This window comes from Muscardinus avellanarius, assembly GCF_963383645.1.
Source record: "Muscardinus avellanarius genome assembly, chromosome: 16".
Taxonomy (NCBI): domain Eukaryota; kingdom Metazoa; phylum Chordata; class Mammalia; order Rodentia; family Gliridae; genus Muscardinus; species Muscardinus avellanarius.
The window spans coordinates 21,564,439-21,706,332 of NC_137802.1; the positions used below are offsets into that span (position 1 = coordinate 21,564,439).

Here is a 141,894-nt window from a genome sequence, read left to right on the forward strand (position 1 = left end):
GAATGGCCATTGCTCTCTGTTGTCCTCAGGCTTCTGTGTCCTCTGATCCTCTCCAAGGCCCGGCTTTATGGCATTTTCAGGCCTTTCCACAGAGTACTGGATTATGGGCCTTTTGAGTAGAAGCCGGGGCCAACTGGCTGCTTCTCTGAGTCCTAGGAGCCCTTCTGTCTCCTCACAATTGGACAGGTGGGATGGAGGGTTACCGGGCTTGGGGATTAATAATAAGCATAGATGTGCCCTTCAGGGGGTGCATGCGGCTCCTCCGCACGGGGGCTAATGCCTCCCATTGCTGGTTTTATGTAGAGAATATGTTGGGGACAAAAAGCTTGTGGCATTTGGGGGATGACGGTGGGGAGTCAGCAAGGCAACCTTATCGGGCCCTCCTCCCTGAGCCTCCTCTCCTGTCTGTCTGGGTTTCAGGATCGGAACCAGAGAAGTCCACAACAAATTGGAGAAAAACAGGTGTGTGTGTGCACGTGTGGTGCTGGGCCTGCCCCGCCCACTCCTGGGGACTCACCCACCTTTAGGTCCCCAAAGTCCCCTTGGTCTTTCCCTCTCGGCCTCCCAGCCCCTGCTCCCTGCCCTCAACGTGGCTGACCAGCGCATGCTCCCTGTCCCCAGGAGGGCCCATCTGAAGGAATGCTTTGAGACCCTGAAACGAAACATCCCCAACGTGGACGACAAGAAGACTTCGAATCTGAGTGTGCTGCGGACAGCACTGCGGTATATCCAGGTACAGGGGAGGGAGATGGGCTGGGCGGTGCCCGCACTGCTTCCCGCGCCCCGCCCGCCCGCCCCCGCCGCCTCCACGCGGCGCAGAGCACATGGCTGCTGACGTCAGCGGGGCTCCCGGCGGGCGGCGCATGCGCAGAGCCCTTGCCTGCCTGCCCCGCGTGCGCGTGCGCGTGCCGAGCCCCGTCCTGCCTCCCCCGCGTGCGCGTGCGCGTACCGAGCCCGGTCTTGTCTGCCCCGCGGGCGCGAGCCACCTCCGGGGAGGCGCTGCCGAGGTCGCCTGGTGGAAACCCAGGCTTTCCCTTGCAGTGCCCGGGCGGGAACCTGGATTCAGGCCAAGTGGCTGACCTAGTGGGAGAAAACGGGACAGGAAGGGAGACTTCTGGGCGTGGTCTTGGTCTTCCTTCACCCCATATTATTAAGACCCTTGTGGTGCGCACATTTAAGTGAGTTCCAATGTGCGGAGATCTGGGTGACAAACAGGCCCGGGATCATTGACCCTTAAAAAAATATGCTTTCCTTCTGTCTGCGTGGGAAAGGGGCTCCTGTCTAGCGGGCTCTCCTCCGTGTGTCCCTTCCTTCGGGCCTGGCTCCTCTCTGCAGCCGTGGGGGTGCTGCCCAGATAAGACAGTTGCCATGACGGCCTGGAGTTTCAGTTTCCCTGGAAACCTGGAGGGATCCTCGCGCCGGGCGGGAGGCGGTGGGGGATGGGATGGGGCGGGCCCGGGGAGCCGATGGAGTGGGAGGGACGCAGGGCTCGGAGCGCTGGGGGCGGGGAGGAGCGTGGGGTCTCCGGTCAGCCCACTTTAATTTTGCAGGGCTGGGCAGCGGCACAGTTCCCGCAAAAGGGATGACAAAAGAGGGGCTGGCGGGGCGCCCACCACCTCCCCGGCTTCAACAGCGGGGTCACAGCCCTGAAGTAGCCCGAGCCTGATTTGTCACGCGGGGAGTGGAGGCTGCCTCCCGCAAGCGCGCGCCGAGGCAGCGAGGGGTTAAGGCTTGGCGCGCCTCCAGGCCCCTTCCCGGCAGCCGGGAGGGCGGGGCCCGGCCCTTGGATTGGCTGGGCCGGGCTCGGGGCGGGCTTCGGGGAGGGCTCTGCAGACCTGAGGTGGGCTCACGTGCCGGGGGGCGGGGCATCGATTGTGGCCTGAGAGGGGGCGGGGCGGGCAGAGGTGGTGAAAGGCAGGCTAGTTTTGAGAATTTTTGCTTAGCTGTCATTTATTTATCCTTAGCTATGTGGGTCTCTTAGCAAATCCCGGTTGTCATGCTATGACATTTCCTATGATTATTAATTACTGAGCCAAGCATGTGGTACATGCTTGTAATCCCAGTATTTGGGAGGATCACAGGTTCGAGGACAGTTTCAGCAAGTAGTGATACTCTCATCAACCAAACAAGACCCTTTTAAAAAATAAATTAAAAAAAAATGCCGGGCGTGGTGGCGCACGCTTGTAATCCCCACGCTTGGGAGGCTGAGACAGGAGGATCGCACAGGTTCGAAGCCAGCCTCAGCTACTTAGTGAGGCTCTCAGCAACTTAGTGAGACTCTGTTTCCAAATAAAATATTAAAAAGGTCTGGGAGTATAGCCCGGAGGTAGAAAGCCTCTGGGTTCCACCCCCAGTACCACCCCCCCCCAAAAAAAAAAAAAAGAGCCAGGCGTTATCTATCCCCAGTACCACACACACAAAAATTTTTTTTTAAATTGGGCTGGGAGCCAGGTGTGGTGGCGCACCCCGCTTGTAATCTGAGCATTTGGGAGGTTGAGACGGGAAGATAGCGGTTTGCGACCAGTCTCAGTTACTTAGGCTCTTTGCAACTCAAGTGAGACCTGTTTCATTTATTTATTTTTTTGGTGGAACTGGGGTTCCTGGAAGCTCTTCTACCTCCAGGCTACACTCCCAGACCTATTTTATATTTTTGAAACAGGGTCTCTTAAGCCAGAGCCGCTGGCTTCGAACCTGCGTGATCCTCCTGTCTCCACCTCCCAAGGGCAGGGATTACAAGCGTGCGCCACCACGCCTGGCTTGGAGACCCAGTTTCAAAATAAAGAATAAAAAAAAATAGCCAGGCTGGTGGCACACGCTTGTAATCCCAGCATTCATGAGGTGGAGACTGGAGGATCGAGGTTCATGGACAGCCACAGCTACTTAGTGAGGCCCTCTGCAACTTAGTGAGACCCTGTTTCAAAATAAAGAATAAAGCCGGGCGTGCTCTTGTAATCCCAGCATTTGGGAGGCTGAGACTGGAGGATCACAGTTCGTGGACAGCCTCGACTACTTAGTGAGGCCCTCTGCAACCCTGTTTCAAAATAAAAAATAGGGCAGGAGGTGTAGCTCAGAGGTCAAATGCCCCTGGGTTCCATCCTCAGACTCGCAAAAAAAAAAAAAAAAAAAAAAAAAAGAATTAAAAAAAAATAGGGCTAGGGGTGTAGTTTGGAGGTAGAATGCCCCTGGATTCCATCCTTGGTACTGCAAGAAAAAAAATTAAATAAAAAATAAAATAAAAATTGGTCTCGGGGTATAGCTCAGAGGTAGGATACTGTGGGTTCAGTCAATCACCAGTACCACTCCCCCCCCATACACAGATTCTTCTCTGTGGTCATGCTAAATAGGAAAATGTAGAAAGTGCCATGGAGATGTTAGGATTGAGATTGTCCAGGCAAATAATTTGGGACATGCCAAATAATGTATTGAGTAAGTAGCAAGGATAGAATGGCAGGTTCCTCTTTATAGGTGCAAAGATAGAGAAGGCAGCCTTGCATTATGTGATTTGAAAATAATTAAAAAATAAGAGTCTCTTAGCTGGGCATGGTGGCACATAGTTGTAATCCCAGCATTCGGGAGGCTGAGACAGGAGGATTGCAGTTTGTGGACAGCCTCAGCTACTTAGGCCCTTTGCAACTCAGTGAGACCCTGTTTCAAAATAAAGAGTAAAAAATAGGGCAGGGGTGTCACTCAGGTAGAATGCCCTGGGCTCCATCCCCAGACCCACAGAAAAAAAGAAAGAAAGAAGAGAGGGGGGGAGTTGGATGTGCAGCTCAGAGGTAGAGTACTTCTGGGTTCCACCCCCAGTACTGCCAAAAGAAAGAAAAAAATAGGGCTATGAGTGTAGCTCGGAGGTAGAATGCCCCTGGGTTTCACCCCCAGTACCACACAACAAACAAACAAACAAACAAAAAAATAAGAGTCTCCGTGGAAGTAGCAGGATAGAGCTCTGTAGACCAGACCTCCTGTGAATAGGAGTTGGGAGGAACCTTTGGTGTGGATGAGGAATTCTTGTCCAGTATTGTAGCAAATTCTTAAAAGTCTCCGAAACCCCGAGGCCTCTCATTCATTTATTCCTTCAAGTACTTTTAGCCAGGCCTTGGGTCTTTCTCTGAGGCTATAGTGGAAAGCAAAGAAGTGCAGTCTCTGATCTCAAAGGTAGCAGATTCTTGAGGGTACAGTCGGGAGAGGGGTGAGGAGATTTGTTCTGGGGAGCTAGGGCAGTTGTTGCTGAAGAAAGCATATATATATATTTTGGTGGTACTGGGGTTCCTGGAAACTCTTCTACCTCCGGGCTACACTCCCAGACCTATTTTATATTTTTTTTATTTGGAAACAGGGTCTCTTAAGCCAGCAAGGCTGGCTTCTAACCAGCGTGATCCTCCTGTCTCCGCCTCCCAAGTGTGGGGATTACAAGCGTGCGCCGCCACATCTGGCGTAGAAAGCATATTTGAATTGAGACTTGCAGGATAAGGTGGGGCAAAGTGGAGGTTAGAGATCTCTGTACAGACCAGATTTCCTCAGCAGGAGAGGGGAGGATACATTTTTGGAATTTACAGATGATCAGGAGGATTGCCCTGCAGAGAGACAGCAGGAAACAGGTAAGAATCTGAAGCCGGTCCTGGAGAGAGCTGTGAAGCCACATAGAATGAGAACAAGTGGGTGGAGAACAAAAAGCTGTGGAAAGGCAGTTTGGAGGTGGTAAAAGAATTGAAGAAGCCGGGCGTGGTGGCACGCGTGGTGGCACACGCTTGTAATCCCAGCATTTAGGAGGTAGAGACAGGAGGATCGCGGTTCGTGGACAGTCTCAGCTACTACTTAGTAGGGTCCTTTGCAACTCGGTGAAACCATTTCAAAATAAATAATGAAAAATAGGGCTGGGGATGTAGCTCAGAGGTAGAATTCCCCTGGATTCCATCCCCAGTAACACACACACACACACACACACACACACACACACACGTATTAAAAAATAGGGCTAGGGTATAGCTCGGAGGTAGAATGTCCTTGATGTCCTTGGGTTCCATTCCCAGTACAGGAAAAAAAAAAAAAAAAAAAAGGAATAGTAGGCATACACATTCAAATAATTCCAGAAAGGAACAGGGCATAAAGTAGCCATATGGGCTCGATGTGGTGGTACCTGCCTGTAATCCCAGGTACTTAGCAAGGTTTTATTGCAACTCGCTGTTTCCAAATAAGAAATAAAATTGGAAGCCGGGAGTAGTGGCACATGCTTGTAATCTCAGCATTCAGGAGGCTGAGCCAGGAGGATCACTGTTCACAGACAGTCTCAGCTACTTAGTGAGGCCCTTTGCAACTCCATGACACCCTGTTTCAAAATAAAGAATAAGAGTTGGGTGTGGCGGCACATGGCATGCTTGTAATCACAGCGTTTGGGAGGCTGAGACAGGAGGATCACATAGGTTCGAAGCCATCCTCAGCTACTTAGTGAAGCTTTTAGCAACTTAGTGAGACCCTGTTTCCAAATAAAATATAAAATAGGTCTGGGAGTGTAGCCTGGAAGTAGAAAGCCCCTGGGTTCCATCCCCAGTACCGCCAAAAAAAAAAAAAAGAAAGAAAGAAAGAAAGAAAGAAAGAAATTGGGCTGGAGGTGTAGCTTGGAGGTAGAATGCCTCTGGGTTCAATCCCCATACCACAAAAACAACAAAAAAGGCCAGGTGTGGTGGCACATATTTGTAATCCTAGTACTTGGGAGGCTGAGACAGGAGGATTGCAGGTTGGTGGCCAGCTCCACCTACATAGTGAGGTTCTCCACAATTTAGACCTTGTTCCAAATAAAGAATAAAAAAAAATAGAGCTGGGCGTGGTGGCGCAGGCTTGTAATCCCAGCATTCGGGAGGCTGAGACCTAGAGGATTGCGGTTCGCAGACAGCCTCAGCTACTTAGTGAGGCCTTCTGCAACTCAGTAAGACCCGGTTTCAAAATAAAGAATAAAAAATAGGGCAGGGGGTGTAGCTCGGAGGTCAAATGCCCCTGGGTTCCATCCCCAGACACGGAAAAAAAAAAAAAGAATTAAAAAAATAGAAGCAGCTGGGCGTGGTGGCACAGGCTTGTAATCCCCGCGCTTGGGAGGCTGAGACAGGAGGATCGTACAGGTTCGAAGCCAGCCTCAGCTACTTAGTCTCTAAGCAACTTAGACCCTGTTTCCAAATAAAGTATAAAATAGGTCTGGGAGTATAGCTCAGAGGTAGAAAAGCCCCTGGGTTCCACCCCCAGTACCACAACACACACACGCACACGCACACGCACACGCACACACAACAAGAAATGAAACCCAGCAATGTGGTGGACTGAGGTTGTTGCTCTGAGTAAAGCTCTTGCCTAGTGTATGTGAGGCCATGGCTTCTATCCCCAGTCCACAGAGAAGCAATGTAAACTGAAGTAGTTAGGCCCTGGGGAAGCTTTTACGGGGTATCTAGGCTTGTGAGGAACTGGACTGGATGAGAAGAGGAGGTTTTGGCCCCTGACACACACTCTTCCTGACCCAGAAAGCTAGCCTCCCCAAAGTGGGTAGAGTTCAGAATGGCACTGCCAGTCCTAGCCACCAGGTTCAAGGGAGGGCTGAGTCACCAAGGGCTTGTCAAGTTTGCTTCACCTGATGTCGTGCCCAGCCCTCAGGGACAGCCAGGTGAGAAGCCATACACAGGTATGTGTATATGTAGGGGGAGGGAAGGTCTTTCCTAGTCTATTTCTAGCAGAAATATGGAGAGAAGCAGGTTAAACTCAGTATCAGTATGATAGATGGGGGCCGTGTGGTCTGGGACCTGGCATGTCTAGGCCAGTGCATGGCTTTGTCTGGGCGGATATTGTAGGCAGTAATGGCAGAGGCATCTATCACCGGTGAGGTCAGAAATGAGAGGACTTTGGGGCTTCGGGAGGAGTGAGGAAGTTGGGCCTCGCAGGTGTGTGGGTTGAAGACTAAAGGTCTTGCCCATGCCTAGCCAGTTAGAAAAGGCTTCTACAGAACTGCAGAACTTCTCTAGGGAGTCGACGCAGGGGAGACTGCTGGGCTCCTTCCAGTGCGGGGGGAGAGGGCAGAGTGGGAACTGATGTGCTCCCTGGGAAGGTGGGAAGCAGGCGTACAGATCCCTCCCGGAGGCTGAGGACGCACTCCGCGAAACTTCCTGCCCGCTGGTAGAGTGGGGCTTTAAGTTGACAGTAGGACAGCTCTTCTCTTTACTTGCAGGTTGGACAGGGACAGTGTGAGTTGAGATGAAATCAAAACACGTGCACGTGAAATACATGGTGCTCTTCCGAGCCAGTACTGCTCAGATCCTTTTTGACAGTCCTGTTGAAGCTCAGATGTATGCTTTAAGTTCTGGGGGGCTCGGGAGGAGGATGTTCTGGTGAGGCCCTGGCTGGGAGGGACAGTGGAGGGGTGAGCATGCAGTTGTGGTCTTGAGGCAAGAGCCAGGCGTGGTAGTGCACGCTTGTAATCCCAGCATTTGGGAGGCTGAGACAGGAAGATCTGGGTTCAAGAACAACCTCAGCTACTTAGTGAGGCCCTTTGCAGCTCAGTGAGACCCAGTTTCAAAAATAAAAACAAGCCAGGCATGGTGGCGCATGCTTGTAATTCCAGCATTTGGGAGGCTGAGACAGATCTGGGTTCAAGAACAACCTCAGCTATTTAGTGAGGCCCTTTGCAGCTCAGTGAGACCCAGTTTCAAAAATAAAAACAAGCCAGGTGTGTGGTGATGCACACTTGTAATTCCAGCATTTGGGAGGCTGAGGCGAGAGGATTGTGGTTTGTGGACAGCTTCAACAACTACTTAGGTCCTTTGCAACTCAGTGAGACCCCATTTCAAAGTAAAGGATAAAAAATAGGGCTGGGGGGTGTAGCTCAGAGGTAGAATGCCCCTGGGTTCCATCCCTAGTACTGCAAAAATAAAAAAAAAATTTAAATAAAAAATGAAAAAATAGGACTGGGGTTGTAGCTCAGAGGTAAAGTGCCTCTGGGTTCATTCCCAGCACCACAAAAAGTAAAAATAAAAAGGGGCTCAGAAGGCTGCAAGGACAGAAACATCTGCCCCATCCGGTGGACACAGGTCACGTTGTGCCCATTTGAGAAGTTGCCATGGGATGTAGAGAATTGGGTTAATATGTCAAATTAAGAGTCACGGAAACACAGGAAAGACCTGTAAAAGGGAGCTAAGAAATGGGATGTGAGCTTCTCTTTTTCAGGGGCTAATAAGCACCCACCTGAGGGCTCAGCACTTGAGAGGTGGCAGGTTGATGGGGCATGGAGGGAGAGGGAGATGTCACCTGGATGAGGGAGTCTCCCCTGTGTTCTGAGGAAAGTAGATGGATGGAATCTGTGTTGAAGGGCAGGAGCCTCTAGGGTTGCTCAGTGGAGATGACAGTGCCTTTAAGCCCCCCAGGAACATTTATTGGCCAGCGGGACACATGGGAGTTTGGCAGCCTGGGGTGTCTGGAGAGGTGTTGGCAGGGTATTGGGTAGGGCAGTATGTGAACAACCGAAGACACACAGGAGGCGCCATGGGAGCAGCGAGGAGGTCAGCAGGGCAGCGCTGAGCCAGTGACTGCCAGGGAGGTGGAGGCAGGTCACAGAAAGGAGAGGAGATGCCATGACAGAGCCCCACGGGTCATTCTCCAAGGACATCAAATTAACTGGGGACAAGGTTGAGGAGGTGGAGAGACATGTCTGGAGCTTTTGGGGGAATGGGCTCCAAGGAGGGTAGCTGGTGGCAGAATAAGCAGGAAGGGGAGAGTGGTGGTGGTGTTGGTGGAGGTGGCAAGGCTGCAGTGGGGAAATGGGTGAGAGGCAGTGAGGCCCTCTAGAGTCCCATGCTGGCGTGGGAGGCCCGTGCTCAGGTCTGGCTGGCACGGGTGTGTGCTTGCTTTCAGTAGTGCCTGTCCAAGAGTGCTCTGTGCCCAGGATGCTGGGCCTTGTGGATGGAGCCTGGGGAGGAGTCGGGAGTGGCTTCCACAGCCTTGGTGGGCTCTGGTCCTTGAGTCACGCATTCCATGGGCCCACTGGGTGGAGAGGTTTTTTTTTGGTAGGTTTGGGGATGGAACCCAGGGGCATTTGACCTCCGAGTTACACCCCCTCCCCTATTTATTTACTTATTTTTTGGTGGTACTGGGGTTCCTGGAAAACCTTCTACCTCCAGGCTACACTCCCAGACTTACTATTATTTTTTTGATGGTACTAGGGGTGGAACCCAGCGGCTTCTACCTCCGGGCTACACTCCCAGACCTATTTTATACTTTCTTCTTTGGAAACAGGGTCTAAGTTGCTGAGAGCCTAAGTAGCTGAGGCTGGCTTCGAATCTGTGCGATCCTCCTGTCTCAGCCTCCCAAGCACGGGGATTACAAGTGTGCGCCACCACGCCCAGCTTTCCCAGACTTATTTTATATATATTTTTTTAAATTTGGAAACAGGGTCTCTTAAGCCAGCAAGGCTGTCTTCCCAGCGTGATCCTCCCTGTCTCTACCTCCCAAGCGCAGGGATTACAAGTGTGTGCCACCACGCCCAGCCCCTCCCCTATTTTTGATTCATTATTATTATTATTATTATTATTATTATTATTATTAATTTTTTATTTCTTTGGTAGTACTGGGGATGGAACCCAGGGGCCTTCTACCCCCGGACTACACTCCCAGACCTATTTTTTTTTTTTTTTTTTTTTTTTTTTTTTTTTTTTGCGGGTCTGGGGATGGAACCCAGAGGCATTCAACCTCTGAGCTACACCCCCTACCTTATTTTTTATTCTTTATTTTGAAACTGGGTCTCCCTGAGTTGCAGAAGGCCTAAGTAGCTGAGGCTGTCTGCGAACCATAATCCTCCAGTCTCAGCCTCCCAAATGCTGGGATTACAAACATGCGCCGCCAAGCCCAGCTCCTATTTTATATTTTATTTGGAAGCAGGGTCTCTTAAGCCAGCTGAGGCTGGCTTCGAACCTGCACACTCCTCCTGTCTCAGCCTCCTGAGTGCGCCACCACGCCTGGCTTGGTGGAAAGGTTTTGAGTTATGCATTGCTGCTGCTCAGAACACCTTGCTGTCCTTTGCCTGTCCCTAGTCCCTGAAGAGGAAGGAGAAGGAGTATGAGCATGAGATGGAGCGGCTGGCCCGGGAGAAGATTGCCACGCAGCAGCGGCTGGCGGAGCTCAAGCATGAGCTGAGCCAGTGGATGGACGTGTTGGAGATCGACCGTGTGCTCCGGCAGACGGGCCAGCCTGAGGACGACCAGGCTTCCACCTCCACAGCTTCTGGTGAGCCCCTGCTGCCCCGAGTGCCCCAGTTCCCCGAGCCAGATTTGTGCCTGTTTGAAAAGGAACCCTTTGCTGGCCCTGTCATACCCCTGATGCCCACAGGCATCTGTGCCCCACCATTCTCACCTCCTCTTCCCTGCCCTGTGTTCCCCACAGAGGGTGAGGACAACATAGACCAGGACATGGAGGAGGACCGGGCGGGCCTGGGACCCAAGCTGAGCCATCGTCCCCAGCCGGAGCTGCTGAAGTCCACCCTGCCGCCCCCTAGCACCGCGCCTACGCCTCTGCCTCCCCACCCGCACCCACACCCTGTGGCCCTGTCCCCTGCCCACCTCCCTGTGCAGCAGCAGCCGCCACAGCAGAAGACCACTCTGCCAGCCCCTCCTCCTCCACCAGCCACTCCTGCCCAGACACTGGTTCCAGCTCCAGCCCACCTGGTGGCCACGGCCGGAGGCAGCTCCACAGTCATCGCCCACACGGCCACCACCCATGCCTCAGTCATCCAGACTGTGAACCACGTTCTGCAGGGGCCGGGCGGCAAGCACATCGCCCACATTGCCCCCTCGGCCCCCAGTCCTGCTGTGCAGCTGGCACCTGCCACGCCCCCCATCGGCCACATCACAGTGCACCCTGCCACCCTCAACCACGTGGCCCACCTTGGCTCCCAGCTGCCTTTGTACCCGCAGCCTGTGGCTGTGAGCCATATTGCCCACACCCTCCCGCACCAGCAAGTGAATGGTGCAGCTGGGCTGGGGCCCCCAGCCACCGTCATGGCGAAGCCAGCGGTGGGGGCCCAGGTGGTGCACCACCCCCAGCTGGTGGGCCAGACAGTGCTCAACCCTGTGACTATGGTCACCATGCCCTCCTTCCCAGTCAGCACACTCAAGTTGGCTTGAGGATGAGGCCACTTGAGGCCCCCTGTGGGGGCAGGGAGGGGACACATCCCCTGCACTCCCACCCACCAGCTCCACACATTCCAGCTAGGCCCAGGCCCGCCCCACCCACACCACCCCCAGGCCTCCTAGGGGAAGGGGGTGCAGAGACTGAGCCAGGGAGGCAGGGTCCCAGGGAGCTCCCTGCTGCACTAGGACTTGATGCCAGATGAGGACACTCATGGACATGCTGCCTGTCCGGCCTGGTGCCAGCTCATGCTGCTCCTGCCTCCCCACCCTGTCCCCTGAGATCAGTGCGCTGTGGCATTGTGTTCTCTGGCTTCTCCCCACCCTGCCCGCCTTCCTGTGCTGCTGCTGCTGCTGCTCTGTCTGTGGGACGCCGAGCACCCAGGCCTCCTCCCTGGCCTCATTCTCCTCCCAGTTCTTTGGATGGGAAACAAGGAAGTAGGACTGAAGCCACTCGGTCCAGAAAGCCAGGGCCAAGGCTGGTGAGGGGCTCGCGTGAGTATAGGTGCCAGGCCCTCGGACGTGACTGGTGTGGAGTTGTGCCCAGACAGGTGGGCGCCTGGGCCTGGGGCTCTAACCCACTTGCAGTCACTGTGACTCATTACAGTAAAAAGTATTTAAAACAGTTCTCTAACAACAAACCCCCAGCCGTTGCTAAGCTCACCAACCCCTGGCCATGGCTCTTGGCCTCTGAAGGGCAGGCTGAGGTTGGGACTGGGGAGGTGGGGTGTGGCTGTCAGGCCTTCTTGCCTGGCCTGGGAAGAGAGCTCCTCTGGACCTCTGTCCTCATCCTTGGGCTTGGCATTTGATTTTGAGAACAAGAAGTCAGTGTCTGACATTCACTCCCGGGTTCCCAGATCTCTGCTCAGTACTGAGCACTCCCTGGCAGATGGGGCTCTGGGCATCCAAGGGTGGTAGACATGGACCAGTAGCTGGTCTTGGTTCCAGGGGCTTAGAAACCACATTGTTTAGGCATCAGGAAGCTCAAATCCAGGGGCTTGGTCAGAGCCCTGAACCAACCCTTCCCCTTCCCCTTCCCCAGATGCCTTGGGGACCTGTGGAGAAAGCAAGGCCAGAGCTGGGGTTTAGTGACTGGAGGGGCTGTGGCTTCTCCCACCTTTTTTTTTTTGGTAGCGTCTTTCCCCAGCTGCCTCCTTTCTCCAGTGGGTAGTTTTGAGGGCCCCCATCCTTGGGTGCTGTGGCACACTGCCATCTTGCTTGAGGGAGGGGCACTGGCTGGATGAGAGACAGGGCCAGGCCTGGGTAGGAAGTAGGGCCCTTTGCTGGGGATGCTGTACTCCCTGTCTCCACGTTGGCCAGCTGCTTTGGCTTTTCTCTTTATGTGGATATTTATTACAAGTGGCCTTGTGTCAGACACACTCAGTTATACGCATGTGTGCTCATTCAGCTCCCCACTGGACACGTTCACCAATGGCCTTTTGGTGGGGGCAGGGCAGATAAGGGACCAGGAAGGGAGGTCTCAAAATCTGGAGGAATTGCCCTAACCATGGGCTAGAGCAAAGGTCTCGAACAGATTCTCCCTTAAAATAAATTGACTTAGATGCCTAAGAATTCCCAGTTCCTTCCTGGTCCTGGCAACCTCCCAGGGGATGTTTCCTTATTCTCATTTGTCTCCTGGGGTGGGGAAAGGGTGGCCTAGGACCAGATTTCTGCACAGGCCTGCAGGAGGGCCGACCACCCTCCCTAGCAATCCTTCCCTGCAGCTGGCTGCCACCTCCCTGCAGCTGTAGCCACCTCCACTGATACCATGAGTGGGGGCTTTGCTGGTGACAGTGGAAAGAGCAGGCACAGTCAGAGCACTTTGGTGACCTCCCCCACCTCTCCTTGTGTCCTGAGGCCAGTTCCAGAATTCACACTTGTGTTGGCCAGTTGCCCTTGGGCCCACACAGATACCTCATCATCCATCTGCCCTTCCCCAGCCCCCACTTACTGGGGCCCTCCAAATCTAGTGCCGAATGACTATGTCCAGATTGGTGACGATGGGTGTTGTTGCTATTGTCTTTGTTGTTGTTTGTGAACGCTGTGATGCCATGTGCCCAAGTGGACAGCCACCTCCCAGCCCTCCCTTGGGCATCTCCGCTCTGAGCTGTTGGGACCACCTGGCCCTTCCCTCCCTAGCCCTTCCAGCCTGGGACACACGTGGACACACACATCTTACCTCTCATGCGTGTTTGACCTTTTGATGCTGTTTGGAGTGGCTCACTGGCTGGGAGTCTTTACCTCGGGGAGAGGGAAAGGGTGGTTCCTTGGGGGGCCAAAGAAGAGCAGGGAATGCCTGGAGGGCGGCTGGGTCACCATAACCCCTGCTCTCTGGGAACAGCTGCTTCTCCCCCCATCCCAGGGTCCCATCCCCAAACCCCAAAGAGGTGGCCCTTGTTTACAGTGAGGACTTGGTCACTGTGTCTCCGTTTCCTGAAATATAAACTGTAGCGACCCCAGACTGTAGAGATTTTTATGTGTTTGGATACATCTGCTGTGTGGCAAAAACAAACTACAGAAACCCTAATTTTGTACATAATGTATTTTTACTATTGAACTGTATTCTAGTGGCTGTTCATGCTCCAAGACTTTAGGTATTGAGACATGAATATTACCCATGTAATAAGCACTTGCCTGGAATAAAACAAAATTGAAATAAACCTGCACTGAAACCTGAAATGGAGCTGCCAACCTGCAGCATTTGGGTTTATTTATTTATTTATTTTGCAAAAGGAGGTAGAAGCCTGCAGGGAAAGATACCTAGAAAAAAGTGGCTGGAGAGGGCCTGTTCCAGCCCTGAAGTGTTTGGAGTAGCACAACCTGATAATTTTCTTAAAAAAGACTTGGAGCTGGGCATGGTGGCACATCCTATAATCCCAGCATTTAGAAAAAAAGGAAAAGTTTTTTTTTTTTTTTGGTACTGTGGATGAAACCCAGAGGCATTCTACCTCCAAGAGACCCCCAGCCCTATTTATTCTTTATTTCAAAACAGAATCTGACTGAGTTGCAAAGGGCCTCACTAACTAGGGCTGTTCGGGAACCACAATCCTTCTGTCTCAGTCTCCCAGATGCTGGGATTACAAGTATGCGCCACTACTCCCGGCTTAACTACTTTTAATTTTTTTAAAAATTTTTTGCAGTACTGGGGATGGAACCCAGGGGCATTCTACCTCCAAGTGACACTCCCAGCCCTATTTTTTATTTTGTTTTTTTGCGGGTCTGGGGATGGAACCCAGGGGCATTCGACCTCCAAGCTATACCCCCTGCCATATTTTTAAATTCTTTTTATTTTGAAACCGGGTCTCACTGAGTTGCAGAGGGCCTCACTAACTAGCTGAGGCTGTCCATGAACCGCGATCCTCAGGTCTCATACTTCCGAATGCTGGGATTACAAGTGTGCGCCACCACGCCCGTCTTTTATTCTTTATTTTGAAACAGGGTCTCACTGAGTTGCAAGGGCCTCACTAAGTAGCTGAGGCTGGCCGCAAACCGTGATCTTCCTGTCTCAGCCTCCCAAATGTTGGAATTACAAGTGCAAGTGTGCACCACCACACCTGGCTTAGGGTTTTTTTTTTTTTTTTTTTTTTTTTGTGTGTGTGGTACTGGAAGTGGGACCTAGGGGCTTTTCTACCTCTGGGCTATACCCCAGACCTATTTTATACTTGATTTTAAAACAGTCTCAGTAGCTGAGGCCGGCTTTGAACCTGCGCAATCCTCCTGTCTCAGCCTCCCAAACATGAGGATTACAAGTGTGGCCACCACGCCTGGCTTTGAGATCCTCTTGAGGACTGGTGGTATCACCATGTCTGGGTAGCTCCTCTCTTTTGTGTGTTACTGGGGGTTGAACTGAGAAGCGTTCTACCTCTGTACTACACTCCCAATCTCCCTTGTTTTTGTAGTACTGGGGATGGAACCCAGGAAGCATTCTCCCTCTGAGCTACAACCTCAACCCTATATTTTTAATTAATTGTTTTCTTTTTTCTTCTCTATTTATTTTTATTTATTTATTTATTTTGGTGGTACTGGGGTTCCGGGAAACCCTTTTACCTCCAGGCTACACTCCCACACCTATTTTTATATTTTTATTTGGAAACAGTCTCAAACCAGCGAGGCTGGCTTCAAACCTGTGCGATCCTCCTGTCTCCACCTCCTAAGCGCGGGGATTACAAGTGTGCGCCACCACACTGGGCCTCTATTTATTTTTGCTGTACTGGGGATGGAACCCAGGGGCATTCTACCTCCAAGCTACACCCCCAGCCCTATTTTTTATTCTTTATTTTGAAACAAGGTCTCACTGAGTTGCAGAGGACCTAAGTAACTGAAACTGGCCACGAATTGCAATCCTCCTGTTTCAGCCTCCCAAATGCTGGATTACAAGCATGCTCCACCATGCCCGATGTGTGTGTGTGTGTGTGTGTGTGTGTGTGTTTTGGTCTGAAGATAGAACTCAGGGGCATTTGACCTCTGAGCTACACCCCCTGCCCTATTTTTAATTCTTTATTTTGAAACAGGGTCTCACTAAGTTGAGGAGGCCCTAAGTAGCTGAGGCTGTCCGCCAACCAGGATCCTCCAGTCTCAGCCTCCCAAATGCTGGGATTACAAGCATGCGCCAACATGCCTGGCCCAGCTAGTGTTTATTTTGAAACAAGGCCTGAGTTGCAAAGGGCTTCATTAAGTAGCTGAGGCTGTCTGCAAACTGCAATCCTCTTGTCTCAGCCTCCCTAATGCTGGGTGTACAAGCGTGAGCCACCATGCCTGGCTCTCAGCCCATTTTTTATTCTTATTTTAAAACAGGGTCTCGGCAAGTTTCAGAGGACCTCAATAAATTGCTGAGACTGACTGTGAACCTGTGATCCTCCTCTCTCAGCCGCCAAAGTACTGAGATTACAAATGTGTGCCACCACACCTCGTTGGCCTCTCAGTTTTTTTTGTTTTGTGGGTCTGGGAATGGAACCCAGGGTCATTCTACCTCCGAGCTATACCCCCAGCCCTATTTTGTATTCTTTACTTTGAAACAGGGTCTCAGTAAGTTGCAAAGGGCCTAAGTAGCTGAGGCTGTCCTCGAACCATGATCCTCCGGTTTCAGCCTCCCGAATGCTGGGATTACAAAAGTGCACCACCACGCCAGGCGGCCTCTCAATTTTGACCTGTGTGGCTCAAACTCCAAGGCTGCAGTTCTGGGCTTCCTTATACATTTGCAACCCTTTATACTTCCTCAAACCAATTTTTACAAACTATCTTGTATCATCTTTTTAACAGCCCAGTGGAGTAAATAAACCAAGAACTAGCCCATTTGGGCAGGTAAGAAAACAGGTTTAAGGTCCCTGAATGAAGTTATGGTCACAGTTGCCTGGGACCTTGTGGGAGGTACAGTCATCTCTGGAGAAATCTCTCATCTCTGTAGAACTCTCCCTTAGCATTTGCACCTGTTAGGGCCTGGCCAAGACCTGGTGGGAAGGCAGAGGGACCGCCCTAGGACCTCGGCACACAGAGAAGCTTCATAAGGAGCCACTTTTGGGGATTGTAGTGGAAAGTCATCTGGAGAGTCTAAACCTGTCCTTTGAGGGAAGGGAACAGGAAGAAAAAGAAGTTGGAGGTTAGGGCCAAGAGGCCCTGTTCCTAGCTGGGCTGGGGAAACCACTGGCCCCATAGCTGTATCTTTTTTCTCTCCTATTTGGAAGGCTATCTGGGAGCAAGTGGCAAGAAGACAGGGTTAGGGAAAGTTAGCTGGACCTAGGTGTGCACCAGGCTAGCTTCTCTCCCTGACTGCACCTGACACAGACCCGGAGGGGAAGGGGGTTTGAGTTCCCTTAACTCTCTGGGATGGGCATGGTAGGGGTCAGGAGGCTACTCTTGTGGTGCCCACAAAATGTCTTGGGAGGAGTCCTGTTCTCTGAAGGCCAAGGGCCTACGTCAAGAAAGGTTCTTCCCTTCCTCTGTTCCAATCTTGCCAGCCCCTTTCACTTGGAAGTTGTGGGCTCCCTCTGCTGGCAGCTCTAAGGAGAGCTGGTCATGTCCACTGGCACTGAAGTGCCACTTTGGGGAAGGACTAGGGCAGAGGTTAACACTCCCTTAGTGCCCATTCAGTCTTGGCACTGTGGCCAGCACTGGAGATAGAGATGAGGACTGGCAGCAATAACCTGGTGCTACCTGAGGGCTGCGGCTACATCTTCAGGGCAGGCAGAACTCTCTCCCTGTACTGAAGACAGTACCCATGGTGAAACTGGAGCCTGAAGGAGAGGCCCTGTGCCCAGGGTAATGGAAATCCCAGGTATGCTGGGTGTGGTGGCGCACGTTTGTAGTCCCAGCATTTGGGAGGCTGAGACAGGAGGATTGCAGGTCTAAGGACAGACTCAGCTACTTAGTGAGACCTTCTGCAATCTAGTGAGACCATTTCAAATAAATAAAAAATAGGGCTGGCGCAGGGTGTGGTGGCGCACGCTTGTAATCCTTTGGGAGACTGAGACAGGAGGATCACGATTCATGAGGGCCTCAGCTACTTAGACCCTTTGCAACTCAGTGAGACCCTGTTTCAAAATAAAGAAAAAATAGGGCTGGGGGGGTGTCGCTTGGAGGTAGAAATGCCCCTGGGTTCTATCCCCAGTTCTGCTAAAAAAAAAAAAAAAAAAGAGGCTGGGGAATACAGTTCAGAGGCAGAATGTCCCTGGGTTCCATCCCCAGTACCACAAAAAACAAACAAACAAACAAAAATAAAACCCAGGTACGAATCCAGTTGCTTCTAGTCACCAGCTGTGCTCTATACAAGAGGATTCACTTTCTGGGGCGTGCTTCCTTGATGTGGTGTTTCTAGAGTCCACTGTGCTTCCTGGGTCCACTTGTTATATACCAGAAGACTGCCCCTGCCCTCAGTTGACTTCTTCTTTTCCTTCTCCTCCTCCCCCTCCCCCCTCCTCCTCCTCCTTCCTTTTTTGTAGTACTGGGGACTGAACCCAGAGGCATTCTACCTCTGAGCGACATGCCTAGCCCTTTTTAAATTTTTTTATTTGGAAACAGGTTCTTACTAACTTGCAGAAACAGGGCCTCCTCACTAAGTTGCTGAGGCTAGTCTTGAACCTGTGATTCTCCTGTGATCAGCTTCCCAAGTTTGGGATTTCAGGCGAGTGCCACCATGTCTGGATGACCCCTCATTTTTACTATGGGATTTCCTGGGTACCAGAAGCCAGCAGTCTGGGTAGAATGGAAGGGATGATAGAGCCAGGCTGCTGCCCAGCTAGTTTACCCAGGCCCTTGGTAAATTTTTTGCAGGTGGTCACAGAAGAAGGAATCCTTATTCCTCCAGGCCACAGAACCAGCTAGGGGGTGAGAACTGTTCCCTTGAAATGCATATCAAGTCCCCTGGCCCCAGAACTCTGCCAACTGTCTTTTATTTTTCCTCTTTCTTCCTTCCTTTCTTCTTTTCTCTCTCTCTCTCTCTCTCTCTCTCTCTCTCTCTCTCTCTCTCTCTTTCTATTTCTTTCTTCCTTCTTTCCCTTCCTTCCTTTTCTTTGTATGTGTGATACTGGGCATTCTACCTCTTAGATACACTCCCGACCCCTATTTTTTTTTTTTTGTGTGTGTGTGTGTGTGGGGGGTACTGGGGGGTGAATCCCAGGGGATTTTCTACCACTGGGCTATACTTCCAGACCTATTCTATATTTTATTTGGAAACAGGGTCTCACTGAGTCGCTGAGAGCCTCACTAAGCCGAGGCTGGGTTCGAATCTGTGCGATCCTCCTGTCTCAGCCTCCCAAGCGCGGGGATTACAAGCGCACGCCACCACACCTGGCTTGGCCATCACTCTTGAATCCCTGCTGGCTCTGCAGTCCAGCCTGGAGTCCCTCCTTGAAACTCTGGATCTCTTTCTGCCATCCTTGCCCTTTGGGTCTGATCCTCTTTACTGGTCAATTATGGAGTTACAGAATACCCCAAGGTCCAGTGTTATCCTACAAGCAGCCCCCAGAGCCTCAAGTGTTACCAAATGCTGTGTTTATTGGTCTGTTACACTGAATATAGTTTCTGAGCCAAAAACATAACACACTCTGCTCCTCACAAACCACTGAGTCACTAAGGCAGGCACACAATGGCCACCCGTGCTTGGTGGAGGCCAAGAACTCAAGGATGACAGGGGTAGGCAATGGGGTGGGCTGGCCACACATAGGCCATGCAGTGCCAAGGGGCAGGGCTGGTCTGGAAAGGCTGTGGTGGATGCAAAAAGGCTGCAGGGCCCTTTCTCAGGTTTCCCAAGTGCGCACCTTGAAGACTGTTAGGCAGGCCCCAAGCACAGGCCTAGTATGTCCTGGGTGGGGAGGTATGTATGGGTGTCAGAGCAAGCTGCATGCTAGGCCTCTGGTTAGGAGCTGTACCCTTCTTGGTACCCCAGCAAGTACATCTCCTCTACGGGGCTTCTGGGTCCCTAGGCCTCTCAGCATCCTGAGAAGCATGGGGAAGGCAAAATTGGCTTTGCTTCTCACCAGGAACAAATTGGGGAGATCCAAGCACCCCTACCTCCCTCAGCCCCAGGGATTCAGCAGATGCCTGGGACAAGGCTGCCTCCCTACAGTCACCTGGGGTGGCTCTGGAGCCAGTGACCCCACCCCATTCCAGATCATCCAATTGGCAGAGCATGGCTTATGCATAAACAAGGAGAGGGTGGTGAAAATGACACTGCACACTCGGGTGACCTGTACAACATGGGGAGCACGTGGGATCACCTCAGGTGGCCAGAGGCAATGGCAGTGCTGCTGAGGTGGGCTGCTCCACCCAGGGGCCCACATCTGACTGCCCCAGAACCTCAGGGGAGGGCCTGGAAGGCGGCCCAGTTTCTGGCCTCCAGGACATCTGCCTAAATGGGCAGTTATTGTAGCTGCCCCAATTGGGAATGCAAAGGGATGATCAGGACAGCCCCTGGCCCCACACAACTGTTGTGAGGTGGGGCCCAGGCCACTGTGGTCCCCAGTACCCTTATGGGGCCCTAGGTTGACTCAAGAGAGGCATCAGGAAACAGTCCAGGCTGAGGCTGCAGGTGGCAGTAGCACTATTCTGTTGTGTTATAGGGAACAGAGTAGGTATCTCCCAAGGGAGCTGCTCCCTGAGGCCAACCCCTCAACCCAGCCCTGATCTGAGGGCATACTGACCTGCCTTGCCCTGCAGGGCCAGCACTTCCTGGAGTCCCAGGCTCATAATCACTGTTAGAGCCACAGCTGGGCAGGCAGGGGCAGGGGCAGGGGCAGTGTGGGTGGTCATGCCTTCGGCCTCTCGCTGTTGGAGTGCAGGGTTGGAGCCAGGTCTCCATGCTGCTGCCTGGTCACAGCCCTCACTTGTTCTCTATGAGCATCTGCACCTTGTGGACCAGGTCCCGGGCGAGCTGCAAGATTTCTTGGGCATCATGATGCTCAGCCCGCTCTGGGGAAACATGGATAATTACAGAGAGTCTCAGAAAGAGGGCAGTAGGCTGGGAGACGCCCATCGCTTACTACACTGCTCACTTTCCACCCACTGGGCCTTGACGTCTTGCCTACAAGTAAGTGGCCCTGATGGCCTCATGCCCCTGAGGGGGCAGCCACATCAGCTGGGCCAGCTCATACCATTGAAGAACTTGATGATGTCAGTGAAGTCCATATTGTTGTCGCGGATGATCTCTCGGTAAGCCTCCACCAGGGCCAAGGCGATGAACAGGACAAAGTGCTCCGATGAGATGTGCCTGGCTGCCCAGATCACCTCCCACACGGCAAACACATCCTCGTATAGCAGCTCTGCAGATAGTAACAGGCTGGCACTTACCAGTTCTGAGCACAGAGCTGGAGCTAAGGCTGAGCCCAGCTGCCCTGGATGTCCACGGGCCCCAGGGTAGAGCTAGGCAGGATGCAGAGCTGCAGCTGCCAAAGTCCTGGGACTCTTCCCAATATGCACAGTACAGTTGGAGAATGAGGGTTATGAATCCCAAACCAAGGCCCTGTCCTTTTCTTTGGTCATTTCTGCAGACTGTGTCCTTGTATACTCCATAGCAGCACTTCATTTCCCCAGGGTGATTCTACTTTTGGTGCTCAGGGACAATGTGGTTTTGAAAATATTCTGAAAACCACTGCTTATTAGGGTGGTAACTGTAAACCCTGGTTGTACTGTGGAATCACTTTTTGTAGTGCACTTTTTGTGTATATATGGTAATGGGGATTGAACCCAGAAGCATTCTACCTTTGAGCTACACCCCCAGCCCAACTTTATTTCATATTTTGAAACAGGGTCTTGCTGGGGTGATGAGAGTCTAATTACTCAAGCTGTCCTTGATCCTGAAATCCTCCTGTCTCGGCCTGCCAAGTACTGGGATTAGAGGTGTGTGCCACCATGCCCGCTCACTCCATGTAATTTTTTTTTCTTTTGGTACTAGGGACTGAACCTAGAAGCATTCTACCTCCAAATTATATATTATTTCTTCTTTCTTTCTTTCTTTTCTTTTTTGCGGTACAGGGGATGAAGTTCAGGGGCATTCTGAGTTACACCTTTTTTTTTTGGTAGGACTGGCGGTGGAACCCAGAGGCTTTCTACCTCTGGCCTATACTCCCAGACCTTTTTTATATTTTATTTGAAAAAAGGGTCTAAGTTGCTGGAAGCCTTACTGAATAGCTGAGGCTGGCTTCGAACCTGTGTGATCCTCCTGTCTCAGCCTCCCAAGCGTGGGGATTACAAGCGTGCGCCACCACGCCCGGCTCCCAGCCCTTTTTTTATCCTTTATTTTGAAACAGGGTCTCACTAAGTTGCAGAAAGCCTCACTAAGTAGCTGAGGCTGTCTGCAAACCTGGATCCTCCTGTCTCAGCCTCCCAAGTACTGGGATTACAAGCGTGTACCACCGTGCCTGCCTCTGATTTCATTTCTTATTTGGAAATAGGGTCTCACTAACTTGCAGAGGGCCTTGCTAAATTGTTGAGGATGGCTTTGAACCTGTAATCCTCCCAACTCAGTCTCCTAAGTACTGAGATTACAAGTGTGTGCCACCACACCTGGCTTTGTACTTTTAAAAACATGTATGCTGGAGTGGGAGTATAGCTCAGTGGTAGAGTGTGTGCTTGGCATGCACAAAACCCTGGGTTTGACTGCCCAGTACCTGAAAACAAAAACAAAACCGAACATACCCAGGCAGCTCCAGTGGGAGAAGGGCACTGGAAGTTTTTCAAAGCTCCCCACATGATGCCAAGGTGAAATTAGAGGGCCATGGACTCTGAGAGAGCCCATTGTCCTTTACTCCAACCCCACTGATCCAACCCACTTATTACCTCTTTTAAAATCCAGCAGAAACCAGCGGTAACAGAAGTAGAAGTGGGTATAATCTCCATTCTGATGCATCAGCTCAAATAGCTCTGAGTCCAGGATCTCAAAGGGGAAGAGAAAGAGACTGACATGACTCTCTTCCATCCACTCCCGTCATGTTCAGGGAGACCAGGATTGCCAGGCCCAGCCTCTGGCCTTTCTGGTGCACTGCTCCTGCCCACCTGGCAGCTGCATCCTCTCCCATTCATGGTTCTCTAGATGAGGGTTGTGCTGCCTCACAGCCTCTCTAGACTCTGTTCCTTTTTTTTTTTTTTTTTTTTGTGGTACTGGGGATGAAACCCAGGGGCATTCTACCTCCAAGTTACACCTCCAGTCCTATTTTTGTTGTTCTTGTACTGGGACTTGAACCCAGAGAAATTCTACCTCATAGCTACATCTTCAGACCGATTTTATTTCTTATTTGGAAACAGGGTTTCAAACTGGGCGTGGTGGTGCATGCTTGTAATCCCAGCGCTTGGGTGGCTGAGACAGGAGGATCACACAGGTTCGAAGCCAGCCTCAGCTACTGAGTGAGGCTCTCAGCAACTTAGTGAGACCCTGTTTCCAAATAAAGTATAAAAAATATAGGTCTGGGAGTATAGTCCAGAGGTAGAAAAGCCCCTGGGTTCCACCCCCAGTACCAAAACAAAACAAAAAGAAAGAGAGAAAGAAAGGAAGAAAGGAAGAAAGAAAGAAAGGAGGAAAAGCCAGGCGTGGTGGCGCACGCTTGTAATCCCCACGCTTGGGAGGCTGAGACAGGAGGATCGCACGGGTTCGAAGCCAGCCTCAGCTACTTAGTGAGGCTCTCAGCAACCTAGTGAGACCCTGTTTCCAAATAAAATATAAAATGGGTCTGGGAGTATAGCCCAGAGGTAGAAAGCCTCTGGGTTCCATCCCCAGTACCACCAAAAAAAAAAAAAAAAAAGAAAAGATAAAAAAAAAACAGGGTCTCACTAAATTGTTGAGGTTGTCCTTGAACTCCAGTCTCAAGTGTGCACCACCACATTGGGCTCTCTGGCCTTTTTTTTTTTATTACTTATTTTGAAAAAGGGTTTCACTAAGTTGCAGAGGGACTCACTAAGTAGCTGAGGCTGTCTGTGAACCTGTGATCCTCCCGTCTCTGCCTCCCATATACTGGAATTAAAGCATGCCTCACCATGACCAGCACCTGTATTCCTTTCTTTGTTGTTTTTTTTTTTTTTTTGTTTGTTTGTTTGTTTTGTATGTGTGATATTTGGGATTGAAGTCAGGAGAATTCTACCTCTGAGCTACACCTCAAGCCCTATTTTATTTTTTATTTTGAAACAGGGTCTCCCTAAGTTATTAAGGACCACACTGCGTTGCTGAGGCTTGGCTAGGAACCTGTGATCCTCTGGTCTCAGCCTCCCAAGTACTGCAATTACAGATGTAGGCCACCATGTCAGGCTTGCATGGCTTTTTTTTTTTTTTGGTGGTACTGGGGGTGGAACCCAGGGGCTTTTCTACCTCCGGGCTATACTCCCAGACCTATTTTATACTTTATTTGTATAAAGTATATTTTATTTTATTTTTTAAATTTATTTTATATTTTTATTTATTTTATTTTATTTGTATAAAGTATAATTTATTTTATTCTCACTAAGTTGCTGAGAGCCTCACTAAGTTTAGCTGAGGCTGGATCTGTCCGATCTTTTTGACTCAGCCCCCCAAACGCTGGGATTACAAGCGTGCACTACTACACCTGGTTATTCTTTTTTTTTCTTTTTTTTTGGTGGTATTGGGCATGGAACCCGGGGGCATTCTACCTCTGAGCTATACCCTCAAGCCTTATTTTTTATTCTTCTTTTTTTTTTTTGGTGGTACTGGGGTTCCTGGAAACCTTTCTACCTCCGAGCTACACTCCCAGACACACACACACACACACACACACACATTTTATTTGGAAACAGGGTCTCTTAAGCCAGCGAGGCTGGCTTCGAACCTGCGTGATTCTCCTGTTTCTACCTCCCAAGCACAGGGATTACAAGCGTGCGCTACCACGCCCGGCTATTTTTTATTCATTTAATTTTTTTGTGTGTGGTACTGGTTATGGAACCCAGGGGCTTTCTACCTCCAAGCTACATTCCCAGCCCAACTTTTTATTTTATTTGCAGTACTGAGGGTGGACCCAGGGGCATTCTACCTCCAAGCTATACTCTCAGCCCTATTTTTTTTTTTATTCCTTATTTTGAAATAGGGTCTCATTGAGTTGCAAAGGGCCTCACTAAGTAGCTGAGGCTGTCCATGAACCACGATCCTCCTGTCTCAGCCTCCCAAATGCTGGGATTATAAGCGGGCGCCATCACGCTCAGCTTTATATTTTATTTAGAAAGAGAGTCTAGGACTTCCGGGAAGATGGCGACCGAGAAAAGCGGGGCTTAAGAGCCTAGCTAACAACCAATCTCCATTACCACAAAATCAGCGCCTTTCATAGCCAGAAAACACCATCACCAGAGAAACAAAAAAATCACCAGGCTCCACAGAGAAAGCGGTCTGAGAACAGAGCTCAGAGCCACAGAGGAGATACACTGGACTCACGCCCGAGGACGCGGCAGCAGTGCCATACTGCTGGCGGCAGCGGCGAATTCACCGAACGGCTACAGCAAGCCGAGGTGAGCCGCTGCAGAACAGCCAGGCGGGATTTTTCAGCGCAGGGAACATCTAAAGCTCCCAGTGGCTGAGCTCAGCACACGCTGCAAGAACTCAGAGTGGAATTCAAAACCAAGAAGAAATAAGCCAGCCTCACGGCCAAGGGCGTAGCAGTGGCGCCATATTGCCACCGGCGGCAGCAGCAGCGAATTCACCGAGTCCAGTACAGCTACATCTGCGAACTCAAGAACAGTGAGTCAAACTGCGGGCCACAGAGGAGAAATCCCAGTACTGTACTTCCTGGGACTTGACCCAGTGGGGGAGTGGCGGTGGCAGAGATATCACACCATATGAGAACGTGCAACCTGGCACCCCCTATAGTTTAAAGCAGCCTCTATCGATTCCCTGGGTCGGAGACTCTGTGATACAACCCAGTAAAGGAGTAGTGGGGTCTGAGATACTACAGACTCGAGATCCAGAGCACCTTAAGTGAAGTCATAGTGACCCAAGGGAAGAACCCAGAGAAGGCACAAACTTCCGAAATCATGGGAAAGAGGAATAACACTGGAGCAATGAATGCCCACAACCCCACAACATCAGAACCCGATAAAACAGAAAATCAGAGATTTCTAGAAGATCAAATCAGGAAAATAACTGTAGAAATAATAGAGGTGCTTCGAAAAGAACTCAGAGCCAAAAAGAGATAAAGGATGCAATTAATGAAGTAAAGGCCTCAATTCAAAGCACAAACAACCGATTAGACCACATGGAGAACAGAATCTCGCTCTTAGAAGATGATCATTCCAAAAATGAACGCATAGTTTCTAATCTAGAAAAAAATATCCAACAGCAGGAATCTGACATTGAAGAAATATGGGCCCATTTTAAGAGAGCTAACCTAAGAATAATTGGAATAGAGGAGGGAAAAGAAAGTGAAACCAAAGGGATCAACAATCTCTTCAAGGAAGTAATAGCAGAAAATTTTCCAAACACGGAGCAAGAGGTTGATACACAGATCCAGGATACTTATAGAACTCCCTTTAGACAGGATCGGAGAAGAGGATCCCCACGCCACATAATTGTCAAAATGACCACTGTGGAAGCCAAGCAGAAAATCTTAAAGGCAACAAAAACAAAGGGCCAAGTGACATTCAGAGGCAAACCCATTAGAATCACTCCAGACTTCCCAAACCAAGTCATGAGAGCCAGAAGGGCTTGGAGTAACATATTCCAAACTCTGAAAGAAAATAACTTCCAGCCCAAAATTTTCTACCCAGCAAAACTTTCTATCAAATTAGATGGAAAAATAAGAAGCTTCCATGACAAACAGAAACTGAAGGAATTTATGTCTTCAAAACCAGTGCTAGAGAAAATACTCAAAGACATTAACTACAAAGAAGAAATAGGTAACACACACCAGAACCAGAGAAACAAGATTTTCCATCCAACAGACAACTAAGATTGGTTATCTGTGGAGATTCATTATTTATGTTAGTCTTTTACCTATCTCTAAATTGTATTGTTTGCCTTTATTGTTGTTAATTTTTAGGATTTCTAGTTGGAATATTAATATACCTTCAGATACAGCAATTGGAAATATTTTATCCAATTCTATTAGTAACTTTTAACTCTGTTTACATTGTCTTTGGATATACAATATTTTTTTATTTTTTAGGGAGTTTGTATACTCTTTTGTTGCCTGTGCCATTGAAATCATATCCAAGAAATCACTGCCAATTTCAATGTTGTGAGGCTTTATGACCCAGATTTTCTTCTAAAAGTTTATAGTCTTAAGACTTATATTTAGGTCTTTTATCTATTTTGAGTTAATACTTGTATATGGGATTAGGTAAGGGTCCAATTTTATTATTTTCCATATAATTATTATTTTTCAACAATATTTAGTTAAAAGATTATTATTTCTACCACCAAATGTTCGTGGAAGCCTTGTCAAAAATAACTTGATAATATAGGGAAGAATTTAGCTCTAGGCTTGTATTTAACTCCAATGGTTTATATATCTGCCTTTAGAACAGTACCACACTGTTTCAATTATTGTAGCTTTATACGGTTTGATATCAGAAAATATATATCTTCTAGCTTTGTTCTTTTTCAAGATCATTTTGGGTATCTAGAATCCATATTCCATATTAGGATAGATTTTTTTCTGAAAAATAAATATATAAATATATGATAGTTTCACCTAAAAAAATAGAAAAAAATATTCTCTGGTAAGAAAGAAAGCAAAAAGAAATATTGAAATGTTATCTTTAAGTCATCAAAAGCTTGGTATCAGACAAATGAAACTGTTATGTGAGATTATCATTTTTAATTTTGGATAATTTGCTATAATACTAGATGTCAACCACTAAGCCAAGCATGGGAAGGAGGGGTGGGGAGGGAATGGGGTGGGGATAGGGTGGGGGCTGACTGGGCGATGTGTGCATGTATGTCTACAAAAGTTTGTATCCCACTATGCTGTATGAATACAGTGCACCAATAAAATAAATTAAAAAAAAAAGTCTAAGTTTCTGAGAGCCTCACTAAGTAGCTGAGGCTAGCTTTGAACCTGCACAATATTCCAGTTTCAGCCTCCAAAGTACTGAAATTACAAATGTGCACCACCATGCCTGGCTTTTATTCTTTCTTTCTTTCTTTCTTTCTTCCTTTCTTCCTTCCTTTCTTTCCTTCCTTCCTCCCTCTCTCTCTCTCTCTCTCTCTCTCTCTCTCTCTCTCTCTCTCTCTCTTTTGGTGGTACTGGGGGTGGAACCCAGAGGCTTTCTTCCTCCGGGCTATACTCCCAGACCTATTTTATATTTTATTTGGAAACAGGGTCTCACTAAATTCCCGAGAGCCTAAGTAGCTGAGGCTTGTTTCAAACATGTGAGATCCTCCTGTCTTAGTCTCCAAAGTACTGGGATTACAAGCCTGCACCACCACACTTAGCTTATTCTTTCTTTGTTTCTTTCTTTTTGCAATACTGGGTTTAAAACCCAGAGGCAGCCAGGAGTGGTGGCGCATGCTTGTAATCCCAGCATTTGGGAGGCTGAGACAGAGGATTGGGGTTCGCGGACAGCCTCAGCCACTAAGTGAGGCACTCCGCAAGTGAGACCCTGTTTCAAAATAAAGAATAAGACGGGCGAGGTGGCACACACTTGTAATCCCCACAGTTGGGAGGCGGAGATAGGAGAATCGCGCAGGTTCAAAGTCAGCCTCGCTGGCTTAAGAGACCGTTTCCAAATAAAAAATATATAAAATAGGTCTGAGAGTGTAGCCCAGAAGTAGAAGGGTTTCCAGGAACCCCAGTACCACAAAACAAAAAACAAAACAAAACAAAAGAATAAAAAAAGTAGGGCAGGGGATGTAGCTTGGAGGTCGAATGCCTCTGGGTTCTATCCCCAGACATGCAAAAACAAACAACAAAAACAAAACAACCCAGAGGCATTCTACCTCTGAATTACACCCCCAGTCCTATTTTTTATTCTTTATTGTTTTAATTTTTATTTTTCTTTGTGGTACTGGGGATGGAACCCAGGGGCTTTCCACCTCCAGGATATACCCCCAACCTATTTTATATTTTATTTGGAAACAGGGTCTCACTAAATTCCTGAGAGCCTCACTAAGTAGCTGAGGCTGGCTTCGAATCTGTGTGATCCTCCTGTTTCAGCCTCCAAAGTACTGGGATTACAAGCATGCACCACCATACTCAGCTTTTATTCTTTATTTTATTAATCAATCAAATTAAGTAATTTATTTATTTGAAGTACTTGGGATGGAACCCAGGGGCATTCTACCTCTGAGCTACACCCCAGCCTTATTTTTTTATTATTTTGAAACAGGATCTCACTAAGTAGCTGTGACTGTCCTTGAACTCTGATCCTCCTGTCTCAGCCTCCTGAATGCTGGGATTACAAGCATGCGCCACCATGCCCAGCTCATTCTTCCTTCCTTCCTTCCTTCCTTCCTTCCTTCCTTCCTTCCTTCCTTCCTTTCTTTTTCTTTCATTTTTGCAGTACTAGGGAATGAAACCTAGGGACATTTTACCTCTGAGCTAAATACCCAGCCCTATTTTTTATTCTTTTATTTTGAAATACAGTCTCACTGAGTTGTAGAGGGCCTCACTAAGTAGCTGAGGCTATCCTTGAACCCAGATCCTCCTGTCTCAGCCTCCCAGGTAGTGGGATTACAAGTTTGTGCTACCATGCCCAGCTCTTGCAATGACTTTTTTCCCTTTTTTTTTTTTCAGTACTGGTGATGGAACCTAGGGGCATTCTACCTGAGCTGCACCCCCAGCCCTATTTTTTATTCTTTATTTTGAAACAGGGTCTCCCTAAGTTGCAGAGGACCTCACTAAGTAGCTAAGGCTGTCCATGAACCGTGATCCTTCTGTCTCAGCCGCCCAAGTACTGGGATTACAAGTGTGCGCCACCATGCTTGGCTCTGCAAATTTTTTTTTTTTTTTTCAGTATTGGCAATGGAACCCGGGGGCATTCCACCTCTCAGCTACACTCCCAGCCCTATTTTTTATTCTCTGTTTTTGAAACAGGGTTTCACTAACTTGCAAAGGGGCTAAGTAGCTGAGGCTGTCCATGAACTGCAATCCTCCTGTCTCAGCCTCCTAAAATGCTGAAATTACAAGCGTGTGCCACAATGCCTGGCTTCCACCCCTACTTTTTATTTTATTTTGAAACAGGGTCTCACTAAGTTACAAAGTACCTCACGAAGTAGCTGAGGCTATCTGTGAACTGGGATCCTCCTGTCTCAGCCTCCCAAATGCTGGGATTACAAGTGTGTGCCACCATGCCTGTTTTGCAATAGCTTTTTAACATGGAATAAATTAAGCTTCTATGTAAAGGGCATTTCTAGAACGCTCCCTGACCACCCTGTGACTGATGCATAAGCTCAGCATTGCCTAGACAGGATGGCTTCAGACTGGTCCTCACCTGGATGAGGGAGCGCATGTTTGCAAAGTGGGTGTCCATGGCGCCCCCGTTGGGGAAGTTCTGGCTCATCCTTTTCATGAGGTGGCTGAAACAGCTGTAGGCAAGCTGATCTGAGGGGAAAAGAAGTCAGGCTGCTGGGTCACATGCTCAAGAGGGCCTGCTACTTACATTCCTGCCCCAACTATCCCTTTCCTTCCTTCTCCAATCTGATAGCCCAAACCCAACTCCATTTGGGGGGCCCCCACACTCCATCCCTCACCATTATCAAGGATGACCAGGAGAGGTGCCAGCAGATCACACATGCCCTGCACGTAGCCCACGTCCAGATGCTCCCACACGTAGCTGAAATGACAGGGGCAGTCACCAGGCTATGCCTGGTCTTGTCTCTCCTTGGGAATCCCTTGGGAATTGGCCCCTAGAGCAGCCTGCTATCCACAAGTCAGCCTTTCCATGACCCTGGAGCACTTATTGTGTGCCTCACACTGGGAGACAGTGGGGAACTGCTCACAGCCCTTGTCCCTGAGCCACCCAGTAAAAGAGGCAAGAAGCTATCACAGCACTGTTTATGGAACAGGTGAGCAACAAATAGGTAAGGCTTTCTGAAGGGCGGCCAGACTGGGCATGATGGCGCATGCTTTAATCCCAGTACTTGGGAGGCTGAGACAGGAGAATCAGAGGTTTGCAGCCAGCCTCAGCTACTTAGTGAGGCCCTCCCCAACTTAGTGAGACCCAGTTTCAAATAAAGAATAAAAAATAGGGCTGAGAGCCAGGCATGGTGGCACACGCTTCTAATTCCAGATTCTGGGAGGCTAAGACAGGAGGAATGTGGTTCACAGACAGCCTCAGCTACTTAGTGAGGCCCTTTGCAACTCAGCTGAGTCCCTGTTTCAAAATAAAAACATAGCTGTCATGGTGGCAAATGCTTGTAACCCCAGCATTTGGGAGGCTGAGATAGAAGGATCACAGTTTGTGGACAGCCTCAGCTACTTAGTTAGGCCGTTTGCAATTCAGTGAGACCCTGTTTCAAAATAAAAAATGGAGCTGGGGGTGCAGCTCAGAGGAAGAATGCCCCTGGGTTCCATCCCCAATACTGAGAAAGAAAGAAAGAAAGAAAGAAAGAAAGAAAGAAAGAAAGAAAGAAAGAAAAGAGGGAGGGAGAGAGGGAGGGAGGGAAAAGAGATAGACAAAGAGTGGGGATTCTGAGATCCTGAGGACCTCAGGGAATACAGAGGGGTGAGGTAAGGGACACTCAGAGAAAATATTCTGGGATTGACGATATTGGGTGTGTTTTAGTGCGGCATGGGAGAAGAGCAGGATATAGGCTGTATCTAGCCTTTCACAGAGCAGCTGGGGATCCCTGCCTCCCACTCCGAGCCCGGCCCTATAATGGCACCTGCACATGATGTCTCTGAGCTTCTCAAGGTTGGGCGGCGTGAAATACCAGTAGTTGCGGTCACATCTCTGCACATCCTTGTCTATGCGGTGCAGATTTAAGGCCACAGTGTCCAGTAATTCTATCTGGAAGAGTGGATGGCTCTCAGGGCTGAGAATAGCCAGCTTCTCCCAGGTTGGGGACAGGAGATGGTGGCCAAAGAAATGTAGCCAAACAGGGAACCCGGGGAACTCTGATGGGCACAGTTGGAGCACCCTGCCCTCCACCCTGCAGCCTGTCCCCAAGTACTGGGATGCTGGGAGGGCTTGGGGCCAGCTCAGCACAGTGCCTGGGGAATGTCCACGTACAGTGTAAGCCGCAGCACACACAGCTGCAAGTTCCCCCCCTGCCTCCAGCTCAATGGCCCGCGAAGCGTTTTCCTGGTTAGGATCCTGGGGCTCGGAGAAAGTGTGGGCTGCAGGGGCCAGCCCATCGGAGACTTCCTCTTCTCTCCCGTCCTCTTCGAAACCCATGCTCTGGCCCTCATCTAGGCTGGACTGGATGCCTGATGCCACAGAGTAATTGCGGGAGGATGGTAGCCCTGAGTCCGGAGAGTCAAACTCCACTGACTGCTGCTGTTCCACCACAGCAGTTCCTGAAGTCCTGGCTCCTGGCTCCTGCTCGGGCTTTGGTCTGGAATCTTCGGGGCCCTGAGGCCCTGGGGGCTCCAGATCATCCACGGAAATGAATACCTGGCAAAAGTGAAGATGGTGGCTTCTACCTGTGCTCCAGGTGCCTGTTGCTAACCTTGACTTCTCTCTACAAGGAGGGAGGACTTCATTGAATCCCAACAAACCCATCTTTCCCTGCTAGTTTGCTGAAACTGAACACAAAGCACTATCATTTTTTATTTATTTTTATTTTTTTTGTGGGTCTGGGGATGGAACCCAGGGGCATTCGAGCTCCAAGATATTCCCCAGCCTGCCTTCCTTTCCCTCCCTCCCTCCTTCCTTCCTTCCTTTCTTCCTCCCTCCTCCTCCTTCTTTTTCTCTCACTCTGTGATACTGGGGATGGAACCCAGGGGCATTCTACCTCTGAGCTACACCCCCCACCCTATATTTTTTATTCTTTATTTTGAAACAGGGTCTCACTAAGTTGCGGAGGGCCTCACTAAGTAGCTGAGGCTTGTCCGCGAACCATGATCCTCCTGTTTCAGCAACCCGAATGCTGGGATTACAAGCGTGCACCACCATGCCTGGCTACAAAGCACCATCTTGTTTTATCCCTCTGACACCTGGAGAAGTTGGTAGCAGAGAGAGAGTTATCCATTTTTCAGTTGAAGAAAATGAGATACAGACATGTCAAGCCTTCCCCCCAGGGCTCTGCTGCCAGTATGTCAAAGGCTGTGCTGTGCTGAGACACCCGGGTATAGAGCTGGTGGGCCCGCCCAAGCCCCGGCCCTATGGGCTCTCTGGCTCACGTCACTGCTGAGGGTGGAGTCCCGGCGGACAAGGCGCTGCACATGGCTGTCAATGCTGCTGCCTGAGGAGAACTTGGTGCGCACGGCTGGGTGAGCCTCCTGCTCCCGCTGCCTCACCACCACCTCGCAGGCCTTCCACTCTGCCAACACCTGCTGGTACCTCGCTGCCACCACGGTGTCCACCTGTACTCGGGGCATACCACAACCATGGGGGAGGGCGCACCAGGGCTGCTGCCTCAGGGGCTGGAGACTAGAGCAGGGCCTCAGGTGAGTATCATGGGGCTGCCTGGCTACTGCCCTCTATCATATTTCTTTCTAGCTGGGTAGGGGCTGAGGTTTCCAAGGCCCAGCTCCCCACCTCCCTATCCCTGTGGGAACAAGTTCCCCTTACTTGCTCCATCTCCTTCTTGCTCATGCCAAACTTATAGTGGCCAAGAAGGAAGGGCCAGACGTCCTTACGGATCTCGTGCTCCACACCTCCGTAGTAAACCTGCCGCATCAGCTCCAGCTCCTTGTAGTTCTGAGGGGCCCAAGGAGTAAAGATTTGTAGTCCCATACAGTCACTTTGCTCCAGCCACTGTGCCCCATCCATGAAGAGCTGGGGCCAGGGTGGGGCTGCTGTGGCTTTACTGAAGCCAAGGCAAACTCTGCTTCAGAGTAGCAATATCCTTCTGTGCCTTAGACTATCCTGGATGAGACTGAAACCTGTCCTTCCTTACGGGGCAGAAAATGGAACTCAGAGAGGGCAAAAAATCTGCCTGAGACCACCCAGTAATGTGGAAGCAGAAAGGATTTCCAGCCCAGTCCTTTCCCAGCTTCGTGAGATTCTACCATGACACAGGCCACTCCACAACCACTGTTCCCAGCCTCTCAATCCCCTACTATGTTTTCTCCTGAATGCCCATTCTGTCTGCAAAAGCTGTTCCCAGAGCAGGCAGTTCTACATAACCGTTGCTCACTCCAGCCTGACCCTGGAATCTCGGATTTTGTACCTTTTTGTCCTTCTGGTACTTGCTCCACACGTCCTTGGTGAGGCCTCCCGAGGCCCCTGGGGGCCGGCTGGGTGGGATGATATTGTGATGCACCAGCGCTGACAGGTGGGTCCGCACGGTAGACAGGTGGCGGCAGTAGGCCAGCCCTGTTGTGGGCAGCCAGGAGGCTGGGACAAGATGCCTTCCCACCCCCACCCCTGCAGCCCACTTCCCACATACTCACAGCCATAGAAGGCCCGGGACACGATCTGTCTCTTCATGCCCTCACATAGCAGCCTGAGGGGCAACCTGTTGAAACAACCTCACTCAGAGGGTGGGGTCAGGACCCTGTGCTGAGAAGAGGATAAGGAAAGATGTTCTGGCCTAGGGGAAAGGAGGGCACTTGGGATGGTGTGAGGAACAGAATCTATAGCTTGGAAGCATGTCAGAGAGCCCATCCCTGGCCCTGGTCTCTGCCAGCCAACCTCAAGATTGCTTCTGGGGGTGTCACCTGGCCCCTACCAACCCAGTTACCTTGGGCAACTAATTTTGCCTTAATGAATCTTGGTTTTCATTTTTTTTTTTTTTAACTTTTTTGGTAATGGGTTTCCTCATGTGAAAATGAAGAGAATCACCACAGGGTCACCAGGAATAGTAGGTTAAAAATGAAGAAACAAGCCGGGCGTGGTGGCGCACACTTGTAATCCCAGCATTCGGGAGGCTGAGACTGGAGGATCGCGGTTCGCAGACAGCCTCAGCTATTTAGTGAGGCCCTTTGCAACTTAGTGAGACCCTGTTTCAAAATAGGGCAGGGGGTGTAGCTCGGAGGTTGAATGCCCCTGGGTTCCATTCCCAGACCCGCAAAAAAAAAAAAAAAAAAGAAGAAGAAGAAGAAGAAACAACAAGTGTAGAAGAGCACCCAGCCAGTGGCCTATGTAGAGGTCTCCAATGTTGCTCTCATGCATGGCAGGTGTCCAGAGACATGGGTGTGCAGCCCATGTATACCTGGGAAAGGATGCTCATAAATACTGAGTTCCCATGTTGTGCAGGAATGAGCCTGGTATTCATTTAGTCCTCACAAGTACCTTGAGAAGCAGGTAGTGTTATCTCCACTGACAAGTAAGGAAACAGGTTCAGAAATGTAGAGGCTCAGTAACTTGCCAATGTCACATGGGTAGCATAAGTGAATTATTATTATTGTTGGGTTTTTTTTTTGTAATACTGGGAATGGAACCCAGGGGCATTCTACCTCTGAGCTATACTTTCAGCCCTATTTTTTATTTTTATTTTATTTTTTTGCGGTACTGGATTTGGAACCCAGGCATTGTACTTCAGAGCTTTACCCCAAGCCCTATTTTTGAAAACGAGTCTCACTGAGTTGCAAAGGGCCTTGCTAAGTAGCAGAGGCTGTCCGTGAACTGTGATCCTCCAGTCTCAGCCTCCCGAATGCTGGGATTAGAAGCGTGTGCCACCATACTTGGCCTATTTTTTTATTCTTTATTTTGAAACAGGAATCTTCCTATCTCAGCCTCCCAAATGCTGGAATTACAAGCATTTGCCACCATACCCAGCTGTGAATTATTATATATATTTTGGTACTGGGGATTGAACGCAGGGGCATTCTACCTCTGAGCTACAGCTACACCCTATTTTTTTTTTTTTTCTTTTGTGGTACTGGGGCTGGAACCTGCAAGCTATGTCCCCAGCCCAATTTTTATTCTTTATTTTGAAACAGAATCTCACTAAGTTGCAGAGGCCTCACTAAGTAGCTGAGACTGGCCATGAACCTGTGATCCTCTTGTCTCAGCCTCCTAAGTACTGGAATTACAAGTGTGCGCCACCATGCTCAGCTCCCAGTCCTATTTTTTATTCTTTATTTTGAAACAGGTCTCACTAAGTTGCAAAGGGTCTCACTAAGTAGCTGAGGCTGGTTGTGACCCTGTGTTCCTCCTGTCTCAGCCTCCCACATACTGGGATTACAAGTGTGCGCCACCATGCCTGGCTACCCCAACCCTATTTTATTCTTTTTTTTTTGAAGTAGGTTTTCACTAAGTTGCAGAGGGCCCCACTAAGTTGCTGAGGCTGGCCACGAACCTGTGCTCTTCCTGTCTCAGCCTCTCAAGTATGAGATTACAAGTGTGTACCACCATGCCTGGCTCATAAGTGAAATAAGAACCCAGGTCTGTCCAACTTGAAGCCACACTGTCATGCAAGTGCCACAGTCTCTAAGGATAGAGGGATACACACTTGAACAGACACACTGATGGGAAGCTGGTCTGGGTCCTGCCCACTCACCGGTCGGGGATGCAGCTGCAGTGGCTGGGGGTTGCATACGGGGAGCTGCTGGAGGAACAGGAGAGGCAACAGGAACCCTGGCTGCACAGGGGCTCCAGGTGCCAGGCTGCCAGGCTGGGCCCAAAACCCTGCATCTCTATCATGTCGCCAGCATCTGCAGACAGGAGGGGCCATGGTCAGCACCTGGCAGGCCTCTCCCCTAAGTGCCTTGGTATGCCACCTCTGTGCCCAGAGCTACAGCATAAAGTCACACACTGGTGGACAAGGGTCTTGCCTGCCTGGTCCAGATATTGGAGAAGAAAATTGTGGGAGAGGGTGCCTGACACCTCCCAGTTTCCACCAAGCCTAGAGTGGGCTGTATTTCTGGATTGGGGTGATTGCCTACCTACCATCATCTCACTATCAGAAAATACTTTTTCTAGAGGGGAGGGAAGAAAGAGAAGGCGCAGCAGAAGCCTGAGCTCCTTGAAACGCTGCCAGTTAGCTTGGACTGTAAAGACTCAGCTTGGTTCTCTTAGGCAAATACTCAGATGTGCGAAACGGTGCTTGGAAATCCTCAACCTGTGACCCCCTTCCTCCCAGGGGAGTCTATAAATTAAAGCCTTTGAGGGATTGTGGAGACACCTGTCCCACTGGCTTCACTCTTTTGAGGGATTCTTGATCTGGTAATCGGTGGCTGAGTGACTAGACCCTGTCGTCTAGTCTGAGGCATTTAGCATGAAGGCTCCTCAGAGGTGACCTGGAAGGGAGGGCAAAACCCCCAAGGCTGTCAGGGACTGTGGCATCCAACACAGCAGTCACAGAGCAATATGCCCAGGTGTAGGCTCAAAAGATGGCTCCTTGGACACATCTACACTATGGCAGATGGAGCCTTCTCAGACAGCCCCTCTGATTTGAATAAGAACTCAAGACCCTAGAGTTTCCAGGGACCAAGTAGGGCAAGGCACTGCTCACAGTGGACACTGGCATGTCCAGAGAGCTGCGGCGATGAAGCACAGTGAGAGCGAAAGTGAAAGGAGTAGGTGACACTGCCAGGGAGGAGAAAACAGGGAGGAGAGAGCAGAGAGGGGTGAAGAAGAAAAAGGAGAGGGTGGTGTGTGCTGTGGACACTGCTCCCTGCAGTGGTGGGGTTTTTTGGTGAATCTAGTGTGCCCCTGGCTCAGCCTGGGCCCTGGCCCTCCAGGTCCAGAGCAGGCCCAGGTCTGGTTTTTCTGGAAGTTAGATTCTAGTTTTGGGTGGGTGTGCCTTGGTGGGGAGGGCTGAGTTAAGTTCCCTCCAGGCCCTGCCCTGCCTTACCCCTCACCCCCACAGATAAAATTTATATCCATATCTGGCCCTTCAGCTCCAACAGGAGGCAAATTAAGGGAATATACTTTGTGAGGGGGATGGACTGCGGCTCTGGGAGTTAAGACTTTAAGCCATGCTTCAAACTCTGGAAGAAGAGAGGGAGGGGACAAGTGCAGATGGGGAAGGGCCCAGGTCATGCGCCTGCAGCAGGCAGGAGAGAGGCCAGTCTTGGGAGGAGCTAGGTGGAGGCTGACCCAGCCAGACAGGCAGCAGGCAGCAGGCGGGCAGGCAGGGAGGGTGACAGGTGCAGAGGGTGGAGGGTGGGCATAAGGTGAACAAACTCATGTCCAGAAAGCAGGGCCCATTCATGGCAGGTCTCCTGGGTCAATGCTCTTCACCTTAATTCTCCAGGGAGGAGCTGAACCAGCCAGCATTGAATACTGTCTCTGAATTAACCCAGTGCAGATAGCTGGAGCTCTGGAGTAACTAAGCAAGGGGCAGCAGGCTGGACAGGGGGTCTCCTGGGTCAGCTTTGACTCTGACTCTCTCCTCTGAGCATGAGGAAAGTGTAAAACAAATGATCAGGGTGGGTGAACCCCACAGCCCCAAGCCTCCGAGTGAAAGGTCCCTGGCCTGGAGCAGAATTAGAGTGAACAGCATTTCTGCTCTGTTGGGAGGCAGCGGAAAAGGAGGAGAAAAGGGAAGAGGAGATCTGGACACCCCGCCACTCATGTCACATGCGCAAGTCAAGCATGTCGCAGGTCTGAAAAGCAACGGCTGGCAGAACAGACTCCAGTGTTGTCATCATGGACTGGGGAGGAAGTGGGCCTCCCCACCCTTCCCCACCCACCATCCGATTCTGCTCTGCATCTCCTCTTTCCCAAGGACTGGGGGCCAGGAGCTGCACACTGGGTTGGTCTAGCCCGTGAGTTCTGTGAGAGAATGCTCAGACAAATCCTAAGTTCTGTGGGCCTGCAATACTGATCCTAAAGGACTCAGCTCTAAGACGAGTCAGGATGGGCTTTCTATGACCAAGTGTGCCTAGACAAGGGCTCTGCAGGGACCCTCCAGCTTCCAGCCTGACTGCCAGTCTGCAAGAAGAAGGGAAGTGCCTTGGTCTCCTTCAAAGCTCAACTTTCTCATACTACTCAAAGTCAGTTAATGTGTAAATAAGCATCAGCCCCAGGCCCAAGTTTGTAAGGAACCAGATGGCAGGTGTGTGTGGAGGCAATCACGTAGGATGTTCCCATCTGGCCCTGGCCTACAGACTTGTGCTGGAAGGGCTGGGAGGAAAGGCAGGGCCCAGGGCAGGCATGTGGCAGGTGGCAGGGTTGATGGGGAGGGGTTTGGGTATGTTCTAAACCACAGGCCTGTGAAGGAACAGGAGGATTATTATTACTGGCTTAGTAGCTGGGCTAAGGAACTGTTTTCCTTGGCGGAAATTTAAGGAAGCATAAAGGAAGTGTTACACAGTCTTAGACTCCCTGTTTAGGATCAAGGAAAGGGGAGAAACAATTTATTCTGTGGCATGGAAATGGGCGGGGATAGAGAAGGTCCCTAATCTCTAAGAGGGTTGGCTTGGCTCCTTCCTAACCAACTTTTCCTTTAATACCAATGCCTAGCCTTCATAGGGTCCCAGGCTGATAGCTCTCCTCAAAGAGTGGGGTTACCTCTCTACCAATGCAGTTTTGTGCTAAGAAAGATGGTAGTGGGAGAGGAATATTGTTGGCACTGGGCTATGTTGCTTCTAATGGAGGGAGACCTCTACAATGGTAGACTTTTTTTTTGGTGGTACTGGGGATGGAACCCAGAGGCTATCTACCTCTGGGCTATACTCCCAGAGGAGAGTATAAATTTTATATTTAAAATATAAAAATATTTAAAAATATATTTTTTAAAATATTTTATTTGGAAACAGGGTCTCACTAAGTTGCTGAGAGCCTAAGTACCTGAGGCTGGCTTCGAACTTGTGTGATCCTCCTGTCTCAAACTCCCAAGCACGGGGATTACAAGCGTGCTCTACTATGCCTGACTTACAACTGTAGACTCTTGAGGCTTACTAAGGCGCACACACACAAAAAAGCCCTTGTCTGACATCCCTGCTATAGTACCTGGCAGGGATGGTGAAAATGAGCTTTGGGATGGTGAGATACTTGCTGAAAACTACAGAGTAAACTAGGGGCATATCTGGTCCACTGAAACCAATTACAAATTCAGGTTACAATGCCCTGAGCCTATGTCCCTTTCTGGACATCCTGCTGCAGATGTTTCTAGATTTCATGCTAAAGTACTAGGCCATACCTGCTAGAGCACTCAGGCCTGCTTGAAAAATTAAGCCTTGGGGATTTTTCTCAAGGTGGTCCAGACCTGTCACCTCACTTGTCTAACCTCTACCTCTACCCCAAGAAAGAGCTGGTACCCCTCCCTTCCTACCTACCTTCCTTCCTTCCATTTAAAACAAATTTTTATGGCAGTACTGGGGATTGAACCCAGGGGCATTCTACCTCTGAGCTACACCCCCAGCCCTATTTTTTTTTTTTTTTTTTGGTGGTACTGGGGTGGAACCCAAGGGCTTTTCTACATCTGGGCTATCTATACTCCCAGACCTCTTTTTTTAAAAATATATTTTATTTGGAGACAGGGTCTCACTAAGTTTCTGAGAGCCTCACTAAGCAGCAGAGGCTGGCTTCGAACCTGTGTGATCATCTTGTCTCAGCCTCCCAAGAACTGGGATTACGAGCGTGAGTCACCACACCCAGCCAGCTCTATTTTTTTTTTCTTCTTTATTTTGAAAAAGAGTCTCTGCACGCTTGTAATCTCAGCATTTAGGAGGTTGAAACCTGAGGACTGTTTGTTCGCAGCCAGCCGCAGCTTAGTGAGGCCCTCCGCAACTCAGTGAGACCCTATTTCAAAATAAAGAACAAAAAATAGGGCTGGGGTGTAGCTTGGAGGTCAAATGCCCCTGGGTTCTATCCCCAGACCCACAAAAAAAAAGAGGAAAAGAAAAAGAAAAAGAAACAGGATCTCAATAAGTTGTAGAGAACCTCACTAAGTGGCTGAGGCTGGCTGCGAACTACCATGCTTCTGTCCTATTTCTGATAAGAGTCAGAAGCACAGCACTGAGGCTGGCAGGAGAGAATGAAAGAGCAGGCTGGTATTTGCCAGTTGGGCTGCCAGTAGTAAGGAGGGGCTCCGAGAACCATGAGGCCCAAGTGGTGATTGGACACTCAGCCCTTCTCAGCTCTTCTTTCTCTCAGCATGAAGTCCCCTTTAGTCCACAGCCATTTGCTCTATACTGTCCCCTCTACTTGCAAGCACCTGTCTGGCCTCCTTGGGCCTTCCCTGATCTGCCTCCTAATGAAAGAGAACCACTCTGGATATGAGTCCCTTAATGGCAACACTGCCGTTTGAACCCCTGCCGTGGGTGGCAGGTGGGCCCAGAGGTGGGGTGAAGGATGAGGTGGGTCAGGGAGGGGGAGGGATAAAAACCTTTCATCGGATTGGGAGCTGTGAGGTTCCGCGAGCAGATCATTGAGAGCATCGCGTGTAGTTTATCCTCCTCTTCCTCATCATCGTCCACCGAGGCCGCTCGGCTGGCCGCTAGGTGGTGGTAGTTAATAGTGACTGCTCAAAGAGAATAGCGAGAGAGGCAGAGGCATGAGGACCCTAGTCCCTGGGCAGGAGGGACCAATTCCCTCCTTGAGGTGAATGGCACGGAGGCTGGGATCACTTTGAATCTGCAGAGCACAGAAGAGGGGAAGGGGATCTGAGAGCCCTTCTGCTGATTACCTGGGAGAGAAGAGGGAAGGAGTGGGAGGCAGCTACAGAGCTCTACTCTTTGGAGGGGTCCTCTCTAGGAGGAAGAGGAGAGAGAGAACTGGGGTGCATGTGAGTGTGTGAAAGACAGGGATTATATGGAACAGGCTGGCAGCTGGAGAGCTCACCAGCCCTGACCAAGGTGGGGCCTGACCGGTGGTAGAATCCTTATCACTCTTCAGCTCCCATCATGGTCAGGCTGGACCGAGTCTGAAGATTACCCTACCACCAAATCCCTCTTTTCAGACTTGAAATTAAACCTTCTCCTCCAAGGATTTTCCCAGAGCTGCCCTCAAGAGCCTGAGTCATTCAGTTGAATTTCAGCTCCTGGTGCCCTGGCTTACTCTCTCGGAAAGTGAAATTACCAGAATTGAGAAATGCCACTGACTCAAGAGAATGAAGAATCTGAACTGAGCAACAACCTGAGGTTAAACGCTGGGCTTGCAAACCCATTGTGGCTGAAGATGTCTGGGAGGGCAGGGTGACCCCTCACATCTTGTGCCCTCAAGCCTTTTGGGACCAAATGTATGCAGTCTGAGTCATCTGTCTATTAATACAGAGACAACCTATTTGCACTAATTAGGAAATTTAGGGTGCAGGTGGTTTGGTTGGCAGTTAAGTACTCTGGGCTGGCAAATTCCATTACCTTATCCACATGAACTGTGAGACTGGACCAGAGAAACCTATGGGTAGTAGCAGCACTCTGACCAGAAAGGGAACACTGATGTTGGGAGATACTTATACACAGAGCCCTCTGGCTTAGAAGGGTGTGTCCAGGGTGGGGGCCTAGGAAGGGCCAATCACCTTCCAGATCCCAGATCTCTACATCTAAGCTCCAAGTCTTGCTCTCTTCAGATGCAACCTCTACTTCACCCAAACCTCCTCTCACGAGGAGATGGCTTGGGAGGGCTCTGGCTCTGAGCGAGTCAGTGAATAATTTGCACCATCCAAAAAGAAACACAAACTAGTCTATGCCCAGGCTGCCTTGTGCAGGTTGGGCATCAGGCAGAAGAGAGATGGAGAGTTCTCTACCTTCTATTTCTAGTCCCTCCACACTGCCCCCCTGCCCAAGGGCAGAGCATGAAAGGATGACTAAGAGAATCTTGTACAGTGATGCCAGGATCTGCTGAGCCAAGAGTCTTGGGGGAAAATGTTAGAAAGACTGCTAAGTAGAAGAGAGGCAATCTTTCAAGGGAATGATCTGTGGGTAAAGGGTCCAGCAGAAAGACTAAGCAACAAACCTCTTAACCTGGTCTGGTTGGGGACCCAGCCTGGTGCCCTCCTGGGTGACACAGTGCTTCCCTCCTTCCCTAAGCACCTTTCTCTCTTCCACCAGGAGGTCAGGAATACTCACTGTGCTCATGCCTGTGCCCAGGGTAGATGATCCGGAACACATAGTCTGCAGCCTGCCCCATGTCCAACTCCTCTGTGTCCACAGACCGCATGATGCTGCGCTTCCGAAGCTTGGGGAATACCTTGCCCTGCAGAGGGAGGGGGTGGTCAGCCTGTCCAGAGAAGAGTTCTATCCAGTGCCCCACCCAAGGCTGCTCGTAAGAATTCTGTATGGGGAAAGGAAGGGGTGTGGCTGGAGAACCACCCACACAACCATGCACCCAGAGCCTCCCATTCCTTGAGGTACCTTCCCCTGCTGGGTCCACAGCGGGGGCTCAAGCTGTCCTCGAGGCAGCAGGCCATTTTCCAGACAGGACAGAAAAGACAGCAGGTGTCCTCCCTGTGGGAAGTGCAGTGGAGGCCTCTGGATGCCATCCTGGCTCACCAGCACAAGCGTGCCACCACTCTCTGGGGGATGAATGCAGCAAAGTGAGGCTGGGTCCCTCCTTGAGACTTCCCCGCCCATCACCACAGCCCGATGGCCAGGCTCCCAGGCGGGGCACAAAGAAGACAATCAGGCTTGAGTGTGGCATAGGATCCTAATTAACAGGGATAGGTGCTGGGCATGGTGGTGCATGCTTGCATTCCCTGTACTTGGGAAGCTGAGATAGCAGGATCGCAGTTTGCAGACAGCCTCAGCTACTTAGTGAGACCTTGTTTAAAAAAAAAAAAATAAAAAATAGGGCTGGGGGAGTAGCTTGAAAGTAGAATGCCTCTGGGTTCCATCCCTAGTACTAAAAAAAAAAAAAAAAAGGGGGACAGTGAAGGCCAGGGTATAGTTCAGTGGTAGAGTGCACACAGTATGCACAAAGCTCTCAGCATTGAAAAACAAAAAAGGTAAAAAATAGGGGTAGGTAGCCGGGCGTGCTGGCCCACGCTTGTAATCCCAGCATTTGGGAGACTGACACAGGAGGATCGCGGTTCAAAGATTGCCTCAGCTACTACTTAGTGGGGCCTTTTGCAATTCAATGAGACCCTGTTTAAAAATAAAGAATAAAAAACAGGGCTGGGTGTATAGCTCGGAGGTAGAATGCTCCTGGGTTCCATCCCCAGTACCACACAAAAAGGGGGGGGGGTAGGTAATGAGCCGAGTGTGGCGGCATACCCTTGTAATTCCAGTATTTGGGAGGCTGAGACAGGAGGACTGTAATTCGCAGACAGCCTCAGCTACTTAGTGAGGCCCTTTGCAATTCAGTGAGACCCTGTTTCAAAATAAATAATAATCCAGGCATTGGTAGCACACACTTGTAATCCCAGCACTTGAGAGGCTGAGACAGGAGGATTGTACAGGTTTGAAGCCAGCCTCAGCTACTTAGTGAGGCTCTTAGCAACTTAGACCCTGTTTCCAAATAAAATATAAAAAATAGGTCTGGGAGTATAGCTCGGAGGTAGAAAGCCTCTGGGTTCCACCCCCAGTAACTAACACACACACACACACACACACACACACACACACACACACACACACACAAAAGAAAAAATAGGGCTGGGGGGTGTAGCTCAGACGTAGAATGCCCCTGGGTTCAATCCCCAATACTGAAAAAAAAAAAAAAAATAGGGCTAATGAGAAGAAACAAGGGCCCCTTGCACAGTGTACAACTGTGAGGTTTCTCTCGCCTCCCATCCCTGAGCCTGGATAAGACGACTTACTTTGCTGATGGCAGTGGATGCAGACGATCTGACTGAAGGGCACCACCAAGGCATAATCCCAGTAAACACTGGAAAGGAACCAGATTGGTGTCACAAGACCTGTCATCCTGCCTTACTCATCACCTGGCCCTACTACCTTTTGAAACCACCCTGGAGCCCAAAGTCAAGCAGTAACCTCAGCCAGCCATGTCCCTCTGAGCCTGAGGCTGTCCTCATGGCATAGAGCCCATCAGTCTTGGCTGCCTGGAGATTGGCTCAGTCAAGACTCTCCACAGCCAGGCGTGTAGTCTTCAAGAGCTTGGGAATCACTCCAGGCAGCCTCTCCTGCCATTCTTGGCATTGGGATAAGGGGAAAGGCCTGACTCCTGGAGCAGGCTGAGTCTTTCCATCCCCTGCCTATTATCAAGCCCCCACTCCCTTCCCTGGCTCCCAGGAATGAGTGCCAAAACCCTACCTCTTTTCCAGTTCAGAGTCCCCCAGAGTCCCATTCATGAGCTGGTTGGGGGTCCACTTCAGAGTTAGGCTCTCTGCAGACTGGTGTAGGGAGAGGTAGCCAGGGACAGCCTCCATGTCCTCCTTCTATAAGGAGGAGACACACACACAGTGAGGGGCTAGGAGCTCCCTAGGATGGCTCCAGGTGGGAGCAGGCAGGCCAGGCTGGGCCAGCCATTAAGTCCTAGACTGGAAACTGGGCAGAAGCCATGTGGCTGACATGGGCATCTCCTCTTCCTGTTTGGCCTGGTACTATTGGCTCTGTCCTGTCATCTTCTTGGATGCCAGGTATGTACTGGGCCAGCCACACCCAAGCTGGGAATTCACCCTGTCCCCTTGGCTGCCATTTCTACCCACGAATGGCTTGGTTCTCAGTCAGCCAGGGCAGATGTTGTCTCTGGCTTCTGCCAATTCCAGGCTGGGTATGAGTCCTATGAAACAGTGAGATTGAGGTAGAGTTTTTTTCCCCTTTCTCACTAGTCAAACTCCTTAGGAAACAAACAACCAGCCAGCCAGGGTGGTGCACGCTTGTAATTCCAGCATTTGGGAGGCTGAGACAGGAGGACTGCGAAGCTTTCATTTCTGGAAACTATAGAAGAAGGAGACAGAAAAGAGTAGTAGTGGCATTGGGCTTTCTTACCGGCTGCACGAGCACGTTGTTCTTGCCATAGAGCAGCCGTGTTCTTGAGTTCTGGTGCAAGGATTCAACATATTCCCGGGCGCAGGCAGCTAGCCTATCCTCTGATGTACTACCACTAGAGTGCCGCTTCCGGATCTGCCAGGAAAGCCATGGCTCAGCCCCTACTTTGGGAAATCAGCCCCAAGACTTGATAGCCCTCAGGCTTCCATGCTGATCACATCTTTAGCTGATCCAAGGCCACCTCCTGCTATGGCCACTCTCTGCTTTCAAGCCACAGACTGACATAGACTCAGCATGTATGCAGGTTCTAGTGTGGGAAGAAGGATCTCCTGGGGTGGCCACAACCTTGGGGGCCAATATTCCCTCCATTAAGGCCCACAGGCATAGCCTTCATGAGCCCAAGATATGGGGAGAGGGGCACCCACCCCCAGGGCTGGGCGTTTTGCAGGAGAATCCTGGCGACTGGCGGGACCCCGGATACGGTGCCTCTGGACCAGCTCATCGGCAGAAGGATCAGTCCAGTAGTGATCAGCTGTCTTGAGCTTTGTGTACTCTAAGGCACAAGGTCCGACTGTGAAGACAGGGATGATTAGTTTAGATAGGGCTCCCTTACTACCTGTCCCTCACTCCCACACAGGCCTCTAAGTTCTCGGGCTCACCAAGAAGAGAGGCCAGGATAGGGCCAAACACAGGGTCTGCCAGCAGTGCTTCCTTCTCGTAGTACTTGCTATCAGGAGGAGAGACAGAAAAAGTGACTGCCAGGGCTCCTGAACTCAGTCCAGGGTGGTTAAGCTCACTATGGAGGGATGTTCCCCACAAAGACCAGTTTCATGTCAGTCATCAAGAAGAAATAAAAGCCGGGCGTGGTGGTGCATTTGGGAGGCTGAGACAGGAGGCTTGCACAGGTTCAAAGCCAGCCTCAGCTACTTAGTGAGGCCCTTTGCAACTCAATGAGTAAAAAATAGGGCTGGGGGTATAGCTTGGAAGTAGAATGTGCTTGGGTTCCATCCCAGTACCGGAAAAAAAAAAAAAAAAAAAAAAAGAAAGAAAGAAAGAAAGAAAGAAAGAAAGAAAGAAATTAAAATAAAACCACAGAATAGATTCTCCCCCCTTTGGCTGTATGGGGGATGGAACCCAGGGCATTCTACCTCTGAGCTACCCCCCCAGCCTTATTTTATATATTTTTTTAAACAGGGTCTAAGTTGTGGAGGGCCTCACTAAGTTGCTGAGGCTGGCTACAAGCCTGTGATCCTCCTGTCTCAGCCTCCCCAGTATTGGGATTACAAGCATGCACCACCACACCTGGCTGGATGAATCTTTGTGGGGTGTCTGTTATGGTTTGTGCTTTTGAAATGCTAAAAGGGAGCTAGAGACATGACTGTACACATTCAGTCAAGCACGGAGAGGCAGGGGGCTGAGGACCTATGCAGGATGTGGGCTTGGGAAGGGACCAACTGGGGGAAGGGCAATCACCTGCAGTTTTCCGCCAGGTACTGCACAACCCTGTCCAGAACTTTTTCAATGAGTGCTGTGCGTACCCATATGTGCTTCACAGCCTGTGGGCTAAGGGCTGGGGCCTTCCCACTGGCTGAGCCCTGTTTCCGCAGGGCCTCCTGACTGCCTCCTGAGGGTTTCCTGCAAAGAGAGGGAAAGCTTCAGGATTGCAAAGGTCCAGGGGTAAACCCCAAGTAAGTAGCACTAGAAGTGGGGCCTGGTGCCACAGGATGTGAGACCAGAGAGCCCCTGGGCTAGGGAAGGTAGCTGGAGGAGGGAGAAGGGCTTTGATCCTATACCACTGTTAGCTGGGCCCTCACCAAGGGAGGGCCAGAAGGGGCTGGCCAGGGCTCACCTGCTCTCTACTTGTTGCTGCAGCTCCTGCACCTTGTGGCAAATCTCCCCCGCCACAGGACACGTTTTCCCCACCTTGGTGAACAGGGCTGCCATCTTGTCACTGCGCAGGAAGCCAGCAGCACGGCGTCTTAGCTGATGCAAAAGGCATGCCTCCACTGCACCTAGGCCACAAAGAAAAACAGCACATGAACCCAGGTAGGAAGGGGTGCAATCCTGTTTCCCAAGTCTATGGAGAGGAGCGACAAGGGTAAGCTGGAACTAGGAGCAGGCAAATGAGCTATACATTTACTTCTTCTAAACCTCCTCTCCCTATCCCTATGTACCATCTAGGGCAGACCTGCAAAAGCTGTGACATGCCAAGCTGCCCCTTCCCTCACTTGGTATATACATGACTCCTGTATGTACAATCTTCCCTGGCAGGATGAGTACCAAGAGCCCACTGGCTTGGCATGAATGGCCCCATCTGATCATGAGGACAAGAAGGAACAGGACCTACAGGACAGGAACCCAGAGAACATGTGGTCCAACAGCCCTCCTGGAAAGCATGATGATGTGGTTGCTAAGGAACAGGGTTCTGGAGAAGCTGAAATATTGATGAAGCCACTGCAGAGATCAGACCTGACAGAGGCTTCTGGATTATTGATGAGCACAGCAACTGAAAGTGAGATTTCTTCTTTCTACACTGGGAGGGCCTTCCTTCCTATATTTAGGGACTAAATCTCTCTGTTTGGATTCTACTTACTACAGGAAACCCTGTAGGAAGGGAAGGGTGTGGTGGAGAACAGCAGAGAGTTGCTCAGGCATATACAGACTCTAAAAATGTTAGTGTGAATGTGGGTGGAGAGAAGACCTGGCCATAACTGAGGCCAGGCTGAGTGAGCTGTGCTGGAGACGGGAAGCCAGATAGATCAAGGGATGAACCTGGTGTGGCCACTTGCTGCTTGTGGGAAACCTTGGCAAGTGACTTATTACCCTGAGTCTCAATTTTATCATCTGGGAAATGGAGAAGACTTCTCAGGATTGGTATGAGACATTACATGAAAGACTGTGTGAAACCCCTTGCATGGGATCTGGCTCTTGGAAAGTATTAGATCCAGGCCATTTCCTAATTCTTCATGTTCTCTGTTCAGACTCTTCTCCAGCCAACTTGTCAGGGCCAGTGGGGCATGTCCTGGAGGCATCAGAGAAAGGTTAACCAGCTGCTCCAGAGGCAGGTAGGGGTGCTACTTTTTTTAGAAATGTGGGGACTAGCCAGGCATGTGGCTTGTAATCCCAGTATTTGGGAAGCTAAGACAGGAGGATCATGGTTTGTGGACAGCCTCAGCTACTTAGTGAGGCCATATGTAATTCAGTGAAACCCTGTTTCAAAATAAAGAATATAGCCGGGCATGTTGGCGCACGCTTGTAATCCCAGCATTCAGGAGGCTGAGACAGGAGGATACTACAGCCTCAACTACTTAGTGAGAACCTCAACTACTTAGTGAGACCCTGATTTAAAATAAAGAATAAAAACTAGGGGAGGGGGTATAGTTCAGAGGTAGAGTGTCCCTGGGTTCCACCCCCAGCACCAAAAAATGTGGGGACTGAAGCCTTGTCAACTTTATCTTGACTAGCACTTTTAGGATATGAAACCTGGACTTAGGGAACATCTACTGAAAATAGACTTTCTCACCTGTTTTTCTGCCTTTTGGGAACAGTCATTGCTGTCTTATAAAAGTTTTGTTTGGCTGTCTCTCTTTTTATTTTTTGTCTCCATCCATCCATCCATCCATCCATCCATCCATCCATCCATCCATCCATCCATCCACTTAAAACAGGGTCTTGCTAAGTTGCTGAGGTTGGTCTTGAACTTGTGATCCTACTGTCTCAGCCTCCTAAATACTGAGATTACATGGGTGCACCCCCATGCCTGGCTTTTTTGGCCCTTTCTTGGACTGAAGTCAAGAATGGAGAATCCCTGGGGCCATCTGAAGGATAACCAACTCAGTGAGAACAACCCTGGGGAGGGGAAACGGGAAGCTCCCTTCTCCCCCAGAGAGTTCCCTGCTGGAATTCATCCCTACTCAGCCTTATAGGACTGTCTTTTACAAGGAACAGTCTTACCTTTACAGTGTAGTGACACATCTATGCACATATGTGTGCAGACAGAGACATATATACATATTTGTGTGTATAAATAGATCTTTGGCTTAAGATCTATCCACAAGCTCCTCCTCATGATCAGTCCCCATAGTCCCTAGAGGTTTTATATGTGTCTGGGGAGTACAAGCAAGTGATTCTCATGCCCCAGACTCTTCATCCTAGGACTATGCAGCTATAGGAAGATGATGACCACTTCCTGGGGTTGTGTTCCTCATCTAGGTAGGAAGAGAAGTCACTGAACAGAACCACAGTGACAGCAGGAGGCACTAGTCCTGCAGGGAACCATGTGCCTTGGTGATGTGTCTAATTGCAGGGATAATGAGTCATTAGCCTTCCCACCTTCCCCAGGTGACTGCAAATGCAGACAGGCTAGAAGCTGGGGTGGGGAGTGGCTACCCTGCTGGGCCTCACCTGCCCTCCCAGTCAGTCTGCCCGCACAGGCATTGGTTCTATAGGGTGCAGAGGCATTCCTCAGTGATTCCTGCAAGGAGAGAATACTGAAAGGAAACACAAGCATCATGCCCAATCCTTCTGCTCATCAGGTAGTTCCTTCCATGAAACCCAGGCAAGGAGCCAGGCCATGTCTGGGGAAGGAGAAATCCTCCTTGTCCTCAACTTTCCAAGTAAAATGTTCTTGGTCTAATTCCATGTTTCTGTGTGTAGTGGCACATACTTATAAATCCCAGTACTTGGGAGGCTGAAACAGGAAGATTACAAGTTCTTGACCAGTCTCAGCAATTTAGCAAGGCTCTCAGCAACCTAGTGAGACCCTTTTCCCAAATAAGAAATAAAACTGGCCTGGGGTATAGCTCAGAGGTAGAATGCCTCTGAGTTCAATCCCCAGCACCAAAAACAAACAAACAAATAAAAAGCAAGCAAGCAAGTTGTTTTTCCTCATCTCACAGTGGTGCCCCCACAAGAATCAGATAAAAGATGTGTGCTGTGAGCCGGGCGTGGTGGTGCACGCTTGTAATCCCCGCACTTGGGAGGCAGAGACAGGAGTATCGCGCAGGTTCGAAGTCAGTTGCGCTGGTTTAAGAGACCCTGTTTCCAAATCAAAATATAAAAATGGGTCTGGGAGTATAGCCCGGAGGTAGAAGGGTTTCCAGGAACCCCAGTACACACACACACACACACACACACACACACACACACACACACTCAAAGATGTGTGCTGTGTAGGCAAAATAATAAAAACAGGCAAGGCATGGTGGCTCATGCTTGTAATCCCAGTACTTAGGAAGCTGAGACAGAAAGATCGGAGGTTCTCAGCCAGCCCCAGCTACTTAGTGAGGCCCTCTGCAACTTAGTGAGACCTTGTTTCAAATAAAGAATTAAAAAAAAATAGGGCTGGGTGTGAATCTTGGGAGTAGAATGCCCCTGGGTTCCATTCCCAGTACTGCAAATAACAAAAAATAAAAAAATAAAAAAAAATAACAACAACAGTAACAATTACTATCCTAAAGGCTTCTAGGACTCCAAAGACACCTTGAATGAGTTGCATGCAAAAACTGTTGGTGCACTCTAGAATGTTAGGGTTTTTTTTTCCCCAAAATAGGGGATTGATAGCTATCAGCCTCTAAAAGACAGTACCTAACCCCAGAAAGATTAATAACCCCTGCTCTAAGACTTTTTTTTTTTTTAATTTGTGGGTCTGGGAATGGAACTCAGGGGCATTCAATCTGTGAGCTATACCCCCAGCCCTATTTTTTATTCTTTATTTTGAAACAGGGTCTCACTAAGTTGCAGAGGGTCTCACTAAGTAGCTGAGGCTATGCGTAAACCGCGATTCTCTGGTCGCAGCCTCCTGAATGCTGGATTACAAGCGTGCACCACCACGCCCAGCAAGACTTTTGAATTGAACAGAAATCCAAGCATTCAACTGACTTATAATTAGAAATGCAAAACCAGGCATGGTGGCGCATGTTGGTAATTCCAGCATTTGGAAGGCTGAGGCAGGAGAATCTGGGTTCGTGGCCAACCTCAGCTACTTGGTGAGGCCCTCTACAACTGAGACCCTGTTTCAAAATAAAGAATAAAAAGGCGGGCATGGTGGTGCACGCTTGTAATCCCAGTACTTGGGAGGCTGAGACAAGAGGATTGCGCAGGTTCAAAGCCAGCTTCAGCTACTTAGTGAGGCCTCTCAGCAATTTAGTGAGACCCTGTTTCCAAATAAAATATAAAAATAGGTCTGGGAAGCCGGGCGTGGTGGCACACGCTTGTAATCCCAGCATTTGGGAGACTGAGACAGGAGGATCATGGTTCACAGATAGCCTCAGACACTTAGTGAGGTCCTTTGCAACTCAGTGAGACCCTGTTTCAAAATAAAGAATAAAAAATAGGTCTGAGAGTATACCACAGAGGTAGAAAGCCCCTGGGTTTCATCCCCAGTGCCACACACACATACACAAAAAGATTAAAAATAGGGCTGGGTGTGTAGCTTGGAGGTAGAATGCCCCAGGTTTCTATCCCCAGTACTGAAGAAAAAAAAAATTAGAGATGCAATCTCTCTCTCATTAAGTGAGTATTATATTTGGAACTGCCCAGGGCCATTGGAAACCATATCTAATGCTGTTCTGAACTCATTCCCCAGAGAAGGCCTTTCACAGACAAAGCAAGGGAGTATCAAGCAGCCTTCCACAGGGAGAAGTCCAGGTAAAGACCTGTGTTTTTCTCCTCTCCTGACAGAATGCCCAGGGCACCAAGCAGAATTCTTTTTTTTTTTTTTTTTGGTACTGGAGATGGAACTCAGGTGCTTTCTACCTCCGGGTTACACTCCCAGACACACACACACACACACACACACACACTTTTTTTTTTTTTTTTTTGGTGGTACTGGGAGTGGAACCCAGGGGTTTTCTACCTCCGGGCTATCCTCCCAGACTTATTTTATATTTTATTTGAAAACAAGGTCTCCCTAAGTTGCTGAGAGCCTCACTACGTAGCTAAGGCTGGCTTCGATCCTGCACAATCCTCCTGTCTCAGCCTCCCAAGTACTGGGATTTCAAGTATGGCCAACACGCACACCTCACCAAGCAGGAGAATTGTAGGGCCTTCTCCTGTATGCCCCAGATCTGTCACCATAACCATCCACTCTCCGGGTCAGGCCATGCAGAAGTCCATAGAGTTAAAACATCAAGTTGGCCGAGCCCATCCTGCTGCTAATTGAGCTGTCTGGGCTTTCAGCCTCTGCCAGGAAGGCTTCAGATCCCTGTCCCAGTGGGTCCTGGTTTCATCTACAGCTGCTCTGGATACATTACAAGGTGTCAGTCCTTACATTATTTGTCCCATTTCATATGAGAAAAATGTGTACTTGTTCTTGAAAACAACACTGGTTGGGGTAGAAAGGTTTGAGCAAATGAATCAAAACATTGAGAGAGAACTTAACAAGCAGGAGCTATACCCCCAGTCCTTTTTTTTTGGGGGGGGTTTACTGGGGATGGAACGCAGGGGCATTCTACCTCTGAGCTACACCCCAGCCCCATTTTTTTTGTGTGTGTGTATGTGACACTGGGGATGGAAACAAGGGGCCCTCTACCTCTGGGATACACTCCCAGACCCATTTTATATTTTATTTGGAAACAGGGTTTCACTAAGTAGCTGAGGCTGGTTTCGAACCTGTGCGATCCTTCTGTTTCAGCCTCCCAAGTACCTGGGATTACAAATGTGCACCGCATTTGGCTTCAGCCCCATTTTTAATTCTTTATTTTGAAACAGAGTCTCACTGAGTTGCAAAGGACCTCACTAAATAGCTGAGGCTGTCCACAAACTGTGATCCTCCTGTCTCAGCCTCCCCAACGCTGGAATTACAAGTGTGTGCCACCATGCCCACTTAGGATACTTTTTTCACTGTCATTCATCCATTCCACTGACAAGAAGGCTCAGAGAAATAACTGCAGCTCTGGGTGGGCAAAAGCAGAACTAAAGTTAACTTTAGGCACCTTGCTGATGAATATCCCCCTCCACTACTGAAAGGGCTGATGCCATCTTCCCAAGGAAAGGCTGGAATGACAGCCCAGACTAGCCCCAGAACCCATCAGCCTGTGATGTAATCCTCAAGCCCATTAAGTTATGAGATTTAACAAAATCTATTTGGGAAGCTGGGCATGGTGGCACACTCTTATAATCCCAGTACTTGGGAGGTTGAGACAGGAGGATCCAGGTTCACGGCCAGTCTCATCAACTTAGTGAGGCCCTCTGCAACTTAGTGAGATGGTTCAAAATAAAGAATAAAAAACTGGTCTGGGGGTGTAGCTCGAAGGTAGAATGCCCCTGAGTTCAATCCCCAGCACCACACACACACACATACACACACACAAATCTACGTGGGGCTAGAGACCACAGTGCTAATGGCATCTAATAGGGCTCTGCACCCAACCCCTTACATGCTGATTTAACCATCAGAGTAGAGACTGGGGAGGCAAAGATGGAGAGAAGCAGGAAGTTGCTGAATCTGTTCATACGTTGCTGGTGGATGGCTTGATTCCTACAGAGGCGATTTGGCATTATCTATCATGTGCAGATAATCTCTGACTTGGAGAGGATGTGGTAGCACATGCCTACAATTCCAGTATTTGGGAAGCTGAGACTGGAGGATAGCAAGCAGGTTTGAGGATAATCTCAGCAATTTAATGAGGCTCTCATCAACTTAAGCAAGACTTATTTTTCAAATAAAAAATAAAACAGGACTGGGGGTATAGCCCAGAGGTAGAATGCTCTTGAGTATCACCAAAACAAACCAACCAACCAACCAAAAAAAAAAAAAGACAAATCAAAACCCTCGAACTTTCTACTTTTTTTTTTTTAACCTAGAGGCATTCTACCTCTGAGGTACACTCCCCCCCACATTTATTTTTTGGTGGTACTGGGGTTCCTGGAAACTCTTCTACCTCCGGACTACACTCCCAGACCTATTTTATATATTTTTATTTGTAAACAGGGCTTTGAACCTGCGCGATCCTCTTGTCTCCACCTCCCAAGCACGGGGATTACAAGCATGCACCATCACGCCTGGCCCCCTCACCCTTTTGTGTATGTAGTACTGGAGAGTTTACACTCCTAGCCCTTTTTACTTTTTTTGTGTGTAGTTTTTTTTTTTTGGTGGTACTGGGGTGGAAGCCAGGGGGAATTTTCTACCTCCTGGCTATACCCCAGACCTATTTTTTATACTTTTTGTAAACAGGGTTTTCTTGTGGTATTTATTTATTTATTTATTTATTTATTTATTTATTTATTTTGTGTGGTACTGGGAGTAGAACCCAGGTGCTTTCTACTTTTGGGCTATACTCTCAGACCTATTTTGTGTTTTATTTGGAAACAGGGTCTCACTAAGTTGTTGAGAGCCTCACTAGCTGAGGCTGGCTTCGAACCTCTGTGATCCTCCTGTCTCAGTCTCCCAAGTATTGGGATTTACGAGTGTGTGCCACCACGCCTGGCTATCCCTTTTTACTTTTATTTACTTATTTTTTCGTGGCACTAGGGATGAAACCCAGGGGCCTTCTACTTCAGGATTATGCCTTGAACCCTATTTTATTTATTTATTTTTGAAATGATCTCACCAAGTTACTGAGAACCTTACTAAGTTGCTGAGGCTGGTCTGGAATGTGTGAATCTTCCTGTCTCAGCCTCCCAAATATTGGGATTATAGGCAGCACCACCATTCTCGGTTAAACTGCAGGGTTTTTTTTTTTTTGGTATGGAGAATTGAACCTATGTCTTGTGCATACTAGTCAAGCGCTCAACCACTGAGCTACACACCAGAACCCAGGGGCATTCTACCTCTGAGCTATACCCCAGCTCTCCTTTTTATTCTTTATTTTGAAACAGGGTCTCATGAATTGCAAAAGGCCTCACTAAGTAACAGCTGAGACTGTCCTCAAACTGTGATCCTCCTGTCCCAGCCTTCCAAATGCTGGGATTACAAGAATGCACCACCACACCTGGTCACCGCCCTTTATTTATTTATTTTTGCAATACTGGGAATTGAACCCAGGTGTGTGTGTGTGTGTGTGTGTGTGTGTGTGTGTGTGTGTGTGTGTGTGTTACTGGAGATGGAACCCAGGGGCATTCTACCTCCAGGCTATACCCCCAGCCCTATTTTTTACTCTTTTATTTTGAAACAGGGTCTCAATGAGTTTCAAAGGGCCTCATTAAGTAGTATCTGAGGATGTCCATGAACCTCGATATTCCTGTCTCAACCTCCCAAATGCTGTGATTACAAGCGTGTACCACCATGCCTGGCTCATTCTACCTTTGAGCTATACCCTCAGCCCTATTTTTTTTTTTTATTCCTTTTTTTTTAGAACAGTGAGGGTCAAGCCAAGCATGGTGGTACATGCTTGTAATCCCAGAGCTTGGGATGTTGAGACAGAAGGATTGATTGCACAGGTTTGAAGACAGCCTCAGCTACTTACTGAGGCTCTTAGCAACTTAGTGAGACCCTGTTTGCAAATAAAGTATAAAATAGAAAAGCCCCTAGGTTCCACCCTCAGTACCACACACACACACACACACACACACAAAAAAAAAAAAAAAAAAAAAAAAAAAGGGAGGGTCTCACTAAGTGGCAAAGGGCTTCATTAAGTAGCTGAGGCTGACCACACAAACCTGGGAGCCTTCTGTCTTAGCCTCCTAAGTACTAGAATTACAAGCATGTGCCACCATGCCTGGCTATTTTTTATTTTTGAAACAGTATTATGCTAAGTTGCTAAGGCCCTTGCTAAATTGCCTAGGCTAGCCTTGAACCTGCAATCTTCCTATCTCAGCCTAAATACCTCCCAAGCACTAGGTTACAGGTCTGGATCACCACACCGGCCCCAACCTCGTTTTAAAAATGTTAAGCTGGAAGCTGGATGTGGTGTTACATGCTTGTAATCCCAGAATTTGGGAGGCTGAGATAGGAGGATCATTGTTCACGGACAGCCTCAGCTACTTAGTGAGGCCCTCTGCAAGTCAGTGAAACCCTGTTCCAAAATAAAGGATAAAAAATAGGGCTGGGAGTGTAACTCAAAGATACAATGCCCCTGGGTTCCATCCCCAGTACCAAGGGGGGTGGGAATTAAGCCCAGCATAGTAGTGCAGGCTTGTAAACCCAGTCTTTGGGAGGATGAGATAGGAGGATCACAGTTCAAGCTACTTAGGTTCTTTGCAACTGAGACTGTTTCAAAGTAAAAAAGAAAAAACAGGGCTGGAGTGTAGCTCAGAGTTAGAATGCCCCTGGGTTCTATCCCCAGTAACATGCACACACACACACACACACACACACACACACACACACACACACACACACCAGGCATGGTGGCACACGCTTGTAATCCTAGCATTCTGGAGACTGAGACAGGAAGATCGTGGTTTGGGGCCAGCCTCAGCTACTACCTAGTGAGGCCCTTTGCAACTCATTGAGACCCTGTTTCAAAATAAAGAATAAAAAATAGAGCCGGGTGTGGTGGTGCACACTTGTAATCCCCGTGCTTGGGAGGCAGAGACAGGAGAATCGCGCAGGTTCGAAGCCAGGCTTGCTAAATTAAGAGACCCTATTTTCAAATAAAAATATAAGATAGGTCTGGGAGTGTAGCCCGGAGGTAGAAGGATTCCATCCCCAGTACCACCGGGGGAAAAAAAAAAGAGCTGGGGCTGTAGCTCAAAGGTAGAATGCCCCCCTATGTTCCACCCCCAGTACCACAAAGAAAAAATAAAGAATAAAAAATAGGGCTGGGGGTGTAGCTCGGAGGTAGAATGTCCCTGGGTTCCATCCCTAGTACCGCAAAAAAGAAAAAAGAACAAAATATATAATTACTGAGCACCTACTGCATATATAGCTTCATGCTATGTGCTTTAGCTGCATGGCTCCTCTTTTTCTTTCTTTCTGGTGGTGGGAATTAAACCCAGGGCCTCATCCATGCTAGGCAAGTACTCTACTACTGAGCCATATCATATCCCTGCTTTTCTTTTTTTTTTTTTTGCGGTAGTGGAAATTGAACCCAGGGGCATTCTACCATAGAGCTACACCCCTAGCCTTAATTTTTCTTTATTTTAAAACAGGGCCTCACTAGGTAGCTGAGGCTGGCTGCAAACCTGTGATCCTCCTATCTCAGCCTCCCAAGTACTGGGATTACAAGCATGTGCCACCATGCCTGGTTTGCATGGCTTTTCTAATCCTCCTATCTACTTTCTGGGGGTAGCCTCAGAGATAAGTAACTGACTATGGCCACACAGTGAAATGACCAGAATGTGAACTCAAGTCTATTTGACTCCAAAGAACCAGTTTACAGACCATTACCATAAACCCTCAGCCATGCCCCAGCACACGATGAGAGGAAACAGTCCCTCTCAAGGCCTTCTTTCCTACTTGGTATTTTCTGGATGGAAGGCAAAATTCAGGTAGTCTGGCAAGCTGGGCGTGGTGGAGCATGCTTGTAATCCCAGCATTTGGGAAGCTGAGACAGGAGGATCGCGGTTTGTGGACAGCCTCAGCGACTACTTAGTAAGTCCCTTTGCAACTCAGTGAGACCCTGTTTCAAAATAAAGAATAAAAAATAAGGCTGGGTATGTAGCTCGAAGGTAGAATACCCCTGGGTTCCATCCTCAGTAACACACACACACGCGTGCGTGCGTGTGCACACATACAAAGTCAAGTAGCCTGAAAATGAGCTGTTCATTCTGTGCATGTGGGAAGAAGGAATCCCTTTTACTAAAAAGGCTGGAGTTTTAATCTCAGAATGTGCTGAACTGTCTGACTGCAATATCCCAGGTGGGATGCTAGTTTCCTGTAGCACCTGCTTCTCTTCCAGCTCATTAGCATCCCCCTGCTATTCCCAGAAGCAGCTCACTGCAGGGCAGACCTTCTTGGCTAATGAAAGCTGCTTAGCAACAGGGAGTTGGTTAATAAAACCCAATGTTATTCCCAGCTCCACAGACTCCACCCCCATCTCCTATTACAGCCCATCAGGCCAACCCATCAGCACACAAGAGGCTAGGGAAGCTGGTGACTGAAGAGCTGGCCTGAGCTACACCTCCAATCCCTGGCAACTGGTGGTGGGAGAACCTGCTCAGCCAAGTCTATCCATCAAAGGTTAAGATTCAACTTCAGGGCCAGTCAGAAGAGAGTAACTGGAAATGCTATGGAGGCAGACACTCCCAGATTGGGGGTTAGTACCTAACTTGAATTGTTTCAGATCCTTTGATGGCAAGGGAATAACTGTGCTTTAAGCACATGCGTAACTACTTTACATATGCAGGGTTCAAAGGCAAAACTTGGGTCAGTTGTGGTGGCAGATGCTTGTAATCTCAGTACTTGGAGATTGAGACAGGAGGACTGCAGGTTCAAGGCCAGCCTTGGCAATGTAGTGAGGCTCTCAGCAACCCAGGAGACCCTGTTTCCAAATAAGAAATGAAATTGGGCTGGGGGTGTAGCTTGGAGATAAAATGTCTCTGGGTTCAAGTCCCAGTACTAGGGGGAAAAAAAGGGCAAAACTTAGGATGATTTACTGTTTGGCTTTCCCTTCAGTGCTCTGCCCCAAGTATGCATTCAAAGCACCTTCTCCTCCAAAGGAGAAGATGATACCATCCGAGCTGGTAGAAATGGGATTTGTGAAGCCACGGGGAAAACACAAAGCATTATTAATTTTTTCTTTTTTGTGGTACTGGGGGAGGAAACCAGGGGCATTCTACCTCCGAGCTACACCCCAAGCCCTATTTTTTTATTGTTTATTTTGAAACAGAGTCTCATTGAGTTACAAAGGGCCTCACTAAGTAGATGAGTTTGGCCTCGAACCTGTGATTTTCCTATCTCAGCCTCTCAAGTACTGGGATTACAAGCATGCCCATGCCCGTAATAAAATAGCTTATTAAAAAATAAGCTATTTTTTGTTTTGAAACAGTGTCTCACTAAGTTGTGGACCACCTTGCTAAGGCTGAGGCTGGCCACGAACCTGCGAAACCTCCTGTCTCAAGTACTGGGATTATAGGTATGTGTCATTATACGTGGCATGAGTCTATTCATTAAGCCCCAACCTCGGCCAGCTCAGTGGGGAGTCACACAGGTCCTGATCCTCTGGCCTGAGGCTTTGGATGTTGCTATAGCGGAAAAGCACTATAGCTCAAGAGGTACAATCCACAAAGAAGCCTCCTCCCTGGCAGCTGGGTTTGCCAGCAAAGCTTCTACACGAGGAAAGTTTTTCCTTGCAGGGCCTGACTGGCTTCAGGACAGACCGGTATAAGAGCAACCACATAAAACACTCAACAAATGCATCTTTCTTGTCAGTCTTGGGAGTCTTGCTCCTCTTCCTGGGTAACAGAAACTGGAGTCTGACCACAACTTTCCTGGGTTTTCCCTGTGGACAGGTTTCAACCCCAACTCTTCAGTTCCATTTCTAGAACTCTCCAAGAAGGGTCTGTTTATTGTGCAAATGTTTGTATTCTAAGGAAGCTCAGGGAAATTAATCACGTCTAGGCCTGGCCTTACTCGGTCACTCACCAGCTCTTCTCTGCCAAGAACAGAGGATCAGTGTGGAGCTAAAAGGCTCAGCACACTAGAGCCCTTCTCTAGGGAATGTGGTCATTCCACTGTCAGCCCAGTCTTTGAGGCATTCATTCTGCCCCTGATCTTTCAACATGTCCTCTGAAATCTCATTCCTCCCGGAATTAAGCTGAATTCTGCATGTGATTAGGGCAACAGCAAGATACAAGTATAAGTCGGGTGTACCTAAAACTAAAAATTCATTTCTGATCATTTTTCCAGGAGATGAAAAACAAATGGTATATTACACTCTCCAAAGGGCCAGAGGGGTAGCTTTTTTTTTTTTTTGGTATGGGAGATTGAACCCAGGAGCATTCTACCTTTGAGCTACATCCCCAGACCTATTTTATATTTTATTTTAAAAAGATAAAAGCATTATTACAAGCGTGAACCACTATGCCTGGCAAAGGGATGCTTTTGTGTACACACACACACACACACACACATTTTATTGATATATTATGGCTCCTTCCCATTTCACCCCAACCTATCTTCCCTTCAGGGTGCTGCAATTGACACATTGGACTTATTTTTTTTTTTTTTTTTTGCGGGTCTGGGGATGGAACCCAGGGGCATTCTACCTCGGAGCTACAGCCCCTGCCCTATTTTTTATTCTTTACTTTGAAACCGGGTCTCATTGAGTTGCAGAGGGCCTCACTAAGTACCTGAGGCTGTCCGCGAACTGCGATCCTCTGGTCTCAGACTCCTGAATGCTGGGATTACATGCCCGGCTTGATTGTTGTTTTTTTTTTTTTGATAACTGGGAATTAAACCCAGGGGCATTCTACCTCTGAGCTTCACCCCCCAACCCCTGCTCTATTTTTTTTTTTTTTTTGCGGGTCTGGGGATGGAACCCATGGGCATTCAACCTCCAAGCTATACCCTTGCCCTATTTTAATTCTTTATTTTGAAACAGGATCTCACTAAGTTGTGGAGGGCCTCAGCTACTTAGCTGAATCTGTCCGCAAAGCGCAATCCTCCAGTCTCAGCCTCCCAAATGCTGGGATTACAAGTGTGTGCCACCATGCCTATTTTTTTTTATTCTTTAATATTAAACAGGTTCTCACAAAGTTGAGGAGGGCCTTACTAAGTTGATGAGGCTGGTGGCGAACAGAGATCCTCCTGTCTCAGCCTCCCAAGTACCATGACCACAGGAATGCACCACCAGACCCAGCTAAATTTCTTATCTTCTGTCACCCTCAATTTGCTTCTTTAAAATCAGGGTGGAGCTGGGCGTGGTGACGCATGCTTGTAATCCCCGGCGCTTGGGAGGCTGAGACAGGAGGATCACACAGGCTCGAAGCCAGCCTCAGCTACTTAGTGAGGCTTTTAGCAACTTAGTGAGACCCTGTTTCCAAATAAAATATAAAAAAGGTCTGGGAGTATAGCCCGGAGGTAGAAAGCCTCTGGGTTCCACCCCAGTACCACCAAAAAAAAAAAAAAAAAAAAAAAAAAAAAAAAAATCAGGGTGGAACGCTGGGCATGGTGGCGCATGCTTGTAATCCCAGTACTTGGGATGCTGAGACAGGAGGATAGCAGGTTCAAAGCCAGCCTTGACAACCCAGCATGCCCTCTGCAATTTAGTGAGACCCTGTTTCCAAATAAAATCTGGCTGGGGGCCGGGTGTGGTGGCACACGCTTGTAATCCCCGAGCTTGGGAGGTGGAGACAGGAGGATCCCGCTGAGCCTTGCTGGTTTAAGAGACCCTGTTTCCACATAAAAAGTAAAAAAAAAAGAAAAAAAAAAAGGTCTGGGAGTGTGGCCCGTGGGAATGTATCCCGGAGGCAAAAGGGCTTCCAGGAACCCCAGAACCACAAAAAAAAAAAAAAAAAAAAAAAAAAAAAAAAATCTGGCTGGGGGTTTAGCTTAAAGGTAAAATGCCTCTGGGTTCAATCACGTGACACACACACACACACACACACACACACACACACACACACACACATTAGGGTGAAGCTGAGAGTGGTGACCCACACTTATAACCCCAGTACTTGGGAGGCTGAGACAGGAGGATCTGGGTTTGGGTTCACGGCCAGCCTCAGCTTAGAATTCCCAGCACCACAAAAATGAATAAATAAATAAATAAAATTTAAATAAAAAAATAAAATCAAGGTGATCCAAGCAGGGAGTGGTGGCACAGGCTTGTAATCCCAGTACTTGGGGGGGCTGAGACAGGAGGATTGCAGGTTCAAGGCCAGCCTCAGATACTTATTGAGGACTTCAGCAACTCAGTGACACTCTATTTCCCAAAACAGGGCTAGTGGTGTAGTTTGGAGGTAGAATGCCCCTGGGTTCCATCCCTAGTACTGAAAAGTAAGTAAAATGAAATAAAATCAGGGTGATGGCTGGGCATGGCGGTGTATGCCTATAATCTCAGTACTATGGGAGGCTGAGACAGGAGTGTAAAGTGAAGTGTGAGTCCAGTGCAGTGTAAAGCACAAGAGAAATCCAGCTGGTGTCAGCTTTAATAGTACGGTTCTCCTGGGGATGGAGCTGGGCAGTTCCGGGGACCGGTATGCCCTCCAAGGCTGGAAGGGGAGGGCCCTTCTTTTAAGGTATGCATCTTGGGGGTTGGGGTTTACTCGTGGGAATGCTTGGGAGCTATTATTGCTAGGCAGACCCAGACTCTGTCTCTGGGGTTCTGCCCCTCCCCCACAGTGCGCAGGACCTTGACTTATCAAGGAGGATTGTAGGTTCATGGCCAACCTCAGCAACTTAGTGAAACTCTTTCAAAATTAAAAAATAGGGCTGGTGATTTAGCTCACAGATAGAGTGTCCCTGGGTTCAATCCCCAGTATCAACAAAAGATAAAGAAAGAAAAAAGAAAAGGAAGAAAGGAAAAAGAAAGCCAGCCAGCCAGCCAGCCAGGTGTGGTGGCACAGGCCTGTCTGTAATCCCAGTACTCAGGAGGCTTAGACAAGAGAGTACCAGGTTCAAGGATAGCCTCAGCAGTGAAATGAGACTCTCATCAATGCAGCAAAACCCTGTTTCAAAACAAAAAATAAAATAGGGGGACTGAGGGTGTAACTAGAAGGTATAGAGTCCCTGGGTTCAATCCCTAGTAACATACACACATACATACACAGACACACAAACACACCATAATTTTTATTTTATGTATTTATTTTTTTATTTTGCGGGTCTGGGGCACTTGAACTCCGGGCTACACTTCCTGCCCTATTCATTCATTCATTCTTTCTTTCTTTCTTTCTTTCTTTCTTTCTTTCTTTCCTTCCTTCCTTCCTTCCTTCCTTCCTTCCTTCCTTCCTTCTTTCTTTTTCTTGGTACTGGGGATAGAACCCTTCTACCTCCAGGCTATACTCCCAAACCTATTTTATATTTTAGAAACAGGGTCTCTGGTGGCGCACGCTTGTAATCCCCGCGCTTGGGAGGCAGAGACAGGAGGATCGCGCAGGTTCGAAGCCAGCTGCGCGCGCTGGCTTAGGAGACCCTGTTTCCAAACAAAAATGTAAAAGTAGGTCTGGGAGTGTAGCCCGGAGGTAGAAGGGCTTCCAGGAACCCCAGGACCACCAAAAAAAAAAAAAAAAAAAAAGAAAGAAACAGGGTCTCTTAAGCCAGCAAGTCTGCTTCCAACCTGCGTGATCCTCTATCTCCACCTTTCAAGTGCGGGGATTATAAGTGTGCACAACCATGCTCGGCTTATTCTTTATTTTGAAACAGGGTCTCACTGAGCTTTGGAGGCCTCACTAATAACTGAGGCTGTCCATGAACCGCAATCCTCTTTGACTCCGCCTCCAGAATGCTGGGATTACAAGTGTGCACCACCACTCCAGGCCTTAAGAAACTTTTCTGGGTGTTGATTCCTGTGAATGTTCCTCGCATCGTAAGAGCTCAGAAAGTGTCCTTCCTTCCTTCTCTTTTGGATATGGAGGCTGAAGCTAAGTTTGAAGAATTTAGGTTCCCACTATCTTCTTTTGCATAAGTTTCCCCAGTTCTTTAAAATGATTTATTGATCCCCAAGCTAACAAGGAGTAACTTGATTTCCCATTTTGTCAGCAGAACCTATCTTTTTGTGTCTGTGTGTGTGGTTTTGGGGTGAAACCCAGGGGCTTTTCTACCTCCGGGCTATACATCTAGGAAAAAAAGCTTGTCAGTCTTTTGATAAGTAGCTTTGAAGAGTATTAGAATCCTACTCCTTTCTGCCCATACTGTGTTCCCTTGATGCCTGTCATCACCCGAAGGGCTCTACAGTTGGCCCAGTTACTCACGGCATGGTGGTAGCTTTGTCAAAGCACACACACTAGAGAAATCAACCAAATAGTACAAACAGATTGTGCATGGGTGCTGTGTATGAGTAGATGTAAGAGGATGAGGGAAAAGGGGCTGGAGGAAGATAAGCAGGAGAAAAGCTGTGGGTGTTCCATGTTTAGGCTATTCCAGTGTGACTGTCAGCTCTCTTTCGTTTGGTCTAGAAGCCCCTTGGGAAGAAAGCAGTAGGGCTTTCACTTTTGCCTACTGCCTGGAACTCAGGGATCTTTCCAGAAATCTGGGATATCATACTCAAATGAATATTTTTTTTTTACTATATATATACATAAATATATTTGTGGCACTAGGAATTGAACCCAGGGACATATTACCTCCAAGCTACATCCTCATGCCTATTTTATTTTTATTTTGAAACAGGATCTCACTCGGTTGATGAAAGTCTCACTCTTGCTGAGGCTGTCCTCAGATCTGTGATACTATCTTAGCCTCCTAAGTATTGAGACTACAAGTATGCACCACTACACCTGGCTGATTTCTTTCTGATTTTAGTCAGCTTTAGTTTCTGCCATAGAACAAGGTATCCAAATCTGTAATTTATAAACGCAGCTCCAGAGTAAGACAAGCCCTATTGTGGTCCTCAAGATGCCTAAGGGCCATAAGTACAAAGTTAAATACTCATAGGGTCAGAAAAAAAAATTCTCCCAATAGGGTGGTGCATGTCTGTAATCCTAGATACTTAGGGGGCCCGAAGTGAGAGGATTTCAAGTTCAAGGCCAGCCTCAGCAATTTGGCCTTGTCTTAAATTAAAAAGTTCTGGGGCAGGGTGGTGGTACATGCTTGTAATCCCCGTGCTTGGGAGGCAGAGACAGGAGGATAACGCAGGTTCGAAGCCAGCCTTGCTGGCTTAAGAGACCCTGTTTCCAAATAAAAAGTATAAAATAGGTCTGGGAGTGTATCTTGGAGGTAGAAGGCTTTCCAGGAACCCCAGTACCCCCCCCCCACACAAATAAAATAAATAAAAATTTTGGGAAGCCAGGCATGGTGGCACACGCTTGTAATTCCAGCATTTGGGAGGTTGAGACAGGAGGATCCTGGTTCAAGGACAGCCTCAGTTACTACTTTTGCAAGGCCCTTTGCAACTTAGTGAAACCCTGTTTCAAAATAAAGAATAGGCTGGGCGTGGTGGCGCACACTTGTCCTGTAATCCCAGCGCTTGGGAGGCAGAGACAGGAGGATCCCGCAGGCAGGTTCGAAGCTAGCTGTGCGCGCTGGCTTAGGAGACCCTGTTTCCAAATAAAAATGTAAAAATAGGTCTGGGAGTGTAGCCCGGAGGTAGAAGGGCTTCCAGGAACCCCAGTACCACAAAAAAAAAAAAAAAAGAAGGGTTTCCAGGAACCCCAGTACCACCAAAAAAAAAAAAAAAAAAAGCCGGGTGTGATGGTGCACACTTGTAATCCCAGTATTCAGGAAGTTGAGACCATAGAATTGAGGTGGACAGCATCAACTACTTAATGAGGCTCTCTGAAACTCAGTGAGACTTTGTTTCAAAATAAAAGAATAAGAGCCAGGGGTGGTGGCACATGTTTGTAATCCCAGTGCTTGGGAGGCTGAAACAGAAGGATCGCACAGGTTCGAAGCCAGCCTCAGCTACTTAGTAAGGCTCTCAGCAACTTAGTGAAACCCTGTTTCCAAATAAAGTATAAAATAGGCCTTGAAGTATAGCCTGAAGGTGAAAAAGCCTCTGGTTTCCACCCCCAGTACCACACACACACACAAATAAACAAATAGGGCTGGGCGTGGTGGGGCATGCTTATAATACCTGTGCTTGGGAGGCTGTGACAGGAGAATCTGTTTGAAGCCAGCCTCAGCTACTTAGTGAGGCTCTCAGCAACTTAGTGAGATCCTGTTTCCAAATAAAATATAAAATAGGTCTGGAGTATAGCCTGAAGGTAGAAAGTTCCACCTGCCGTACCCCAAAGTAAATAAATAAATAAATAAATAAATAAAACAAAATAAAATAATAAAAATAGGGCAGGGGGTGTAGTTCAGAGGTAGAACGCCCCTGGGTTCCACCCCCAGTATGCAAAAAAAAAAAAAAAAAAGGGGGAGGCTGAGATAGGAGGATTGCAGGTTTATGGCCAGTCTCAGCTACTTAGCGAGGCCCTCTGCAACTTAGTGAGACCCTGTTTCAAAATAGAGAATAAAATAGATCTGGGGGTGTAGCTCAAAATTAGGGCTGGGATGTAGCTTGGAGGTAGAATGTCCCTGGGTTCCATCCCCAGTACTGAAAGAAAAAAAAAAAAAAAAAAAAAAAAGAGAGAGAAAGAAAAAGAATCCTTGTGGTTTTCAAAACTGATAGTCTGGCTTCGAACCTGCGCGATCCTCCTGTCTCTGCCTCCCAAGCACGGGGACTTCAAGTGTGCGCCACCATGCCTGGCTTTATTCTTTATTTTGAAACAGATTCTCACTAAGTTGCGGAGGGCCTAAGTAGGTAAGGCTATCCGCAAACCACGATCCTTTGGTCTCAACCTCCAGAATGCTGGGATTACAAACCTGCGCCACCACACCCAGCTTCAACCTTTTTTCTTTTTAAACAGGGTCTTCCTAAGTTGCTGAGACTGGCCTTAAACTTGTGATCCTCCCTTCTCAGCTAAGTAATGGAATTACAGACTGGGCTTTCTTTTTCTTTTTGTGGTACTGGGGATTGAACCCAGGGGTATTCTACCTGTGAACCATACCCCCAGCCATATATATATATATATATATATATATATATATATATATATATATATATATATATATATATATATTTTTTTGGTACTAGGGTTCCTAGAAGCCCTTCTACATCCGGGCTACACTCCCAGACCTATTTTTACAGTTTTTATTTGGAAACAGGGTCTCCTAAGCCAGCGCGCGGCTGGCTTCGAACCTGCACGATCCTCCTGTCTCTGCCTCCCAAGCGCGGGGATTCCAAGCGTGCGCCACCACGCCCGGCCCCAGCTCTATTTTTTTCATTCTTTATTTTGAAACAGGGTCTCACTAAATTATGGAGGGTCTCACTAAATAGCTGAGGCTGGCTGAGAACCTGTGATCCTCCTGTTTTACCCTCCCAAGTACTGGGATTACAAGCGTGTGCCACCATATCCAGCTCTAAACTTTCTTTCTATGGCTGGAGGTGTTGGTTTTCCCTCTTAGCCCAAATTCAAGTGTTTTTTGCATTAAATCATGTGTATGGAGAGAAGGGTGCAAATCCGGTGGGATTAATCATAAAGTAAACATGGCACAGAAAGCATCCAAAAAGGACCAATCTTCCCCAAAGTTAAAAAAAAGAAAAAACAAGACCTGTGGCTACTGAACCCAAATTATCTAGGACAATGGTTCTCAAAGTGTGGCCCCTGGACCAACATCAGGCTCATCCATGAACCTCTTAGAAATCCAGATTCTCCAGCCCACTCTAGGTCTATTAGAACCAGACATTTCAGGGCTGGGACTCAGTAATATGTATTAATAAGCTCTTCAGGTGACTCTAATGCACAGTTTGAGAACTACTGTCCTAGGCAACTAAAATATGGACTACTGGGCACTAAAGATCCTTTTTAGCCAGGCATAGTGACACATGCCTATAATCCTAGTACTTGGGAGGCTGAGACAGGAGGATCAGAGGTTCGAGGCCAGCCTCACCAACTTAGCAAGGCCCTCTGCAACTTAGATTCGGTTTCAGAATAAAAAATAAAATAGGGCTGGAAGTGGAACTCAGAAGCAGAATACCCTTAGGATTCCTCAGTACCACAAAAAGAAAAAAGAAAAAAAAAATCCAGCTTCCACAGTTCTGGGATAGGGCACAAGGAGATCTAAAAACTTTCTGGGTTTAGCTGGTCATGGTGGCTCACGTTTGTAAACCCAGCATTTGGGAGGCTGAGGATCAGGATTTGCAGCCTCAGCTACTTAGTGAGCCCTTTTCAACTCAGTGAGACCCTGTTTCAAAATAAAGAATAAAATGAAACAGGGCCGGGGTGTAGCTCAGAGGCAGAATGCCCCGTGCTCCATCCCCAGTACCACAAAACAACAACAACAACACGCTTCTGGGTTGATATGGATGTGCAGCCAAACTTGAGAACTAACAGACTCGGGGACTCACCTTTACCTGGTTCAGGACAGTGTCCTTAGTTTGAAACCTACTTCCCGTCATCCCCAAGTCCTCACTCACCACACAGAGCAATGATGTGGCTGCTATCTTCATGCACAAACTTCCTCGTGACGGCCTCCTCCATGATCTGTTTCACCTGTGGAAGTATGGATAGCATCATTCTATTTATTTATTTCTGATCAATGGACTTCAGAGGGTTGGAGGCATACTCAGTGGTAAAGCATGTGCTTGCATGCACAAGACCCTGGGTTTAGCACCAGAAAAAAAAAAAAAAAAGTCTTCTGGGCAGGGAAGTATCTTGTCTCTGTCTTCCTGGTCTGGGCTTTTATTTTATTTATTTATTCATTTATTTTTGCAGTACTAGGGATTGGACCCAGGAGCATTCTACCTCTGAGCTACAACCCCAGCCCTATTTTTTATTCTTTACTTTGAAACAGGGTCTAAATTGTGGAGGGTATCAATAAGGAGGTAAAACTGGCCACAAACCTGCAATTTTCGTGTCTCAGGCTCCCAAGTACTGGGATTAAAGTGTGTGCCACCACACACAGCTTGATCTAGGCTTTTAGACCTAAAAAAATGACAAGAGCCAGGGTGGTGGTGCACGCTTGGAATCCCAGTATTCGGGAGGCTGAGACGGGTGGTGGTGGGGGATCGGGGTTCGCAGATAGCCTCAGCTACTTAGTGAGGCCCTTCGCAACTTAGTGAGACCCTGTTTCAAAAAATAAAAATACTGGCCGGGCGTGGTGGTGCACGCTTGTAATCCCAGCATTTGGGAGGCAGAGACGGGAGGATCGTGGTTCATGGACAGCCTCAGCTACTTAGTGAGGCCATCCACAACTTAGTGAGACCCTGTTTCAAAATAAAGAATAAAATAGGGCAAGGGGTATAGCACAGAGGTAGAATGCTTCTAGGTTCCATCCCCAGACACGCCAAAAAATAACAAAAAACAAATAAAATAAATAAAAATACCAAGCCAGGTGTGGTGGCAGATGCTTGTAATCCCAGCATTTGGGAGGCTGAGATTGGAGGATCATGGTTCGTGGACAGCCTCAGTTACTTAGTGAGGCCCTCCGCAACTTAGTGAAACCCTGTTTCGAAATAAAGAATAAAAAATAGGGCAGGGGTGTAGCTTGGTGGTCGAATGCCCCTGGGTTCCATCCCCAGACCAGCAAAAATAAACAAACAAACAAACAAACAAACTAAAAAATAGGACTGGGGTTGTAGCTCAGAGGTACAATGCCCCTGGGTTCCATCCCTGGTACCAGAAAGAAAAAAAGAAAGAAAGAAAGAAATGACAAGGATGGAAGGGGTGGGGAAGCAGTTTCTTCAGCATGTTACTCCAAGCCTTTTGGTGAGGGAACTAGCAAGAGAGATGTCAAAACCCGCCAATCAATCAACATGTCCAGGCGAACCTATCCTGCCTCAGAGAACACAAGTGGGAGGCTGTTTGCTCATCTGTACTCAGCTGGAGAAAGGCTTCTGGGCAGGCACACTGTCCTTCAGATTACTTTAGCACAGGCTACAGACAATCTGCCCCTTCTATCACACCCTTCTTTGAGGTTAGGGTAGTCCATCTAGGCCTTGGGGACAGTTGCTACATAATCTCTAATTCTTTCTATGTAGGTTCCAAAACCTTAAGGTTTTCAGTTCCTCTTTAGATGTAAAAATTTCCAAATACCTTATAAGGTGAGCAGTCACTTTTTTGGGGGAAGGGCTGGGGATTGAATCCTTCCCATCTACCTCTGAGCTATACCCCCAGCCCTATTTTTTTTTTTTTTTTTTTTTTTTTGGTACTGGGGATTGAACCCAGGGGCATTCTTCCTCTGAGCTATACCCCCAGCCCTATTTTACTTTTGTTTGAAAACAGGGTCTAGGTTGATGATAATCTCATTACTTGGTGAGATTGTCCTTGAACCTGTGGTACTCCTGTCTCAATCTCCCAAGTACTGGGATTACAGGTGTGTACCACCAAGACCAGCTTATTTTTTTTGAACAGGGTCTTGCCAGGGGGTTGAGGGCCTCGCTAAGTTGCTGAGGTTATTCTTGAACCTGTGATCCTCCTGTCTCAGCCGCCCAAGTACTAGGATTACAGGCATGCACCACCACGCTGTGCTAGTCATATCCCCCCAACCCCCGCTGTGGCACTAGGGATTGAACTCATGGGCATTCTACCTCCAAGCTACATCCCCAGTCCTATTTTTTTATTTATTTATTTATTTATTTATTTATTTATTTATTTATGTTCCTTTGTTATTTATTTTTTGTTCCTTTGTTATTTATTTATTTTTGTTATTTATTTATTTATTTATTTTTGTTTATTTAAGGGGTTCCTGGAAGCCCTTCTACCTCCGGGCTACACTCCCAGACCTATTTTTACATTTTTATTTGGAAACAGGGTCTCCTAAACCAGCGTGCGTGGCTGGCTTCGAACCTGCGCGATCCTCCTGTCTCTGCCTCCCAAGCGCTGGGATTCCAAGCGTGTGCCACCACGCCCGGCTCTTATTTTTATTTTTGAAACCAGGTCTCATTAGGTTGATGAGAATCGCTGTCCTTGAGCCTGCAATCCGGTCTCAGCCTCCCAAGTACTGGGATTGAAGGCATGCATAACCATACTGGCTCATCTCTCTCTTTTTTTAGTTTGGTGGTACTGGGCCTGGAACCCAAGGGCTTTCTACCTCCAAGCTACACTCCCAGGCCAATTTTATATTTTATTTGGAAACAGGGTCTCACTAAATTGCTGTTAGCCTCACTAAGTAGCTGAGGATGGCTGCAAACTGAGATCCTCCTGTCTCAGCCTTTTAAGTGCTGGGATTACAAGTGTGCGTCACCACGCCCGGCTATATCTTTTTAAAAGAGATACTTAAGGATCCTGGGGATGTAGTTCAGTGGTAGAGTATTTGCCCAAGTATGCCCAAGGTTCTGGTTTCATCCCTTCCACTGCAAAACAAAGACAAAAAACCACCACCATCACCACCACAACTTTAAAAAGAGAGATATGAGCCAGGCATGGTGGCACATGCTTGTAATCCCAGCATTTGCGAGGCTGAGACAGGAGGATTCGGGTTCGCAGACAGCCTCAAGTACTTAGTGAGGACCTTTGCAACTCAGTGAGACCCTGTTTCAAAATAAAAAATAAAAAAATAGGGCTGGGGATGTCTCTTGGTGGTAGAATGCTCCTGGATTCCATCCCCAGTAAAAAAAAAAAAAAAAAAAAAAAGAAAGAAAAGAAAAAAGAAAAAAATGAATAAAGAGTGAGATATGGTGGAGCATGCCTATTATCCCACCTACTTGGGAGGCTGAGGCAAGAGGATGGCAAGTGTGAGGCCACCCTGGGCAATTTAGTGGGATTCTTATTTCAAAATAAGATGTAAAAAGGAACCCAGGTATGGTGGTTGCAAGCCTATAATCCCACTACTTAAGAGGCTGAGACTGGAGGACACAGGTTCAAAGCCAGTCTCAGCAAAAATGAGACTGTCATCAACCTAGCAAGACCCTGTTTCAAAATAAAAATAAAATAGGGCTGGAGGTATAGCCCTCGGTTCAATCCCCAGTACCACACACACACAAAAAGAAAAACCCAAAACATTACAGATTGGGTTATTGACTTATTCCATTTATAAAAAGTATAAAAACCTATAAAACTAACCTATGATGCTATAAGGATAGTGGATACTCTTAGGTAGTAGTGAATGAAGTGGAATATGCCAGAGTAGGGGTGCTTTGGTCACATGTTCAATTTCTTTCTTTCTTCCTTTTTTTTTTTTTTTTTTTTTTGCAGTTCTGGGGATAGAATCCAGAGGATATTCTACCTCTGAGCTACATCCCCCCCGTCCTCTATATATCTCTCTATATATTTTTTGCTGTACTGGGGATAGAACCCAGGGGAATTCTATGTCCAAGTGACACCCCTGGCCTTATTTTTTATTCTTTATTTTGAAACAGGGTCTCAACTAAGTAGCTGAGGCTGTCTGTGAACTACAATCCTCCTGTCTCAGCTCCACGAATGCTGGGATTACAAGTGTGCGCCTTCACGCCTGACTCCCAAGCCTTATTTTTTTATTCCTTTTTTTTGTTGTTGTTGGTACTGGGGGTGGAAGCAGGGCTTTTCTACCTCTGGACTATACTCCCAGACCTATTTTATATTTAATTTGCAAACAGGGTCTCACTAAGTTGCTGAGAGCCTCACTAAGTAGCTGAGGCTGGCTTTGAACCTGTGCGATCCTCCTGTCTCAGCCTCCCAAGCGCGGGGATTACAAGCGTGGCCACCACGCCCGGCTCTGTTTTTAATTTGAAACAGGGTCTCACTGAGTTGCTGAGGATCTTGCTAGGTTGCTGGGACTGGCCTCAAACCTGTTGTCCTCCTGTCTCATGTTCTGTTTTGTTGCTTACTTGTGTGAGTGTGAGGTTTGTTCATGCTGTGTATATAAGCTGTGTATAATTATATATTGTTCATTCCCCATTATGTGAACACACCACAAATGACTGGTGTTTGGGTAGTTTCCAGTTTGGGGCTGTTCTGAGTAGTCTTGCTTTGAACATTCTGGACATGCCTTTTGGTGAACATATGTGCTGGCTTTTTTAAATTTATGTTTCTAGGCAAGGAATTTCTGATGCGTATATTCTACTTTACTAGTCATTGCCAAAATGCTCTCCAAGGTGGTTTTACTAATTTACACTTTCATCACCAGTGTATGAGGTTTTAGTTGCTTCCAACATGTAAGCCAGACACTATTGGTGCCCTGGGAGAGAATCCGCTACGAGAATAATACTAACACAGAAGATTAGACAGATTTATTTCGCCTCAGTATAAAATCTTACTGAGCCGGGTGTGGTGGTGCACGCTTGTAATCCCAGCATTTGGGAGACTGAAAAAAAAAATTTAAATCTTATTAATAAAGTAAGCCCTGGGCACAGCTATTCCTTGCCACTTTTTTTTTTTTTTTTCCAGAACTGGGGATGGAACCCAGGGGTATTCTAACTTTAAGCTATACCCCCAGCCCTATTTTTTATTCTTTACTTTGAAACAGGGTCTCACTGAGTTGCAAAGAGCCTCACTAAGCTGAAACTGGTCGCTAACCCAGATTCTCTGGTCTCAACCTCCCAAACGCTGAGATTTCAAGCATGCACCACCATGCCTGGCTTCCCTGCCACTCTTTGAACAGGCATGCAACATCCTGATGTTGCTCCTGTCTTCCAAAGCCCTTACTCAGCACTGTATACTTTGGAGAATAGTAGTGTTCAAAGCCTGAGAAGGAGGAAGGAAGTAAGGACCTGTAGGCTCCATCCTGTATAAATTGCTTATGGCTAGTGGTTAGGTAAATGTGGACCAGAGCAAATCAATTCCTGCATTCTAAACTCTGAAAAGCTTCTTTGATTACTTCCAAAGGGGAGTTTGCTTTGAACAGAACATAATGTCAAAACTGAAGAACTATAGTCACCTAAAGCAGGCTAGTTGGGCATAATTTTGGGTTAGGAGGACCTACTGATGCTCCTAGAGTTATGTCAAAGTTCACTGAAAAGCTAGCCTGCCTACAATTATCCCCATTATCTCTTCTTGTAGGAAAGAAAAGGAAATATTTTCTGCGAACCAAGCATTGAAGGGGAAAGGGAAATACATGGAGTTCAGAGCAGGTCAGCCTTTATCAGAAAGATATATAGTTGGAGCATATTCTCCACATTTCTCCTTTTATTTTTTTCTTTTTGGTGATGCTGGGGATTGAACCCAGAGGCATTCTATCTCTAAGCTAGACCTCCAGCCCTATTTTATTTTTTATTGGAGACAGAGTCTCCTTAAGTTGCTGAAAGCCTCACCAAATTGCTAAGGGTGGCTTTGACCCTGCAATCTTCCTGTCTCAGCTTCCCAAGATGTGCATCACACCTGGCTTATTTCTCACTGTGTGTGTGTGTGTGTGTGTGTGTGTGTGTGTGTGTGTGTGTGTTTTACTGGAGATGGAACCCAGGGGCATTCTACCTCTGAGCAATATCCCCAACTCTATTTTTGTGCGGTACTGGGGATGGAACCCAGGGCACTGCACCTCCGAGCTACACCCCCAACCCTAATTTTTTGTCTTTTTATTTTATTTACTTTCTTTCTTTCTTTCTTTCTTTTTTTTTTTTTGTGGTACTGGGGATGGAACCCTTCTGCCTCCGGGCTACACTCCCAGACCTATTTTATACTTTTTATTTGGAAATAGGGTCTGTTAAGCCAGAGAGGCTGGCTTTGAACCTGCGCGATCCTCTTATCTCCGCCTCCCAAGTGCAGGGATTACAAGCATGTGCCACCACGCCAGGCAAGTCTTTTTATTTTTGAAACAGGGTCTCACTTAGTGGCAAAAGGCCTCACTAAGCAGCTGAGGCTCTCCAAGAACTGCAATCCTCTGGTCTCTGCCTCTGGAATGCTGGGATTACAAGCACACACCATCAAGCCCAGCCTCCCCAACTCTATTTCATTCTTTTATTTTGAAACAGGGTCTCACTAACTTGCAGAGGTCCTCACTAAATTGCTAAGGCTGGCTTTGAACCTGTGATCCTCCAGTCTCAAGTACTAGGATTATAAGCATATGCCACCACACCCAGCCATTTCTCTCTATTTAGGGAATCATTCTTAAATAATATAGACAGTCTTTTAAGTATGGGGGGAAAAAATGTCTTCTCAAAAGTCTTTCCTGCCGGGCATGGTGGCGCACGCTTATAATCCCAGCATTCGGGAGGCTAAGACCTGGAGGATCGCGGTGTGCGGACAGCCTCAGCTACTTAGTGAGGCCTCTGCAACTCAGTGAGACCCGGTTTCAAAATAAAAAAATAAGGAAGGGGGTGTAGCTCAGAGGTCAAATGCCCCTGAGTTCCATCACCAGACCTGCAAAAAAAAAAAAAAAAAAAAAAAAAAAAAAGTCTGTCCTAGTATCCCTAACCAAACTAAAAAAAAATTTTATTCTTTATTTTGAAACAGGGCCTCACTGAGTTGCAAAGGGTCTCACTAAGTAGCTCAGGCGGTCAGCAAACCGTGATCCTCCTGTTTCGGCCTTCCGAATGGTGGGATTACAAGCATGTATCACCACACCCAGCTCCAAACTCAAATTTGGATCACATCAATAATCCTAGTAACATCTATTGGCAGAATCTGGAAATCTGGATACAGCTACTTTTTTTTTTTTTGGTGGTACTGGGGTTCCTGGAAGTCCTTCTACCTTCGGGCTACACTCCCAGACCTATTCTTTTTTGTTTTTGTTTTTGTTTTTGGAAACAGGGTCTCTTAAGCCAGTGCAGCTTCAAACCTGCATGATCCTCCTGTCTCCACCTCCCAAGCGCAGGGATTACAAGCGTGCACCACCACGCCCGGCTTTCTTTTTCTTTTTTAGCTTAAGAAATAAAAATTTATTGAGAATTCCTGGGATGGTGGTCATTTCCCCCTATGGGGCCGGGAGTGGTGGCCCATGCTTGTAATCCCAGTAATTGGGAGGCTGAGACAGGGTCTCACTGAATTGGGAAAGGCCTCGCTAAGTAGCTGAGGCTGTCTGTGAACCGTGATCCTCTGGTCTCAGCCTCCCGAATGCTGGGATTACAAGCCTGCGCCACCATGCCCGGCTAAGCATTAGTCCTATTTTAAAAAGAGATGAAGAGAAGCCAGGCGTGGTGGCGCAGGTTTGTAATCCCAGCATTCGGGAGGCTGAGACAGGAGGATCACAGTTAGCAACAACCTCAGCTACTACTAAGTGAGGCCCTTTGCAAATCATTGAGACCCTGTTTCAAAATAGTAGGGCTGGGGGTGTAGATCAGAGGTAGAATGCCCCCTGGGTCCCATCACCACTACTACCACACACACACACACACACACACACACATACACACACACACACACACACACACACACACAAAAAAAAGAGATGAAGATATCAGGTATGGTGACAGCATGGTTGTATAGCAATACAGGGCTGGGGGTATAGCTCAGAAGTAGACTGCTCCTGTGTTCAATCTCCAGAACCACAAAATAAATATATAAAAAAAGAGATGAATCAAAACTTAGATTAAGTATTTACATAGGATGAGGTCCATACTATTCCAAAGTTTATGATTTCCCAGGAGATCTGTCTCCAAGATTAGCAGATTTATTTTCCAAATAGTCACTGAGTGCCTATGCTGGATCTAGTGATCTAGTGCAGTGGACAAAACAGGTTCCTTGCCCTCACATAGGTGGGCGAGGTGGCATACATTTGTAATCCGGTACTTGAGAGGCTGCGACAGGAGGATTGCAGGTTTGTGGACAGCCTCAGCTACTTAGTAAGGCCCTCCAGCAACTACGTGGCCCTGTTTCAAAAAAAAAAAAAAAAAAAAAATAGGGCTGGGGCTGAGCCGGGCGTGGTGGAGCACATTTGTAATTTCAGCGCTTGAGAGGATCAGACAGGAGGATCGCACAGGTTCGAAGCCAGCCTCAGCTACTTAGTGAGGTGCTCAACAACTTAGCAAGATCCTGTTTCCAAATAAATTATGAAAAATAGGGCTAGGGATGTACTCCGGAGGTAGAAAGCCCCTGGGTTCCATCCCCCAGTACCACACACACACACACACACACACACACACACACACACACACACAAGCTCGGAGGTAGAATGCCCATGGGTTCCATCCCTGGTAACACACACACACACACACACACACACACACACACACACACACACACACAAATAATAATAAAATCTAGCCACAGAGGCAAGTAGAGGAAGGAGGCTGAATTCATTTTGATTCATTTCATCTATTCTGCAGGCTTGAGCTCTCACAAGCTGGTGAGTCATTCATATAGCCCCCCCCCCAAAAAAAAAGTGAAATGGGCTTATGATCAGGGTAAGGTAAAGGGGAATGGTAGAGAGAAGGGCCTTTAAAAATATATATACGGACTGGGGGTTTCCCTAAAAGGAAAAAAACAAAACCCCTAAAATCTGAGTTTAAAAAACCGTTCTCAACAAACCTCTAATTCCTAGCAAGAAGGTGGGCGTGGAGGGAGAAGCTGAGGTGCGCAGCGAACCCTCAGCAGCCACGACTTAGTTGCTAGCGGGCGCAGCGCCGCCGGACCGGGCCGCGGTTCTCGCGCGGCCGCCCTCCCGGCCCCGCGGGCGCCGACCTCCCGCCCGCTCCTCGCCCCGACGTTACCTCCTTCTTCACGTTCCACAGCAGTTTCTCTTTGACCGCGTCCTCCGCGCTGCCCATGGCGCGGCGGGTGGGCGGCAGCGCCGAGCGGCCCCGGCCCCGCGCCACCTCCGCCTCGGCTCAGCGCCCCCCGCGCCCGGCGCAGCCCCGGCCCGCCGCGCCCCGCGCCCGCCGCAGCCCCTGCCGGGTGCCCGGCCCCGCGGCCATCTTCCGAGCCCCGCACCGACGTCAGGCGGCGGTCCGGCCCTCGCGCGGCGCGGCGAGGGGGGGTCGGCAGGGAGTCGGCGCGCCTGGGGGCGGCGGCCGCGCGCGCGCCTGGGGCCGCTGCCATGGCAACGCGCCCGCTGCCGGGAGCGCGCGGGCCCACATTGTGAGCGCGCCGCGGGCCGCCGGCGGGGCGAGACGCTCCGGGAGTTCTACCCGCGGTCTCGCGACCCCGACGGCAGGGAGGCGGCTGGCCAGGGCCTGGACACTGGCTCTCCTGAGGCTGCAATCTGGCCACCGGGAAGCCAGCCCTTTTCGTCGGGTCCCATTGCTCCTCCGAATTCCACGCTGTTCCTTGCCCTCAGTGCAGAGCGTGTGGGAAGGGCAGTGGGGACTCAGTTGCGGGTTCCGAGCACGGGGCAGGAGGGTCACTGCCAGGGCAGGAGCATTCTACCTCCAGCTACATCCCCCCAGCCCTATTTTGTATATATATATTTTTAAATTTCGAAACAGGATCAAGAAGGGCCTCACTAAATTGCTGAGGCTGGTAATTTAGTACTGAGATGACAATCGTGCGCCACCAAGCCGGGCTTGGCTTGGACCCAGGGGCAATCCAGACTTACTTTTTTTTCTTCTTAATTTTTTTTTGGTGGTACTGGTGGTGGAACCCAGGGGCATTCTACCTCTGAGCTACAGCCCCAGCCCTATTTTTTATTTTTTAAAATTCTTTATTTTTTTATTAAAATTTTTTGGGTGGTATTGCGGTTCCTGGAAATCCTTCTACCTCCGGGCTACACTCCCAGACCTATTTTTATATTTTTACTTGGGAACAGGGTCTTTTAAACCAGCGCGATCCTCCTGTCCCCGCCTCCCAAGCGCGGGGATTACCAGCGTGCGCAACCCCGCCCGGTTTATTCTTTATTTTGAAACAGGGTCTCACTCGTCTTTATCCTTAATTTTGAAGCGGGTCTTACTAAATTGCGGAGGACCTCATTAAGTAGCTGAGGCTGGCTTGTGAACCTGCGATCCTTCAGTCTCAGCCTCCCACGTACCGGGATTGCCAGTGTGAGCCGCCACGCCCAGCTCCGTTTGGTATTCTAAAGGAGGCGTGAGAAAACCTCCCACGTGCTCACAGACTTGGGAAAGACCTCGCGAGAAGTCGCGGGAGCCCCCGCCCCCGCGAAGGCCCTGCCGCTGACGAGGGACCGGAAGCACTCGGCCGGGCCCGGAAGTAGAGCTGACTGGCCCACGTGAGCTGAGACATGGCAGCTCACCGCTCCGGCCCGCTCAAGCAGCAAAATAAAGCCCATAAAGGCGGACGGCACCGGGGTCGAGGATCCGCACAGCGGGACGGAAAAGGTGAGGAGGCAGGGTAGGAGGCTTAGCCGATATTTAATGTTTTCCCCCATGTCTGAACTGAGCTAGTATCCGCCCTGGGACCCGCGCGAAAGGCCTTTTTGAGGTTGGCTGAGAGGGGTCCCTTCGTTGTACTTCTGGTACAGACCACCGTAGCCCCTTCCCGTCTACCCTCCAGGCCGCGTGGAACTGAAAGTCCTGTGCAAGAAGGCGAGAAAAGAGCTCAGCAGGGTAGACCAGAGACATCGCGCTAGTCAGCTACGAAAGCAGAAGAAGGAGGCGGTGAGACGAGTGGGATTTGGGAAATGGTGCCGCTTCTCAACCGTTCCAGACTGATTTATCTCTTGAACCAGAAAATGTGACCCGGGAAGGGGATGATACCTAGGATAATCGTAGGGCTCTTGTCGGCCCTGCATGCTTTAGTCCACGTTTCTACGCCCGCCCGACGTACGTGGGTCCTTTAACCAGAAGGACACTGGCTAAGCATGCGAGCATATTTTGTTAGAAATGCAGTACTGGAGCAAGGTATAAAGATGCTCTGACCGGTTTTCTTCTCAGGTTCTAGCAGAGAAGAGACAGCTGGGCAGCAAGGATGGACCTCCTCAGCAAGTGCTGGTGGTGGCTCTGCATAACAGGATTTCCGTGTCTGAGGCCTTTCATCTTCTTCAGGATAGGGACATAGGAACAGTGCACTTGAATGAGTGGGGAAGCACCCGTAGCTTTATGCTGCTGTGCCCCCGTTTGAAACATCGGTGGTTTTTTACATCTGCAAGGCCAGGTTAGAGTACAAAATATTTTTCTCTTTTTATGTTTGTGTAGCAGTTATATTTCTTGATGACAGTATGTTGGTGCCAACCATCTCTTATTGTGTCTTATTTCCAGGGGATCTACACAGTGTATTAGACATGGCCAAAGTGGCTGATACCATCTTGTTTCTCCTTGATCCACTAGAAGGCTGGGACAGCACTGGAGATTACTGCCTTTCCTGTCTATTTGCCCAGGGTCTTCCTACCTATAGTGAGTTGGGAGTACTGGATTCCAGGGAAGGAAGTGAATTACATTTATTCTGCCCTTATGTTTTTCCAGCCACCATAATTAGCATTTGATGCAGGAATACAACTGATGGATTGTATTCAGCTGCTAGTGGAATGTACATATACAGATCAAACCTGGTTATTTATTTACAGTTGTCAATCAAGATGCCTTTTTATTTTGGGGCTGTTTTTTTGCCCAGGGGAAGAATGATAAGAAATTTGGAAGCAAGGTGTTGTGCTGCATGCTTGTAATCTCAGTATTTGGGAGGTTGAGACATGAGGATCATAACCTCAGCAACTTAAATCCTGTTTCCAAATATATAAAATTGGGTTGGGGTATAATTTGGTGGTAGAATGCCCTGGGTTCAATCCCCAGTACCAAAAAAAAAAAAAAATTTGGTTTTGCCATGACATGTATTTAGGGTAGTTTGGGTGTTGGGTTTCCCTGGGATCACAATAAAACTGTTGGGTTGTTTGTGGACGATAGGGGGAATTTCATGTAATGAAGCAATAAGTTATGAAGCCTTTTCTCTTTTGCTTATAGCACTAGCCGTCCAGGGTGTTTCTGGCCTCCCACCGAAGAAACAAATAGATGCCAGGAAGAAGCTAAGTAAAACAGTGGAGAAGCGGTTTCCTGATGACAAACTCCTTCTGTTAGACACTCATCTGGAGGCAGAGATGTTGCTTAGGCAGTTGGCTAACCAAAAGCAGCGACATCTTGCTTTTCGAGATCGGCGGGCCTACCTGTTTGCTCATGCTGTGGATTTTGTGCCTACTGAAGAGAATAGCTTGGTGGGCACCTTGAAAATCTCAGGCTATGTTCGTGGGCAGACTCTGAATGTAAATAGCTTGCTTCATATCGTCGGACATGGTGATTTCCAAATGAAACAGATAGATGCACCCATGGACCCTTTCCCTTTACATCCTAGAGTGATTAAATCCCAAAAGGACCCAGGCTTGGCAATGGAGGTAAGATTGATTTGCTTGTGACAGGGTCTGTAGCCCAGGGTGATCCTGAATTCCTGAACTTTAGTGATCATTTTGCGTCATATTCACAAATATCTGGGACTATAAGCTGATACCACTGTGCTCTGCTCCAAGACTGGATGTTTTTACATAGCACCTATTGTAGATTCATATGTAAGCTGGCACAAAATGGAAGTTTAAATTCAGAGAAAGTAGTCTCCACACTCAAGCCAATGAGGAGACTACTAGTTTCAAGTGAGGCAATAGTTAACAACAAATGTGTTGATAATTCTTATTTACCCGGCACTTTCTGTGTACTTTGCACTGTAATTAGTTCTGAGTTTATATAAGACATAATATGTAGTCACTTTCCTCCAAGAATTTACTTGCATTAGAAAAGGGAAAAAAAGCCGGGTGTAGTGGCGCACACTTGTAATCCCCGGTTTGGGAGGCTGAGACAGGAGGATTGCACAGGTTCAAAGCCAGCCTCAGCTACTTAGTGAGGCCCTCTGCAACTCAGTGAGATCCGGTTTCAAAATAAATGATAAAATAGGGCCGAGGGTATAGCCTAGAGGTAGAAAGACCCTGGGTTCCACCCCCAGTACCACAAAAAAAAAAAAGAAAGGAAAAAAAAAGCTGGGCATGAGCCGAGTGTGGTGGCACACTCTTGTAATCTCTGCATTTGAGAGGCCTAGATAGGAGAATCATGGTTCCACGACAGCCTCAGCTATTTAGTGTGGCCCTTTGCAACTCAATGAGACCCGGTTTCAAAATAAAGAATCAAAAATAGGGCTGGGGGTGTGACTTGGAGGTAAAATGGACCTGGGTTCCGTCACCAGTACCGAAAAAAAAAAAAAATCCAGGCTTGATGGTTCATGGACAGCCTCAGCTACTTAATGAGGCCCTTTGCAGCTCAGTGAGACCCTTTTTCAAAAATAAAAAGATACCGGGTGTGATGGCGCATGCTTGTAATCCCAGCATTTGGGAGGCTGAGACAGGAGGATTTTGGTATACGGCCTGGCTCAGCTACCTAGTGAAGCCCTTTTCAACTCATTGAGACCCTGTTCAACATAAAGAATAAATAGTTTTGGGAGCCAGGTGTGATAGCACTTTTTTTTTTTTTTTTTTTTTTTTTTTTTTTTTTTGGTGGTACTGGGGTTCCTGGACGCCCTTCTACCTCCGGGCTACAGTCCCAGACCTATTTTTACATTTTTATTTGAAAACAGGGTCTCCTAAGCCACAGCGTGGCTGGCTATGAACCTGCACGATCCTCCTGTCTCTGCCTCCCAAGCGCTGGGATTACAAGCATGCGCCACCACGCCCGGCCCCCTGCCCTATTTTTTATTCTTTATTTTGAAACTGGGTCTCGCCAGGCGTGGTGGCGTGCTTGTAATCCCCGTGCTTGGGAGGCAGAGACAGGATCGCAGACAGGATCGCGCTAGTTCGGAGCCAGCCTCCCTGGCTTAAGAGACCCTGTTTCCAAATAAAGAAAAAAAAAAAAAAAAATATATATATATATATATATATATATATATATATATATATATATAATGTCTGGTATGCTGGACGTGGTGGCGCACACTTGTAATCCCCGCGCTTGGGAGGCAGAGACAGGAGGATTGCGCTGGTTTGGAGCCAGCCTCGCTGGCTTAAGAGACCCTGTTTCCACATAAAAAAGTTAAAAAAATGGGTCTGGGAGTGTAGCCCGTGAGAGTGTATCCCGGAGGTAGAAGGGCTTCCAGGAACCCCAGTACGACCAAAAAAAAAAAAAAAAAATAGGTCTGGGACTGTAGCCCGGAGATAGGCTTCCAGGAACCCCAGTACTGCCCCCCCAAAAAAACAAAAACAAAAACGGGTCTCACTGAGTTGCAGAGGGCCTCACTAAGTAGCTGAGGCTGTCTGAGAACTGAGATCCTCCTGTCTCATCCTCTCAAATGCTGGGATTACAAGCATGCACCACTGTGCCTGGCTGCAGATTAATTTTTGACTGACCATCACCTGCCTCTGGTTTTCAGATTTGTGCTACAGATGCTGCAACTGATATGGAAGAAGACCTAAAAATCCTAATGAAAGCAGATCCTGACAGACAGGAGTCTTTGCAATCAGAGGTTATCCCAGATCCAATGGAAGGGGAGCAAACCTGGCCCACTGAAGAGGAGCTGAGTGAGGCAAATGGTTGGTAGTAGTGACTTGTTATTCATCTGACCTGGAATTATGGATTTTGTCTGGTGCTCACATACTGTAGAGTATAATGAAGATGTAGTTGAAGTTGTCTCACCCCAATCCTGTATGATTTCACTAAGCAAATATCAGATAAAGCTTTGCTCCATTTCTGAGAATTACTTGTTGTTTTTTTGTTTTTTGTTTTGTGGTACTGGGGTTCCTGGAAGCCCTTCTACCTCCGGGCTTCACTCCTAGACCTATTTTATATTTTTATTTGGAAACAGGGTCTCTTAAGCCAGCGAGGCTGGCTTCAAAACTGCACAATACTCCTGTCTCCGCCTCCCAAGGGCAGGGATTACAAGCGTGCTCCACCAAGCCCGGCTACTTGTTGTATTTTTAAATTTTTACAAGTAGTTTGTTCTCATATTGTCAGCTTGTTTTCCATGTTGACAGCAAAATCTACCGTCCTGCCGGGCATGGTGGTGCACGCTTGTAATCCCCGTGCTTGGGAGGTGGAGAAAGGAGGATCGCGCAGGTTCAAAGCCAGCAGCGCTGGCTTAAGAGACCCTGTTTCCAAATTAAAATATAAAATAGGTCTGGGAGTGTAGCCTGGAGGTAGAAGGGTTTCCAGGAACCCCAGTACCACCAAAAAAAAAAAAAAAACAACAACAAAAAAAAAAACCTACCATCCTGTGTTGATTAAAACATCCAGAATGATAGGGGACAGTTGCATATCTTAACTAGTTTGGGCTTTTACAGGCTCCTTGAGGGAAACTTCCAAGGTAGTAAAGAAGGTTCCCAAAGGAACATCCAGTTACCAAGCGGAATGGATCTTGGATGAAGGTGATGCAGGTGATGGGGAAGGAGAGGACTATGGTTCCGAACTTGAGGATTTTATGGAAAAGAAGTCTCAGGTAAGGAAGGCTGTCCCGAGGCTACTTCTGCATTGAGGCAAAATACAACCCTAACCTTAAAGAGTGTGTTTAGTCAGTTTCTTAGGAATGACTGTAGTTACGGGGAATGAGATTTGTTTTATGGTTTAATATCTGTTAGCATTTATAATGGTTGAGATCAGGTTCTAGTGAAATTATTTTATTTTGTAACTTAATGGCTTTGCAGTAGAAATGGTGGTTTTCTTCTGAAATAACTAATCTTTTATTTTACAGGATGAGAGTAGTGAAGAGGAAGAAGAGGAAGAATGTGAAACTATGACTGTGGGGGAGTCTGTGTTTGATGATTTGTATGATGAGAAGATGGATGATGAGGCTGAGGAAAAAATGCTGGAGAAGTATAAACAAGAAAGATTAGAAGAGATGTTTCCAGATGAAATGGATACCCCTCGTGATGTGGCTGCTAGAATTCGGTTAGTCAAAAAGTCTAGAGCCAGCCAGGCATGGTGGCGCATGCTTGTAATCCCAGCATTCGGGAGGCTGAGACCGGAGGATCATGCTTCGCGAACAGCCTCAGCTACTTAGTGAGGCCCTCTGCGGCTTAGTGAGACCCTGTTTCAAAATAAAGAATAAAAAAAAACCACATAGGGCTAGGGGTATAGCTAAGAGGTCGAATGCCCCTGGTTCCATCTCCAGACCCACAAAAAAAAGTCTAGAGCCAGTCATGGTGGTGCACGCTTGTAAACGCAGCATCTGGGAGGCTGAGACAGGAGGATCATGGTTTGTGGACAGCCTTAGCTACTTAGTGAGGCCCTTTGCAGCACAGTGAGACCCTGTTTCAAAATAAAGAATAAAAAATAGGGCTGGGGTGTCCCCAATTCCGCCAAAAAAAAAAAAAAAGGACTAAGTTTGTTGCCAGGTGATGCCTATAATCCAGTACTTGGGAGGCTGAGAGGAATATTGAAGGTTCGAAGACAGCCTCAACAGGTAGTGAGACGCTCATCAACCTAGCAAGACCGTTTCCAAATAAGAAATAGAATTAGGCTGGAGGGGTATAGCTTAAAGGTAGAATGCTTCTGGGTTTAATTCCCAGTACCATGTAAACACACACAAAAAAGTCTAAACTAAGCCAGGCGTGGTGGCCCACGCTTGTAATCCCTGAGCTTGGGAGGCTGAGACAGGAGGATCGCGCAGGTTCAAAGCCAGCCTCAGCTGGCTTAAGAGACCCTGTTTCCAAATGAAACATAAAATAGGTCTGGGAGTGTAGCCCGGAGGTAGAAGGCCCCTGGGTTCCATCCCCAGTACCACCAAAACAAACAAAATCTAAACTAAAAAGTTAAGTGTTTTTTTTTTTTTTTTTTTTTTTTGTACTGAGGGCTTCAATAAGTAGCTGAGGCTGGTCGTGAACCACGATCTTCCTGTCTCAGCCTCCCAAATCCTGTGATTACAAGTATGTGTAGCTGGGTGTGGTGGTGCACGCTTGTAATCCCAGCATTTGGGAGGCTGAAACCGGAGGATCGTGGTTCGCGGACAGCCTCAGCTACTTAGTGAGGCCCTTTGCAACTTAGTGAGACCTGGTTTCAAAATAAAGAATAAAGAATAAAAAAAAAAAAAAATAGAGCAGGGGTATAGATCGGAGGTTGAATGCCCTTAGGTTCCATCCCCAGACCCGCAAAAAGAACCAAGTATGTGCCACCTTGCCCAGCTAGCTGTGTTTTGTGTGTGTGTTCCCATGGGCACGTGTGCTGGAGATACAAGCCAGGGGCATTCTACCTCTGAGCTATATACCCTGCCTGATTTTTTATTCTTTTTTTTTTTTTTCTTTTTTTTTTTTTTTTTTTTTCTTTTTGGTACTGGAGATGGAACCCATCTGAGAGTGAGGCCTACACTCTCAGACCTATTTTGTATTTTATTTGGAAATGGTCTCACTCATTTGCTAAGAGCCTCACTAAGTAGCTGAGGCTGGCTTCAAACCTCTGCAATCCTCCTGTCGCAGCCTCCCAAGTGCTGGGATTACAAGCAAGCGCCACCATTCCCGGCTTTATTATTTATTTTCTTTTGAAACAGGGTCTCACTAAGTTGTGGAGGGCCCAAGCATGCCCCACCATATCTGGCTTTCTTTTTTTTTTTTTTTTAATACTAGGGATCGAACCTAGTATCATGAGGCTTTCTATTTCCACGGTAAATCCCTAGCCCAATTTTATTTCTTTATTTGGAAATAGGGTCTTCCAAGGTTGCTGAGAGCCTTGCTACATTGCTGAGGCTAGCTTTAAACCCGTGATCCTTTCTCAGGATCTCAAGTGCTGAGATTCCAAGCATGCAGTCCCACACTGGCTTCAAGCTGCTTTTTTTTTTTTTTTTTTTTTTTGTGGGTCTGGGGATAGGACCCAGGGGACCTTCGAGCTATACCCTCTGCCCTATTTTTATTCTTTATTTTGAAACAGCGTCTCACTAAATTGTGGAGGGCCTCACTAAGTAGCTGAGGCTGTCCGCGAACCGTGAACTCCAGTCTCAGCTTCCCAAATGCTGGGATTACAAGCATGCGCCACCACGCACGGCATGTATGTGTGTGTGTGTGTGTGTGTGTGTGTGTGTGCGTGTGCGTGTGCGTGTGACCCGTACTGGGGTGGAACCCAGAGGCATTCTAACTTCGAGCCACACTCCCAGCCCTATTTTTTATTTTGAAATAGTCTCACTGAGTTGCAAAGAGCCTAAGTAATAGCTGAGGCTGTCCATGAACCACAGTCCTCCTGTCTCAGCCCCCCAAATTCTGGGATTACCACACCCGACTTTCAAGCTGTTTTAAGAGTGGTTTCATTCGGGAGGCTGAGACAGGAGGATCGCAGGTTCAAGGCCAGCCTCAGCCCTCTGCAACTTGGTGAAACCCCATTTCAAAATAAAGACTAAAAAATAGGGCAGGCGGTGTAGCTTGGAGGTTGAATGCCCCTGGGTTCCATCCCCAAACCTGCAAAAAAAAAAAAAAAAAAAGAAAAAGAGTGTGGTTTATTCTGTTAACTATTTTTGAGACAGAATGATTAGATTTCTGTTAAGCTAGAGCCTTAGCCATTTTAGGTAATGTGAGTCTTATGTAGCACTATATAGGTCTGTTAACATTCTTAAACTTTTTTATATCCTAGATTTCAGAAATATAGAGGCTTAAAGAGCTTCCGGACATCTCCATGGGATCCTAAAGAAAACCTTCCTCAAGATTATGCTCGGATCTTTCAATTTCAGAATTTTACCAACACTAGGAAGAGCATCTTTAAAGAGATTGAGGGAAAAGAGACTGAAGGAGCTGAGGTATCTTTCTTCTAGTCCGTCATGTAATTTGCTTTTTTGTGAATGTGGCACTAGATATTAAACTCAGGAGCATTCTACCTTTGAGCTAGCTACACCCCTAACCCTATTTTATTTTTATTTATTTAAAAAAAAATTTTTGGTACTGCAGGTGGAACCCAGGGGCATTCTACCTCCAAGCTGTACCGCCAGTTCAGTTCTTTTATTTATTTATTTATTTATTTATTTATTTATTTATTTATTTATTTATTTATTTTTCCTGTACTGCAGATGGAACCCAGGGACATTCTACCTCCGAACTACACATCCAGTCCTCCCCCCCCTTTTTTTTTTTTTGGTGGTACTGAGGGTGGAACCCAGGTGCTTTTCTACCTCCAGGCTATACTCCCAGACCTACTTTATACTTTAGTTGGAAACAGGGTTCCACTAAGTAGCTGAGGTTGGCTTTGAACCTGTGTGATCCTCCTGTCTCAGCCTCCCAAGCACTGGGATTATAAACCTGCACCACCACTCCTGGCTTCCTAGTCCCAATACTAATTAATTAATTTATTTATTTTTGCGGGTCTGGGGATGGAACCCAGGGACATTCGATCTCCGAGCTGCACCCCCTGCCCTGGTTTTTATTGTTTATTTTGAAACTGGGTCTCAGTGAGTTGCAGAGGGTCTCACTAAGTAGCTAGCTGAGGCTGTCCGCAAACTGCGATCCTCCCGTCTCAGCCTCCTGAATGCTGGGATTACAAAAGTACACCACCATGCCCGGCTCCCAATTTTAACTCTTTATTGTTGAAACTGTGTCTGGCTGAGTTGCAAAGGGCATTACTAAGTAACTGAGGTTGTCCTCAAACCAAGATCCAACTGTCTCAGCCTCCCACATGCTGAGATTACAAGTGTGCACCACCAAGCCGGCTTTTAAATAATTTTTTTTTTTTTTTTTTTTTTTTTTGGTGGTACTGGGGGTGGAACCTAGAGGCTTTCTACCTCCGGGCTATACTCCCAGACCTTTATTATATTTTATTTGGAAACAGGGTCTCACTAAGTTGCTAAAACCCTCAGTAAGTAGCTGAGGCTGGCTTCGAACCTGTGCGATTCTCCTGTCTCAGCCTCCCAAGCACGGGGATTATAAGCGTGCACCACCACGCCTGGCTTTAAAGTTTATTTTTACTCATCTTTTATATTTTTATTGGTGCATTGTAATCATACATCTTAATTTTTTTATTTTTTGAAACAGTCTCACTGAGTTGCAAAGGGCCTCTCTAAGTAGCTGAGGCTGTCCTCGAACTGTGATCCTCCTGTCTCAGCCTCCTGAATGCTGGGATTACAAGCATGTGTTACCATGCCGTCTTTTGTTTATTAATGCGGGTCTGGGTGTGGAATCCAGGAGCATTCGACCTCCGAGATACATCCCCTGACCTATTTTTTATTCTATATTTTGAAACAGGGTCTCACAAAGTAGCTGAGGCTATCCACCACAATCCTACTGTCTAGCCTCCCAAATGCTGGGATTACAAGGTGCGCCAAAATGACCAGTTTATTTATTTATTTTTTATTTTTTGGTGGTACTGGGGTTCCTGGAAACCCTTCTACCTCCGGGCTACACTCCCAGACACCTATTTTTTATATTTTTATTTGGAAACAGGGTCTCTTAAGCCAGTGTGTTGCCTTCAAACCTGTGTGATCCTCCTGTCTCCGCCTCCCAAGTGCCAAACCACCACTTTGCCAGACCTTTTTAAAATTTTTTATTGGTGCATTGTAATTATACATCTTAAGTTTTTTTTATGTTTTTGAAACTGAGTTACAAAGGGCCTCATTAGGCAGCTGAGGCCGTCTGCAAATTGCCATCCTCTGGTGTCAGCATCCTGAATGCTGGGATTACAAGTGTGTGCCACCAAGCCTGGCTTTATTCTTTACTTTTGAAACAGGGTCTCACCAAGTTGCAAAGGGCCTCATTTAAGTAGCTAAAAGGCAGCTGAGGCCGTCTGCAAATTGCCATCCTCTGGTGTCAGCATCCTGAATGCTGGGATTACAAGTGTGTGCCACCAAGCCTGGCTTTATTCTTTACTTTTGAAACAGGGTCTCACCAAGTTGCAAAGGGCCTCATTTAAGTAGCTAAAGCTGTCTGGAAATTTAAGATCTTCCTCTCAGCCTCCCAAATTGCTGAGATTACAAGATGCACCACCACACCCAGCTTGGAGGACTGTTTCTCAGGGTAACATTGTTTCTGCTTCCTTTTGGCAGGTTGGCTGGTATGTCACACTTCATGTCTCTGAAGTCCCTTTTTCTGTGGTTGAATACTTTAGGAGAGGGGCGCCCTTGATTACATTTACTCTGCTACCTCATGAACAGAAGGTAAACTAGTATCTTGTTAGAAATGGAGAGATAAACTTTCTACCCAGTAGGCATTTTGCTTACTGGGATGTGAAGATTCTGCCTTTATGATTTAGTAACCAGAGAACAATAGAGAAGTCAATGATGGCTTTCCAAAATGTCTGAACCTATCTGAAATATCTCAGTGATGCAGTCTGTATGGTTCTGAGACTTCTCTTTTTTACATCAGATTTTTTTTTTATAGTACTGGGGATGGAACCCTTCTATCTCTGGGCTACACTCCCAGACCTATTTTATATTTTATTTGGAAACAGGGTCTCTTAAGCCAGCGCGGCCGGCTTCGAACCTGTGCGATCCTCCTGTCTCCACCTCCCAAGCGTGGGGATTACAAGCGTGTGCCACCACGCCCGGCCTTACATCAGATTTTGAAGGAGGGTTTCCAACCTTAAAAATAAAGGTGCCAAGGCACTGTTCTTTCTTTAGGTGGTCAGTACTTGTACTCATAAGGGGTTATATATATGACAGTTCTCTTTTTTGGTCTGTGTGAATAAAGGTTAAGGAAGAACCTTGAATGAGTATGGCTTTTAGGGTATATGGTGAGTAAATGACTTGAAGGCCACTGGTTTTGTGGCAGTCGTAGAGCATTTTTATGTTAGACATGGGGAAGCAGGCTAGCATAGAATGGTCTTATCTAGCCTATAGCCTATGTTCACCTTGAATGCCAGTTGTTGATAGATATAAAGGATATACCTGTGTACCTTCATCTATACCCTGCCATTAACTTGCATTGGCAATTCTTATCATGCATCTGATGTTCATTTGTTTTGCCTTCTTTTAGGTTAAGCTACTGTATTTCTAGTCTATGGATTTTTTTTTTTACTTGAATTTCAGATGTCTGTATTGAACATGGTGGTGAGCCGGAATCCTGGAAATACTGAACCTGTAAAGGCCAAAGAGGAGCTGATCTTCCACTGTGGATTCAGGCGCTTCCGAGCCTCACCTTTATTCTCTCAGCACACTGCAGGTTAGCAGTGGGGAAGCATCTTGTTTTCTAATTTTTGGTGGAGGGAATGAATACAGAATACCTAGTTTCAAAACTCTTACCTCTCTGGATCAGAAGGTATTTCCAGTACTCTGGCTTAGGAACCAATGATGTTTTTATTCAAAATGTCTGAACCTGTCTGAATCATCCCAGTGATGCAAACTGTGTGTGGTACTGAGGCTTCTCTGCCAAGAGTATTTGTTCCAGAGTTGGCAGCTTTATATAAAATGTGTCTGAGTGTGGAAACTTTAGTGCCTGGCCTGCCAGTGTCCGTGTGGGTCAAGTAATGGAGGCTGGGTGTGGCCCACAATTGGGTAAAGAAGAGAGATGTTTTTTTCAGATGTTGAGACTAGATGAGAACTAGGAGACTGGTGATCAGGGACACTTGTGGCAAAAATGATTGTATCCCTGTACATTAGGAGTTGCAAGATGTGTTGGCCACTGAGTTGGAGACTATTGAACATCATTAGCTCAGTTGGCTTTCAGTAATGTCAGGAGGAAGAAATGAAAAGCATTAATGTTGCTCTGGATAATTTTTATTTTACCAACCATATTAAATAGAAATAACAGGTAACTTTTTTTTCCCTGAAAATATTTTATTTTCCTTTAATTTTAGTTTTAAAATCAGGAGTCAAAGCTGGGTATGGTGGCTAAAGTTCATAATCTCAGTACTTGGGAGGCTGACATAAGGAGGATCATACAGGTTTGAAGCCAGCCTCATCTACTTAGTGAGGCTCTCAGCAATTAGTGAGACTTCTCTTTCCAAATAAAATAGGTATGGAGTGTAGCTCCTGGATTCCATTTATAGTACCATAAATAAATAAATAAATAAATAAATAAATAAATAAATAAATAAATAAAATCAGGGGTCAGCAGCAGACTATAAAAGTGCCTGGCTTTGGACAATTTTTTTTATTCCAAATAAAATCCAAATCCTAAGATTCTGTCTCTAGTTGAAAATTCACTGATAGGACTGGGTTATATCTTTTAAGTTGTTTGAGAAAGGAAAATTATTTGAGAATTAAAGGAGTAAAGAAACACAAGCTGGATGTGGTGGCACACGCTTATAGTCCCAGTACTTGTGAGGCTGAGACAGGAGGATCACAGCCAACCTCAGCAACTTAGTTCCTTTGTAATTTAGTGAGACCTTGTTTCAAAATAACAGAATAAAATTAGGCTGGAGTTGTAGCTCAGAGATAGAATACCCCTGGGTTCCATCCCCAGTACTACAAAAAAAAGAACTGCCTGTGATTTCTCAAAACATTTCTGTTGTTTTTTTTTTTTTTTTTTATCCTTTATTATGGCAGCGGATAAACACAAATTCCAGAGGTTCCTGACTATCGATGCAGCCTTGGTGGTGACAGTATACGCGCCAGTCACTTTTCCTCCTGCATCGGTGCTACTTTTCAAGCAGAAAAGCAATGGTAAGTTGAGTTCACAGAGGTTAACAGGACTCTAGGTCCTTAATAGGATTTTCACAATGCTAGCTTCTTTATTTTGGTCTGAGAGCCAAATGGTATCAAGAGGGTGCTTTTAAATTATACCAATCTCAGCCTCTTAGTGGCTGTAAGCCAAGGATGACAAAGAGGTTTTATCTTGTTTGTAAACCTTAGCTAATCAGTAGAGACTGCTCAGCATGCTATATTTAATAGGATAGGTTTTAGGGACAGGCTGAGCAGGAATATCATTTAGTGGTCTTTGCTGTGGGTCCAGGACGGTAGCATAGTATATTGCTACTTTAAAGTTTCTCTAAGTGTGCATGGTGCACACTTATAATCCCAGTACTTGAGAGGCTGAGAAAGAAGGATTGAAGGTTCAAGGCCAGCCTCAGCAAATAGTGACTTTCATTAACCTAATGAGACCCTGTTTCAAAATAAAATAGGGCTGGAGGTGTAGCTTGGAGGTAGAATGCCCCTAGTAAATCAAATCCTAATGACACACATATACACACACATATACACATAAACACGTCTTTAAGTTAAGTAGAGCAAGCTGGGCTTTTATTTTATTATATAAAATAGGTCTGGGAGTATAAACTGGACCAGTACCACCAAAAAGGGGGGGGGGGGTGCTAGGAGTATAGCTCAGAGGATTCAATCCCCAGTTATTTTATTTTATTTTTTTTTAAAAAAGGAAGAGCTGGGCGTGGTGGCACATGCTTGTAATCCCAGCATTCGGGAGGCTGAGACCTGGAGGATCGCGGTTCGCGGACAGCCTCAGCTACTTAGTGAGGCCCTCTGCAACTCAGTGAGACCCGGTTTCGAAATAGAATAAAAAATAGGGCAGGGGGTGTAGCTCGGAGGTCAAATGCCCCTGGGTTCCATCCCCAGACCCGAAGGAAAAAAAAAAGCCGGCTGTGGTGGTGCATGCTTTTGTAATCCCAGCATTCGGAAGGCTGAGACTGAGACCAGAGGATTGCAGTTCACAGACAACCTCAGCTATTGAGTGAGGTCCTCTGTAACTTAGTGAGACCATATTTCAAAATAAAGAATAAAAAATAGGGCCGGGCGTGGTGGCGCACGCTTGTAATCCCCGTGCTTGGGAGGCGGAGACAGGTTCGAAGCCAGCCGCGCTGGCTTAAGAGACCCTGTTTCCAAAAACAGGGTGTTTTTGAGTGTGGCCCAGAGGTAGAAGGGCTTCCAGGAACCCCAGTACCACCAAAAAAAAAAATAATGCTCCTGGGTTCCATCCTCAGTATTGCAAAAAAAAAAAAAAAAAAAAAAAAAATAGGGCAGGGGGTATAGCTTGGAAGTCAAATGCTCCTGGGGTCCAACATCCCCAGACGCGCAGGGTGGGGGTGGGGAGAGCTGGGTCTGGTGGCATATACCTGTAATCCCAGTACTTGAGAGGGTGAGACTTCAGGATGGCAAATTCAAATCCAGCTTTAGCAATTTAGTGTAAAGACTCTGTTTCCAATAAAGAGGTTGAATGTCTTTTAGCTCAATCTCCAGCACCACCAATAAATAAATAAATAAATAAATAAATAAATAAGGGCTAGAGCAATAAATGAAGGCTTTGGCCTATAGACTCCTGAATAGCTGCTTTCCTTTTCCCCCTTAGGAATGCACAGTCTCATTGCTACTGGCCATTTGCTGTCAGTGGATCCGGACAGAATGGTTATCAAGAGAGTTGTTCTGAGTGGACATCCTTTCAAAATTTTTACTAAGATGGCAGTAGTACGTTACATGTTCTTCAATAGAGGTAGGTATGAAGAGAGGATGGGATTTTCCTGCCTTTGTGGTGTGAAGGTTGGGGCTTACCTTTTGTAAATGTTTCATTTGACTCTTCTATATGTTCCATTTTAAGAGGATGTGCTATGGTTTAAACCAGTGGAACTGAGAACAAAGTGGGGCCGCAGGGGACACATCAAGGAACCTTTAGGTAAGAGAATGTAGAGTTTGGGGTCTTATCAAGGCTTCCCTGATGCTATAAAATTACTTTTGTGGAAGCTGGGCATGTTGGCTCATGCTTGTGATTCCAATACTTGGGAGGCTGAGATAGGATTGCAGGTTCAAGACGAGCCCCAGCAACCTAGTGAGATTCTGAGCAACATAGTAAGACTGTGTTTCAAAATGAAAAATACAAGTCAGGTACAGTGATGCACAACTGTATTCCCAGTACTTGGGAGGCTGAGACAGGAGGATTGTGCAGATTGCAGCCAGCCCCAGCTACTTAATGAGTCCCTCCGCAACTTAGTGAGACTCTATTTCCAAATAAAGAATAAAAAATTGGGATGGAGGTGTTTTTTGCATTTTTTGTTTTGTTTTGATTAAATTGGTGAAGCTATCCTTGTTCTTGTGACCCTCCTGTCACAGTCTCTGAAGTACTTGGATTACAGGTGTGCCTCATCATGCCCAGCTAAATTTTTACTCTTAATTTGAACAACTTGTTTTATTTTCCTTCTAGGTACCCATGGCCACATGAAATGCAGTTTTGATGGGAAGCTAAAATCTCAGGACACAGTACTGATGAATCTTTATAAACGAGTTTTCCCTAAATGGACTTATGATCCATATGTACCAGAACCAGTACCTTGGGTAAAAAGTCAGGTTTCTTCCACAGTGCCTGAGTCAGACATGGAGTAACAGATTTAGTGGGATTCTCTTTTACTGCTACCACTTATCCACCCCAGGGGTAGGAGCTTGCAGGTTATGATCGGGCAGTTTGTGGTTTCTCCTCATAAAAGACTTTTCTTGGCTTTACAGTTGGGTATGGAAGTTTTTTCTACTACTACTAGTTTAAAAAAACAAAAACAAAAAAGCTCACTGAAGCACTTTAGTGTTATCTTTGTGTGTATGTGTGGTCCTATGTATTGAACCCAGGTCCCTACACATGCTGGACAAATGATGTGCCACTAAGCTACATCTCTTGCCCCAAGAGAGTACGATGGAAAATAAGTTTCATGTAACACTAAATCCCATCTTTCCCTTTTCATAAATTAAGCAGAAACAGAATAAGAAGCTGGCCTTTCAGCTTGCTTCACCCAAGTGAGGGAGGTTAAGTCTACATTTCCACCACTGAGCACAATACAAATGTTCTTTACTTCTGGAGAAACTGCTTGAAAATTCTGAGACAGCACAGCAGCGACTCCAACACCAGCTGTAGGTTCAATGAGTAGTTTCATCCTCTCCCACACCAGCTGGGTTGCATACTGTTGGTGCAGAAGAGAGTAAGGATTAGTGAGTGGAACAGAAGAAAGGGAAAGAGTCTAGTAGATTTAATTCCAAAGGCCAAATGAGGGTATATGCCCAGTCTATGAATTTTCTTCATGCTGTGCATGTGTGTTTGCCAGTGAAATACACATAGTTTTCATCATAACTGCTTCTACTAGCCGGGCGTGGTGGTGCACACTTGTAATCCCAGCATTTGGGAGGCTGAGATGGGAGGATCGCGGTTTGCGGACCCTGTTTCAAAATAAGGAGTAAAAAATTGGGCAGAGGGTGTAGCTTGGAGGTCAAATGCCGCTGGGTTCCATCCCCAGACCCGCCAAAAAAAAAAAAAAAAAAAAAAAAAAACTGCTTCTACTTCAAGAGGTCTGTCATAATACACCTAAGGTGTCCTCCCACAGGTCAAAAAGTCACCTAGTTAAGCCCCTGTTGGTCAGCCGTTAATCATAACAGAAGGTTCTTTTGCCTAAGATATTAATGTTATTCTAGTTATTTCTCCTCCAGCAGGAACTTTACCTTAATCTCATCCTCTGTGACAGTGAAGACATCATCCACAAGGTCTCTTATAATAGGCCACGTGTTTAAACCAATGCTGGACTTGACACCATCTGCTATGGTCTCTGGAGGATAAGGATTTGGGGTCAGTTCACCTTTGAGTTTGGATTGGTAGCAGTCATCTGCATTCAAGGGTTCAGCAGCATAAACCTTCACATTGGGTTTCAGAGCCTGGGAAGAGGAAGATTAGAAACCTTACAACCACAGAACTGCCTGCATGCCTAAAATAAAATAGAAGAAAATAAAGGCATTTCTGCCTAAAAGTCTTCCTTTGATGAATGTAATGAAAATATGACCTTCAAGCACTTTATAAATAAGTTGTATGTTTAAATACCCTTTTTTGTTTGTTTGTTTTGCGGTACTGAGGATGGAACCAGGGGCAAGCTACACCCCCAGCCTTAGTCTTTATTCTTAATTTTGAAAAAGTCTCACTGAGTTGCGAAAAGCCTGGCTAAGTAGCTGAGACTGTCTGCAAACCGTGATTTTCCATCTCAGCCTCCCCAATGCTGGGATTACAGGCGTGTGTTACCACGCCCGGCGTTTACCTTTTAATGGCTTGGGTCACAACTGGTTCTACTGGTAATTTGGGAAAGGTAGTCTGGTATGCATAGTAGGTTGGTAAAATAGATTCAGGGGAAGAACTGTGAAGTTACCACTCATTATAACTTCTTTTGTGCTGAAAAGTTGTCATGGATGAAGAGTATTGAGGGAGAGAAGGACTTAACATTTCAAGTTCTGAGATGAAAGGAGCAATATAATTTGGGTGGAGAAGTTGGACATGGTGGCACATGCTTGTAATCCCAGTACTTGGGAGGCTCAGGAGGATCATAGGTTTTCAGCCAACCTCAGCTATTTAGAGGCCCTGTTTCAAAATAAAGAATTTATTTATTTATTTATTTTTGCGGGTGTGGGAAGGGAATCCAGGGGCATTCAACCTCCAAGCTACACCCCCTGCCCTATTTTTTATTTGTTTTGAAACAGGGTCTCACTAAGTTGCAGAGGGCCTCACAGCTGAGGCTGGCTTTGAACCTGTGCAAGCCTCCTGTCTCTGCCTCCCAAGCGCTGGGATTACAAGTGTGCGCCACCACGCCTGGTTCAAAATAAAGGATTTAAAAGAGGACTGGTGGTGTAGTTCAGAGACAGAATGCCCCTGGCTTCAATCCCCACTACCACTCTTCCCCCCAAATTAAATTAATTTTAGTGGAAGAAATCCTCCAGAAGTGGTTTTCTCACCTTAATTGTAATTGCTATTCCAGCAACCATTCCTCCTCCCCCTACAGGTATCACCAGTGCATCTACCAAGGGAACCTAAGTAAAAATATAAAGCATAAAGAGGCCAATTAACAAATATATATATACACACACACACACATAACTAAATTGACAGCCAAACACTTTTAACAGTAGCTAAAAAGCAAGAAATAACTAGGCTGTTTACCTGGTTCAACACTTCCAGGGCAATTGTCCCTTGCCCAGCTATCACTGCTGGCTCCTGGTTAGGATGGATCATGATGCCTTCTGTTTCTTCCACAATTCTTTCTGTAACCTTTTCTCTAGACTGAAAGAAAAAATTATCTTGATTTTCATTTAAAAAGGTCCCAAGACATTTGATTCTGGCATTTAACACTTTATTGACCATTTCTTTTTGTCCAGAGTTTTGTGTGTGTGGGTAGGTGGATCTAGGGATGGAACCTAGGAGCATTCGACCTCTGAGCTACACCCCTTGCCCTATTTTGTATTTATTTTGAAACGGTCTCAACTGAGTTGCAGAGGGCCTCATTAAGTAGTTTAAGCTGTCTGCGAACCACAATCCTCCGGTCTCAGCCTCCCAAATGCTGGGATTACAAGTGTGCGCCACCACGCCTGGCTTTTGTCCAGACTTTTATGTTTAGTCACTGGGGATAGGGCAGTGAATAAAACATACTCTGCCATCAAAATGGCTATATTCTTAGTGTAATATAAGTAAAAGTGTGATATGTTTAAGTATTGTGGAGAAAAAATTTGTGTAGGCTGCCCAGAAAAGGACCCTGATGAGTGAGTGACAAATTACAGATAGGAAAAAATGTAGTGGCTCTAGAATATTTTCAGGAAACAATAATAGCAAATGCAAAGACTATTAGGTGGGAGTGGTTGCTGCTTCTGAGGAACGAAGGAGAGTACCTGGCATGAAGTATCAGGGGAAGGGTAACAGATGGAGGTCAGAATGACAGTGATGGGTTAGTTTGCCTAGACCTAGATGTTTATAAGAACTTTGGTTGGCTGGGCATAGCAAAGTATTTGGCATGGGTATGACTAGATTCAATCCCCAGCATCAAGCAAAACTTTGGTTTCTGTTATGAGGTGGGAAAATGGGAGAAGTTTGTTGACAGGCAAATTCTATTTTTGTGTGTGGTACTGGGGATGGAACCCAGGGGCATTCTACCTCTGAGCTACAACCCCTGTCCTATTTTTTATTCTTAATTTTGAAACAGGGTCTTACTAAGTATCTGAGGCTGGTCTAGAATCTGGATCCTCCTGTCTCAGCCTCCCAAATGCTGGCATTACGAGTGTGCACCACCATGCCTGGCCCAAATTCTAACTTAATGATAGCCCTGGTTGCATTTGAAAAAAAACTATAGATAGGAAAAGTAGAAGCAGAAATCAGCTAGGCTACTGCAAATACATGAGAATTGATGTTGGTTTGGGTCAGAGAGGTAATGGGGGCTGTTAATAGTTTGATTATAGAGGAAATTTTAAAGAGACTAATCAGTGAGTGTATGTAGAGAAAAAAAATTATTTTTTTTTGCAGTACTTGGGATGCAATTCAAGGACATTCTACCACCGAACTACACCCCCAGCCGTATTTCTTTTTTTTTTTTTTTTGGTGGTACGGGGTCCCTGGAAGCCCATCTATCTCTGGGCTACACTCCCAGACCTATTTTTTTATATATTTTTGAAACAGTCTCGTAAGCCAGCGCGGCTGGCTTCGAATCTGCGCGATCCTCCTGTCTCCGCCTCCCAAGCGTGGGGGATTACAAGTGTGCGCCACCACGCCCGGCTATTGTTTATTTTGAAATAGGATGTCACTGAGTTGCAAAGGGCTTCACTAAGTAGCTGAGGCTGGCCACAAGCCGTGATCCTCCTGTCTCAGCCTCCCAAATGCTTGGATTACAAGTGTATGCCACCATACCCGGCTAAAAATTTGCTGTATTAACACAGATTAAACAACAGATTGAAAAAGAGCATTCAGAAAGATAGGAATAGCAGTTGGCCAATCAAATAAAGCCCTGCAGGCAGTATTGAACACTGCTCCTCTTTACCTCATCACTTGGTTCACTGTAAACGATAGAGGCTCCGTAGGCCTGGATTGCCAGTTTTTTACAGTTGGGAGCTGTGTGGGGCACCACAATGTAAGCAGGAATTCCTGGCATGGGAAAAACATGTTTAGTTAGTATTAAGTCAGGAGAATTCAGGAGAGAAACGTATGTTCATTTTGCTTGTAATCAAAAAGGGTTTCCTTTGAAATTTACAAAGCTGTCACCACTTTCAAAACCCAGGGGCATTTTACCTCTGGGTTACACTTCCAGACCTATTTTATTTATTTATTTTGGTGGTACTGGGGTTCCTGGAAGCCCTTCTACCTCCGGGCTACACTCCCAGATCTATTTTATTTTATTTATTTTTTTGCGGGTCTGGGGATGGAACCCAGGGGCATTCGACATCCGAGCTACAGCCCCTGTCCTATTTTTTATTCTTTTATTTTGAAGCCAGGTCTCACTGAGTTGCAGAGGGCCTCACTAAGTAGCTGAGGCTGTCCGCGAACCGCGATCCTCCAGTCTCAGCTTCCTGAATACTGGGATTACAAGCGTGTGCCACCACACCCAGCTCCAGATCTATTTTATATTTTTATTTGGAAACAGAGTCTCTTAAGCCAGCGAAGCTGGCTTTGAACCTGTGCGATCCTCCTGTCTCCCCTTCCCAAGCACGGGGATTACAAATGTGCGCCACCACACCCGGCTTCCAGACCTATTTTATATTTTATTTTGAAACAGGGTCTCACTAAATTGTTGAAAGCCTCACTAAGTAGCTGAGACTGGCTTCAAACCTCCGCAATCCTTCTGTCTCAGCCTCCCAAGTGCAGGGATTACATGCGTGTGCCATCATGCCCGGCGAAATAGGAAAACCCACTCCTCTGAGTGCCCTGCAAAATTAATCAAATACCTTCCATTTTTGCAGCATAGGTGAGAGCCTGGCCATGATTTCCACTGCTGTGAGTAACAACAGCTTTGGGTTTCCCTTCTAAGGTGGCAGGAATTAAGTCTCTGATGGCATTAAGGGCACCACGAATCTGGAAGAGAGGAATAGTGAATGAATATAGTTACGCATTCCTTAATTATAGGACATTTTCTGAGAAGGCATGCTTAAATTGTGCAAATACTGTATACTCACAAACCTAATAGAATCTAGTCTATGCAGTATAGCATGTTAGTAAACAATAATGTAGGCCACTGTGACACCAGTAAACACGTATATAAATATAAAAGAGTACAGTAAAAACATGGTATAAAGTGCCGAGTAAGTTGGTTCATGTCTATAATTCCAGTACTTGGGAGGTTGAAACAGGAAGATTGTAGATTTGAGATGAGCATGAAGTAATTTAACAAGACACTTTGTGTGTGTGTGTGTGTGTGTGTGTGTGTGTGTGTGTGTGTGTGTGTGTGAGAGAGAGAGAGACAGAGACAGAGACAGAGACGGAGACAGAGACAGACTGGGGATGGAACCCAGGGGCATTTTACCTCCAAGCTATACCTCCAGCCCTATTTTTATTTTGAAACAAGGTCTCACTGAGTCGTAAAGGGCCTCACTAAGTAGCCGAGGCTGTCCTCGAACTGCGATCCTCCGGTCTCATCCCAAATCCGGAGATTACAAGCATGTGCCACCATGGCCTGCAACAAGACCCTGTTTTTATTAAAGGCTGGGGGTAAGCCGGGCATAGTGGTGCACGCTTGTAATCCCAGTACTTGGGAGGCGGAGACAGGAGGATCACAGGTTCCTGGCTAGCCTCAGCAACTTAGGCCCTCCATAACTTAGTAATAGAGTAAAATATGGCTGGGCATCAATCTCAGAGGTAGAATACCCTAGGTTCAATCCCCAGTAAAACACAAAAATAAGTGGGGTACGGTGGTACATGTTTGTAATCCCAGTATTTGGGAGGCTGAAACAGGAGAATTGCAGGTTTGAGGACAGCCTTGGCAACTTAGGTTCTTAGCAATTTAGTGAGACCCTGTTTCAAAATAATAAGAATAAGCCCTACGTGGTGGTGCATACCTGGAATTCCAGCATTTGGGAGGCTGAGACCGGAGGATTGCAGTTCAAGGACAGCCTCAGCTACTTAGGCCCTCTGCAACTTAGTGAGACCCTGTTTCAAAGTAGAGAATAAAAAATAGGGCAGGAGGTGTACCTCAGAGGTAGAATGCCTCTGGGTTCCATCCCCAGACCCGTAGAAGAAAAAAGAATAAAATAGGGCTGGGAGTGTAGGTCAGAGGTAGAATGTCCCTAAATTCCATTCCCAGCACCAAAAAATAAGTAAATAAAAAATAAGGGTAGGGGATAGCTGGACATGGTGATACATGCCTATAATCCCAGTACTTGGATAGCTAAAACAGGATCATGAGTTCAAGGCCAGGCCTAGCATCTCAGTGAGACCCTGCTTTAAAAATGAAAAGGGAAGCCAGGCGTGATGGCGAATGCTTGTAATCTTGTAATCCTCGTGTGTGGGAGGCTGAAACCAGAGGATCGCACAGGTTCGAAGCCAGCCTCAGCTACTTAGTGAGGCTCTTAGCAACTTAGACCCTGTTTCCAAATAAAGTATAAAATAGGTCTGGGAGTATAGCCCGGAGGTAGAAGGCCCCTGGGTTCCACCCCCCAATACCACTAAAAATAAATAAAAAGGGCAGGCCGGGAGTGGTGACACATGCTTGTAATCCCCATGCTTGGGAGGCGGAGACAGGAGGATCACAGGTTCCTGGCTAGCCTCAGCAACTTAGGCCCTCCATAACTTAGTAATAGAGTAAAATATGGCTGGGCATCAATCTCAGAGGTAGAATACCCTAGGTTCAATCCCCAGTAAAACACATAAAAATAAGTGGGGTACGGTGGTACATGTTTGTAATCCCAGTATTTGGGAGGCTGAAACAGGAGAATTGCAGGTTCGAAGCCAGCCGTGCTGGCTTAAGAGACCCTGTTTCCAAATAAAAAAAGTATAAAAATAGGTCTGGGAGTGTAGCCCGGAGGTAGAAGAGTTTCCAGGAACCCCAGTACCACCAAAAATAAAAAATAAAAAGGACTGGGTGTGGTGGTACACACTTGCCTTAGATACTTAGGCCCTTTTGCAACTCAGTGAGACCCTTTTTAAAATTAAGAATAAAATATAGGGCAGGGGGTGTAGCTCAGAGTTAGAATGCCCTGGGTTCCATCCCCAGTACCACCCCCCCAAAAAAAAAGGACTGGTTGTAGCTTGGAGGTAGAATGCCCTAGTTTCAATCCTTACTACAAAAAAAAATAATAATAATAATAATGATGATCTGGGAGCTTTAGCTCAGAGGTAGAACACATACACACTTTTGTTTTTTGTGTGGGTTTTTTTTTTTTTTTTTTTTTTGGTGTGGTGGTACTGGGGGTGGAACCCAGGGGCCTCTACCTCCAGGCTACACTCCCAGACCTATTTTTATATTTTATTTGGAAACAGGGTCTCTTAAGCCAGCTGAGGCTGGCTTTGAACCTGCACAATCCTCCTGTCTCAGCCTCCCAAGCATGAGGATTACAAGTGTGCACCACCATGCCCAGCTCTGTGTGTATTTTTTTAACTTTAGTTTGTATATACATTTTTAACATACATTTATTTATTTTCTATTTTGCAGTACTAAGGATTCAATCCAGGGGCATTCTACCTTTGAACTACACCCCAGCCCTATTTTTATTTTTTGGGGGGGCATTCTACCTCCAGGTCATACTCCCAGACCTATTTTATATTTTATTTGGAAATAGTCTCACTAAGTTGCTGAGAGCCTCACTAAGTAGCTGAGGCTGGCTTCGAACCTGTGTGATCCTCTTGTCTCAGCCTCCTAAGCGTGGGGATTACAAGCGTGCGCCACCACACCTGGCTATTTTTATATCTATTTTTTCTATTTTTTTTTTTTGTAGTATCAGGGATTGAACCCAGAGGCATTTTATGTCTGAGATGAGCCCCCCCAGCTTATTTGGAAATAGGGTTTCATTGAGTTGTGGAGGACCTCACTGAGTTGTCAAGGCTGGCTTTGAACCTGCGATCCTCCTGTCGCAGCCTCTCAAGTACTGAGATTACAAGCATGGGCCACCATGCCCGGCTATATTTTTTATTCTTTAATTCTTTATTGTTGAAACAAGGTCTCCCTAAGGTGAGGAGGGCCTCACTAAATAGCTGAACCTGGTGGTGAATTTGTGATCTTCCAGTCTGTTTCCCAAGTACTGGAATTAACAAGCATGTGCCAACATGCCCGGCTTTTTTTTTTTTTTTTTTTTTTTTTTTTGTGGTACTGAGGATAGAACCCAGGTGCCTTCTACTTCCGGGCTACACCCCCGATCTATTTTATATTTTATTTGGAAACAGGGTCTCACTAAGTTGCTGAGAGCCTCACTAAGTAGTTGAGGCTGGCTTTGAACCTGCACGATCTCCTGTATCAGCCTCCCAAGTACAAGCGTGCGCCACCATGCCCTGTTCTTTTTTTTTTTTTTTTTTTTTTACTTTTAGGTGTTTTTCTTTTTTTTTTTTTTCTTTTTTTCTTTTTTGTGGTACTGGGGTTCCTGGAAACCCTTCTACCTCCAGGCTATACTCTACACTCCCAGACCTATTTTATACTTTTATTTTATTTATTTATTTATTTATTTTGGTGGTACTGGGGTTCCTGGAAGCCCTTCTACCTCCGGGCTACACTCCCAGACCCTAATATATATATATATATATATATATATATATATATATATATATATATATATATATATTTTTTTTTTTTTAATTTGGAAACAGGGTCTCTTTGAACCAGCAAGATCCTCCTATCTCTGCCTCCCAAGTGGGGGATTACAAGTGTGCACCACCACGCCCGGCCTTATTTTATACTTTTTTATTTAGAAACAGGGTCTCTTAAGCCAGCGCGGCTGGCTTCTAACCTGCGCGATCCTCCGATGTCTCCACCTCCCAAGCGTGGGGATTACAAGCGTGCGCCACCACGCCTGGCTAAAATAATTTAAAAACACCTAAAAGTAAGCCGGGTGTGGTGGCACACGCTTGTGATCCCCATGCTTGGGAGACAGAGACAGGAGGATCACGCAGGTTCAAAGCCAGCCACGCGCGCTGGCTTAGGAGACCCTGTTTCCAAATAAAAATGTAAAAATAGGTTTGGGAGTGTAGCCCGGAGGTAGAAGGGCTTCCAGGAACCCCGGTACCACCAAAAAAAAAAAAAAAAAAAAAAAAAGATAAGCGAGCCCTTTGTGGTGATGCATGCCTGTAATCCCAATACTTGGGAGACTAAGACAGGAGGATCACAGGTCTGCAGACAGTCTCAGTAGTGAGACACTAATCAACATAGTGAGACCATGTTCCAAAATTTAAAAAAAATACAGTTGAGTGTGATGGTGCATGCTTGTAATCCCAGAATTGGGAAGCAGAGACAGGAAGATTGCCTGTTCACTGCCAGCCTTATCAACTTAGGCCTTCCACAATTAGTGAGGCCCTGTTTCAAAATAAAAGATAAAATAGTACTGGGGCTGTAGCTCAGAGGTAGAATGTCCCTGAGTTCAATCCTAGGGATTGAACTCAGACAAAATATACACAAAACTCACACAAAATACAACTCACACAAAAATATACAAAACACCAAAAGAAAAAAGGTAAGAGCCAGGCACATTGTTGCATACTTGTAATCTTAGTACTTGGGAGGCTGAAACAGGAGGATTGCAATTTTGAGGCACTGAGCCACTACCCTTGCCTTATTTATTTATTTATTTATTTATTTATTTATTTATTGCAGTACTGGGGATGGAACCCAAGGGCATTCTACCTCTGAGCTATACTCCCAGCCCTATTTTTTTTCTTTATTTGAAACAAGGTCTCACTGAGTTGCAAGGGACCTCACTAAATAGCTGAAATTGTCTGCAAACTGAGATTCTCCTGTCTCAGCCTCCTGAATGCCATTTTGAAACATGGTCTCACTAAGTTGCTGAGGCTGTCTTCAAACCTGGGATTCTCCTGTCTCAGCCTCCCAAAAATCAGGAGTGTAGGCTTGTGCCACCATGCTCAACAATTTTTTTACTTTAATATACTTAGCTTTTAGACTCCTGTAATGATACATTTTATTGCTATATAAAATTTTTCTCTATATATCCCTATTCTGTAAGCTTTATTCTTTTTTTCCTTTTCTTTTTTTGTGCATGTGTAGTGATAGGGATTGAACCTAGGGGGATTCTACCTCCAAACTATACCTCTAGCCTTATTACTATTATTTTTGTTTTGTATGTGTTATTTTTATTTTGAAACAGGATCTCACTAAGTTGCAGAGGGCCTCACTAAGTTGCTGAGGCTAGTTGTGACCCTATGATCTTACTGTCCCAGCCTCCCAAGTACTGGGAGTACAGGTGTGTGCCACCACACCTGGCTTCAAGTCCTATTATTACTATTATTATTATTATTATTATTATTATTATTATTATTTGGTGGTACTGGGGTGGAACCCAGAGGCTTTCTACCTCCGGGCTATACTCCCAGACCTTTTTTATATTTTATTTGGAAACAGGGTCTCACTAAGTTGCTGAAAGCCTCACTAAGTAGCTGAGGCTGGCTTCGAACCTGTGTGATCCTCCTGTCTCAGCATCCCAAGTACGGGGATTACAAGCGTGCGCCACCACGCCCGGCTAGTCCTATTATTTTTTTATTTGGACACATGGCCTTGCAAAGTTGCTGAGATATTTGCTACATGGCTGAGGCTGACCATGAACCTGCAATCCTTCTGTTTCAGCTTCCTAAGTACTGGAACACTGGGTGTGCACCACCACATCCTGCTGTAAAGTTTTTTTTTTTTGTGTGTGTGGTACTGGGCATTAAACCCAGGGGCATTCTACCTCTGAGCTATAAACAGGGTCGTACTAAGTTGCTGAGAGTCTAAGTTGCCAAGGCTGACTTCAAACTCATGATCCTTGTGTCTCAGCCTCCTAAGTACTGGAATTACAAGTGTATACTACCACACCTGGCTCTTTTTTAATTTAATTTTTTACAGCCCTGGCCCTATTTATTATTCCCTATTTTTTGAAACAGAGTCTCATTAAGTTGCAGACAGCCTCGCTAATTATGCTGAGGCTAGCTGTGAACCTGTGATCCTGCAATCATCTTGTTTCAGCCTCCCAAGTACTGGACTTACAATCGTGTACCACCACGTCCAGCTCCACCTAGCTCTTTCTTAACTTTTTAATTTTTGAAGATCAAATTCAAGGCCTTAGCTAGGTGTGGTGGTGCACACTTGTAATCCCTGCGCTTGGGAGGCTGAGACAGGAGGATCACACAGGTTCGAACTCAGCCTCAGCTACTTAGTGAGGCTCTCAGCAACTTAGTGAGACCCTGTTTCCAAATAAAATATAAAATAGGTCTGGGAGTATAGCCCGGAGGTAGAAAAACCCCTGGATTCCACCCCCAGTACCACAAAAACAAAACAAAACCCTCAGGGCCGTACATATGCTAGGCCTTCTACCACGGAACTGTACTTTATCAATATTTTGTTAAAAAGTAAGACACAGCCAGGCGTGGTGGCGCACACTTGTAATCCCACACTTGGGAGGCTGAGACAGGAGGATCACACAGGTTCAAAGCCAGCCTCAGCTACTTAGTGAGGCTCTCGGCAACTTAGTGAGACCCTATTTCCAAATAAAGTATAAAATAGGTCTGGGAGTATAGCCCGGAGGTAGAAAGCCTCTGGGTTCTACCCCCAGTACCACCAAAAAAAATAAATAAATAAGACACAAACACACATTAGCCTAGGGTCAGGGCCATCATATCACTTATCTTCCATCTCTCTATTTTTTCCTATTGGAAGGTTTTCAAGGATAATAACATTCAGAGCTGTTAATCTATGATAAAAATGCCTGCTGGAGCCGGACATGCACGCTTGTAATCCCAGCATTCGGGAGGCTGAGACCCGAGGATTGAGGATTGTAGTTCGCGGACAGCCTCAGCTACTTAGTGTGGCCCTCTGCAACTTAGTAAGACCCGGTTTCAAAATAAAGAATAAAAAATAGGGCAGGGGTTGTAGCTCAGAGGTCGAATGCCCCTGGTTTCCATCCCCAGACCTACCAAAAAAAAAAAAAAAAAAAAAAAATGCTGCTGGAATTCCGCGGGAATTCCTTCGGTACCCCCCTTTTTTTGTAGTGCTGGGGAATGATCTCAGGCACATGGTAGGGTAGCATTCTGCCTACTAAGCTGAGAACCCTGAGCCCAACTTTTTTTTGTGTGTGTGTGGTACTTGGGGGGGAACCCAGGGGCATTCTACCTCGAAGCTGCATCTCCAGCCCTATTTTTTAGTCTTTTCTTTTTCTTTCATTTTTCTTTTCTTTTTTTTTTTTGGCAGTACTGGGGATGGAACTCAGGGGCATTCCACCTCTGACTGACACACCCAACCCTATTTTTTATTCTTTATTTTGAAACAGGGTCTCACTAAGTTCCAAAGGGCCTCACTAAGTAATAGCTGAGGCTGTCCTCGAACTGCCATCCTCCCATCTCAGCCTCCTAAATGCTGGGATTCCAAGTGTGTGCCACCACGCCTGGCTTTGCTTTTTTTTTTTTTTTTTTTTTTTTTGCAGGTCTGGGGATGGAATGGAACCCAGGGGCATTCTACATCCAAGCTATACCCCTGCCCTAGTTCTTATTCTTTCTTTTTTTTTTTTTGGTGGTACTGGAGATGGAACCCAGGGGCCATCTACCTCGGGCGACACTCTCAGACCTATTTTATATTTTTATTTGGAAACAGGATCTCTTAAGCCAGCATGGCTGGCTTCAAACCTGCGCGATCCTCCTGTCTCTGCCTCCCAAGTGCGGGGATGACAAGTGTGCGCCACCACGCCCGGCTTAGTTTTTATTCTTTATTTGGAAACAGGGTCTCACTAAGTTGCAGAGGGCCTCACTAAGTAGCTGAAGCTGGCTTAGAACCTGTGCAATCCTCCAGTCTCAGCCTCCCAAGCACTGGGATTACAAGTGTTTGCCACCATGCCTGGCTAACAGTCCAGGTTTACGTGGGTTTTTTAATTTTTCCTGCTGTCATTTAAGGGACAGAGCCTCACCAGGTATATACCTCTAATCTTACTAACTTTGGAAGCAGAAGGAGGAGGATTGCTAGTTCAAAGCCAGACCAGGGAATTTATCAAAAAAGGAAAAAAAAAAAAAAAAAAAAAAAGAAGGAAAGCCAGGTGTAGTGGTGGTGTATGTAGGCTTAGGCTTATAATCCCAGCATTTGAGAGGCTGGGGCAGGAGGATCACAGGTTTGCTGCCAGCCTCAGCTACTTAGTGAGATCATAGTGAGAACTTGTTTCAAAATAAAGAATAAAAAAGACTGGCATGGTGGTGCACGCTTTTAATCTCAGCATTCGGGAGGCTGAGACTGGAGGATCACGGTTAGCGGACAGCCTCAGCTACTTAGTGAGGCCCTCTGCAACTCAGTGAGACCCTGTTTCAAAATAAAGAATAAAAAATAGGGCAGGAGGTGTAGCTCGGAGATCGAATGCCCCTGAGTTCCATCCCCAGACCTGCAAAAAAAAAAAAAAAAAAAAAAAAAAAAGAATAAAAATAGGGCTCAGGCTGGGCATGTTGGCCCATGCTTGTAATCCCAGCATTTGGGAGGCTGAGATAGGAAGATTGTGGTTCTCGTATAGCCTCAGCTACTTAGTGAGGTCCTCTGCAACTCGGACCCTGTTTCAGAATAAAGACTAAAAAATAGGGCTGGGGGTGTAACTCAAAGAATGTCCCTGGGTTCTATCCTCAAACCCGCCCAAAAAAAAAAAAAAAAAAAAAAAGGGTTAGGTAGAAGCTCAGAGGCAAAGCTCTTACTTATTTGTGTGTGTGTGTTTGTGGGTTGGGGTTGGAACCCAGGGACATTTAACCCCCAAGCTACATCCCTGCCCTAATTTTTATTCTTTACGTTGAAACAGGCTCTCACTAATTTGCAGAGGGCCTCCCTAAGTAGCTGAGGCTGTCCGCAAACCACAATTCTCCGGTCTCAGCCTCCCGAATGCTGGGATTACAGTGATCTTCATATTGAGACTTCAGTAGCTAGGACTACAGTTGTGTGCCACTGCATCCAGCTTCCTGTCTTGGTTAGTCATTAGAAGTTCTCCCTTTGAGCCCTGTGTGGTGGCACACGCTTGTAATCCCAGTGCTTGGGAGGTTGAGACAGGAGGATCGCACAGGTTCAAAGCCAGCCTCAGCTACTGAGTGAGGCTCTCAGCAACTTAGTGAGACCCTGTTTCCAAATAAAGTATAAAACATAGATCTGGGAGTATATCCCAGAGGTAGAAAAGCCACTGGGTTTCACCCCCAGTGCCACAAAAAAAAAAAAAAAAAAAAAATTCTCCCTTTGATTTTCAAATATGCCCTACTTTGAAAAATAAATTATTATGTATAGTATTAGTGTATATGCTATTTGGAGAATGCAATATAAAAAACTCTCATAATTAGGGTCATATTTACACTATGGTGTAACCAAGTCTTTTATTTTTTTTTGCTGGTAGTGGGGTTTGAACCCAGGGTGTTCTACTTCTGAGCTATAACCCCAGCCTTATTTTATTTTATTTTGTGTGTTGGTGATTGAATTCAGGGGTATTCTGCCTCAGAACTAAACCCCCAGCCTTATTTTATTTTTAGTTTTGAAACAGGGTCTCACTAGGTTGATGAGTCTCACTACTTGTTGAGGCTGTCCTTGAACCTGCAAGCCTCCTAAGTACTGGTATTATAGGGGTGCAGGACCATACCCAGATAACCCTATTATTTCAACTGAAGAGAATCAAATTTACATGTTAAAGGAGTTTAAAAACATGCAAGAAGCCAGGCGTGGTGGCACACGCTTGTAATCCCAGCATTTGGGTGGCTGAGACCAGAGGATCATGGTTGGGACAGCCTCAGCTACTTAGTGAGGCCCTCTGCAACTCAGTGAGACCTGGTTTCAAAATAAAGAAAAATATGGCAGGGGGTATAGCTCAGAGGTCGAAATAAATAAAAAATAAACATGCAAGATACACTAACAAAAGGGATTTTACCTTAAAAGATCCAGTTTTTTGGAAGACTTCACATTTGAAGAATAGATTACGCCCTGCTACTTGATTCAAAATGGAGCTTGTTAGCACTGGAGTGAGATGGATATAATCTCGAATGTTGACATGAGCTTTTTTCACATCAGCAAAGGAGATGCAATACTGAGCACACATGGTTCTGAAATGCAATAAAAATAAAGGTCAGTGCAAAGTTTGAGGTAATGTGTTTACCGAAAAATATTTTGAAAAGGTGTAATACCCCAAGCTTGGTGGCGCACGCTTATAATCCCAGTGCTTGGGAGGCTGAGACAGGAGGATGGCAGGTTCGTGGACAGCCTCAGCTGCTCGATGAAGACCTTCTCAATTTAGCAAGACCCTGTTTCAAAGTGAAAAAAGTAAAGCCAGGGTGGTGGCACACACTTATAATCCCAGTATTTGGGAGACTGAGACAGGAGGATACAGAGTAGCAGACAGCCTCAGCTACTTAGGCCCTCTGCAACTCAGTGAGATTCTGTTTCAAAATAAAGAATAAAAAATAGGGCTGAGGGTGTTGTTCAGAGGTAGAATGCCGCTGGGTGTTCTATATCCAATACTGGAAAAAAAAAAAAAAAAAAAAAAAAAAACTAAGATGGAGAAACCCAAAGTATCTCCATCCCTTGCTGCCTTCAAGCAGCAGAAGGCATGCAGCCTCTGTGGGACCAGAGCTGGGCGGAGGGCCTTGCTAAGGATGACTTGACAAGAGTGGTAAATGCTGGCCGACCTGGCCACACTGGTCTGGGTCCTGAACCAAGGATTAAGGTTGGAGATTTTATAGCAGATTCCACTTTGGTGGAGGAGGATGGGAAGAGCATGATTTCCTATATCATTATTTCAGATCAAAAACATTTGTAAGCTGGGCATGGTGGCGCACGCTTGTAATCCCTGCGCTTGGGAGGCTGAGACAGGAGGATCGCACGGGCCAGCCTCAGCTACTTAGTGAGGCTCTCAGCAACCTAGTGAGACCCTGTTTCGAAATAAAATATAAAAAGGTCTGGGAGTATAGCCCGGAGGTAGAAAGCCTCTGGGTTCCACCCCCAGTACCACCCAAAAAACAAACAAACAAACAAAAAAACACATTTGTAAGCTGGGTGTGGTGGTGCACCAGCATTCAGGAGGCTGAGACCAGGGAGGCTCACGGTTGCAGACAGGCTTAGCTATTTAGTGAGTCCCTTTGCAACTTAGTGAGACCCTGTTTCAAGATAAAGAACAAAAATTAGGGCAGGGGGTATAGCTTGGAGGTCGAATGTCCCTGGGTTCCATCTCCAGACCCCACCCAAAAAATTTGTAGTTTGTAGGTGTTCTGTTATTAATTTGTAGACAGAGGTGTGATTTGCACACATTTCCTATTAATTTGCACACAGATGTGTGTGTGTGTAGAGTGAAGGAAGCTGCTGGGTTATTCAATCAGTAGTCAGTGTGTGGGTGACCACACTGCCTCTGCAGAAGCTTCCCACCCTTCTGGACCAGGACGTTATGGGGGTAGTAGTGGTGGGGGTCTGGCACCAACCCCTGCTGACCCGCTCTCCAGGGAATTCTGATTCTGTCTACCTAGTCCCTCTCTCAGATAACTAGTAATGATTTCCAAACAGGACAGCCAGGCAAACTGGCCTGAGGCTCCCCAATTTTTTTTTTTTTTTTTTTTGGTACTGGGAATTAAGCCCAGGGGTGTTCTACCTTCAAGGTACACCCTTAACACTATTTTACTTTTATTTAGATACAAGGTCTTCCTAGGTTGATGAGTCTCACTAGTTGCAGAGGCTGTCCTCAAACCTGTAATTCAGCCTCCCAAGTACTGGGATTGTAAATGTGCACTACCACACCTGGCTGTTCTTCATCCTTTTTTAAAGAATTCTAAAAGTTTTTGATTGGGAGGCTGAGACTGAAGGATCACAGTACATGGAGAGCCTCAGCCACTTAGTGAGGCCCTTTGCAACTCAGCGAGACGCTGTTTCAAAATAAAGAATAAAAACTGGGCATTGTGCCGCATGCTTGTAATCCCAGCATTCGGGAGGCTGAGGCATGAGGATTGCAGTTTGTGGACAGCTTCAGCTACTTAGTGAGGCCCTCTGCAATTCAGTAAGACCCAGTTTCAAAATAAAGAATAAAAAATAGGGCAGGGGGTATAGCTTGGAGGTCGAATGCCCCTGAGTTCCATCCTCAGACCCGCAAAAAAAAAAAAAAAAAAAGACAAAAAAAAAAAAAAAGAATAAAAACTAGCATTGAGAGTATAGCTTGGAAGCAGAAATCCCCTGGGTTCCTTCTCAAGTACAGCAAATAAATGAGTAAATAAAAAATTTTTTTGAGACAGGAGCTGGCTAAATTGCCCAGGCTGGCCTAAAATTTGAAACTCTCCTGCCTCAGCCTCCCAAGTACTGGGATTATAGGTACACACCACCATGCCTGGATTCTATTCACATTGCTGTGAAGCTTTTTGAATGAAATCTGCTATAGAATAGGGTGTGGTCACACATGCTTCTAATTCCAAAACTTGGGAGGCTGAGACAGGAGGATCATAAGTTCAAAGCTAGCCTCAGCAATTCAGTGAGGCTCTCAACAACTTAGGGAGAACTTGTTTCCAAATTCCAAAATAAAAAATAGGTCTGAGGGTGAGGCCCGGAGGTAGGCCCCTGGTTTCCATCCACAGTACCACAATAAATAAATAAATAAATTAATAAATTATTTTTTTAGGTAAGGGGAATGGAACCCAAGGGCATTCTACCTCCGAGCTACATCCTTAGTCCTATTTTTATTCTTTATTTTGAAACAGGGTCTCAGTTGCAAAGGGCTTCACTAAGTAATAGCTGAGGATGTCCATGAATTGCGATCCTCCTGTCTCAGCCTCCCAAATGCTGGGATTACAAGCATGCACCACCACGCCCAGCCAATAAATATATAAATTTGCTGTTAGCCATCTGGCACAAAGGCCCCTGCCTCTAAGGAGAGATGCAAGCCCCTCTAGCCTGCCTCTCAGACTAGAAGCTCTGGAGATTCACAAGTCACTTGCTTGGAGTAACCTGATGAGGACAACTAGGCCATGGTCAACAGCAGAAACCCTCATGTATTGCAGATTGGACTGCCCATTTGGACTTTAAACTGACAGTGAACTGTGTGAATGTGAACTTTTTTTTTAGGCACTGGGGACTGAACCTAGAGGCATTCTACCTCTTAAGCTATACCTCCCGCCCTATTTTTTCTTTCTTTCTTTTTTTTTTTTTGTAGTAATAGAGATTGAACCCAGGGGCATTGTACCTCTGAGCTACAATCACAGCACTATTTTTGTATTGTTTATTTTGTTTATTTTGAAACAGGGCTTCACTAAGTTGCAGAGGGCCTTACTAAGTAGCTGAGGCTGGCCTCAAATCTGCAATCCTGAACTGGGCATAATGGGGTACTCTTGTAATCCCAGCATCCAGGAGGCTGAGACAGCATGATGGTGGTTTGCAGAAAGTTTCAACTACTTAGTGAGGCCCTTTCCAACTCAGTGAAACTCTATTTCAAATAAAGAATAAAAAATAGGGCTGGGGATGTAGCTCGGAGGTAGAATGCCTCTAGGTTCTATCCCTACTCCTGCCAAAAAAAAAAAAAAAAAAAAAGTCACCATCAAGCCAGGTTCTGTAGCTCATGCCTACAAACCCAGTACATAGGAGGCTTAGACATGAGGATCACAATTTAATACCCTCAGCAACTGTGACCTTTTCTTTCTTTTTTTTTTTTTTTTTCGGGTCTGGGGATGGAACCTAGGGGCATTTAAACCCTGAGCCACACCTCCTGCCCTATTTTTATTCTTTATTTTGAAACAGGGTCTCACTAAGTTGCGGAGGGCCACACTAAGTAGCTGAGGCTGTCCGCAAACTGCGATCCTCCAGTCTCAGCCTCCTGAATGCTGGGATTACAAACATGCATCACCACGCCTGGCTAACAGACCTTTTCAAAATAAAAACCAAAGCTGGGCATAGTGGTTTACACTTATAATCCCATCATTTGGGAGGCTGAGACAGGAGGACCGGGTTTGTGGACAGCCTTAGCTACTTAGTGAGGCCCTTTGCAGCTCAGTGAGACCCTGTTTGAAAATAAAGAATAAAAAATAGTGGGTATAGGAGGGCATGGTGGCACACACTTGTAATCCCCATGGCTTGGGAGGCTCAGACAGGAGGATAGCGCAGGTTCAAAGCCAGACCCTGTTTCCAAATAAAATATAAAATAGGTCTGGGAGTAAAATATAAAATAGGTCTGGGAGTATAGCCTGGAGGTAGAAGGCCCCTGGGTTCCATCCCCAGTACCATAACCAAAAAAAAAAAAAAAAAAAAAAAAAAGTGGGTGTAGCTCAGAGGTAGAATGTCCTTGGGCTCCATCCCCAGTATCAAAAACAAACAAACAACAAACAAACAAATAGAGCTAGGTGTTGTGGCACATGCTTTTAATCCCACCATTTGGGAGGATGAGACAGGAGGATCACGGTTTGCAGAAAGCCTCACCTACTACTTAGGCCCTTCCCAACTCAGTGAGACTGTTTCAAACCTAAGAAGGCCTAAAAAATAGGGCTTGGGTGGAGCTCAAAGGTAGAATACCCCTGGGTTCCATCCCCAGTACTGGAAAAAAAAAAATAGATAAAGGGCTAGGGGTATAATTAAAAAGGTAGAGTGCCCCTGAGTTCAATCCTAGTACTCCTCCCCAAAAATGCATTTTTAGGCCGGGCACGGTGGTGCACGTCTGTAATCCCAGCATTTGGGAGGTGGAGACTGGAAAACTGTGGTTCACAGACAGGCTCAGCTACTTAGTGAGGCCCTTCACAACTCAGTGAGATCCTGTTTAAAAAAAAAAAAAAAAAATCGGGCTGGGGCTGGGCATGGTGGCGCATGTTTGTAATCCCCACACTTGGGAGGTGGAGACAGGATGATACTGCAGGTTTGAAGCCAGCCTCTCTGGGTTAAGAGACCCTGTTTCCAATAAATAAATAAATAAATAAAATGGGTCTGGGAGTGTAGCCTGGAGGTAGAAGGGTTCCATCTCCAGTACCACCAAAAAAAAAAAAAAAAAAAAAAAAAAAAATCGGGCTGGGGTGTAGCTCAGAGGTACAATGCCTCTGTTCCATCCCTAGTACCACACAAAAAATGTATTTTTGGAGCTTGTTATTAGTTGGGCCTCTTCATTTCAAGTGATAAAACCCCAATTTGAACCAGCTTACACAAAAGATGAAGGTATCAAGATGTACTGGTTCATAGCCGGGAGTGGTGGCACACACTTGTAATCCCAGCATTTGGGAGGCAGAAACAGGAGGACTGAGGTTCATGGACAGCCTCAGCTACTTAGTGAGGCCCTTTACAACTCAGTGAGACCCTCTTTCAAAATCCTTAGTACTGCCCCCCCTCCAAAAAAAAGACATTTTCTGACAGTGAATGAAATGGTGAAATGGGAGGGAGATGAAAGTGTTAAGGATAATTCCTAGATTTTAACTTAGAAAGTGGTATAATTTTTTTTCCGGTACTGCGGATGGAATCCAGTGGCATTCTACCTCTGGGCTATACTCCCAGATCTATTTTATATTTTATTTGGAAACAGGGTCTCACTAAGTTGCTGAGAGCCTCACTAAGTAGCTGAGGCTGGCTTCAAACCTGTGCGATCCTCCTGTCTCAGCCTCCTAAACGCTGAGATTACAAACGTGCACCACCACACCGGGCGAAAGTGGTATTATTTATTGAGATGTAAGACTAGCAAAGAAGTATTTGAGAGGAAAACAAGAAATTTGATAAGCTAAGTTTGAATAGTTTATAAAGCATCTAAGAGAGGATATCACAGTATTGTGTGTGTGTGTGTGTGTGTGTGTGTGTGTGTGTTACTGGAGATTAAACCCAGGGACATTCTATTTCCATGGTACACCTCAAGCTCTATTTTTTTGTTTTTCTTTTGGTGGGTCTGGGCATGGAATCCAGGGGCTTTCTACACCCCCACCCCTATATTTTATTCTTTATTTTGAAACAGGGTCTTACTAAATTGCAAAGGGCCTAAGTAGCTGAGGCTGTTCAAGAAACCACAATTCTCCTGTCTCAGCCTCTCCAATGCTGGAATTACAAGCGTACACCACCACGCCTCTGGTCTGTATTTTTTTTTTTTTCTTTTTGAAGAATGAACTCTTCAAGTACTGTGTGTGTGTGTGTGTGTGTGTGTGTGTGTGTGTGTGTGTTTGTTTCACTAGGGGTTTGAACCTTGGAGCATCTACCCTTGAATTACACCCCCAGCTCATTCTTAAACATTTTTTTTTTCAGGTCTGGGGATGGAACCTAGGGGCATTGGACCTCCAAGCTACCCAATGCCCTATTTTTTATTCTTTATTTCTTCTTTTTTGTGTGGTACTGGTTTGGAGCTCTTCTACTTCTGGGCTATTCTCCCAGACCTATTTTATACTTTTTTTTTTTTCCGGGTCTGGGGATGGAATCCAGACGTATTTGACCTCCAAACTACACCCCCTGCCCAATTTTTTATTCTTTATTTTGAAACAGGGCCTCACTGAGTTATGGAGGGCCTCACTAAGTAGCTGAGGCTATCTGCGAACCGCGTTCCTCAGGTCTCAGCCTCCCAAATGCTGGGATTACAAGTGTGCGCCACCACGCCCGGCTCTATTTTATTTGGAAACAGGGTCTCATTAGGTTGCTGACAGCCTCATTAAGTAGCTGAGGCTGCCTTTGAACCTGTGCAATCCTCCTGTCTTGGCCTCCCACGCACTGGGATTACAAGTGTGCGCCACCATGCCTGGCTTTTTAATTCTTTATTTTAAAACAGGATCTCACTAAGTTGAGGAGGGCCTCACTAAATAGTTTTTGTTTTTGTTGTTGTTGTTTTTTCTTTTTCTTTTTTTTTGCGCGGGTCTGGGGATGGAACCTGGGGACATTGACCTCCGAGCTACACCCTCTGCCCTATTTTTTTTTTTCTTTATTTTGAAACCGGGTCTCACTGAGTTGCAGAGGCCTCACTAAGTAGCTGAGGCTGTCCGCGAACAGCCCAAATGCTGGCATTACAAGCACGCGCCACCACGCACGGCTCTCACTAAATAGTTGAGGCTGAAGCCTGGCATGGTGGCGCATGCTTGTAATACCAGCATTTGGGAGGCTGAAACAGGAGGATCACGGTTCACAAACAGCCTCAGTTACTTAGTGAGGCCCTTTGCAATTCAGTGAGACCTGGTTTCAAACTAAAGAATAAAAAATAGGGCTGGGGGTGTAGCTTGGAGGTAGAATGCCCCTGGGTTCCATCCCCAAATAAATAAATAAATAAATAAATAAATAAATAAATAGCTGAGGCTGTCCGTGAACCATGATTCTCTAGTTTCAGCCTCCCAAATGCTGGGATTACAAGTGTGCACTACTATGCCTGGCTCATTCTTAAATTTTAAGATAGATATCCCTGAACGGCCTTGAACCTTTGATTTCACTGTCTCAGACTCCCAAATACTGGTATTACACTTGTGTGCCAGTACCTGGCTGACAACAGTTATTTATTTATTTATCTATTTTTGGTGGTACTGGAGATTGAATTCAGGGTCATTCTCCCTCTGAGCTATACTATGAGCCCTATTATTTTTTGGTTTTATTTTTGTGGGTCTGGGGATGGAACCCAGGGGCATTCGATCTCCGAGCTATACTCCCTGCCCTATTTTTTATTCTTTATTTTGAAACCAGGTCTCACTGAGTTGCAGAGGACCTCACTAAGTGGCTGAGGCTGTCTGCGAACTGTGATCCACCAGTCTCAGCCTCTGGAATGCTGGGATTACAAGCGTGAGCCACCACGCCCGGCTAGCCCTATTATTTTTTATTCTTTATTTTGAAACAGGGTCTCACTAAGTTGCAGAAGGCCTCACTAAGTAGCTCAGGTTGGCTGCGGACCTGTGATCCTTCAGTCTCAGCCTTCCAAGTACTAGGATTACAAGTGTTCACCACCATGCCCAGCTTGACACCAGTTTTTTTTTTTTTTTATAGTACTGAAGGTAGAACCCAGGGGCTTTTCTGCCCCTGGGCTATACTCCCAGACCTCCTATTTTATATTTTATTTAGAAATAGGGTCTCTCTAAGTTGCTGAGAGACTCACTAAGTAGCTGAGGCTGGCTTTGAACCTGTGCAATCTTCCTGTCTTAGCCTCCTAAGCGCTGGGATTATAAGTGTGTGCCACCACGCCCGGCCCTTGACACCAGTTTTTAATAGGAATTCTGGGCCTCAAATGGTTAAAGTACCAATCATCTGGTCTAGTTAACTTTTTTGGGGGTACTGGGGATGTAACACAGGGACATTCTACCTCTGAGCTATACCCCCTGCCTTATGTTTTATTCTTTATTTTGAAACAGGGTCTCACTGAATTGCAAAGGACCTCACTAAACTGAGGCTGTCAGTGAACCACAATTCTCTTGTCTCAGTATCCCAAATGCTGGGATTACAAGCGTACACCACCACACCCAGCTCGGTCTAGCAAAATTTAAAGGAGAAGGGTAAGGAAAAATCAAGCTGGTATCTAATTTTGTAAGAATCCACAGTAACTGTGCATGGTGGCCCATGCTTGTAATTCCAGTACCTGGGAGGCTGAGACAAGAGGATCACAGGTTCACCATAAACCTCAGAAAACCAGTGAGGCTCTCTGAATTTTAGTGATACCCTGTTTTTTTCTTTTTTTTTTTTTTGTGGTACTGAAAGTGGAACCTAGGGGCTTTTCTACTTCTGGGCTACACACCCAACCCTATTTTATACTTTATTTGGAAACAGAGACTCACTAAGTTGCTGAGAGCCTCACTAAGTAGCTGAGGCTGATTCGAACCTGTGTGCTCCTCCTGTCTTAGCCCCTCAAGTACTGAGATTACAAGCGTGTGCTACCACGCACGGGTAGTGAGACCCTGTTTTCAAGTAAAAAATAAAAACAGGGCTGTGAGTGTAGCTCAGAGGTAGAATGCCTCTGGGTTCAATCCTCAAGACCCCCACCCACCCACCCACACACACACACAGGGGAAAAAAAAGAGACAGAGACTTTGGTACTATTAAGAAAGAAGTAAATTACCCTGGGCAATTTATACTTCTTCAGTTTTCTGGGATTCAGTTTCCATATCTTAAAAATAAGGAGGTTTAGCCGGGTGTGGTGGCACACGCTTGTAATCCCCGAGCTTGGGAGCCTGAGACAGGAGGATCGCACAGATTTGAGGCCAGCCTCAGCTACTTAGTGAGGCTCTCAGCAACTTAGTAAGACCCTGTTTGCAAATAAAATACAAAATAGGTCTAGGAGTGTAGCCTGGAGGTAAAAAGACCCTGGGTTCCACCCAGTAGCACCAGAAACAACAACAACAACAACAACGACGACGACGATGACGCCGAGGAGGTTGAATCGGGCGTGGTGGTACATCCTTGTAATCCCCGCACTTGGGAGGCTGAGACAGGAGGATCGTACAGGTTTGAAGGCTCAGCTACTTAGTGAGGCTCTCAGCAACTTAGTGAGACCCTGGATTTTTTCTTTTAAACATCTGGAAACAGTCTCTCTAGGTTGCTGAATGCATCTACAAGTTGCTGAGGTTTGCTTAGCACCTGAGATCCTCCTGTCTCAGCCTCCCAAGTATTGGGATTACTGACGTGCGCCACCATTCTGGATAGTAACTACTGTTCTAAGAAATTTAAGGCCACCAAACGCACGCCTGGGGCCTGTTTCAGGAGTCTTTGGACGAAAATGACTGAGGACGGATTGTGGGGTGCTCCCTGAACCCGAAGCCCGAGACCAAAACCGGTGTCCTCGGCGGCCAATACAGCGGCACCGCAGTCACCGCGGGAACGCCCACCTGGCCCGAGGCCCCAGGCCGCGCAGCTCACCTCCCAGCCCGCGCCGCGCCTCCGCCTCCAGCCTCCGCGCACCTATTTCCGGGGTACACTTCTGCGCACGCGCAGCGCCCGCGGCCCCGCCTCACAGGGTGGCCGGGCTCTCGAGAACGCGCGCTCAGTGCCTTTTCTCCCAGTGCGGCCACCGTCGGCCGGGGAGCCGAGGGGAAGGGGCGGGGAAAAGGGTAGGAGTGGGTGAGCGCGCGCCGCTGGTCCGTCGTGGTTTCCTGGCTGCGCGCGGCGGCGGCGGAATCGATGCAGCTGTAGCAGCAGCCGCGAAGATGGCGGAGGGGTTGGAGCGTGTGCGGATCTCCGCGTCGGAGCTGCGAGGGATCCTCGCCACTCTGGCTCCGCAGGCCGGGAGCAGAGGTGAGTCGCCGCCCCGCTCCTGGGCCGGGCCTGCCCGCCCCGCCTCCCTCGCCTCTCCCCGCCCCGTCCGCTCAGTGGGGGCGGGGAGCGCGGAGCGGCCGGACCCCTGCCCCTCGCAGGGCCGGGGCCGGAGCGCGGCGCGGTCGGGCTCTGCCAGCTCCTGACCCCTCCGGGAGAGCCTGGCTTGGGTTTCTGCCTCCATCCTTTCTTACTGCGAAGGTGACTGTTCTTTGCCCAGCTCGCTGACACCAGCCGGTGGATTCCCAGTAGTCCGGAGACGCGAACTGGGCTGGGTGCTGGGTGCTGGGGTCTGGTGGAGGGCCTGGAGTGTCTCGTCCCCAAAGGAGTCCGCTGGCCGGCTCCCGTCACCTGTTTAGCGTCGGAGAGAAGGAGCTGGGAAAATTGAGGGAAAAGGTTTAACAGGCTAGGACTTCCTTACTTAACTCTTCCCCCAGTGCGGGACCTTCTGAAAGCGGTAAGGATCCAGGACCTCTGAGAGCTGACTCTGCTGTGGTTTGGCTTTGGCCTGTGTGGTGTGAAAGTAGTTTTTATCAGAGAAAACGCCCAAGTTGCCACTTAGTTTAAAATCTCTAGCTACATCAGGCAAGCTTCAGAAAAGATTCTTGTATCTCATCTTACATTTGTTAGGTTGTGCAGTTGTATAGAGTGGTAGCTGTGATAGGTGCCTTCTCCAGGCTTGAGGCTACAGCCTTTGAGTTTGTTTCGCTGGTCAACTGAATGGTTTATTCGGGCTATTTTCTTCTGCTGCTCTGGAAAGCAGCATAGCTCTTCTAAGCCTTCTCTCTTTCCTATGCATCCACCTGAGTTACAAAAATTACTCAGGGTTCTGGGTTTAAAGTGCTTTATCTGAGCTGGGCATGGTGGCGCAGCCTTGTAATCCCAGCATTCGGAGGCTGAGCCCGGAGGATCGTGGTTCGCAGACAGCCTCAGCTACTTAGGGAGGCCCTCTGCAACTCAGTGAGACCTGGTTTCAAAATAAAGAATAAAAAAATACGGCAAGGGGTGTAGCTCAGAGGTTGAATGTCCCTGGGTTCCATCCCCAGACCAACACACACAAAAAAAGTGCTTTATCTGTGATGAGTATTTTTTTTATTCTTTATTTTGAAACAGGGTCGCACTGAGTTGCAAAGGGCCTCACTAAGTAGTGGCTGAGGTTGTCTGGGAACCGTAGTCCTCCTGTCTCAGCCTCTGGGATTACAAGCATGCACCACCACACCAGGCTGCTGCTGCTATTATTATTATTATTATTATTATTATTATTATTATTATTATACAAGATCTTATGAAGTCGTTAAAGCTGATTTCAAACCTTTAATCTTCCTGTTTTTGGCCTCCAAAGTACTGGGCTTACAAGTTTGTGACATTACACCAGGCTTTCATTTTTTTTTTTCTTAAAAATTTTTCTGCTTTATTATACCCACAGAAAGGAGGTGTAAATACTGAAGTCTCTGATACTTGTTATGGGCTTGTTTACATTTTTGTTTATAGTAGTAGCAGACTATATAAAGACACTACTTTGTGTACTTGATAATATTCTTAATAGTTCCTGTCCATTTTCCTCTGGAATGTTTAGTGGTTACTTATAGTAGTCTTTACCCTTGCTAGTTAAAGGTAGTGCTTGTAATCCCAGAATTTTGGAGGCTGAGATAGAAGGATCTCAGGTTTGAGGACAGCCTCAAACATTGGTAATTTTGTGAGATTGTGTTTCTTAATACAAAATAAAGGTAGGGCTGGGAATGTAGCTCAGAGGTAGAAAGCCCCTGGGTTCAATTGCCATTATCCCGCCCCCACAGAAATAAAGGTAATAGATACTTAAAAAAACATATATACTTGTTTATCTGTTCAGAAAGTTCATGGTTTCTGAAGTCCTATACTCTTATTCTTGAGTAACCCAGTCCTTGATATTTTGAGAGCATGTCACAATCCTTCCATCAGTGTCCTGGGAAAACTCTTCTATGGAACTTTTTCTTTCATATTCCATTATCATAGTAGCAGTTAGTCTCAGTATTCTAATGATGATAGTCTGAGCAGTATTTTCTTGAAATGACACTGCTGGCTGCTATTAGGGAATTGGTGAGGATGAGTGGAGTTGAATGTAAAAGGAACTATTGGTATCTATAGTCTGACATTGTGTGTGTGTGGTCCTGGGGATTGAAACCAAGCACATTGTAGCTCTGACCAACATCCCAGCACTATTCTAATTTTTTATTTTGGAACTAAGTACAGAGGACCTCAGTAAGTTCCTGAGCCTGGCTGTGAACCTGCAATCTTTCTGTCTCAGTTTCTCAAGTACTGGAATTACAGATGTGTGCCACCACATCCGTTTTGAGTTAATTTTTTCTCCAGTACTATGGATTGTTATACACATCCCTGTTTTTCTTTTTTTTCTACTAATGTAGTCTCTCTTTTTTTTTCTTTTTGCATTGATAGGGATCAAACCCAGGACCTTCTGCATTCTAAGCAAGTGATCTACCATGAGATCCACTCTACCCCCCTTTCTAATATGTTAAAAGGACTTAGACACTCAGTAAAAATTTTTTTTTTTTTTTTTTTTTTTTTTGTGGATCTGGGGATGGAACCCAGAGGCATTTGGCCTCCGAGCTACACCCCCTGCCCAATTTTTTATTCTTTATTTTGAAACAGGGTCTCACTGAGGCGGAGGGCCTAAGTAGCTGAGGCTGTCCACGAACCGCGATCCTCTGGTCTCAGCCTCCCGAATGCTGGGATTACAAGTATACGCCACCACGCCCAGCTCTCAGTAAAAATAATAAGAGGCAAGTGGACATGATGGTGCACTCCCATAATCCCAGTACTTGGGAGGCTAAAACAGGAGGATCACAGATTTGAGGACAGTCTCAGAGATCCTGTTTTAAAATAAAAATTAAAGAGCCAGTTGTGGTGGTACATGCTCATATTCCCAGCATTTAGGAGGCTGAGACCAGAGGATCGTGGTTCATGGTCAGCCTCAGCTACTTAGCAAGGCCCTCTGCAACTTAGTGAGACCCTGTGTCAAAATAAAGAATAAAAGCCAGGTGTGGTGGTGCATGCTGTCTCGGCTCCCTGCGCTTGGGAGCCGAGACAGGAGGATTGCGCAGGTTCGAAGCCAGCCTCTCTGGCTTAAGAGACCCTGTTTCCAAATAAAAATATAAAAATAGGTCTGGGAGTGTATCCTGGAGCTAGAAGGGTTCCATCCCCAGTATCACTGGAAGGAAGGAAGGAAGGAAGGCAGGAAGGCAGGCAGGCCAGGCCAGGGGGTGTAGCTTGGAGGTCGAGTGCCCCTGGGTTCCATCCCCAGACCCATTAAAAAATAAAATAAAATAAAAATTTAAAAATAGGTCTTGGGAGCCAGGCATGGTGGCGCACACTTGTAATCTCAGCATTCGGGAGGCTAAGACTGAAGGATAATGGTTCACAGACAGCCTCAGCTACTTAGTGAGGCCCTCTGCAACTTAGTGAGACCCTGTCTCAAAGTAAAGAATAAAAAATAGAGCAGGGGGTGTAGCTTTGAGGTCAAATACCCCTGGGTTCCATCCTCAGACCCACAAAACAGAAAAACAAAAAACAAAAAAACAGGGCTTGAGGTGTAGCTCAGAAGTAGAATGCCTCTATGTTCAGGCTGGGCGTGGTGGCGCACGCTTGTAATCCCCACACTTGGGAGGCTGAGACAAGAGGATCGCACAGGTTCGAAGCCAGCCTCAGCTACTTAGTGAGGCTTTCAGCAATTTAGCGAGACCCTGTTTCCAAATAAAATATAAAAAAGGTCTGGGAGTATAGCCCGGAGGTAGAAAGCCTCTGGGTTCCACCCCTAGTACCACCAAAACAAAAAACAACAAAAAAGGAATGCCTCTATGTTCAAACCCCAGTATCTAAAATAAATAAACAAACAAATAAATAAAGGCTGGGAGTGTAGTTGGGAGGTAGAATGCTCCTGGGTTCAGTCCTTAGTATCATGTTTGCACACACACACTCAAAATTTTAGAGATAAACAGCCAGGCGTGGTAGCTCATGCTTGTAATCCCAGTACATGGGAGGCTGAGACAGGAGGATTGCAGGTAGAGCCATCCTTGGCAATTTAACGAGGCTCTCAGCAACCTAGTAAGACCATGTTTCCAAATAAGAAATAAAGTTGGGTTGAGAAAAGTTTATAGGCAGAAGAAAAGAATGAAATGGTTCATGGGCTTTATAAACAGGATAGTTAATATTAAAAAAATTTTAAAAGCTCAGCCTGAGACAGAAGGATTGCAGGTTCTCAGCCAGCCTTAGCAATTTGAGGCTCTCCACAATTTAGTGAGACCCTACAATAGGGCTGGGAGGTATGTCTGGAAAGTAGAATGCCCCTGGGTTCAATCCCCAGTAACTTAAAAAAAAAATCTTTTATTCTCCCAGTATGAGGTATTTGGGGATCTTGAGGTAGTTTGTGATCTTAGAACTCTAAATCTAAACTGGGCATGGTGGCACATGCTTGTAATCCCAGTACTTGGGAGGCTGAGACAGGAAGAAAGAACGCTTAGGTTCAAAGCCAGCTTCAGCTACTTAGTGAGGCTTTCAGCAATTTAGTGAGATCCTGTTTCCAAATAAAATATAAAATAGGCCGGATGTGGTGGCGCATGCTTGTAATCCCAGCATTTGGGAGGCTGAAACAGGAGGATCATGGTTTGTGGACAGCCTCAGCTACTTAGTGAGGCCCTTTGCAACTCAGTAAGACCCTGTTTCAAAACAAAGAATAAAAATAGGACTAGGGGTATAGCTCAAAGATAGAATGGCCCTGGGTTCCATCCCTAGTACTGCAACCCACCCCCCACCCCCCGCACATATATATATTAGTTCTGGGAGTGTAGCCTGGAGGTAGAAAGCTTCTGGGTTCCATCCCCAGTATTGTGCAGACACGCCATGCGTGCTCACGCACGTGCACACACACACTTACTCACACAGACACACAAAAGAAATAAAAAATCACTGGCCGTGATGGCGCACGCTTATAATTTCTGCGCTTGGGAGGCTGAGACAGGAGGATCGCACAGGTTCGAAACTAGCTTCAGCTACTTAGTGAGGCTCTCAGCAACATAATGAGACCCTGTTTCCAAATAAAGTATAAAATAAGTCTGGGAGTATAACCCAGAGGTAGAAAGCCCCTGGGTTCCACCCCCAGTACCACCCAAAAGGAAAAAAAGAAAGAAATCTAAATCTAAATATGACTGGGTAACCCAAGAAAATATAGGTTCCCCCTCCTGTTTTTTTTAACCCAAATGTAGGTGGCTCTAACACAGTTGCTGAGCATATATTGTAAACTCAAAATTTCTGCTTTTGGCGGGCCTGGTGGCGCACACTTATAATCCCAGCATTCGGGAGGCAGAGATGGGAGGATTGCAGTTCTCGGACAGCCTCAGCTACTTGGTGAGGCTCTTCACAACTCATTGAGACCCTGTTTCACAAATAAAAAAGACTAAAAGCTATGGCTGGAGGTGTATCTCAGATACAACGCACCTGGGTTCCATCCCCAGTACTGCCAAAAAAAAAAAAATTTTTTTTCTGCTTTTGCAGAAGCTTTCTTTTCTGTCCACAGTATTAGCATTTGGATTCTTGCTCAAATTCTTTGTTATTTAACTAGAATGACAGTTTTCTCTCTCCCTCCTGTATTTTTTTCTTCTACTTTTTCTTCTTTAACCCTCTCCCCAAAATAACAGAAAACATGAAGGAATTAAAAGAGCCCAGGCAGCGCAAAGATAACCGCCGCCCAGATCTGGAAATCTATAAGCCTGGACTTTCTCGACTAAGGAATAGACCTAAAACCAAGGAGCCCTCTGGAAGTGAGGAATTTAAGGATGAAATTGTTAATGACAGAAATTCTTCTGCCATTGGAAATGGAACACAGCTCATTAAAGATGTCTGCAAGGAACTGGACAACCAACAGCAAAATGGTCCTATGGACCCAGAAAATAATCGAGATCAGGAAACCTTTCCTAGGACAGTTGGACAAGAGGATCGAAGTCTAAAAATTATCAAGAGAGCAAAGAAACCGGACCAGCAAATATATCAGCCTGGACGGCGTTTGCACACACTTATCAAAGATTCAGCTAGCCGGGTGGATGAGGAAGAAATCCTTAACCAGGTAGAACAACTGAGAGTAGAGGAAGATGAATGTAGGGGAAAAGTTGTAAAAGAGGAAGTTGTGGATAAACCAGATAAAGCTGAGACAGAAAAGAGCCCAAATAATGACAAAGTAAGGACTCCAAAGGGAGAAAAAGGAAAAAGGATTGAAAAAGGAGAGGGAACAAAGAAAGTGACAGATGACCTGCTGGACAAGCCTGGTTCTGCAAAGCGCTATTCCCGCTCAGATAAACGAAGGAACCGTTACCGCACTTGCAGTACTAGCTCCGCTGGTAGCAGCAACAGTGCTGAGGGAGCTGGTCTGACTGACAATGGATGTCGCCGCCGCCGCCAGGACCGGACCAAAGAAAGGCCACGACTGAAGAAACAAGTATCCATGTCCTCTACCGATTCTTTAGATGAAGACAGAATTGATGAGCCTGATGTATTAGGGCCCAGAAGGAGCTCAGAAAAGAAGACACATTTAGAAAGAAACTGGTCTGGCCATGGGGAGGGTGAACAGAAAGGCAATGGCAAAGAAAATCGAGGCACTCTTCATGTCACTTTTGATGCAGAAACCATGAACAAAGATTCCCCTGTGGTGGGGTCAGCCAGGGAGGGTGTGGATAGGGTAAAGCCTGACAGATGTTTGAGCAATGGGGGCAAAGGCTCTGAGAAGCATGCATCCAAACATCCAAAACAAGAACTCCAGGGTCGTGGTCGTGGCATTCTGATTCTGCCTGCCCATACTACCTTGTCTGTCAGTTCAGCAGGTTCTCCAGAGTCTATGCCTTTGGGACCTCGACTTTTATTTGCATCTGGTAGTAAGGGATCTCGGAGTTGGGGCCGGGGAGGCACCACCCGCCGACTGTGGGACCCAAACAATCCTGACCAGAAACCTGCTTTAAAGAACCAGACACCCCAGCTACATTTCTTGGACACCGATGACGAGGTCAGCCCTACATCATGGGACTCACGCCAGGCCCAAGCATCTTACTATAAGTTTCAAAACTCTGACAATCCCTATTATTACCCCCGGACACCAGGTCCTGCTTCCCAGTATCCCTATACAGGCTATAGCCCACTACAGTACCCAGTGGGCCCTACAAATGGTGTGTATTCAGGGCCTTACTACCCAGGCTACCCAACTCCACCAGGACAGTATGTATGCAGCCCTCATCCTGCCGGCACCATGAGTCCTGAGGAGATAGAGCAACATGTGAGGAACATGCAGCAACAGGAGCTACATCGGCTGCTTCGAGTGGCTGACAACCAGGAACTGCAGCTCAGCAATCTGCTCTCCAGAGACCGCATCAGTACTGATGGCATGGAAAAGATGGCTCAGCTCAGGTACTGTGTGTCCATCCTGGCTAGTGGGAAATGGGGATAACCTGGAGGTATTACAGGTTCTCATGACTGAGCAATGTAGAATGTTAATATTCGTTCCTTTTCACATTTATTTGCTTTCTCCTTGTGGTGCTGGCAGTTGAACCCAGGGCCTTGCACATTAGGTGAGCACTTTACATACCACTGGGTCACACTTTCAGTCTTCCCTCACATTATTTTTTTTTCACTTGACTATTGTAAGGGAGGTGCAGTTGGAAAAAACCCCATAAATTTTACTTCTAGTTTTAGAAATGAGTATTCTTCCTGAATTTTCTTTTTTTCTTTTTCTTTTGTGATACTGGAGAACCCAGAGGCATCCTACCGCTGAGCTATACTGCCAGCCCTCTTCATTTCTGAAACAGGGTCTTATTTTTCTTTAAGAAAAAACATTATTTTTAAGGGAGCTTGGAATTTTTTTTTTTTTTTTTTTTTTTTTTGGGTGGTACTGGGGTTCCTGGAAACCCTTCTACCTCCGGGCTACACTCCCAGACCTATTTTTATATTTTTATTTGGAAACAGAGTCTTTTAAGCCAGCGAGGCTGGCTTTGAACCTGTGCGATCCTCCTGTCTCCGCCTCCCAAGAGCGGGGATTACAAGTGTGCGCCACTACGCCTGGTTAGCTTGGAATCTTGAAAAGGAAAAACTTTCTAGAAGGTCAAGAAATGAACAACATATAACTTGCACTAAAGATCTTATCTCGGCAGTTAAATTTAGGTGAGGTAGCTGAGCGTGGTGGTGCACACTTGTAATACCAATACTTGGGAGGCTGAGACAGGAGGATTGCAGGTTAAAGGCCAGTCTCAGCTACTTAGGCCCTCAGCAACTCAGTAAGACCCTGTTTCAAAATATAGAATACAAAATAGGGCTGGTCACATAGCTCACAGTTAGAATGCCCTTGGGTTCAAGTCCCAGTACTGCAAAATAAAAGAATAAATAAAATGAATTAAAAATTTGGGTCAGAATAGATGGGTAAACACTATTTTCCTAGACATAAATGTCTTTTTAATGACATTCTGTAAAGAATGGAAACTAGTTTGAATAGGATATCTGGTCACATTTTAGATTTTTTGGCAGGGAGGTGGTCTAGTCTTTGGTGTATTTGAAGTTACAAATTGCATGTTTTTAATTCTAGAGCTGAACTGCTGCAGCTGTATGAGCGTTGTATTCTATTAGATATTGAGTTTTCTGATACTCAGAATGTGGATCAGATCCTATGGAAGAATGCGTTCTATCAGGTGATTGAGAAGTTCCGGCAACTTCTCAAGGATCCAAATGTTGAGAACTCAGAACAGATACGGAGTAGACTCTTGGAGCTCTTAGATGAGGTAAATCATTATCTGCTTCTCCTCAGGGTAAAGCTTTGGTATCCTGTCGTGAATGGGGAGGGGGTCGGCAGTGGGAGGGTTTGTACTGGGGATGGAACCCAGAGAGCATTCTACCTCCATGTTACACCACAGCCCTATTTTTTTTCTTTTTTTTTCCCCTTTAATTTGAAACAGGGTCTCACTAAGTTTGGAGGGCCTCAATAAGTAGTTGAGGCTGTCTGCAAACCAGTGGTCCTCTAGTCTCAGCCTCCCAAATGCTGGGATTACAAGCTTGTGCTATCATGCCTGGCAATGACAGGTTTTTATCACCTGAGATATGGTTTTATTTATTTATTCATTCATTTATTTATTTATTTTTTGTGGGTCTGGAGATGGAACCCAGGGACATTCGACCTCCAAACTACACCCACTGCCCTATTTTTTATTCTTTATTTTGAAACAGGGTCTTAGTAAGTTGTAGAGGGCCTCACTAAGTAGCTAAGGCTGTCTGTGAACCGTGATCCCCCGGTCTCAGCCTCCTGAATGCTGAGATTACAAGTTTGAGCTACCATGCCTGGCTGATACTATGCTTTAGAATAGAATATAGACACAATACTTAGGGTCAGACCCAACCTACTCCTCTTATTTCCTTGTGACTATGACTTACTGATAAATGGAGTAAGTTTTGAGCTTGAAAGCTTTCTGGATGCCTTGGTCAGGGGAAGTGGGGGGAAATATAAATGAGAGAATATATCTTTAATATTTGTGTTTGTGTGTGTGTTTCTGGGAATTGAACCCAGAGGCATTCTACTTCCAAGCTATACCCCAGACTGATTTTATTTCTTATGTGGAAATAGGGTCTTTCTAGGTTGATGAGCATCTTCCTACCTGCTGAGGCTGTCTTTGAACCTTTGATCCTCCTAGCTCAGCCTCTTAAGTACTGAGATTATAAGTGTGCACCACCGAATCTGGCTTGTTTATGTCTTTAAAATCATGAAAGAGCTGGGCGTGGTGGCGCACGCTTGTAATCCCCGCGCTTGGGAGGCAGAGACAGGAGGATCGTGCAGGTTTTGAAGCCAGCCGCGCGCGCTGGCTTAGGAGACCCTGTTTCCAAAATGAAAATGTAAAAAATAGGTCTGGGAGTGTAGCCCGGAGGTAGAAGGGCTTCCAGGAACCCCAGTACCACCAAAAAAAAAAAAAAAAAAAAAAAAAAATCATGAAAGCCAGGCGTGGTGGTGCACACTTGTAATTCCACTACTTGGGAGGCTGAGACAGTAGAATCACAGATTAGAGGACAACCTTAGCAAATAGACTCTTCATCAACTTAGACTTTGTTTCAAAAATAAAAACAAAAACAGCTGGGGATGTAGTTTGGAGGTAAAATGACCCTGGGTTCAATCCCTACTGCCACAAAACAAAAACAAAAGAACAACAACAAAAAAAAACGTGGAGAGGTTTATAGTATGGATTGGTCTTGTGCTTCATTGGCCACTAAATACAATGTATGTCTCCCTTTTACATAGGATGTCTGAACATTGGCAGAATTTTGCAAAAGGTAATTTGTTCCAGTTTTTGGTGGATAGACTGGATTCAGCCATTTCTTATTTTCTTTTTAGGGTAGTGACTTTTTTGATAGTTTGCTTCAGAAGCTGCAGGTTACTTACCAGTTCAAATTGGAGGACTACATGGATGGTCTTGCCATTCGTAGCAAGCCATTACGCAAGACAGTAAGTTGACTTCTTTCTTTAACTTATTCATCCATCTAGTAAGTACTAGTTAGACCCTGTTTCAAAATAAAAAATAAAGCCACATGTGAGAGTGCATGTCTGTAATTCCAGTACTTGAAAGGCTGATATAGATAGGAGGATCTCAGGTTTGAGGCCAGTCTCGGCAACATAGTGAGGCTCTCAACAACCTGGTGAGACCCTGTTTCAAAACAAAAAATAAAAAGGGCTGGGGGTATATCTTGGAGGTAGGGTGGCTCATAAATAAATAAATATATGAGCCGGGCGTGGTGGCACACGCTTGTAATCCCAGTACTTGGGAGGCTGAGACCGGAGGATCACAGTTTGTGAATAGCCTCAGCTACTCTGTGTGTGTGTGTGTGTGTGTGTATTACTGGGGATGGAATCCAGACCTATTTTATATTTTATTTGGAAATAGTATCTCACTTGAATTGCTGAGAGCCTCACTAAGTAGCTGAGGCTGACTTAGTGAGGCTGGTTTCCAACCTGTGCAGTACTCCTGTCTCAGCCTCCCAAACACTGGGATTACAAGCATGCACCACCACAATCGGTTCCAGCCTCAGCTACTTAGTGAGGCCCTTTGCAACTCAGTGAGACCCCTGTTTCAAAATAAAGAATAAGCCGGGTGTGTTGGTACACACTTGTGATCCCAGCATTCAGGAGGCAGAGACAGGAGAATTGTGGTTCGCAGACAGCTTCAGCTACTACTTAGGCACTTTGCAACTCAGTGATACCCCATTTCAAACATAAAAAGGACTAAATATAGGGCTGGGGGTGTATCTTGGAGGTAGCATGCCCCTGGGTTTCATTTCCAGTACTGCCAAAAAAAAAAAAAAGGAATAAAAATAGGGCTGGGGGTGTAGGTAGGAGATAGAATGTCCCTAGGTTCCATCCCTAATACCACACACACACACACACACAAAAAAAAAAAAAAAAAAAAAAAAAAAGTATGTAGAATTAGGCTGTAGCTGTAGCTCAGAAGTAGAATACCACTGGGTTTAATTTCCAGTACCATTCCTATTCCTCTCCCCCCAAAAAAGGCTGGGGATATAGCTAAGAGATAGAGTGCTCTGGATTTATACCCATAGTACTATGGGCTGAGAGGAACCACCAAAACCCAACAAAGCACATGACCTGAGGTATATAAGGAAAGAAAGGGAGTGTAGAGGGATAGCACAATGAGAAAACTAGATACTGCTTGGAGAGCAGAAGTTCATAGCCTAGGCAAGAGTTCTACTATTGAACTGTATCAGAAGCTCTTTTAAAGATTTTGTATTGTCGGGCATGTCGGTGCATGCCTATAATCCCAGGACTTGGGAGGCTGAGACAGGAGGATTGCAGGTTTCAGGACAGCCTCAGCAGGTAGTGAGACTCATGTCAACCTAATAAGACCCTGTTTCAAAATAAAAATTAAAAAATAGGGCTGGAGCCAGGTGTGGTGGTACATGATTATAATCCCCGCACTTGGGAGGCTGAGACAGGAGGATCATGGTTCAGGGACAGCTTCAGCAAATAGTGAGACTCGTTAACCTAGTGAGACTCTGTTTCAAAATAAAAATATAATAGGGCTGAGGGTATAGCTTGGAGGTAGATTGCCCCTGGGTTTAATCTCCAGTGCCACAAAAAAAGAAAGAAAAGAGTCTTTATATTGGGACAGAGTCTCACTAAATTGCCCAGGCTGGCCTCAGATTTGTGATTCTCCTGCCTCAACCTCCTGAGTAGCTGGGATTACAGTATGCTGGAGTTTACATTGTAGATTGGGGCTGTTGTGGAGGTAAAGCTGATGATTTAGGAGGTGACTAGATCATAAACTCTTGTATGCCTTGCTGAAGTGTTTTGGACGTCATTCTAAAACCATTGAGGAGGCATTCATCGATTTTCAGTAAACGGATAGCAAATTTCTTCTTAGAACCAACCATTTTGGCAAATTGGTGAGTTTGGATGAAAGCTGGGCTAAAGTAGAGGTTAGGAAGTTAGGTATAAATTAAGATAGAGAGAGGTGTTAGAGATAGAAAGTAAGGACAGATTAGTGAGATAGGGAAAGAGAATTGAATTGCTGGTTGATTTGGTGTGAGGACTAAGACTGGAGGCATGAGGTGTCCAAGTCATTTTAGTTTGACTGAAAAGGAAAGGTGATTATATTTAAGTAAGTTGTCTAGTTAGAACTTAGAAATAAATGAATATTTTGTCTATTTGGAACTCAGGAGCTAGACTAGTGATAAGGATTAGAAGTCATTAATGTGTAGGTGGTAGTTGGAGCAGAAGTTAGAATATTGGGAAAAAAAGATAAAAAGAAACAAAAAACAAACAAGTTAGAATATTGGAATTTCCGGCCAGAGAGGAAAGATCAGATTGTAAGGTGTTAGGTGGGTAAAATTGTCAAATGCTATAGAGTTTCAGATGTTAAAATTACTGAAAAGTGTTCATTGAATTGGATGGCTTTGCAGGGTATTTTGGTAAGCCAGATTGCAGTGAAGAGAGGTGAGATAGTAGAGATAATGAGGGTATAATATAGGCTGCTTTTTAAGAATCTTGGCAACTGGACATGATGGGGCGCTGGACATGATGGGGCACGCTTGTAATCCCCACGCTTGTAATCCCCGCACTTGTGAGGCTACAAGAGGATCACACAGGTTCGAAGCCAGCCTCAGCCACTTAGTGGGGCTCTCAGCAACTTAGTGAGACCCTGTTTCAAAATAAAACACAAAATAGGTCTGGGGGTATAGACCTGAGGTAGAAAGCCCCTGGATTCCACCCCCAGTACCACACACACACAACAAAAAAGAATCTTGGCTATGAAAATAAGGAGGAAATACAGCTTAATGGAATGTGGGGCCAGCTTTTTGTTTTTGTTTAGGTGTGTGAGTGCAGTTTTTGTGGGTTGTGTTGGGGAGTGAACCCAGAATCGTGTGCATTTTAGGTGTTCTAGTCTGCTTTTCTATCACCATTACCAAAATACCTGACACGAACAACATAGAGGAAGAGAGGTTTATTTGGGCTCCAGCTTCAGAGGTTCAGTTCACAGTTGGCCAGTTCCAAGGCAGACATGGTGGCACGGTGTGGCAGAGGACAGCAGCTCATTTCCTGGTCGCCAGAGAACAGAAAGAGACAGGAAGTAGCCAGGCACAGATTCAACCCCAAAGCCACACTCCTAAACCTATCTCCTCCATCCACACCCTACCACCTAAATTACTATCTCGTAAATCCATTTAGATTATTAATCTTTCAGTAGATTTATTTGTTGATGAGATTAGAAACCTGATTCAGTTATTTTACTTCCGAATAGTGTCACATTGCCAACATGTGAGCCTTTGGGGAAGTTTCACATCCAAACCATAACACTGTGAAAGTGCTTTACCACTGAGCTGTGTCCCAGCTCTTATTGTTTGGGGGGAAAATTGTACCCAGAGGCATTCTACCTTTGAGCTACACTTCATTTTATTTTATGTTCTTATTTTTTATTTTTTGGTCTGGGAGTATAGCCTTGAGGTAGAAAGCTTCTGGGTTCCACCCCCAGTACCACCAAAATAAATAAAAATAATAAAATAAATAAAACTACTAACCGGACATGGTGGTGCATGCTTGTAATCCCAGCATTCGGGAGGCTCACGGTTTGTGGACAGCCTCAGCTACTTAGTGAGGCCCTCCACAGCTTAGTGAGACTCTGTTTCAAATAAAGAATAAAAATAAATAAATAAATAGCCGGGCGTGGTGGCGCACGCTCGTAATCCCCACACTTGGGAGGAGGAGACAGGAGGATCGCGCAGGTTCGAAGCCAGCCGCTCTGGCGTAAGAGACCCTGTTTCCAAAAATAAAATAGGTCTGGGAGTGTAGCCCGGAGGTAGAAGGGCTTCCAGGAACCCCAGTACCACCAAATAAATAAATAAATAAAAAAAAGTGAGCTGAGCATGGTGGTGCATGCTTGTAATTTCAGTGTTTGGGAGGCTGAGACAGGAGGATTATGCAGGTTCTTGGCCAGCCTCAGCTATTTAGTGAGGCTCTCAGCAACTTAGTGAGACCCTGTTTCCAAGTAAAATATAAAATAGGTAGAGGGCATATCCCAGAGGTAGAAAGCAGTACCACAAATATATAATAATAATAATAATAATAATAATAATAATAATAATAAATAAAAAATAAAAGGTAAGAGTGGGAGTGTGGCTCAGAGGTAGTATGCCTCTGGGTTCAGTCCCCAATACCAAAAAATATGAGAGACTTTAGGGAGCTCTTCGAGGTTCCTTAGAGAAAGGAGTGTGCTTTATGGGATATAGACTTTCTTGTGCCTCCTTTTTTCCCCCTACAGTGCTCCCAACATGTTATACAAGCACTCTGCCACAAGGCTATACTCCCATTTCTTTCTTGCTTCTTTGATGAATTGCTACATACACACTCTCTTATTAATCAGCAAGTATTGACTGAGCCCCTTTAATATGCCAGGTGACATTTTAGGAAGAGGCAGTTCAATGTAGAACAAGAAAGCCATAATCCCAGTTCTTGGAGTTTAGCGTTCAGGTGTGAGTGCAAATGTCACCCAATCAGTAATTGCTGATGCAATGAGTTTTGTAAAGATTTTTCCTGGTGTGTACTGTAAAGGGGTTAACCTAGCTTGGAGGATCATGGAGAACTGGAGAAGTCATAGTTAAACTGAGGCTGAGGATCCAAGATAATAACCAGGTAAAGGTATATGGGAAGACAGAAGAAGAATGTTTCAAGGGAGGGAACGGTGTAACTGAAGATCCTGAAGCAGAAATGATGTGGTGTATTAGGGGAAGTGATGACTGAGGCGCAGGAAGTGAGCTAAAAGTGGTGCTCAAGGGGTGAGCAGAGGCCCCAGCATGCAGAACTTTATGCTTAGGATAATGGAGAGCCTTTGAAAGTTTAGTACTTTTGCCTTGTTGAGATGACACAGTGGTTGTAATATGGTGGCATGACCAGTATTCTTTGTGCTTTATCAATTGAACACCCAGGGTTCTTTGAAGGTTGTTCATAGAATGAGCAGAATGATAGGACCTTGAGAGTATATTACTTGATATATAACTTCCTAAGGCATAAATTTGAATTTGCGCTGAAATGCAGTAGTTATTTATTTAGCTAGTGAGTGAGCCATCCTGAAGAGTCAGTTTCTACTTCTCAGTGAAGCTTATTCTTTATTTTGTGACATGTTCTGTGTGGTGTGGGGGTGGAGTTAGATGTGTTCCTTAGGGAGAATTCTTTGTTTGGTCACATATTTTGAAATTGTTAATTTACTCTGTTGCTTTTTCACTGAGAGAGATGATAGGCCTATTGGTGAGAAAACATCTTTTGTAGGTAGGTGTTTGGAAAAGGACAATTCATTGTTTAAGACAAAGGGAACATAACATAGTAACAGTTTGAGGGAAGGAGAAAAAAATAAACAATTGTTTTAGTATTTGTGTATCACTTTGTAAAGTATTTTTATGGTTGAACATGGTGGCACACACTTGTAATCCTAGTACTTGGAGGCTGAGACAGGAGGATCACAGGTTCTCGGCCAACCTCAGCTACTTAGGCCCTCCACAACTTAGTGACACCCTATTTCAAAATAAAGAGTAAAAAATAGAGCTGGGGGTGTAGCTTGGGAATAGAATGCCCTTGGGTTTAATCCTCAGTACCCCCCTCCGCCCCAAAATACTGGACTGGTGTTGTAGCTCAGAGGTAGAAGACACAGAGGTTTTATCCACTACCACTCAAACACAAAGTATTTTTACATTATTCTTTCCAGTTACCATATAGAAACCAAGTCTCAATAGTCTCTAAGACATCCTTGAAATCACAGTTTATTACATAGTCAGGTTGCCTGACTCATAGTTTCAGAATATACTTTTCCTTTTTTTTTTTTTTTTTTTTTTTGGTACTGGGGATGGAACCCCGGGACATTCTACCTCCGAGTGACACCCCCAGCCCTATTTTTTATTCTTTATTTTGAAACAGGGTCTCACTGAGTTGGAAAGAGCTTTACTAAGTAGTAGCTGAGGCTGTCCACAAACCGTGCTCCTCCTATCTCAGCCTCCCACATGCTGGGATTACAGGTGTGTGCAACCATGCCTTGCCTGGCCCTTTTTTTTTTTTTTTTTTTTTTTTGGTGCTAGAGATTGAACTGGGGGCATTCTACCTCTGAGCTACACCCCCAGCTCTATTTTTATTTTTTATTTGGAAACAAGGTCTCTCTAAGATCTGACAGCCTTACTAAGTTGTTGAGCCTGGCTTCAAACATGTGATCCTCCTGTCTCAGTCTGGCAAGTACTGGGATTACAAAGAATTCACCACCATGTCTCCTAAGCCAGCACACACGGCTGGCTTCAAAACCTGCGCGATCCTCCTGTCTCTGTCTCCCAAGCGCGGGGATTACAAGCGTGCGCCACCACGCCCTGCTTGGCTATATTTTTAAAATTTTAGTTTAGGGCTGGGCGTGGTAGCACATGCTTGTAATCCCCGCGCTTGGGAGGCTGAGACAGGAGGATTGCACAGGTTCAAAGCCAGCCTCAGCTTCAGTGAGGCTCTCAGCAACTTAGTGAGACTCTGTTTCCAAATAAAATACAAAATAGGTCTGGGAGTGTAGCCCAAAGGTAGAAAGCCTCTGGGGTCCATCTTCGGTACCACAAAAAAAAAAAAAAAAAAGAAAAAAAATAGGTTTTTTTTTTTTTTTTTTTTTTGCAGTACTGAAAATGGAACACAGGGCCATTCTATCTCTGAGCTACATCCCCAGCCCTATTTTTTTTTTCTTTATTTTGAGACAGTATCACTGAGTTGCAAAGGGCCTCACTGAGTTGCAAAGGGCCTCGCTGAGTAGCAGAGGCTGGCGGTGAACCATGATCCTCCAGTCTCAGCCTCTTGAATGCTGGAATTACAAACGTGTGCCACCATGCCCAGGAATTTTTAATTTTAAAATAGGGTTGGCCAGGCGTGGTGGCGCACGCTTGTAATCCCCACGCTTGGGAGGCAGAGACAGGAGGATTGCGCAGGTTCGAAGCCAGTCACGTGTGCTGGCTTAGGAGACCCTGTTTCCAAATAAAAATGTAAAAATGGGTCTGGGAGTGTAGCCAAGAGGTAGAAAGGCTTCCAGGAACCCCAGTACCACCAAAAAAAAAAAAAAAAAAGGGCCTTATTAAATTATTGAGGCTGGTCTTTAACCTGTGATCCTCTTGTTTTAGTCTCCCAAGTACTGGGATTAAGGCATGTGCCACCACAAACAGCTTGATTTTTAATTTTTGATACAAGGTGTCAGTTACTTGGTTGCCCAGAATGTCCTTGAGTTTTTTTTTTTTTTTTTTTCAGTACTGAGGATGGAACTCGGAATTCTACTTCCATGCTACACCCCCAGCCCTATTTTTTATTCTTTAATTTGAAACAGGGTCTCACTGAGTTTCAGAGGGCCTCACTGAGTAGCTGAGGCTGCCCAAGAACCGCAGTCTTAGGCTTCCAAATGCTAGGATTATAAGTGTGTTCCACTATGCCTGGTGTTTTTTTGCTTTTGTTTTTGTTTTGTGTTGTTTTTGGTGGTGGTGGTGCTAGAAATTGAGTCAGGGGATTCTACCTTTGAGCTAGCTCAATTTTTTTTTATCAGCACTGGGGTTAAAACCAGGGGTATTCTACCTCTGAGCTATACACCCAGACCTACTTTTTATTCTTTATTTTGTAACAGGGTCTCACTGAGTTGCAAAGGGCCTCACTAAGTACTTGAGGCTAGCTTTGAATTTGCACAATCCTCCTGTCTCAGTTTCCCAAATGCAGGGATTACAAGTGTGTGCCACCCCGCCCAACTGTTATTATTAATTAGTTTATTTATTTTGGCGGGTCTGGGAATGGAGCTCAGGGGCATTTGATCTCTGAGCTATACCTCCTGCCCTTTTTTTTTATTCTTTATTTTGAAACAGGGTCTCACTGAGTTATGGAGGGCCTCACTAAGTAGCTGCGGCTGTCTGCAAACCTTGATCCTCCGGTCTCAGCCTCTGAATGCTGGGATTACAAGTGTGTGCCACCACGCCTGGTTTATTATTCTTTATTTTGAAACAGGGTCTCACTAAGTTATGGAGGGCCTTACTAAATAGCTGGGGCTGGCTAAGAACCTGCAGTTTTCCTGTCTCAGGCTCCCAGACTCTGTCCTTGAACTTTTGATTCTTCTGCCTCAGCCTCCTGAATAGTTGAGTTTACAGATGTGAGCCACTGCACCTGGCTGCCTTGCACTTAAAATAAGAATCACCTTGTCTTTTTTTTTTTTCTTCTTTTTTTGCAGTACTAGGATTGAACTCAGGGGCATTATACCTCCGAGCTATACTCCCAGCCCCCTATTTTTTGTATTTTATTTTGAATCAGGGTCTCAACTAAGTTGCAGAGGGCGTCAGTAAGTAGCTGAAGCTGGCCATGATCCTGAGATCTTCCTGTCTCAGCCTTCCATGTACTGGGATTTACTTATTAATTATTATCATCATTATTATTATTATTAATTAATAAATTCTGCCACTTTTTTGTTTTGTGGTACTGGGAATTGAACCCAGGGCATTTTACCTCTGAGTTATATTCCCAGTCCTATTTTATTTATTTTTTTGTGGTACTGGGGATGGAACCCAGGGGCCTTCTACTTCCAGACTACTTAGCCCTATTTTATTTTTTATTTGGAAACAGGGTCTTGCTAAGTTGGTCAAAGTCTCACTAAGTTGCTGAGGCTGACTTCAAACCTATGATCCTTCTGTCTCAGTCTCTCAAATACTGGGATTACAGGTCTGTGCCACTACCTTCGACATTTATTTTTTATTTTGAAAGAGGGTTTTGCAGGGTTGTTGAAAGTCTCACTATGTTGCTGAGGCTGTCCTGAAACCTGTGATCTTCCAATCTCAGGCTCCCCAATACTGGGATTATTGGCATGATCCACCATATCTGGTTTGCCATTGTGTTTTCTCAGTAATTTTTTTTTTGTGTGTGTGTGGTACTGGGTGTGGAACCCAGAGGCTTTCTACCTTCGGGCTGTACTCCTAGACCTATTTTATATTTTGTTTGTAAACAGGGTCTCACTAAGTTGCTGAGAGCCTCACTAAGTAGCTGAGGCTGGCTTCGAAACTGTGCGATCCTCCTGTCTCAGCCTCCCAAGCACTAGGATTACAAGTGTGCACTACCACGCCCAGCTAATTTTTTATCAAATTGTTTGCTTTTATCAAATTGTTTGCTTTTCTTGGGTAGTAAAAATTGTGTTAAAAACTCTATATTTTGTTGTGGACTACTAGTGTTTTATCTGTGCTGCTCTATAATTTTGACTCCATCCCTGTTTTTTTGGGTTGAAGTTAGTGTCTCTTAGGTATTCTACTAAATGATTTGTTTTTCCTGAAGGTAAAATATGCCTTAATCAGTGCCCAGCGTTGTATGATTTGCCAAGGAGATATTGCTAGATATCGGGAACAGGCCAATGATACAGCAAATTACGGGAAAGCACGCAGGTACTTTCACCTCTCAATTCATTATTTCTCTTCCCTGTGTAACATTAAGCTAGCCCTACTAGGCAATGGGCCCCTTGAGTTGCCTCCCATACAGAAGTCCTACAAGTCCCTATTAGTTCATTTAGCCCATGCCAGGGCTGCATGTAGCTAACCTTCCAGCATATGTCTTAAATAGTAGTGCTACCAGGATGAATTGGGAAAGAGTTGATATGGAACTAGTATTTCTTATTGTTTTTCTATTCCAGTTGGTACCTGAAGGCCCAGCACATTGCTCCCAAGAATGGGCGCCCCTATAACCAGTTGGCTTTGCTGGCAGTGTATACGGTAAGAGATCCTATGGAAATGGGAAGTGTTTTGCAGGCAGTTTCTTGAAATACGGATTTTGATAGCATCAGCTCCTGGAGCTTGATTTCATTCACTCAGTGTAGCCCAAAGAGTATTTCTGTCTGCCTCCCATCCTAAAATCTTTTCGTTCCTTTTTCTTTTTTTTCTTTTGCGGTACTGGGGATGGAACCCAGGGCATTGTATCTCCGAGCTACACCCCAAGTCCTATTTTTGTTTTTGTTTTTTTTAATTTTTTGAAACAGGGTCTCACTGAGTTGCAAAGGGCCTCCTTGCTAAGTAGCTGAGGCTGTCCACAAACTGTGCTCCTTTGTTCTCCACCTCCCAAATGCTGGGATTTCAAGTGTGCGTCACCGTGTCCAGCTGCAGACACCACTGTTTCTAACCAAAGCTTCTGTTCTCAATTTTGCCTCCCTGCTCTTCTTTATCTTTTTTTTGTGTGTGTGTTTGGGGGGGTACTGGGGATTGAACCCAGGAACATTCTATCTCTGAGCTACATCCCTATTCCAATAAGAAGCCTCTGGGCTTCCTTTTTTCAGTATTGCAAAAAATAAAAAAATAAAAAAATAGGGTTAGTGTTGTAGTTTGGATGTAGAATGCCCCTGGGTTCAACCCTAGCACTGGGGGGAAAATGAAAAACAAGCTCTCAACTAACTCCTCAGGAGTCAGATCCTTGTTACCCTCTCCAGATCCTCTTATTTTTTTTTTCTCATGGTGATACTGTGGATTGAACCTAGAGACATTGTGCCTCTGAGCTATACCCCCAGCTCTGTTTTGTTTTTTATTCTGAAACAGGGTCTCACTAAATTGCAGAGGGCCTCATGAAGTTGCTGAGGGTGGCCAAGAACCTGTAATCCTCCTATGGCAGTCTACCAGAAGTACTGGGATTACAAATGGGCACCACCACGCCCAGCACCTCTTTAGGTCTTACCAACCTCCTTTAACTGTGGCTATGACAGAGAAGTGGGCCAGAGGTACATTGAACGGGAAAAAGTGGAGGCTAATAGTAGATAGGTACTAAAGGTTCAAGTATAAGAAGTAGCTAACATGCTCATTAGCAAGGATAAAGATTTCTTAATGATATAAAATTTATTGTCT

General features: G+C 46.4%; 5 protein-coding genes across 6 annotated transcripts in view; 3 read left to right on the plus strand and 2 right to left on the minus strand.

Moving 5' to 3' along the window:
- Window positions 1-11,147, plus strand: part of MNT (MAX network transcriptional repressor) — a gene marked incomplete at both ends in the record, with an annotated part of 19,000 nt that extends 7,853 nt beyond the window's left edge. Inside the window, 4 exons of the mRNA XM_080713189.1 lie at window positions 421-462; window positions 622-733; window positions 10,059-10,251; window positions 10,408-11,147. Coding sequence (XP_080569315.1) covers window positions 421-462; window positions 622-733; window positions 10,059-10,251; window positions 10,408-11,147 — 1,087 coding nt within the window. The remainder of the gene's footprint in view (window positions 1-420; window positions 463-621; window positions 734-10,058; window positions 10,252-10,407) is intronic.
- A 9,316-nt stretch (window positions 11,148-20,463) lies between these two features.
- SGSM2 (small G protein signaling modulator 2) lies at window positions 20,464-77,484 on the minus strand (the record flags this gene model as incomplete). Of its 2 annotated transcripts, XM_080712376.1 has the most annotated exons (24): window positions 20,464-20,552; window positions 20,735-20,902; window positions 22,419-22,515; window positions 30,003-30,112; window positions 30,262-30,344; window positions 31,396-31,520; window positions 31,743-32,126; window positions 32,855-33,037; window positions 33,246-33,374; window positions 33,847-33,992; window positions 34,070-34,134; window positions 36,121-36,274; window positions 40,897-41,031; window positions 42,578-42,704; window positions 42,863-43,023; window positions 44,266-44,333; window positions 44,720-44,844; window positions 45,398-45,532; window positions 45,823-45,968; window positions 46,057-46,124; window positions 46,871-47,032; window positions 47,247-47,409; window positions 68,344-68,419; window positions 77,428-77,484. In XM_080712376.1, the coding sequence occupies 24 exons, from the start codon at window positions 77,482-77,484 to the stop codon at window positions 20,464-20,466; spliced, it is 3,156 nt and encodes a 1,051-aa protein (XP_080568502.1). The 2 variants fall into 2 exon arrangements, with proteins under 2 accessions (XP_080568502.1, XP_080568503.1); XM_080712377.1 differs by lacking the exon at window positions 40,897-41,031.
- Window positions 77,485-78,890: 1,406 nt separating this feature from the next.
- Window positions 78,891-94,786, plus strand: TSR1 (TSR1 ribosome maturation factor; the record flags this gene model as incomplete). Its single annotated transcript, XM_080712133.1, has 15 exons — window positions 78,891-78,987; window positions 79,163-79,266; window positions 79,543-79,762; window positions 79,867-80,001; window positions 80,563-80,987; window positions 83,000-83,159; window positions 83,907-84,061; window positions 84,314-84,510; window positions 87,175-87,337; window positions 89,570-89,680; window positions 90,551-90,683; window positions 92,009-92,125; window positions 93,762-93,902; window positions 94,008-94,082; window positions 94,608-94,786. The coding sequence occupies 15 exons, from the start codon at window positions 78,891-78,893 to the stop codon at window positions 94,784-94,786; spliced, it is 2,412 nt and encodes an 803-aa protein (XP_080568259.1).
- A 353-nt stretch (window positions 94,787-95,139) lies between these two features.
- Window positions 95,140-110,395, minus strand: SRR (serine racemase; the record flags this gene model as incomplete). The annotated part of the gene is made up of 7 exons (XM_080713986.1): window positions 95,140-95,352; window positions 95,885-96,094; window positions 97,157-97,231; window positions 97,362-97,481; window positions 99,223-99,326; window positions 100,124-100,250; window positions 110,228-110,395. The coding sequence occupies 7 exons, from the start codon at window positions 110,393-110,395 to the stop codon at window positions 95,140-95,142; spliced, it is 1,017 nt and encodes a 338-aa protein (XP_080570112.1).
- Window positions 110,396-120,363: 9,968 nt separating this feature from the next.
- The window catches only part of SMG6 (SMG6 nonsense mediated mRNA decay factor), a gene marked incomplete at its 3' end in the record, with an annotated part of 299,777 nt that continues 278,246 nt past the window's right edge, over window positions 120,364-141,894 (plus strand). Inside the window, exons 1-6 of the mRNA XM_080712911.1 lie at window positions 120,364-120,465; window positions 126,171-127,923; window positions 129,092-129,284; window positions 130,880-130,990; window positions 140,348-140,454; window positions 140,700-140,778. Of these exons, the coding sequence (XP_080569037.1) occupies window positions 120,378-120,465; window positions 126,171-127,923; window positions 129,092-129,284; window positions 130,880-130,990; window positions 140,348-140,454; window positions 140,700-140,778 (2,331 nt within the window). The 5' untranslated portion in view covers window positions 120,364-120,377. The remainder of the gene's footprint in view (window positions 120,466-126,170; window positions 127,924-129,091; window positions 129,285-130,879; window positions 130,991-140,347; window positions 140,455-140,699; window positions 140,779-141,894) is intronic.